Source organism: Galleria mellonella, unplaced genomic scaffold (genome assembly GCF_026898425.1).
Source record: "Galleria mellonella isolate WM207_F2 unplaced genomic scaffold, CSIRO_AGI_GalMel_v1 utg874, whole genome shotgun sequence".
In the NCBI taxonomy this organism is placed as follows: domain Eukaryota; kingdom Metazoa; phylum Arthropoda; class Insecta; order Lepidoptera; family Pyralidae; genus Galleria; species Galleria mellonella.
In genome coordinates this window covers 1,523,229-1,636,301 of record NW_026442167.1, presented here as the reverse complement: position 1 = coordinate 1,636,301, position 113,073 = coordinate 1,523,229, and the positions used below count along the sequence as shown (strand labels likewise).

At 34.9% G+C, this 113,073-nt stretch overlaps 3 protein-coding genes across 4 annotated transcripts; 1 reads left to right on the top strand and 2 right to left on the bottom strand.

Annotated features, from left to right (window-relative positions):
- Positions 1–5,344: 5,344 nt before the first annotated feature.
- On the bottom strand, positions 5,345–61,465 carry LOC113519086 (uncharacterized). The gene is given in 18 exon segments (XM_052902178.1): positions 5,345–5,729; positions 6,661–6,797; positions 6,987–7,556; positions 7,649–7,751; positions 7,873–8,287; positions 8,383–8,880; positions 8,958–9,031; positions 9,262–9,481; positions 9,699–9,949; positions 10,037–10,144; positions 10,584–10,682; positions 10,685–10,726; positions 12,036–12,161; positions 50,595–50,777; positions 51,993–52,215; positions 54,231–54,301; positions 55,666–55,880; positions 59,867–61,465. Coding segments are annotated over 18 exon segments (4,296 nt in total). The 5' UTR covers positions 60,694–61,465; the 3' UTR covers positions 5,345–5,595.
- An 844-nt stretch (positions 61,466–62,309) lies between these two features.
- LOC113518972 (protamine-like) lies at positions 62,310–71,132 on the top strand. Of its 2 annotated transcripts, XM_031914732.2 has the most exons (7): positions 62,310–62,397; positions 63,350–63,481; positions 64,409–64,522; positions 66,567–66,614; positions 67,594–67,632; positions 69,313–69,412; positions 70,154–71,132. In XM_031914732.2, the coding sequence occupies exons 2-7, from the start codon at positions 63,357–63,359 to the stop codon at positions 70,289–70,291; spliced, it is 564 nt and encodes a 187-aa protein (XP_031770592.1). In that variant the 5' UTR covers positions 62,310–62,397; positions 63,350–63,356; the 3' UTR covers positions 70,292–71,132. The 2 variants fall into 2 exon arrangements, with proteins under 2 accessions (XP_031770592.1, XP_031770594.1); XM_031914734.2 differs by lacking the exon at positions 67,594–67,632.
- Positions 71,133–72,467: 1,335 nt separating this feature from the next.
- Positions 72,468–97,985, bottom strand: LOC113518851 (iodotyrosine deiodinase). Its single transcript, XM_026903863.3, has 4 exons — positions 97,710–97,985; positions 84,723–84,941; positions 73,104–73,420; positions 72,468–72,874 (listed from the first exon to the last, which is right to left on the bottom strand). The coding sequence occupies exons 1-4, from the start codon at positions 97,885–97,887 to the stop codon at positions 72,692–72,694; spliced, it is 897 nt and encodes a 298-aa protein (XP_026759664.2). The 5' UTR covers positions 97,888–97,985; the 3' UTR covers positions 72,468–72,691.
- Between the last annotated feature and the right edge of the window lie 15,088 nt (positions 97,986–113,073).

Here is a 113,073-nt window from a genome sequence, read left to right as displayed (position 1 = left end):
AAGCGTTATATTTATTTTATTCACTTTTTATTGTATATATAGTGGAAACAATGTAATAACTATATATTTTGAAACATTGATCTGTCATTGTTGATTTTTCTTTTTTTTTTTTTAATATTATTGTGGAACCAAAACATTGAATGTCATCGCAATAATTGATACCTGAATGATGTACAATACAATGTTTGCGTAACTTATTTATAACGTCTATTTATTAATTAAAGTAGATCTGCGAATAACTGATATTGTAATAGTTCTAATGTTTTACGTTTTTTTTTTGTTACAAGTGGTCACTAAATAGAAAGTATCGAAACCGTCGATAGAAATTTTAATGTGTAAAGTTAGTAAACATCGGCACATCACTGTTTTTCGATTGACCGGTTTAATTAAAAACAAAAAAAAAAGTACATTCTAAATATAAATGGAAATAAGATTTATACCTAATATACACATCCTACCTACATATTTTGTTCTACCCACACATTTACATTGGCTTGTCCGTCCTTGGAGTGAAAATAATAAAAATAAAAAAGAAAAGCCTGATAATGTGCCTCGTAATTATTTGGTATTTGTTTCGCAGTATTTTTTAAGTATTAAATGCAATGGGACTAGTACAGTACACTATATAGATTTATTTAAATAGTAAATTCAATGCAAACAATTGTCTTTACCTCTATATTTCATCTAGGTATAAATGCGTATCGTAAATTATTCGAATATGTATTCAGTACTGCGTACTTGCGCAGTAATAATTTTGTATATAAAAGTGTCTTTGTGCAATTTTCATTTATCCATAGTTTTGTTTTAAGTTTTTCGCCGCGGACTGTGCATCTATAAAAAAAATTATAGCTATAAGCATGCCCATATATATATAGTATATTAAACAATTACAGGGATACCAATAATAGAAAGAATAGCAATACAGGCGGTATGATATCGTCAACTCGTTTCGGCATGTTATTTTAATTTCTTTTTTAGTACATTAGTAGGAATTGTTACTTTTTGTATATATTGATGAATTTGATGAATCGATTACAAATTAAAGTTTATTTGTTTACAAAACATTTTAACACGTTTATGATTTCTTTTTATTGTATATATGTCGGTACGTTTTAGCTATCGCACTTCGGTGGTAATGAAACATAAATAGATTAAAAAAAATTAACATTTATGTATTTCATATGTATAATATTTTGTTGATTTTTTTTTTAAATTTAGTACGTAATTAAAGAACATCTAAATCGTACTATTAAAATATGTTCCAAGAAAAACACGATGAAAAATTTTGTCTATTCCACCGGCGGTCCATAATTTTTGAAATCAAATTGTAGGTGTAAATCTGAGGTAACGACAGGTAAATTAACGACAAACCAATCTATACGTACTGGAGTCCCTTTGCTTGTAAACAGAATAAAAAATCCAATTTGACGCCATTTTATACACTTATTTTATTTGTTTCTGACACTAAAAAGCGGGTAAATCATTCCATTTATTTATTTCCATTTATCCAATAGCAGATTTTACCCACACACATTCCATGCTTTGCTGCAATAGTTTTTCATACATACCAAGCAGATTTTTTTTGTAAATACATCATTATAATAATTAGTATTTTACAAGTCTCGTTATTTATACCTTTAAGTATTTTACATGCCTCGTGATTAACTAGAAAGCAATAGATTTACATATTTAATTGTAACCGTCTCGTAATTTTGTTGCAAGTCGTTATAATATTGTCCTCCATTTTGTTTTGTAAACTCAAAATGGTGCCAGCTGTTATATATTCTTTTTTATTTTTCAAGATAGTGTGATAAAGAAATCTCAACTCTGATTATTATGTATTACGGTTCATTTAAGTGTACCTAATGGTGATTTAGCGTGTACTTAGTAAAGCGTCCGAACCAATTTAGTACAAATGCGTAGGTACACGGCTGAATTTCACTTTATCACCAATTGTGTTTTAAGTAGCTCGCATATTTTATTTGTTGTTCCCTTTTATTATTTAGTTTGACTATTTAGTTTAATTATTTAATTTAACTATTTAGTTTGACTATTTCACTGTTATTGGTAAGTTTTGCGACGATTCTGTAAGGATTTTTTTTTTTACTGCAACTTACATTTGAAATTAAACCAGGGGACCAAACCTCTGTAGCTCTTTAGAAGTTGTACGTGTGGGAGTATATACGTACCTATATTTCGTAACGAAAATGTAAGTCTACATAGAATGACAATTCATGTAAATTTGGCTAAATACGTAAATATTCATAATTACTATTATATATAAAATATATATAAGTAGACGCATGTTTGAACAGCGTAAGCACATAATGTATACTTACCAGCTAATAACTTGAGCAAGACTTTATACTGCGTGACTTGCGCAGTAACAATTTTTGCACAATTCAACTGCGCAACACTCATTACTATAGTTTTTGTCCAGGTTGTTTCCGTGAACTGTACCTACTTAACTACATAACATTTGTATTTTTTTTTACTAATCCAATTTAATAATGGCTGACTTAGATATATATATTTTTTTTGTATACTTGCGTTGCTAAATCAATAGAAATCGTTGCAAAAAACCAATAGCACATATAAGTTAAGATGTTGTTGTAAAAATTAATAATATAATAAAAAGAATATAACGACCAGTGTGGTGGCTCAACTTCGGATGTAAGGTACCTATTATTAGCCACAACCCCTTATAGATTGAAACATTAATATAACAATGTCCGCGAAACTGATATATTTTAATACATACCTACCTATGTAATACACAACAAACGACTCAAAATATTATTATACAGTAACAGATGAAAATATAGATAGAAAAATAAATATATTTTTATATGAATAATAAAGATAAATAAATTGGGTTTTATTTTCTTCATAATTTAACGAATAACTAATTAATTCTAGACTATCTAATAAAAATATTTCTTTCCATTTCTCCTTAAATAAGTTTACAATTAAAATATTTCAGTTTCGTGTTTTCTTATTTTTTATTTTTAATGTAAGAAACCATTAAAAAGTGTTGTGGGAACATGTGAGGTTATTTTTAGTGTTGTATTTAAAATGAATTTAATGATCGTTTAGTAAATGTATGCACTTCAATAGCTTATACATTTCAGAAAGATTGACAGTCGAATTGAGAATTGTGGAATTTTTCGTTAAAATTTATTTTATTTTATTTATTAGGCGCACATAACAGAAGTTTACAAATACAAACTTAAACTATAACATGCAAGTACATTAATGTATTGATCAGGTAAACTTGCCACAACATGTGCACACAGCATGATCCAATAGTAAATGCGACTGCAACAAAACCATTCGGTTGCAACTATTAGTGATTGAATTTATTATATAACTTGGATCATATTATTAATACTCAATTGAAATAGGTATTAAGTAATATCGGAATGTCTTCAAAATTAAATTTTGCTTAAACCGCTTGAATAAAAGTGAAAATTTCCACTGTACTTCTAATAATGATTACTTAAATAAGTACTGTTGATTACAATTTGTCAAAATCGTTAATGAAATGAATTTCATACACTCATAGTACTTGTAGAAAATAATAATAGCATTTTTAAAAATAATTAAATAGTCAGGCACTGAATTATCTTGTTTAGTATAGTAATTGAAGTTTTCATATATCAGCACAAACAAGGCTTTAAAGTCTTGTAATAATATTAGATTTGTATAAACAATATTATTTAATTTCAACAATTTTTTTTGCACAAAGTTGAAGCAATTTGCGCAAATTAATGACAATATATTCTGATGCGGGAATTTCACTCAGTATGTAAAGTCCTCTGTGGCGTAATAAGTTACATTTAGATGCAGTATCATCATTAAATTGTGACTCTATAAAGATTACTCACTTTAATTAATTTTAAAAAAATAATCAAATATAAAAATAAATTAATTACTTTATGTAAAATATTTTTTTACCCCACTGACTTGGCAAATAAGCATATGGCACACCTGATGGAAAGTGCAAAACCAAGGTATTACACGCGTGTTGCCATCCTTTAAAAAACCTCTTTACCGCCCTTTTTTTTTTGTAAAACTCCACAATGTAAATTTTAATTAACTGGAATAACAATGCAATATTTTAATCGATTCTGAAACGATCCCAGTGTAATGTCAGGAGAAAATGCATTGTTATTATTAAAATATTTTAAATTAATTGTGTATAAGTTATTCGAAGTGAAAGTACATTTTATTAATAATTTTTTTTTTGCACTGTTTAATTATAATTGGCGAGTCGAGTGCGCATGTTCCCGCAACTGATTAGTTATAAATTTATTGAATCTACCTCAACCAAATTACCCATTTAATGTTGTTTGTAAGTGTTCTTTTGAGTCTTATTATTATTAATAATAACTGAATTGTAGTGTTTTTTATAATAAAGTTATTATTAATTCCAACATCCCCTTTTGATATGGTAATTATTGTTACCAAACATATTGAATGAAAGGTTAATGGTGTTGTAAAGGTAATGTCATGATTGAACGATATTAAATTTGAAAAGCATTCTTTATTTTCATTTTATTCATTCATCTCAACAATTTCCTTTTTAAGACATTATCATTCTGGGTCTAGATTGTTTGAAACCAGGGGTGGCCAACTGGTCGATCTCCATCGGTCGGTTGAACGAAACTGTTAGTCCAGTCGGTCGTGGCAAGGCAAAAAATATAATATTTTGCTAATCTAGCGGAAGATGCTCAGACGCAATGCTCACACTAATATAAATAAGTAGTTACTGAGAATCGGTTTCAGTTTTATGTTTTCCCTCTTAATAAAATAAAAAATATTACAGTACTACATAATTGTGTACTGAACTATATTGTTTCATTTGAGATTTCAAGAAGTATGTAATTGGTAGATCGCACTGGGTTTCGTCAGTAAACAGATCTTGGGTCTAGTCACCCCTAGGCCACCCCTGCTTTAAACTTTATCGACATAAAGAGATGTTATTTCAATTTATGTCTCTGTCTTGGGATCCTTCAACTACAGTCAAACTTTGTCACTGAATATTTCCTGCTTATAAACATAACAACTGTTTGCCGCGGCTTTGTCCGCGTGAACCAGTATATAAAGTATCCTATGTATTAATAATATCTAAACATCCAAATATCTTTAGAAGTTTTTACATTTAAAATATATGCAGGATTAATTTTTTTTTTTATACAATTTAGAATGACAAACAAGCTCACGCCCCACCTGATCGAAAATGATAACCGTCGCCTATAAACATGAGCAGTACCAGGATATAACAGAGTATACTGTTTCGCTCATGATACCCCTCATGCGTTGCTATTCCTGAGGATTCAGGTGTTATTCCTCTGTGCCCTGTAAATTCACTGCCATATCTCACTCTTCAAACTGAAACATAGTCATGCAAACATAACTGCTTCATAGTAGAAAAACGAATGGGACAGAAGTGTACAAGCAAATGACTTGTACAAAGTCTCCCTCTGGTATACCGTTAGTGCAGGCGAAGTCAACATTCCATTATCGTTTATTAAAAAAAAAAACTCGTTGTTGGTAATAAATTGTAATAAAACAACAAATAGCAAAATTATTTTATTGTTTATTTCTCAACTGCACAAGTAGACTCTGTCTGCAGAGGCGCGAGACTGCACCCTCGTCTTTGCGCCGTAATTTGGCTGCTAGACGCGCCAGGCTGAACCGAGACCTTGAACGACCCTCGCGCCGTCCTGATGGGCATAAAACGTGTTATTGCCAAGTGGATTTTACACCATAAAATAAAAAACGACACACTTTTACAGCATAAAACAAAAATATTGACGGCCATTTGTGTTACTAGAGATGGAAAATTGAAAATTTTGAAATTCACTTGTTGGAATGTAGCAACATTAGATTATATAGAAAGAGTGTTTCCATACATATGCTTCGAGAAAATCGGGTCAACTTTTTCATACAATTTTGCGTGATAAATAGTTATGAGTGATTCCTTTATAACTTCTATATTTATTTTGTTTTATAATTACTGCATCTTTTTAAAGAATAAAAACTCATTTTATTTATATGCTTAAGTATATAGAACACTAATAAAAAAATAGTTAATTTGACAAATAGCTAACAAAAAGTTGACCTGTTTTTGAAACTCAATGCTCTATCTGAGGTAATCTAAAGTAGCAACCTTTGCCCATAGATACAAAGAGCGCATTTCGGACATCACAGACAATGCCAACGTCCATAGTATCGCATGCATTTCACGTCCTGATGACTAAGGTATTATGCCATTGTATCCTGTATGCCATTACCATGTCCTATCTCTGTTGGGTGTTTTGATTTTCTCTCATCAACATTATCATACTAGCCCTTAACGGTTCACTGCCGAACATATGCCTTCCCCAGAAGGGAGAATGTCTGATCTTATGTTTATTATAATACGTACCCGACATTTTGATAAATATTTTAATTCAAATGTAATAGTAAAAAAATAATAATCAGTTTTTTCCAATAAACAGAATTCTATTCCAGTCATTATAAAGTTAAATACATATTTTTCCTCTTTTGAGGGAAGAAATTAGACACTTTCCAAATAAGAGTGGTTATATTTTTATAGTGAATTTGTCAGCTATTAATTTTCCTACAATAAGATTAAAAAAAAAAAAGAAATACCTTCAACTGCCACTCTCTGCCACGCCTCCCTGTCCACGTTTACCATACCGGTGGACGCACTTCGACCCAACCCAGACTCTTGGTTGCTGGAGCTTTGTGACTCTGTTACATCACTCTCGCAACTTATGCGGCTCGATCTAAAACAAAATATATTAGTAAATAAAATTTTGTAGATAGTACGGCACAGAAATAGAATAGTTCCGGAATCGATAGGTGCTGTACAAAAAATATTTTATAAAACTAAAATAACTCATTTGGCAACTGACACTTGGATATTTTTTTCTAATACGGGATAATTATATAATTAAATATAAAAAAAATCTCACCTATCTGCAGGCCTCAAATCACTGGTAGAACTAGTTCCTTCCCTCCTTATCGGCCCAGGTGACGCTAAAAATCTTTCTCTCGCCGCTCGAATCCTTGCAGCTCTTTCCGATAGCCTCACTGCCGCTGCGTCAGCCTCAGTCAAGGACATTGCAGGCTCCACAGTAGATATGGATCTTTCAAATAAGCGAGGATTCTCTGATACTAGCCTTGTTATACTAGGCACTATCACTTCAGACAATTGTCTATAAACAGGAGCGGACTGATTATTATTGTTTAGATTATTTTGAAAATCAGGCAGGTTTCTTGTTAAGTCTGGAACTATTGTATCTGTACTCGCTTTGCATCTTAATGTTTCTTCACTATCGACTTTCTTTTGTTCTAATGAAGATTGACTTTCAACTGTAGACTGTTCAGGGTGGAGAGCGTTTGCACTGTGTGATTTTAAAACTCTGTCAAGACCATGCGAAGATGTTGGCACGAGACGTTTGTCAGCTGATGTTTGGTCGCGTCTGGAGAGTTGACATGCGCTGGCAGACTTCTGGACTTCCCTTTCGAGAAATGGGTTATTCCTGATTGTCAATATTATTAATTAATTATGAAATTTGATAGAACATGAAATATCAATGAAAGTTGTTGCGATAAGGCTTGATAACAATAATACCTGATATTAACCCCAATTGGCATATCGGGAGGGCGGCGTCTTTCAGCAGCTGGTGATCGCCAGGCTGGTGAAGATGCACCGCTGCTGGGCCCAGATGTATGACCTGAAATTATTAATAGTTTTTAACATAAAAGCATATATACTGTAGCGATAATACTACCAAAATTAAATATACATAATATACAAATTGCAAGTTGCAAAAAAAAAAAACAAGAAATGTATACCTTCTTCATTAATTTTCTTATTGTATCGTTGTATCATAATTCGAATAGATGGAGCAGTTTCTTTTGGTTGTGGTTTTCGCTGCGATGATGGCGATGATGGTAAAGGCGGTCTAGTTTTTGGTTTCTGTTCTTCATCTTGGAGATCTCCGGAGCCTTTAGTATTAATATCAGTTGCACATCTTGTTTTTCCTGCCTTTTCTTCAAATTTTTTTACATTGTCTACATTATGATAATTTATATTATGATCTCTTGGAGACCTTACTTCAGCTAAATCTTCAACGTTTAAGGGTATAACAGCTCTTGGTACCGATTCTCCACTTCTTACAACTGGAGAAAATATTTTTCTTGTTGTTTTCACTATTACTTCAGGAGACCCATCTCGTAGTTCCGGAGCTTTTAGTTTAAGTACGAATACCTAAAAGGTGTGTTTAAACATTTTAAATTATATGAACCTTGAATTATTACTAAGGCATTAAATTGTGTCCATATAATCGTAAGATATACTAATACCTCTCCTTCAGAGTCCGAATGGAAGTGAGCCGTTGGTGGAGTTCTTGGTCTTTCTGATGCACGTCTTGGTCTTTTTTTTCGTCTAGGAATTTCAACTGTAACTGTATCGACATCTTGCTCTGTATCACTCTCCGAAGGTTTCGATAGTTCTCTTTCTAGTCTTGATCTAGACTTACTTTTCTTTTTACCATTACCTTTTTCAATTTCTTTTCGCTTGCTATCATCTTTTATATCTATATGATCTCTATCTTTTTCTTTTAAATTAGAACTAGTATTTTTATGATCAATCCCTTTGCTAGTGGATGGCATGTCTTCATCAGTATTATGAAATTCATTAATATTAGTATCAGCTTCAGTAATTATTTCGTTGTCATCTTTAAAACGCATAGAACTGCCTCTTTCAATTTCTTCTATTGTCTTTCTAATGAACATGGCATCTTCTTCTATGCTAGGTTGCTTTGAAATTTTTCTTTTTGAATTCTTTTCAGTTTCTTTAGACTGAAATATGAGTGTGATTATTCGTTATAGAGAAAACAAAATATTTTTAATAATTAAGTTGAGCTTTACTATTTTACCTGTTCTCGAGCTGATTTGGGCTTAGTACCAGTCTTACTTTTGGATTTTATTCCACGGGAATCTGAAAGCGCAACTACTGAAATTGAAAAGTGAGATATGTATGAATATAATATTGAAAAATGATCTGATGTGATGATGAACGAAGAAAGGATTAAATAAAACTTCTAGTTTAATGTTCATGCATCCTATATTATGAATTAAATTATAATATTACTTTTTCAAAGTCATTTTAAGATACTTAAATATATACTAAAACAATCAATACTTAATAAAAGTACTTATATCAAATAAAAATAATCTCACCAGCACCGTTAGGTTGTAACACGGCTGTGCCCGTTACTGCCGAACTAGTTTCACACAGAAGTCTTGCTTCGGCTTGACCATAAGTATAGACTGGTTTTTGTGGAGTGTGACATGGAGATACAGCCATCAAAGGAGCCGCAGTACAAACCTCCTCAGCTTCCACTTCAACCAATACAGCACCTCGAGTGTGCTCCTCTTCACAGTCGTCTATCCCATCGACCTTAGATATGAATACAATAAATAGTTTTAATAAATTAAAAAACCCTATATTAGTGCACATTCTGTTTTTTTTTTCTTTCTTATAAAATATATAAAAGGATTTTATTTAATTTTTATTTACTCGATACTAACTTCATTATTTAGTTTTAAGGAATACAGTGCAGTTGTTTTATATATTTTGTTTTCACAATATCAGCTATCATATATCAGATACTTACAGATTGTTCTCCTTCATACTCGGAATCAAAATCATCAGCATCGTTAACACTGAGACTTGACGCGTGGAGGCGTTCAGAGGCGCCAGCTGGTGGAGCAACACTGCCGTCTGACTGCGTACGTGTCAGAGTTGTTGGCGTAACCTTGGTTCGTGCACGCGCCGCCCTGAGGAGTGCTGACGTGGATGCTTCCGGAGCTATTCCACGGGACTTTTCCCATTCATGAAGTTTGCGAGTGAAAGAACGGGATATGCCTGGAAAGTAATATTGTTATTGTTAGTATTTCATTGTTTTTGCAAGCTTTTTAATTTTTAAGAGTTCTGATGGGAATAGAACAACACCTTGAAATTTGAAGAGACCAGTGGAGGTTTGTACTAAAACTTCATCCGGCTTTGCTTCTTCTTCCCAAGCTGGTACCGAATTTGTTTCTTTCATACGTTTCCATTCATCTGAAATAGATAAAGATATACTTGATAGAAAATATTAATATTTGAATATAATTGAATCGTTATCCCATATAAAGAAAATAATATTGTATATATTTAAGAGCCTTTAGAAGAATTAGATAAAGACAGTAAGTGTATTATAAAATGCAACTATATCAGTAAAATGTAACTATATCATTTAAATTTATTTCATACAAACTATATGGTTAATTCTGATGAATAAATGGGCTAACTGGCGTGTTTTCATTCTCATAACCTGTCCCCGCCAGTGTATACAAATACCATTTTCATTCAAAAAAAATCTATATCAGTTCAATTCATTCCATACAAACTATACTATATATATATGATAGATATTTGTTACTCTTCCGTGCAGAAACAGGTTTTGTCTATCCTCCAAACTTATTACGTTTATAATAATTGTAATATTTCGTAAGATTACCCCATTTTTTCAAGAAGTCCTCGCTGAGATCTTGCCTGGCCGGCACTGGAGGTGGTTGCTTCACTCCCTTCATTAGCTGCCATTCTGCTAGTTTCTTCTAAAATCTGCCGATAACTGTTCCTCGGTTGCGACAGGTCGTGGCGCTGAAATTTTCGTATTTAGTGGATTTAATTGATAATCTAAATTATAATCATTTTTAATTGTCCAGTGCTGATCATAAGCTTCCCCTCCGGGTTTTGCCAGTAGTTGCCATGCTTGGCTGGCGGATTGGCAGCCGCAGTTGGGTTTTGGAGACGTATTAAGAGGGACGCTGCTGCCTATGCTTTGCCCTTCCTTAGTCGGCTCTTACTACACCCACGGGAAAGGAAGGGGTGGCCACTCTTATTCCTATTCTATGCCGGGACCACACGGCAACTGTAATTATGTACGTTATAAATATAATGAAATTTAATGAGATTTCCAGTCATCATATAAATCTAAGTTAATAATGTTCAGAAGTTGACTAGTTGTAATAAGGAAAAATACATTTAGATTGAATTTTGACAGTAATTGTAAAGTCGAAAAACAAACGAGCTTTAAAATTTGCATTTTGGCGGTTTTTCAGTAAGTCTTTTGAACTAAGAATGCGAATTTTGTGATTACTTATTGAAATTGCATTATATTTATTTATAATTTAAAATAATTTAATTACAATTTCCATTATTTATATTATATTATTATTCATTTTGTTAATATCTTTACTCATATAATGACATTTAATAATATAATTATATTTTAATGTTTATCAAACACAAGGCGTGCTGTGGTTGCCTATAAATGTATAATAAGAACAGTTAAATATTTAATTGTATTGAAATGATTTTGCATCTTATGTTGAAATAAATAAATAAATAAAAAACAGCTAAATTGAAGGCATAAGTGAAAGAATAAAAATAAGATTCCAAACTCAGCAATAGAATCTTAAAAAAACACGATTTAAAAAAGTTTGTAAAATAAGTCTATTTCAATAGCAAATATTTATATTTTGCTAGATTATTTGTGTTGTTATTGTAGATTGTAGATTACTGATTTCACAGGGTACAGAGGAATAACACTTGAGTCCTCAGGAATGGCAACGCATGGGGGGTATCATTGGCGAAACAGTATACTCTGTTATGTCCATGGTAGTGCTCATGTCTATAGGTAACGGTTACTACTTACCATCAGGTAGGCCGTCAGTTTGTTTGCCATTCTGAGTAGCATAAAAAATAAATATTGCTGGTCTATCGCTTACCGAAAAATATTTTTTTGACAAATGGCAAAATGTGTTATAACTTACTGTTGTGAACAATTGGATAATTACCCGCTTAAATTTATGTAAAATTTACAACTGATCACAATATGTCTTAGTGTAAATACTTAACTTACTTAGTTTTTTTTTGTAAGAATAAGCAAACTACTTGTTAAACTTACAAGAGTATAATTTGCCCCGCCTATCAGAGAATTCCCTTCGCAGACGCGATTGCAGCGCGGCGTAGTCTCTGGCGATTTCTTCACGAACCCCGCTCGCTTCGCATCCACTGCTCAGACCTTCTGTTTCTGAAATGGTATAGATGTTTCAAAATAAGTATTATAATAATACTTACTAATATAAATAGACACTGTTAATTGCTTCTTTCAAAATATTAAAGTAAATTAAGCTAAAACAAAAAAAAAAAAAAGGAAATCAGTAAGACATCACTATTTATTATCAAGGTCATAAGTTTTTTTTTTTTGTTAAAAATGGTATGGTAACCCCGCCTGCGCTAACGGGATACGCTGGCGAAGCACCAGTGAAGGGTTATAGATGAGAATGAAAACAGGCTAGTTAGCCCATCATGATGAATTCATCAGGAATTAACCATGATAGTTTCCAGGGGGAACCGCGAGGAGGTGGACCTGGTTGGGTATATTGCTAGTAATGAGATTCTCAGTCTCCATTACTAACAATCCCTTTCCCCCCAAGTCATCAGTATTGATATCCTTACTTATCATCATCATCATCATCATCATCATCATCATCATCATCATATCATATTAGCCGTTAACTGTCCACTGCTGAACACAGACCTACTCTTAATTGCTTGGTCAGTAGTTGCCACGCTTGGCAGGTAGGTTGGCAACCGCAGTTCGATTTCGGTGGTTTAAAAACGGATCCTTACTAATATCACATTATAAAGAACTACGTATGTATAATAATATTATCAGTATGAAAGTAGGTTTATTTGTCATCTCTTAGGTATCTGAGGTAAGAAACACATTTGTTCACAGGAGCGGCAAGAAGCGAGGATTAACACGAAAAGTATGGAATACTCTGTGATATTAATGGGTTTTAATTTATGCCTTCAATTTAGTTCTAGGGGAAAGAGTTATAGAAAATTTAAGATAATTTAAGACTAACAATTATTCGCGACTTTGTCTGAGATCAGTATTGTTGATTGATTAAGATAAATAAAAGTCTATGACTTTCTCCATCTCAAATAATACGTGTTTCCCAAATTTCATAACGATTGTTTGAAATGTTAAAGCGTCTTTGCCAGTGGATTTCACGCTCGGTGGGTTGGCAACCGCAGTTTGGCTTTGGTGATGTTATGAAAGAATGAAAGAGGAACCATGCTATACATCTCTCGACAATTAGGTACCCTTAGTCGTGGTAGGGGTGGTCCATTCTATGACGGGACCACACGACGCTAACTAGTTTCATTCCTTTTCAGAAAATGCAGTCCCGCTACTAATGTTTATTCGCAAATTATCGAAATTCTATCAAACTATTATGTAAACATGTTGAGTGCCATAAGTAAGGGGAAAAGACTTGTGATTTAAAAAAAGCAACTGTTTTTCGTGATACATTTTTTATTTATTTTTTTACTAACCATTAAAAATAAATTAAGCGAAAATGGTAACCATTGCTTATAGAATATTAAAAAAATCACAAATATGATTATGTATCTCAATCCATTACAGTTTTAATTAAATATTGTTCTAACTTAATACGTTAACTTTCTAGTTTTCAGATACGTACATGTACTTGGCTAGAGTTCTAGAATGTCGCATATCGTGTCAGAGACAGATTCAGGTAATGGCGTATATTTGTAACATGTTGGAAATGTATTTAAATCGTGGTTAGGGACAGTACTAATTTGGAACAGTATTAAGGTTTTTTTCTATCATTGCTAAAGGGATTATTGTTTTACAAAATTTTTGTTTTTATGCAATTTAGAAAAATTGACAGCCTACTTGATAGAAAGTAGTAACTATCGCTAAATTTATTTATATTATTATTTAGATTTGGTAACAAAATTCACATCTCCCCTCTTAAGGAGAGGGGAAATAGCAAATATCAAATTGACTCCTGGTAAAAGCACAGTCGGCCGATATTCAGGGTCCCAGTGAGAGAAACCGGCGTACTATGCAGGCAGTGTTTAAGAGCACCGCTTTCTGCATCTTTTCCGGGAGTGAGTCGCCTCGGAATCCCTTTGATCATTGATCGCACGGTGTAGGTAATTCATGTCGTGTGCATCGTAAAATTTCAAATACATTGCGCGGCGTCAAACTAAGAATCGTTAATTATATGACCATGGTGCATTTCCGATGGGGAAATAATCTGCCATCTGATCAAACAATTCATCTGTATTAGCTGTTTTCATTTTGGCCCACCTGTCCCTTCCACTCTGTATAAGAATTACTGTGAAATTATAGTTGTTATATTTATTTCAGTTTATTAAAAGCAGTGACTACGACACAAGGGATGAATTAGCTTTACAAATAGGCTATAATATTAACGATGCTAAACAAGAAATAAATAATAAAAGAGACCATTTTTCTTCCGTAATACAACCTGAAACATCTAGAAGAAAATCAATAGTGTATGAAAAAAGACAAGTTGAACTAGATAGAAGTGAAAGTCAAATTGTAGAACTTGATTAAAAATCTGGTAATGTTAAAATAAAAGATAAAGTAGAAAATAATTTGGATAAACAAGAAAAAAATATTAGGCTTGAAAATGAGATTGTAAATGAACGATTGCCCATAGAACAAATGTTGATCGCCTCAGATGAAACTTTGGAAGCTAATGATGAATCTACAAATGCATTAAACACCTGCTCTAAATGTGTTGAAAATGGAAGAATTTGTATTGCCAAGTGTCCTAAGGCGAGAAACAATAAAATGTTACTAAATAATTACATTTTTTTTTTGTAGAGTACCATTATGAAGTGATAATATTTGTTATCGACTTCGTATATAGTGTATTCGTATATGATTTTTTTAGAAAAATGAAAAAATTGAATAAATAAAACTAATTTTTTATTCTTTTTACGGGTATATTTAGGTGGAAATTTAATTATCTAGCTAATCAGCCTGCACAAACCTATTATTGAGAATAACTCCTTTTTACCATGCCACTTGTAACAGTCGTGTGCTAATCTCATCCACTGCTTCCATGTTGTCCACGCTATGGCATTCTATCCTCGAGTTAGATATTATATTGATTATTACTGGTACTCTATCACTGTTTTGAGCACCATTCTGTTATTATTATCATAATATCCGCTGATGAACATAAGTCTCCATCTAGAGGGGTTTTACCAGCAATTGCCACGCTTGGCAAGCAGATTGGCAACCTCAATTAGGCTTTGGAAAAGTATTGTGGGGGACGCTGCTGCCTATCCCTCGCTTTCGCTTAGTCGCCTCTTACAACACCTACGGGAAAGATTTGGGTGGCCTATTTTATGCTGGTATAGTTTTGGTATAATTTGAAATTAAAGTATGGGTAGGTAAATAAAAAAAGTGAAATATTTATAAAATTTGCAATTGAAATAAATCGAAATGTAGTGAAAGAGGTTAGGATTCCTTGATATGTATCTGACTTTGATAGTAAACGTCAGTTAATATTTAGTTCACCCATACCGCCTGTAAAACACCTATAAAAAAATTGCTGTGTAATAATTCGAAACAAAACAGTAATAAAAAAAGATCAAACACATCAGAGGAAATGTTTGCAAATTATGTATTTTGTATAAATTTTCCAGTAATTTTTTTCTGCCTATAGAAACATGCCTACTGGTAACAGTATTTACTATTTCTTGTTATTAAGTATTTTTTTAAAGTGTACTTAACACTAGGTAACCGCGCTCTTAGCTCCAAGATACAGATCTGACCTAGTTCGGGGACTGATGGTTATGCAGAATTTTCGTAATGTAGCTTGATATAAGATCTAAGTAATATTTCTTTCTTTTTTGTCTGTTATTTCTTTTTTGGTAATTAACACATTTTAAATCAATAGATATAATATTAAATTAGCTGTTCGTCGTCGATCTGGTCATTATCCATCAAAAAAATTTGCTGGAAAAGTCCTTGTCGCCCCATTCTCAAACTTGTGATACCATCGATGATGTGCAACATTTTCTATTAGAGTGCCGTATTAACACGAAGCAAAGAGAAGAAGTCATTCAATCCATATTAGCTGAACCTAAACCAGAAATTTTCAAAACATTAGTGTAAATTATTGATGCCCATTAATTCTCTCTTTCCGCGTCTAGGGAAACTAGGTAAAGTTTTATTTGAGAAATCAGTTCAGAGTACGATAAGACTGATATACTTGAAGAAGGTATAATTGCCCTTAAAATAATAATAATAATAAAAAAATATTTATATACTTTTGGTTTTGTATTATCTTCATAAATAAATGTCCGAGTGTCCGAGTGTCTGAGTGTCTGAGTGTCGGAGTGTCGGAGTGTCTGAATGTCCAAGTGTATGAGTGTCTGAGTGTCCAAGTGTCTGAGTGTCTGAGTGTCGGAGTGTCTGAGTGTCTGAGTGTCTGAGTGTCGGAGTGACTGAGTGTCTGAGTGTCTGAGTGTCTGAGTGTCTGAGTGTCTGAGTGTCTGTGTGTCTGAGTGTCTGAGTGTCCAAGTGTCTGAGTGTCTGAGTTTCCGAGTGTCTGAGTGTCGGAGTGTCTGAGTGTCCAAGTGTCTGAGTGTCTGAGTGTCGGAGTGTCCGAGTATCTGAGTGTCGGAGTGACTGAGTGTCTGAGTGTCTGAGTGTCCGAATGTCTAAGTGTCGGAGTGTCTGAGTGTCTGAGTGTCCGAGTGTCTGAGTGTCCGAGTGTCTGAGTGTCTGAGTGTCTGAGTGTCTGAGTGTCTGAGTGTCTGAGTGTCCGAATGTCTAAGTGTCGGAGTGTCTGAGTGTCGGAGTGTCGGAGTGTCTGAGTGTCCAAGTGTACAAGTGTCTGAGTGTCTGAGTGTCTGAGTGTCTGAGTGTCGGAGTGTCTGAGTGTCGGAGTGTCTGAATGTCCGGAAGTGTATGAGTGTCTGAGTGTCCAAGTGTCTGAGTGTCTAAGTGTCCGAATGTCTAAGTGTCGGAGTGTCTGAGTGTTTGAGTGTCCGAGTGTCTGAGTGTCGGAGTGACTGAGTATCTGAGTGTCCGAATGTCTAAGTGTCGGAGTGTCTGAGTGTCGGAGTGTCTGAATGTCCAAGTGTCTGAGTGTATGAGTGTCGGAGTGTCCGAGTGTCTGAGTGTCGGAATGTCTGAATGTCCAAGTGTATGAGTGTCTGAGTGTCTGAGTGTCGGAGTGTCTGAGTGTCGGAGTGTCCGAGTGTCTGAGTGTCGGAGTGACTGAGTGTCTGAGTGTCTGAGTGTCTGAGTGTCTGAGTGTCCGAATGTCTAAGTGTCGGAGTGTCTGAGTGTCTGAGTGTCCGAGTGTCTGAGTGTCTGAGTGTCGGAGTGTCTGAGTGTCTGAGTGTCTGAGTGTCGGAGTGTCTGAGTGTCGGAGTGTCTGAGTGTCCAAGTGTCTGAGTGTCTGAGTGTCCAAGTGTCTGAGTGTCGGAGTGTCCGAGTGTCTGAGTGTCGGAGTGACTGAGTGTCTGAGTGTCCGAATGTCTAAGTGTCCGAGTGTCTGAGTGTCGGAGTGACTGAGTGTCTGAGTGTCTGAGTGTCCGAATGTCTAAGTGTCGGAGTGTCTGAGTGTCTGAGTGTCCGAGTGTCTGAGTGTCGGAGTGACTGAGTGTCTGAGTGTCTGAGTGTCCGAATGTCTAAGTGTCAGGGTGTCTGAGTGTCTGAGTGTCCGAGTGTCTGAGTGTCTGAGTGTCTGAGTGTCTGAGTGTCGGAGTGTCTGAATGTCCAAGTGTATGAGTGTCTGAGTGTCCAAGTGTCTGAGTGTCTGAGTGTCGGAGTGTCTGAGTGTCTGATTGTCGGAGTGTCTGAGTGTCGGAGTGACTGAGTGTCTGAGTGTCTGAGTGTCCGAATGTCTAAGTGTCGGAGTGTCTGAGTGTCGGAGTGTCTGAATGTCCAAGTGTCTGAGTGTATGAGTGTCGGAGTGTCCGAGTGTCTGAGTGTCGGAGTGACTGAATGTCTGAGTGTCTGAGTGTCTGAGTGTCCGAATGTCTAAGTGTCGGAGTGTCTGAGTATCTGAGTGTCCGAGTGTCTGAGTGTCTGAGTGTCGGAGTGTCTAAGTGTCGGAGTGTCTGAATGTCCAAGTGTATGAGTGTCTGACTGTCCAAGTGTCTGAGTGTCTGAGTGTCGGAGTGTCTGAGTGTCTGAGTGTCCGAATGTCTAAGTGTGAGAGTGTCTGAGTGTCGGAGTGTCTGAGTGTCTGAGTGTCGGAGTGTCTGAGTGTCTGAGTGTCCGAGTGTCTGAGTGTCGGAGTGTCTGAGTGTCGGAGTGTCCGAGTGTCTGAGTGTCCGAGTGTCTGAGTGTGTCTGAGTGAGAGTGTCTGAGTGTCTGAGTGTCCGAATGTCTAAGTGTCGGAGTGTCTGAGTGTCGGAGTGTCTGAATGTCCAAGTGAATGAGTGTCGGACTTTCGGACACTCGGACTCTCGGACACTCGGACACTTGAAAACTCAAACACTCGGAAACTCGGACACTCAGAAACTCGGACACTCGGACTTTCGGACACACGGACTCTCGGACACTCGGACATGCGGACACTCGGACACTCGGACACTCGGACACTTGGACATTTGGACATTTGGACACTCGGACACTCGGGCACTCGAACACTCGGACATTCGGACACACGGACACTCGGACACTCGGACATCCAGACATTCGGACACTCAGACACTCGGACACTCGGACACTCAGACACTCGGACACTCGGACACTGACACTCGAACATTCGGACACTCGGACACTCGGATACTAGGATTCTCGGACACTCAGACACTTGGACACTTGGACACTCGGTCACTCGGACACTCGGACACCCAGACACTCGAACACTCGGACACAGACACTCGGACACGGACACTCGGACACTCAGACACTCGGACACTCGGACTCTCGGACACTCGGACACTCGGACACTCGGACACTCGGACACTCGGACTCTCGGACACTCGGACACTCGGACACTCGGTCACTCGGACACTCGGATCTCGACACTCGGACATTCGGACACACGGACACTCGGACACTCGGACATCCAGACATTCGGACACTCAGACACTCGGACACTCGGACACTCAGACACTCGGACACTCGGACACTAGCACTCGAACATTCGGACACTCGGACACTCAGACACTCGGACACTTGGACACACGGACACTCGGGCGCTCGGACTCTTGGACGCTCGTACGCTCGGACACTCGGACACTCGGTCACTCGGACACTCGGACACTCGAACACTCGGACATTCGGACACACGGACACTCGGACACTCGGACATCCAGACATTCGGACACTCAGACACTCGGACACTCGGACACGCAGACACTCGGACACTCGGACACTCGGACACTGACACTCAGACACTCAGACACTCGGTCACTCGGACACAGACACTCGGACACGGACACTCGGACACTCAGACACTCAGACACTCGGACATAGACACTCGGACACGGACACTCGGACACTCAGACACTCAGACACTCGGACACTCGGACACCCAGACACTCGGACACTTGGACACTCGGTCACTCGGAGACTCGGACACTCGGACACCCAGACACTCGAACACTCGGACACAGACACTCGGACACGGACACTCGGACACTCAGACACTCAGACACTCGGATACTCGGACACCCAGACACTCGGACACGGACACTCGGACACTCGGACACTCGGACACTCGGACACTCGGACACTCTGACACTCGGACACTCGGGCACTCGGACACTCGAACACTCGGACATTCGGACACACGGACACTCGGACACTCGGACACCCAGACATTCGGACACTCAGACACTCGGACACTCGGACACTCAGACACTCAGAAACTCGGACACTCGGACTCTCGGACACTCGGACACTCGGACACTCGGACACTCGGACACTCGAAAACTCAGACACTCAGAAACTCGGACACTCAAAAACTCGGACACGGACTTTCGGACACTCGGACTCTCGGACACTCGGACCAGCGGACACTCGGACACTCGGACACTCGGACACTCGGACACTCGGACACTCGGACACTCGGACACTCGGACACTCGGACACTCGGACACTCGGACACTTCGGACATTCGGACATTCGGACACTCAGACACTCGGACACTCAGACACTCGGACATTCGGACACTCGGACACTCGGACACTCAGACTCTCGGACACTCGGACACTCGGACACTCGGACACTCGGTCACTCGGACACTCGGATCTCGACATTTAATATTAATTTAAAATTGCATGATTACATTAATAAGTGTAATAATAAGTTAGTGGAAAGCCAAAAGTTATATGACATTGATACAGACTACCTAACTTCAAAAATCAATAGTTTAGAATCTTCGCTTCATGATTTAAATACAAAGTATATTATCTCTCAGAAACAAATCCAGGAGCATATTTTAGCAATGGATGATCTGATTGATGTCAGTAAATACAATGCTGACCGTTTTGAGTCGTTGACTAAGCATTGTACATGTAATCACACAAATATATCAAATAATAATTCAGTTGTAACTGTGCTGGAAAATGAAGTTCAGGGTGTTTGTGCCAGTGACTGTAACCCTAAGAGTAGCACAATGGTGTTCTCTGACAGAATAGGCTGTAACTTTGGGTCTATATTGAAGTATCATCTTTAGGGTGATTTATTAAACTACTGCATGCCAGAAGCATCATTTACACAAATAATAAATAAAATTAAGTCTACGAAAATGAACAATATGACCACAATTGTGTTATTTTTTGGTAATAGTATTCAATTAAATAGGCAGGATGTAATTAAAGGAATTGAATATTTATTACAATTAAATGTGTATAAGATTGTATTGTGCGCTTACACAAATAGACATCTTCATAAAAAAATTAACAGTAAGGTACATTACCTGAATAACTTATTACATACATTGACATGTCGTCATAGTGACATTTTGACATTTTTTGATACTAATAGTTTTATTAGTGATTTTTATTTGACAAAAGATACAATGTATCTTTCTAAATCATCTAAAAATAAAATAGCCACTTTAGTGGCTTATAATATTGACTACATGAACAGTTTACATGGTAAACTTAAACATAAAAATGCTGACATAACAGATAATTCTATTAATATTTGTGACATAAGTACTATGACTGCAGATTTAAACTGCTCACAAAGACACAGGGAAAGCAATCAGAATTAATAATTGTTCATCAGAACATACAAAGTTTTCCTGGCAGCGAGTTAATTATACAATTATTTTTAGAAAAGTATAATATTGATATTGTCTGTTTCACAGAACATTGGCTTAAAGAAAGCAATATGATGTTCAATTTAAATAATTATAACGTTGTCAGCTGCTTCAATAGAAAGTCAGTTAACAGAGGCGGGTCTATGATAATTGCAAGAAATAATATTAAAGTAAAGGAACGTGCTGACATTGTTAGACTTTCTATTGAGTGTTGTATAGAATTATCTTGTATAGAACTAGAAAATTATATCCTTATATGTGTGTACAGGCCTCCTAATAGTGATTACAATGTTTTTGAAGGGGTGATGGAGGATATTTTAAAAAAAGTATTTAATAGTATTAAAAAAATTATTGTATGTGGAGATTTTAACGTTGATATTCTTTGTAACACACCCACATGTACAAAAATTATTAGTTTATTTCAGTCATTTGATTTATGTCATGTCTTTCATGAACCCACTCGTGTAACTGCCATGTCTGCTACTTGTCTTGACAATGTTTTTTGTAACTGCGAGTATACAGAAAAATTCATAATAAATAAACTTCCTTCAGATCACTGTGGTCAAGTTGTTAAGTTTAGCAGTCAAATCAATAAAGTCAACAATAATAAAAAATCAAAAAGACAAATAAATGTTTACAATATTAATAAATACAAAAGCGCGATTAAAAATAAATTGGATTTGCTGTTACAATCTAGTAATAATCCTGATTATCTTTACACCAAGCTAATTAATATTTTATCCGGAGAATATGAACAATTTTTCAAGAAAAAGAAGTTCATGTTAAATCTAAATTCACGGAATGGGCAACAGTAGGAATACTTAAAAGTAGAAATATTTTGTTTGATTTATACGATCAAAAAAAATATCGATTTGATGACAAATTCACCACTTATGTAAAAAATTATTCTAAAATTTTTAAAAAAGTTTGTATTATGGCTAAGTCTAATTATTTTAATAAACAAATTAAGCAGTCTTCTGACAAAATTAAAACCATCTGGAGCATTATAAATAAAGAAACTGGAAGATCTAAAATAGCCTGTAATCAATTTACATTAAATTATGATAATAAATTAATATCAACAACAAAAGATGTAGTTAATATTTTTGAAGATTTTTTTGCTAATATTCCGATTGATATTACATCTTCTCTGGACTCATCTCAATCTCGAGCAAAAAAATTACTAGAGACTAATATCGGTTGTTGTTCTTTAAGATTTAAATTTTCACATGTTAGCCCCTTTCATATCATAAAAATATTCAAACAGCTAAATTTAAAAAATACGGAAGACCTTTGGGGCATGTCTGTAAAAGTAGTTAGTTCTTTCATAGATATTGTTGCTCCATATCTAGCCACTATTTTTAATAAATGTATTGATAATGGCGTTTTTCCACATTTAATGAAATTTAGCAAATTAATCCCACTATTTAAATCAGGAGATAAATTTGAGCCAGGGAACTATAGACCTATATCTATTTTGCCAGTTCTAAGTAAGGTGTTTGAAAAGATAATGTTAAATCAAATGTTACATCACTTCAGGGTTAACGGACTGCTTCACAGTCAGCAATATGGTTTCACCGCCGGCAAGTCTACCACTGACGCAGGTGTTGCGCTAATGACACATATTTTCGAATCTTGGGAGAGGTCACAGGATGCACTCGGAGTTTTTTGTGACCTATCAAAGGCATTTGATTGTGTGGATCATAAAACGCTTTTGTACAAGCTCGAACATTATGGTATAAGAGATAATGATCTAAAATTAATGAGAACTTATTTAGAGGATAGGGTTCAAACTGTAGATATTGACGGTGTAAAATCTAAGGGAGCTAATATTAAGATGGGCGTTCCACAAGGGTCAATCTTAGGCCCCTTTCTCTTTTTAATCTACATAAATGACCTTCCCTTTATGGTAGAGAAAATTGCAGATATAGTGCTGTTTGCGGATGATACTTCGTTAGTGTTTAAAATTGGACGTCAAAGTAATCAATTAGACGATGTAAATTGTGCTATGTCTGCAATATTAAATTGGTTTACATGTAATAACCTATTATTAAATTCCAGCAAAACAAAGTGTATAAAATTTACACTTCCTAATGTAAGACTAATAAATACACAGTTATTGCTTAATGACGAAATAGTAAATTTTGTTAATGATACAGTTTTTTTAGGTATAACAGTGGACTCGAAATTACAATGGGGGCCCCATATTTCAAAATTGGCCAGTAGACTCAGTTCTGCTGCATATGCAATTAGAAGAATTAGGCAATTAACAGACGTGGCGACGGCTAAACTTGTATATTTTAGTTATTTCCATAGCATAATGTCTTATGGCATACTGCTGTGGGGTAAAGCAGCCGATATAAATACTATATTTGTTTTACAAAAGAGAGCCATACGTTCTATTTATGGTATGGGTTCAAGAGAGTCATTACGTCAGTGCTTTAAAGACTCAAATATCCTCACAGTTACTTCACAATACATTTATGAAAATATTATGTATACACGGAAGAACTTAGCGAGTTTTAAAAAACTCAAAGACTGTACAAGTAGAAACTTACGCAATATAAATAAGCTTATTTTACCTAAATGCCGTCTGCACAAAATCAGTAATTCATTCTATGGTAATTGCATAAGATTTTATAATAAACTGCCGGAATCTGCATTAAATCTGACAGAGAGGCAATTCAAATCTTATATTAAACAATTTTTATGTAAGAAAGCCTATTACAGGATAGACGAATTCATAGATGACAACATATCAAGTAAATAATTAGTTTATTAGCATACAACGTTATAATTTTATTTTCTCATTGCTTTCTTGATTTAATTGATTAATTTTAGAAATATGAAAGCGTAGCGGTTTTTTGTATTAATTGCCGCATGCATTCTTATGTAAAATGTGAATACTATAACTATCAGATGGCAATTGTGAGTAGCTTTGACGTGGTCTAGTGTTTTGAGTAGTCATGCTCACTAAAATGTCCAAACTTGTGGCGGCGTGGTGGGCCGGGTCATTGGGCTCCCTAAAATATGGTCGAGCGCAGTGATGGCTGGCTCATCCGTCATACTCGTGAACGGGTGCTGCTTGTAGGGACTGGTCTGCTCTAATCACTATGACTGATTTCCTCTTATTAATTGTTTAACCAGTTGGTTATGTATTCAATTTTTTTTTTTTTTGAGTTAATTGAATTAGTGCTAATTGGTGGTTTGTATTCACACAATATAACTTAAAAATGTAAAATAATAATAAAATTATTTAAAAGAGCATCACGCAAGTTTCTTGCTCGTTCTTCTTGTGATGAGACAGCTTTCCGAACGAGCGGTAAATTAAAAAAATGTAATGACTTTTCAAAAGTGCTTGAATGTAAGTTTATTTGAATAAATGATTTTCTATTCTATTCTATTCTATTCGACACTCGGACATTCGGACACACGGACACTCGGACACTCGGACATCCAGACATTCGGACACTCAGACACTCGGACACTCGGATACTCAGACACTCGGACACTCGGACACTAGCACTCGAACATTCGGACACTCGGACACTCAGACACTCGGACACTTGAACACACGGACACTCGGGCGCTCGGACTCTTGGACGCTCGTACGCTCGGACACTCGGACACTCGGTCACTCGGACACTCGGACACTCGAACACTCGGACATTCGGACACACGGACACTCGGACACTCGGACATCCAGACATTCGGACACTCAGACACTCGGACACTCGGACACGGACACTCGGACACCCAGACACTCGAACACTCGGACACAGACACTCGGACATGGACACTCGGACACTCAGACACTCAGACACTCGGTCACTCGGACACTCGGACACTCGGACACCCACACAATCGAACACTCGGACACAGACACTCGGACACGGACACTCGGACACCCAGACACTCGAACACTCGGACATAGACACTCGGACACGGACACTCGGACACTCAGACACTCAGACACTCGGACACTTCGGACACTTGGACACTCGGTCACTCGGAGACTCGGACACTCGGACACCCAGACACTCGAACACTCGGACACAGACACTCGGACACGGACACTCGGACACTCAGACACTCAGATACTCGGATACTCGGACACCCAGACACTCGGACACGGACACTCGGACACTCGGACACTCGGACACTCGGACACTCGGACACTCGGACACTCGGACACTGGGACACTCGGACACTCGGACACTCGGGCACTCGGACACTCGAACACTCGGACATTCGGACACACGGACACTCGGACACTCGGACACCCAGACATTCGGACACTCAGACACTCGGACACTCGGACACTCAGACACTCAGAAACTCGGACACTCGGACTCTCGGACACTCGGACACTCGGACACTCGGACACTCGGACACTCGGAAACTCAGACACTCGGAAACTCGGACACTCAGAAACTCGGACACTCGGACTTTCGGACACTCGATCTTTCGGACACTCGGACTCTCGGACACTCGGACCAGCGGACACTCGGACACTCGGACACTCGGACACTCGGACACTCGGACACTCGGACACTCGGACACTCGGACACTCGGACATTCGGACATTCGGACATTCGGACACTCAGACACTCGGACACTCAGACACTCGGACACTCGGACACTCGGACACTCGGACACTCAGACTCTCGGACACTCGGACACTCGGACATTTGGACACCCAGACACTCGAACACTCAGACACTTAATTGATAACTAAGAAAGCTTAATGGTCGAGGGATGGGCAGCAGCGTCCTTTTTAATACATCGTCAAAGTCTAACTGCGGTTACCAAACCGTTTGCCATACGTGGCAACCACTGCTAAAACCTATGTTCAGCAGTGGACAGTTAACGGCTGATATGATGGTAATGATGATGAATGGTATTAGAGCTCACTTTACATTGCACTGTACTCACTTTACATTTACTAACAGCTAAAACAATACATAATTACATAGGTACTTAAATAGTAATTAGGCAGCCACTAAAATTTGCACAAATAAAATACAAGTAAGCGAAAGACAAAATTAGACAATACTGAATTACATTGAATTGAAAAATTACTTTTACATTGAAAACTGTAAATGTCATGTATGGTAAATCAGTTTTAGGTATATAAAAATAATAAATACTGTGAATTTTAATGAGATGTGATACAAATGGTGATCTTATTATTAATTTATTCTGGACAAACATGTTATATCTGTAACATATATACTCGTAGCGAAAATGGCATGGTAACCCCACCTGCGCAGGGGGGAAAGAGGTTGTTAGCAATGGAGTTTGACAGCCCCATTGCTAGCAATATGCCCGCAGTATCAGGTTGACCTCCACGTGGTTCCCCCTGGAAACCATCGTGAACAATTCTTATTGAATTCGTCACGATGGGCTAACTGGCCTGCTTCATTCTCACCTATCATCTTTTACTGGTGCCCTGCCTGTGTATACCGATAGCGCGGGTGGGGTCACCATTCCATTATCACTCATAAAAAAAAAAACCACCTGCGCTATCGGTATACATTGGCGGGGCACCGGTGAGAGATGATAGGTGACGATGAAAAGCAGCTGAGTTAGCCCATCGTGACGAATTAAACGATTATTTATTGTTGAATTCATCACGATAGTTTTCAGGGGAACCGCGTGGAGGTCAACCTGATACGATATTTTGATAGCAATGGGGACTAACCTCCCAATTACTAACAATTCCTTCCCCCCCCTGTACTAACAGACTGGCAATGTAATAACAAAAACGACACTCGGACACTTAGACACTCGGACACTCAGACACTCGGACATTCAGACACTCAGACACTCGGACACCCAACCAGGTCGACCTCCTCGCAGTTCCCACTGGAAACTATCATGGTTAATTCCAGACGAATTCATCATGATGGGCTAACTGGTCTGTTTTCATCCTCATCGATCACCCTTCACTGGTGTCCCGCCAGCGTATCCCGTTAGCGCAGGCGGGGTTGCCATTCCATTTTCATCCAATAAAAAAAAACTATTTTAGTACCTCGCTCTATCATATATACTATTATATTTTTCTCTTTTACACTGCCAATGCGTATATTTTGTAATCTAACATATTAATAATATATTTTACACTAAAGTAAAATAACTTCACACAACAATATGATAAACTCGGCCAATATTCATAAAATCAATTTTACGATAATATTTCATGGTCAAAACTTTATTTTTATAGGAATCTGAAATTAACTGAATCGTTTACGCCAAGCAACTATTTTTGATCCACTTTCTTTGAAATTGTATTTTAATAATATGATAATACGGCCGGAATTTAAAGTTTTGTTGTCAGTTTTTTTTTGTAAGTACACTTTATTATATTGTTGATTGGTCAAAGGAGAGTGGCGTTTGAATATTTTTTAATTTTATGGCACAGTATTTAGGTACGTAAATCACGTTATATTATCTTCTCGTTGTAAACTGTTCTTAACATCCGGCTCGAAGGACCAACGAAAATTCTTTGCGTTCAAGCAAATTCCGATCGTATTTATTTATTATTACACAATAATACCTATAGTTTACAGAGGATGTATGTAAGACAGTCAATAGGTAATTTTTACAGAAACAATTTCAAATTAAAACGATAAAATAATTAAATTACTAAAGATTTACGTTAATAAATTAACAAAATCAATAGTCAAATTTAAGCCATAAAAATAAATGATTAATGATATAAAAACTAGCTTCTGCCTGCGCCTTCGCTAGCTTGTGGTATTTAATTTTTCGCAGGGATCACTATTGCGTCTTAGTCTTGTAAATTATTGCTGTTGATCGCGACTTCGTTTGCATAGAATTCGGTTACATTACAAACTCCTATTTTATGGGATATTTTTCAGAGACAGCAAAGATTACTGATAAATTTAAACCTAATCCGCGCTACATCTAGAAATCAACAAACAAAAAATTACATAACATAATTCTCATATACACCTATCCCCCGATTTACACGGTAGATACGTTCCTGAGAAAAACGTGTAAATCGAAAATTAAAAATTTTCAAGTCAAAACCGTGTAAATCGAAAAGCTTGCAGAAAATGCATAATTTTGCTATTTAACAGTTGTGATTTTTTTCAATATTTTTATTGTAGGTGATTTTTTTCAATATTTTTATTGTAATAGTTCTTATTGTAGCTTAGTTCATGTTATATGATTTTGCAACATCTACTACTCTCCCTTTCGTAAGCGATTCAAAATTTCGATTTTAGTTTCTAAAGTAATAACTTTTCTTTTAACTTCTTTCGACATTATAAGCCTATAATTTTTTTTTTTATTTATGTTAATTTATAAAAATCTTAATTATGAATGAATGTGAAAAATTTAATCTTTCTGACACTGTGAAACTTTCACTCAAATACAATTTTCCGTAGATAAAACTTTAATTTTATGCGAAGAAATACAGACACAGTATACATGTGTAGCAAGTCAGCACATAAGCTCGGGATTCCCCGTGAGATGTGTACACAGCGCACGTGTTCAAACACAGTAGCATTTAGTAGAGTGCGATAAAAACAAAAAAAAACTTATTTGGAAAACCGTGTAAAAGCGAAAACGTGTAAAACAAATACCGTGTAAATCGGGGGATAGGTGTATATATATATATATATATATATATATATATATATATATATATATATATATATATATATATATATATATATATATTTTTACAAGTACTAAGTAATTTAGTTGCCATGTGGTCCCAGTATAGAATAAACCACCCCCTTCCTTTCCCGTGGATGTCGTAAGAATATTCTTGGAGATAAAAAAATATTTTTTCAAATCGATTTACAATTGATGGAGTTATGAGGTAACAAACATAAGAAAAAAAAATACAACCGAACTGACAGCCTCTTTCTTTATGACGTCGCTTGAAAATAATAGAATTCCTTTACAAATCGAGTACTTAAGGAGTAAATTCCAGTATCTTTTTGAAAGTCACGAACGTAACCTTCATTCCAATAATACTCTCCAACCATCTTTCCCCTCTCACCGTACTGGTTACGCTTCAAACTGTTTTCTCCTACATTCTTCACGACTCTGGAACGCGCTTCCTGATGCCATTAAGAGACTACCGACTAAACCGTCTTTAAAAAAAAAACGTTCATACTCACTTTTTTACTTTATCCGAGCAGTAAGTGCTTTATATTATTCTCAATTTCGTGTATAATATAGTATATATCATATATGTGTAAGTATATTTGTTATTCATATATATTTATTCGTTTATATATGTAATTTTAGTATGTATGTATATCAATAATCAGCAGTACCACTAGAGTTGTTAAAAGGCTCGAGTTTTCCGAGTCTTCGACTCATTGAAGGCTCGAGTCTCCTATGAAGGCTCGAGCTTCAGCCTTGAGCCATATTGCGAAGGCTCGAGCCCAGACTCGAGCCCTAGTCCCAAGGCTCGAGTCGCGACTCGAGCTCTGTTTTAAAAGCTCACTACATAACATTTTGCTCCAAAATAAATCTAATAAGTATGTTTTATTAATTTCACTGCTGAATAACATATTTTTATTACAATTTTGTACCTCGTCCTATACAGGAAACTAAACGCGCCAATCTAGTGTTATCGCTACCCACATTACTATTAATATTATTGTAATAATTACTTGTATACGCCATTCATGTAGTGCAGTTTGCCTGGTTTAAATAAAAATACATTTTATTGTAGTTTTTACTGGTTAAAGTTTGTTAGATTTACAAAATGATTGAGGAAGGTAATGTAACATCGGAAGACATTGAGTTTGATACTACTGATACTTCGCTTACAGAAAATGATGCTTCAGCATCTTCTATGGTGTCGAAAAAGCCGCGTATTTGTACTACATAGATATGACTACATAGATATGACTCCATAGATATGACTTCTTAGATATGACTTCATAGATATGACCTCATATGTATGACTTCATATGTATGACTCCATAGATATGACTACATATATATGACTCCATAGATATGACTTCATAGATATGACCTCATATGTATGACTTCATAGATATGATTTCATAGATATGATCTCATATGTATGACATCATAGATATGACTCCATAGATATGACTCCATAGATATGGTTACATATATATGACATCATAGATATGACTCCATAGATATGACTACATAGATATGACCTCATATGTATGACATCATACATATGACTCCATAGATATGACTTCATAGATATGACTACATATATATGACTCCATAGATATGACTCTATAGATATGACTTCATAGATATGACTTCATAGATATGATTACACAGATATGACTCCATAGATATGACTACATAGATATGACCTCATATGTATGACTTCATAGATATGACTCCATAGATATGACTTCTTAGATATGACTCCATAGATATGACCTCATATGTATGTCTTCATAGATATGATTTCATAGATATGACCTCATATGTATGACATCATACATATGACTCCATAGATATGACTACATATATATGACTCCATAGATATGACTTCATAGATATGACTTCATAGATATGACTCTATAGATATGACTACATAGATATGATTACACAGATATGACTCCATAGATATGACTCTATATATATGACTTCATAGATATGACTTCATAGATATGATTACACAGATATGACTCCATAGATATGACTCTATATATATGATTTCATAGATATGACTACATATATATGACTACATAGATATGACTTCATAGATATGATTACACAGATATGACTCCATAGATATGACTCCATAGATATGACTTCATAGATATGGCTTCATAGATATGACTATATATATGACTTCATAGATATGACTACATAGATATGACTCCATAGATATGACTCCATAGATATGACCACATAGATATGACTTCATAGATATGACTCCATAGATATGACTTCATAGATATGACTACATAGATATGATTACACACATATGACTTCATAGATGTGACGTCATAGATATGACTACATAGATATGACCTCATATATATGACATCATACATATGACTCCATAGATATGACTCTATAGATATGACTTCATAGATATGACTTCATAGATATGATTACACAGATATGACTCCATAGATATGACTCTATATATATGACTTCATAGATATGACTACATAGATATGACTCTATATATGACTTCATAGATATGACTCCATAGATATGACCTCATATGTATGTCTTCATAGATATGATTTCATAGATATGACTACATATATATGACTTCATAGATATGATTACACACATATGACTTCATAGATATGATTTCATAGATATGACTCCATAGATATGACCTCATATGTATGATTTCATAGATATGAAATTAAATGAAATGAAATTATATTAAATTAAATTAAATTTATTTGCTAGAAACATTGTAGAAAAGGTATTGCATATGTGAAGTTTATAAGATGTCCATTATGTTTCGCCACATCAAATGGCATGCAAATATTAATTATTGAATTTATCCATTGGCTATTTTATACAGGTCCATCATATATTTAATTTTCAATTACATATACAATAAATCACTATTAGTATTAGTACGAAGTGCCACTTTGATCATGCATTACAAACAGTCAATAAAGCTACTACAAATAATAAAATGCTTTTTAAATCTGGAGATAGGAGTGACCCAATAAATTATAGACCTATATCCATACTCCCAGCACTCAGTAAAATTTTTGAAAAAATAATCCTTATGCAACTTGTCAGTTATTTCAATTTAAATAATTTAATCCACAATAGTCAATTCGGTTTTTCCAAAGGTCGTTCAACTACAGATGCAGGTGCAGAGTTGCTTAGACACGTATTTGCTGCATGGGAAACTAAAATGGATGTGATAGGTGTTTTTTGTGACCTTTTTAAGGCTTTTGATTGCGTTGATCATAATACATTGCTAAAAAAACTTGCTTTTTATGGCGTCAAAGACAATGCTTTAAATTTAATAAAATCTTATCTATCTGATAGAATACAGAAAGTGAAGATTAGCAACGCTACGTCTACGGGTCACTTGTGCAAATGGGTGTACATCTATTCTCGGTCCATTTTTATTCCTAGTTTACATTAATGATCTCCCATATGCCATGCAGGATAGATGCGGCATAGTATTATTTGCAGACGATACTTCATTGATTTTTAAAGTTAATAGAATGACTAATAATTATGACGATGTAAATAGTGCTTTGCGGCGTCTCCTGCACTAGTTTACAACTAACAATCTTATGTTAAACGCTAAAAAAACAAAATGTGTTAATTTCTCTCTGTCTAAAAGTTTTAATATTAATTGCAATATTAAATTAAATGACGAATCTCTCGAATTTATAGAATCTACTGTCTTTCTAGGAACCACACTAGATAATAAAACACAATGGGGTGCACAAATTCAAAGCCTTGCAGCGAAACTAAGTTCAGCAGCTTTTGCCGTGCGTAAGGTTAGACAGTACACTGATACTGATACTGCTAGATTAGTCTATTTTAGTTATTTTCATAGTTTACTCTCTTATGGAATATTACTATGGGGAAAAGCGGCAGATATTAAGAATATATTCATATTACAAAAACGTGCCGTTCGAGCGATCTACTGTATGAAGAGTCGTGACTCATTAAGAGAGAAATTCAAAGAGGCAAATATTCTCACCGTTGCTTCTCAATTTATATATTCAAATATCCTATATGTTCATAAAAATCTTGACTTATTTCCAAAAAACAGCAATATTCATAATATTAATACTAGATTTAAAGACAAACTTGCTGTCCCCAAGTATCGTTTAGAAAAAGTTAATAGGTCTTTTATGGGAATAGGTATAAAAATTTACAATAAGATACCAAAGGATATGTTGGAATTACCCTTAAATAAATTCAAAACATCTGTTAAATCATATTTACTGAGCAAAGCCTATTACTCACTAAACGATTACTTGAATGACGAGTGTGCATGGCAATAGTTGTTCATGCACTGAATTTTCATTTAATGTTAGATATAGACACCTATATAAATATACATTGTAAATAAACTGGCTTTAAGAAAAAAAGTAATTCAATTGAGTTTGTTGCCAGTTCTTCTCAATTGGATCTATATACCGAACTGGACGGTAGGGAAAAAAATAAAATTATAATGTAAAAATTTGACGTTCATAAGCGGCTAAAATGTCCTACATGAATAAATGATTTTTGAATTTTGAATTTTGAATTTTGAATGATACAAATGTCAAATAAATTTAAAATTACAATTTAAGAATAAGAATAAGAATAAGAATAATTTATTTGCTCGAAATGTGGTACAAAGGTCTTAAAATGGTAACTGAGCTACACATTTCGCCTTATCTAAAGACATGCAAATTTTGTCTTAGCACATGTTAAGTAAAAATTTATCAATTATATATGTCCAAATAATTATTCTAAATACATATTAATTGTTACATTGAATTAGTTAATTATGTCAACATTTAAAAATAGTCGATATTATAGTTATAAAGCATTAAAATTGTACATGTCATATTATTAATATTATTACATAGAATGCATTCTTAGTCTAATCTACCATTCAGACTTACAAATTCTTTTGTCGTGTAAAAACACTTTTCAATAAGCCAATTTCGTAGTTTTCTTCGGAAAATTTCAAAGGGCATTTCACGAAATGACTGGGGTATCTTATTGTAAATATTTATGCACATCACAAAACAATTTTTATGATAGAGGCTACTCTTACATATAGGCATGTGTAGTTTGGTAGGGTCCCTTTTGATAAATTTATTAATTTCACAAATTTTATTAAATAACTGTGGGTGTTTTTTTAACAAAGATTCCAATTTCTAAGATATATAAACTCGTAACTGTTAATATTTTTATATCTTTAAAATAGTTTCTACATGATTCCATAGGCGCTAATCCGCAGATAGCTCTAACGCATTTCTTTTGTGAAATGAATACTTTGTTAATCAATGTTGCATTACCCCAAAGTAAGATTCCATATCGCAATATAGATCCAACGTAGCCATGATACGCGGTAAGAGCTGCATTTTTACTGGCTGTATTGCGTAGACGTCTGAGTGCATATATAAATTTATTAATTTTAGTACATAACACATTTATATGGATCTTCCAATTACAATTTGATATGACCTCATATGTATGACTTCATAGATATGACCTCATATGTCTGACATCATAGATATGACCTTATATGTATGACATCATAGATATGACTCCATAGATATGACTCATATATATGACTTCATAGATATGACTCCATAGATATGACTTCATAGATATGACTCTATAGATATGACTTCATAGATATGACTTCATAGATATGATTACATAGATATGACTTTATAGATATGTCTACATACATATGAAAACGTAGATATGACTCCATAGATATGACCTCATATGTATGACTTCATAGATATGATTTCATAGATATGACTCCATAGATATGACCTCATATGTATGATTTCATAGATATGAAATGAAATGAAATGAAATTAAATTAAATTTAATGAAATTTATTTGCTAGAAACATTGTAGAAAAGGTATTGCATTTGTGAAGTTTATAAGATGTCCATTGTGTTTCGCCACATCAAATGGCATGCAAATATTAATTATTGAATTTATCCATTGGCTATTTTATACAGGTCCATCATATATTTAATTTTCAATTACATATACAATAAATCACTATTAGTATTAGTACGAAGTGCCACTTTGGTCATGCATTACAAACAGTCAATAAAGCTACTACAAATAACAAAATGATAAAAATGTCAAATAAAATTAAAATTACAATTTAAGAATAAGAATAAGAATAATTTATTTGCTCGAAATGTGGTACAAAGGTCTTAAAATGGTAACTGAGCTACACATTTCGCCTTATCTAAAGTCATGCAAATTTTGTCTTAGCACATGTTAAGTAAAAATTTATCAATTATGTATGTCCAAATAATTATTCTAAATACATATAAATTGTTACATTGAATTAGTTAATTATGTCAACATTTAAAAATAGTCGATATTATAGTTATAAAGCATTAAAATTGTACATGTCATATTATTAATATTATTACATAAAATGCATTCTTAGTCTAATCTACCATTCAGACTTACAAATTCTTTTATCGTGTAAAAACACTTTTCAATAAGCCAATTTCGTAGTTTTCTTCGGAAAATTTCAAAGGGCATTTCACGAAATGACTGGGGTATCTTATTGTAAATATTTATGCACATCACAAAACAATTTTTATGATAGAGGCTACTCTTACATATAGGCATGTGTAGTTTGGTAGGGTCCCTTTTGATAAATTTATTAATTTCACAAATTTTATTAAATAACTGTGGGTGGTTTTTTAACAAAGATTCCAATTTCTAAGATATATAAACTCGTAACTGTTAATATTTTTATATCTTTAAAATAGTTTCTACATGATTCCATAGGCGCTAATCCGCAGATAGCTCTAACGCATTTCTTTTGTGAAATGAATACTTTGTTAATCAATGTTGCATTACCCCAAAGTAAGATTCCATATCGCAATATAGATCCAACGTAGCTATGATACGCGGTAAGAGCTGCATTTTTACTGGCTGTATTGCGTAGACGTCTGAATGCATATATAAATTTATTAATTTTAGTACATAACACATTTATATGGATCTTCCAATTACAATTTGATATGACCTCATATGTATGATTTCATAGATATGACCTCATATGTATGACATCATAGATATGACTCTATTGATATGACTTCATAGATATGATTACATATATATGACTTCATAGATATGACTCCATAGATATGACTCTATATATATGACTTCATAGGTATGACCACATAGATATGACTTCATAGATATGACTCCATAGATATGACCTCATATGTCTGACATCATAGATATGACTCCATAGATATGACTACATAGATATGACTTCATAGATATGACTTCATAGATATGATTACATATATATGACTTCATAGATATGACTCCATAGATATGACTCTATATATATGACTTCATAGGTATGACCACATAGATATGACTTCATAGATATGACTCCATAGATATGACCTCATATGTCTGACATCATAGATATGACTCCATAGATATGACTACATAGATATGACTCCATAGATATGACATCATAGATATGATTACACAGATATGGCTCCATAGATATGACTCCATAGATAAGACTCTATAGATATGACCTCATATGTATGACTTCATAGATATGATTTCATAGATGTGAACTCATATGTCTGACATCATAGATATGACCTTATATGTATGACATATGACTATATATATATGACTCCATAGATATGACTTCATAGATATCACTCATTAGATATGACTTTATATATATGACGTCATATATATGACTTCATATGTATCATAGATATGACATCATAGATATGACTCCACAGATATGACTCCATAGATATGACTCCATAGATATGACTTCATAGATATGACAACATAGATATGACTCCATAGATATGACTTCATATGTATGACATCATAGATATGACTCCATAGATATGACCACATAGATATGACTTCATAGATATGACTTCATAGATATGACTCCATGGATATGACTCCATAGATATGACTCCATAGATATGACTCCATAGATATGACTTCATAGATATGACAACATAGATATGACTCCATAGATATGACCTCATATGTATGACTTCATAGATATGATTTCATAGATATGACCTCATATGTCTGACATCATAGATATGACCTTACATGTATGACATCATAGATATGACTCCATAGATATGACTATATGTATGACATCATAGATATGATTCCATAGATTAATTTGACATTAATTTTATAACTCGAAGTCATATCTATCACGCCTGTCTCCCATTAGGGTAGGCAGAAACAATGGAACGCCAAATGCTTCGATTCAAACAAACCTCTTTCGCTTCTTCCACATTTATCAATCTTTTCTAACTATTTTATAATGTTAACTGTAACTATTATTAATTTGTAATGTTATTTTTATTTTATAATTCAAATTGTATTATTATTGTTATTATTTATTTGTTATTTATTAGATATGACCTCATACGTATGACATCATAGATATGACTTCATAGATATGACCTCATATGTATGACTATAGTTATGACTGCATAGATATGACTACATAGATATGACTCCATGGATATCACTCATTAGATTTGACTCCATAGATATGACTTCATAGATATGATTTCATAGATATGACCTCATATGTCTGACATCATAGATATGACCTCATATGTATGACTTCATAGATATGACTTCATAGATATGACTTCATAGATATGACCTCATATGTATGACTTCATAGATATGACTACATAGATATGACTCCATAGATATGACTCCATGGATATCACTCATTAGATATGACTCCATATATGTGACGTCATAGATATGACTTCATGGATATGACTACATAGATATGACCTCATATGTATAACTAGAGTTGTTAAAAGGCTCGAGTTTCCCGAGTCTTCGACTCATTGAATTATCGACTCAGTGTTATCGCTAGTTTTTAAAACTACCCACATTACTATTAATATTATATTATTATTATTATTATTTTTATTTTTATACAACTTAGAATTGCATGCCTACAATTTTAAGGCAATCAAACAGATGCCAAAAAGTTTTGTCACATGGCCCTTATAATGTCAAATGTCTGTTTAAAGCAAATAAATATTTCATTTCATTTCATTTCATTTCAATCAAGCTGACGGCCCATAATATACAAATAACATACATTATATTGAACTTGTTAAAAGATTTCATATACAATGGCGGACTTTTCCAATAGAGGGCTCTCTTACAGTCAACCTGTGAGAAGCTGAAAGACGATAGAATGTCCAAGAGTAAAAACCGTACAGCTAGAGCATTTTGATCTTGTTTGTCCGTCTTGTATCTCACTGTTCACATCTACAAGCAACGGTTACCATTTTCCATCAGGCGTCAGCCTGTTTGCCGTCAGCTTGTTTGTCATTCTAAGTTGCATAAAAAGAAATATCTCTCTTCATTTAAGAGTTTCCTCTTGTCGGTACAACTAATTCATGCATCTTCTAGCCAGTTCTATCCCAGGCCATATCCTTGACCTCCCTATACGACATGACACCTAGTGTTTCTTTTATCTGTCCCACGTAGTTATTCCTCGGCTTTCCTCTTCCTCTTTTGCCCTCTATTTTTTCTTCTACTATGCTCTTAAAAAAATCGTCATGTCGTATAAGGTAGCCCAGCCTCTTCTATTCTCTATTATTTTAATTAATGTTCTTTTCTCGTTCACTCTTTTCAGGACTTACTCATTCGTTAGTTTATCTGTCCAGCTTATCCTTTCCATTCTCCTACATGTCCACATTTCGAATGCCCATGGTGACCACATGCGACACCCATATAATGCTATGCCCAAATATAAGTTTAAAAAGAAATATCGCTGTGTTATTTATCCCGCGGTGTTTATTTATTATATATAGGTAGTAGAATGTATAGAGATAGCAAAAGAAGATGTCGACAAGGTGAGAGAAAGTGATATCACACAGAAATTAAGCGATGATTTAATTCAAAGCATCGAGAGGAAGTTTCAGGTGGATCTTGAGAGGTATGTTTATTGATTTGCTAGTTTTTTTTTTTTTTATACTACTTAGAATGGCAAACAAGCTGACGGCCCACCTGATGGAAAGTGGTAACCGTCGCCTATAGACATGAGCAGTACCATGGACATAACAGAGTATACTGTTTCGCTTATGACACCCCCCATGCGTTGCCATTCCTGAGGACTCAGGTGTTATTCCACTGTGTACAAGGAAACCCAATATATAGATATCGGATTGATACCGATATCATCCATCCCTAACTGTTAATGTTTTTTCTAAAGGGATATATCAAATCCTAGTTGATTTACAGATAAGCCCATACATACAGTTGGCAAGCAATATGGCGTCTCTGAAATCCATCCGCTGATGTATGTGGAGTCGTTACATGAAATGTTTATAATAGTCTAAACACGAGATCGTCTTAGTACTTGTTTGTGTATGTAAGCTTAGTTAAAAATTGTTTGCTATACTAGCAGAGGGAGACTTTGCACAAAAGTCGATTGCTTGGGCACCTCTGTCCCATTCGTGTTTCAACCGTGAAGCAGTTGTGATTACATGGCTGAGTTTCGGTTTAAAGGGTGGGATATGGCGTGAATTTACTGGGGACAGAGGATTAACACCTGAGTCCTCAGGAATGGCGATGCAAGGCGGGTATCTTGGGTGAAACAGTATACTCTGTTATGTCCATGGTACTGCTCATGTCTATAGGCGACGGTTACCACTTTCCATCAGGTGGGCCGTCAGCTTGTTTGCCATTTTAAGTTGTATAAAAAAAATGTTTGTTCCGGCATTACGTAAAAACTACTGTACCAAATTGAATGCGGTTTACACAGTTGTGTTTCTGTAAGTGTAACTTAAAACCTGATAGAGTTTATTCTAGATAAAACTTTTAGAAATGATTTATTTAATTTGTTTTCCTATTTCCGAAATCCACGCGAACGGAGTAGCGAGTAAGAAGTTAGTTCGTTACATTTTTTCCAGATCGATTGACACGGTACTGCTAAAAATCAAACTTTTACTGCAAAATGGAACCACTCACATACAAGACAGAGTGTGGAATTACAGGGACTTCTAGATGAAATGAAGAGTGATGCAGAAAAAGAGGTAAATGTTTTACTGACCTAGGTGTTAACTTGCGGAAATCCATATCACTGGTTATTTAATTAGAATTATTTTGTTTAATTCCGCTAACATTAGTATGTGTGTGACTGACAGCACTCGAAGATCGACCACCACTGTTACTATCAGAAGTTCCACAACCTTACATATTAGCCATCAATCTCCGACTGCCATTTTGTTCGCGCACGTTTTGCGACATTTGTTTCACCACTAAATAAGGAATCTTCAGGCAAATATATTCGCTGCTCGAAGCCTAGTGTTAACCGGTTGGCGCCCAACTGCTAAGTTTTTCGCAGTTGGGGATTGATGGCCAATATAGAAGGTGAATAGTATAGATAAAATCGTCATGATAGATCAATCATTCATCATCACCTATATATGTATATATATATATATATATATATATATATATATATATATATATATATATATATATATATATATATATATATATATATATATATATATATATATATATATATATATAATAAAGTGTTAAATATACTATAATACATTACTTCAGCGCTGGCGGAAAGAGCTCTGCATCAGATGGTCGTATGTGGGTACACGCTCATAGGTCACGACCCGGCCCAGGCTGTGATAAGGGTCATGCAACTCAAAGACATGATCAAAGAAGGACTTCAACCCGTAAGTACATAGATGGTATTTATTTTCGCCGTGTGTGTTACGCCATAGAAAAGGCCAACCCAGGAAAGGTTGTTTTACCGTGGGTGTCATAAAAGTCAACTAAGGAAATTTATAGTCGGGGGTTGGGTAAAATCGTTCCTCTTTAAACATCTCAAAAATCCTAACTGCGGTTGCCAACCCACTTGCCAAGTGTGGTAACTACTGGCAATTCTCTCCTCACGGGGAAGGCTTATGTTCAGCAGTGGACAACGGCTAAAATAATAAAATAATAATTAATTTCCGTATTAATATTTATTTATTTACCACCTGTTCCCGACCCGACAGATGTCGTTCTATTAAAATGTTTGAATTGGTGGCCAGGAACAATTTGTCAGCTTTTTAGCTTGCATGTATTTTAGTTTGTTTAATTTTTTTTTTTGATGAGTGAAAATGGTATGGTAACCCCGCCTGCGCTAACGGGATACGCTGGCGGGGCACCAGTGAAGGGTGATAGATGAGAATGAAAACAGGCCAGTTAGCCCATCATGATGTATTTCATCAGGAATTAACCATGATAGTTTCCAGGGGAAACCGCGTGGAGGTCGACCTAGTTGGGTATATTGCTAGCAATAGGATTCTCAGTCTCCATTACTAACAATCCCTTTCCCCCTAGTTTGTTTAATTAGCTCAACAACAACAATTGACAAGTTCTGTTAACTGATTTATTTTTAAAATTAAACTTTATGTCATCAACATTAGGGTATGCAATACAATATTGTAATATAGTTTTACCACCTAAGTAATTTGTTATACCACCTAAGTAATCTACTTAGAAGCAAAAAAAAACTACAAATATTTTCCGCGTTTTAAATTCGTAATAAAACTAAATACAATTTATTGTATTGGGTTACTTTAATTTAAACTATCTAAACCTTCGTTTCTAATAGAATCTTGTTAAATATTTTCATAGCCGCCATCTGAATAGTCCGAAGAATGTCTGTGCAAAATCTCAAACTTCCAACTCTAGTTTTGGCTGAGTGTTGATATGTTAGTTCGTTTCTTCTAAATATTTACATTAACAAGTCTAGTAGTGAATGTAATTATGTAGGAAATAATGTATGCAACCAGTGTTTAGTCTACAAGTCTACAGAGGGAGACTTTGTACAAAAGTCGTTTGCTTGGGTACCTCTGTCCCATTCGTGTTTCAACCGTAAAACAGTTGTGTTCGCATGGCTGTGTTTCGGTTTAAAGGGTGGGATATGGCATGAATTTACAGGGCACAGAGGAACTCAGAGGCATCTGAGTCCTCAGGAATGGCAACGCATGGGGGGTATCATGGGCGAAACAGTATACTCTGTTATATCCATGGTACTGCTCATGTCTATAGGCGACGGTTACCACTTTCCATCAGGTGGGCCGTCAGCTTGTTTGCTATTCTAAGTTGTATAAAAAAAAACTCTATTTGCATTATACATTAGAGGGAATAAGCAAGACAGTTAATAAATGTTGAACGATACACTCATTTATTTGATTTACACATTTCACCACATTGCCAAACAATTTAAAAGGAATAGAGTGATAAACAGCGTTCTTTACGAAATTTGGGAAAATCTTTCAATTAAAAAAAATCATTCTATCAGCTAAGGTGTCGTTGGGGTGACTAAATTTTTATCTGTTTTAAAAAACTCCATGCTCTATTCCCATATATAATCGTAGTATCAACGTATTTCAGGTTTACGAACAAAAGAAAGAGGTGCATAGCCTGCTGAAAGTTTGCAGCCATGAACACGACTCGTTGAAGAAGGTCATAAAGTGCGTCATATCGAAAATTGGATATGTACTCGTATGTAAATATTTATTAGAAATGTCACACATGTGGGTCAGTGAAATGAAATAATCCATACTTTTAGTGCTTTAGTTGTTGGAAGCATTTAATACTGTGTATTCAAGAAGCAAATCGACAGTTATTAGGTTGTAAGCTTCATTTCAAAGATATAATGTAATTAAAATTGCTGGCTCATCCGTCACACTAGTGAACGAGTGTTGCTTGTGGGTACTAGTCTGGTTATGTTTGCTTGTGTATTTCCCATTTAATAATACATACCATACATACATACATTTTACCACAGGGAGACTTTGTACAAAAGTCGTTTGCTTGGATACCTCTGTCCCATTCGTGTTTCAACCGTAAAGCAGTTGTGTTTGCATGGCTGTGTTTCGGTTTGAAGGATGGGGTATAGCGTGAATTTATAGGGTACAGAGGAATAACAACTGAGTCCTCAGGAATGGCAACGCATGGCGGTATCATGGGCGAAACAGTATACTCTGTTATGTCAATGGTACTGCTCATATCTATGGGTGACGGTTTCCGCTTTCCATCAGGTGGGGGTTCAGCTTGTTTGCCATTCTAAGTTGTGTATATATATATATATATATATATATATATATATATATATATATATATATATATATATATATATATATATATATATATATATATATATATATAAATAGAACTTAATTCTAATTATAGTCAGAACACCCACGAAAATGTAAAATTATCTTATACATAATAATTTGAAAAGAGTAACTGTTGAGTTTCTTACAGAGTTTTCTCTGCAGATAACGACATTCCGAACTCAGCATCACAACCATAAAAAAATAGACGATTTAAAAGAGCTTGTAAACAAGCCTATATGGATAAAGATCGTTTCTATTCCATTCTATTCTAAAATAACTTTTGTATCTTTAATAAAAGTATACACGCATAGCAGATTGAAAGCAAACCAAAGCTTGAAACATTTTAATCTAAAACAGAAATTCCAAGACTTCGCTGCGTGTTACTCATATCCGTTGTTTTGAATTAAAATAAATTTGAGAACATGCCGTATCGAGGCACGGCACGAGCGGTTTTCATAGGAGATTCTTTGTTTTCTCACTAAGTTTCTAATATATTTTACTAACCAGTGATTCGACCTGGCTTCGCATGGGTGGAAAGAATTTTCGGACATAATATATATTCTATACTGTACACGGATAACATAGCTTTTTATAGGTAAATGTTTCTCAACGAATTTTATGTCGCGACTCACGAAATAACCAAAAAGTCTTGCGACCACGTCACTATAAAATTATAATAATATTTTAACACAGAATTTCATGAAATAACATCTGTTATGTGAATTGATAATAAATAAATATTTCTAAAGCTTATTTCCAGCAGTGGACGAATAATGGCTGCAATTAAGAAGATAAAATAATTCTAACTGTAGTGATGACGTCAATTTACTTATTTCACAGTTTCCTTTTTTCACAGTCACCGTTGATAAAAACAGTCACGATGGACCTGACGAGCAAATTAATCGAAGGCATCGTGGGACTGACAAAATTGATGTCCCACGGAGCCATGCACGAGGCATGTCTCATTGAAGTGATCAAAACTACAGAGGACGAAGCTTTTGAACTTGTTAAACAAGTGAGAAGTTGCACTTATGGCAATAATAGTCTTGTATTTGAAACTGTCAACAAATATCTTGAAGATAATGCTACTGTATTAGAAGTTGGTAAAAAGAAGACAAAAACTGATGATAAAAATGATAAAGTAAATATGAATGATTTAATGAGAAGAATACTTTTAAATAGTAATAAAGAATTAGATAAAAACAACAATGATAAATTTGCGAAATCAGAAGATGATTTAAATACACTGAATTCTAACATAATTTCCGAAGATATTGTTGACAGAAATGTATAAAACTTATTCATAATGTTTTTTTATTGTGAAATTTTTGGTCTTATTGTTACTGTAATGAAATTATCAGAATTTACCAGAGGGAGACTTTGTACAAAAGTCGATTGCTTGGGCACCTCTGTCCTATTCGTGTTTCTACCGTGAAGCAGTTGTGTTTCGGTTTGAAGGGTAGAATATGGCGTGACTTTACTGGGTACAGAGTAATAACACCCGAGTCCTCAGGAATGGCAACACATGGGGGGTATCATGGGCGAAACAGTATACTCTGTTATGTCCATGGTACTGCTCATGTCTATAGGCGACGGTTACCACTTTCCATCAGGTGGGCCGTCAGCTTGTTTTAGTATAAAAAAGAAAACATGTTAATTTCACCTTGAAATCGATTGGATTTGATTTTGTTTAGTCTTAGATCTTTATACAGCACAATTTATTCCGTTCATATTAAAAAGAGGCCGCGTATACGAAAAACTGAGTGTGTTTACGATGGTGGAGATAACATTCTGGGTTGTTTACATTACTCTTTCTGTTTACTTAACCGTAAATATGTTTCGAGCACACGCCGTAATGGTTGGTGGGGGAATCGGAAAAGAAATGTAAGGCACGAGTGTAATTGTAACAGTGTTTTGGCACACTATCACAATATTTAATAGGGTCACATATCAATTGTATTTTAATTCGGGATAAAATGCGGCTTGCTCTTTCTTATTAAATTAGTTTAGATCTACACCTAATATCAATAAAATGATAGCTCGTAATTCATCACCCATTACTAACAGTTAACAGGATAATTTTTAAATTAATAATTACGATTTTTAGAAACAAAATAATGTGGAATACATATGAAATGAAATAAATTATTTAAACTTGGTTCACTTTTTTAAAACCTTTTGCCGGAGTGATTTTTTGTTCATAGTATGCTGTATTACATACGTTTTAAAATAATATCTTATGAGAATATATATCTATTTTAATTTTTCCCGGTTAATCGGATCAAGTTGTGAGCATAGCCAATATTAATAAAAGAAAATACTTTTTAAAGAGGTTTCTTCAGGGTCGGCAACGCGCGCGTAATACCTCTGGTATTGCAGGCGTTCATAGGCTATGGTAACCGCTTACTATCAGGTGGATCGTATACTTGTTTGTCATCTCAGTGGTATAAAAAAACAATAGATTAAAGGAATTGATTTATTATTACATTTATCTCCAAGGAATAATACGTATTATATTTTTGTACTATGTAATTTAACTACCAAATGTCGACCCTTCAAACCGAAATATGACCACGCATGCCATTTACATTTATGTAAATTGTTTTCTATATTTAAACTAGGTAGGTGTTATAATTTCTGCTCTAAATAACATGTTTACATTACAAGAGCATATTGTAGTAAAATATATGAAACTATGCAGCCGACCCGGCTTCTCACGGGTAGTACAACATGCGAATGACATAACATGCTTACATTTCTTGCATCAGTTTGCGCCGAGTATTAATTAGGTTTGATTATAACATATACATACCATACAACTTAGAATATTTTTAATGTATTTTACTACCTACCCTATAATATATATATATATATATATATATATATATATATATATATATATATATATATATATATATATATATATATATATATATATATATATATATATATATATATATATAGTAGTATGAGTAGGAATATATATTTATTGTACACAAAATCTACATATACATACATACCTGTCACGCCTGCCTCCCATTAGGGTAGGCAGAAACAATGGAACGCCAAATGCTTCGATAAAAAAAATCTAATGTCAACTACAATTCATTTGAAATATAATGTACAATTTATTTACATATATATTTACATTATTACATGTATCACATCTCTATATTTTAGAAATAATAGAATTTCTTAATAAAATAAAAAAACACTGGCAGGCAGGCATAGCTCAAATACATATTTGTAATATTAATAAAGAAAAAAATCGTCGATTCTCTTTTGTTTTCCTCTGAATGTAGTAATTTGTCTGCTTCGTGTCGGAACGTGTTCTCGAAAATGGAAAAAAAACGACATATGTACATTACATAGATAGAATTTCACTGTGCATTAAAGTTTAAATAAATAAATACATACAGACAGACGCGGTGAGGAGTTTCAAATATGTAGTGATATTTCATATTTTCCCGTGTTAATTATGTCAAAACGATAACGGAGGTTAATGCCCTGGCAGTGTTAGGTTTCTAATTATTAATATTTGCCTGTCTGGCCTTGCGCCAACTTTTAATGGACGAGCACCGCAAACGGATATCAGGCGCGGGGACTTCTGCGCTTTTTGTATATCGCGGATTCCGCTTATCGGAAAGTAGCTCATGTCTATAGGCGATGGTTACCACTTTCCATCAGGTGGGCCGTCAGCTTGTTCGCCATTCTAAGTTGTATAAAAAAAAGGTTGTTGCTATTTTTTTCAATCGACTTCAAAAGAGGGAGATTTTGTACAAAAGTCGATTGGTCGGGCACCTCTGTCCTATTCGTGGACAGAGGTGCCTATCTCAGGACTCAGATGTTATAAATAAATAAATGTTTAATATAATACTGTAATTGTTCAAATTTAAGAAAGTTAAAAGACCTATGTTGTGAGGTAGTAAGCAACAACAATAATTATATATATATATATATATATATATATATATATATATATATATATATATATATATATATATATATATATATATATATATATATGTATGTATGTATATGTTTACAGGGTTTATGTATTTTATGTAATTTATAATGTGTAGTTTGTATTATTCTTTATGTATTCATATCTTATGAATGTGTTTATACAATGTACGCAGATCGCATGACTGCCCATTTTTATTTTTTAAAATAACATCCAAATTACATGAAAAGGTTTGCTGGAAGAAATCTCTCATTAGAGTTAAGCTCGCCTTTGTACATTATGTTTATAATGAATTGTGGTTAACATTATATTTTGTGTACAATAAAGTATAAGAATAACCCGCTTTGTTACAATGAAGACTTGGATATTCACAGAAACAAGGAAATCAATATTTGGCAAATAGTGTTAAATTCCTGATTTTACGGAAACACATGCAAAAACAATCTCGCAAAGCATACATCCCTGCAAATATACACAGCTATTGTTTATCTGTATGCTATAATTTAAGCCGTAAATAATCAGTTCTGAATGACAATGGAATGGTAATCCCGCCCGCGCGGGGGGAATGGGATTGCTAGCAATGGAGTTTGACAGCCCCATTGCTGGCGGTATGCCCTATCCGGTCTACCTCCACGTGATTCCCCCTGGAAACCATCGTGCTAAATTATATTGCTAGTAATGGGACTAGTAGTTGGCACTACTAGCAATAATTTCCCTTAATGGGACTGTTTTTTTATTGGATGAAAATGGTATGGTAACCCCGCCTGCGCTAACGGGATACGCTAGCGGGACACCAATGAAGGGTGATCGATGAGGATGAAAACAGGCCAGTTAGCCTATCATGATGAATTCATCAGGAATTAATCATGATAGTTTCCAGGGGAACCGCGAGGAGGTCGACCTGGTTAAGTATATTGCTAGCATAGGGATTCACAGTCTCCATTACTAACAATCCCTTTCCCCCCTAATGGGGCTGTTAGAACACATTACTCTAACAATCCTTTCCAGGGGATTGATGTTGTGAATTTTGTGATAGTAATTATTTTCGCTATTTCACTCACCAGACAGAAACACAACACGTTGCTATTTCACAGCAGAAATAGCTAAGTGGTACCTACATCTGGGCCAAATACACAAGATTCAACAAAGCTACAACAATCCTACCATCTTCATTGTATTCGTTATTATATATTAATAGATTTTATGAAAACATCAACAGACAAACAGTCTGACCGTAACCCATCATTCGAATATTTTAATCGCAACTCGCATTTGTATCGAATAAACTGTATCGATTACTGTTAATAACACACACGCCAAGGCTCTCGATGACGCGATTTGTAAACTATCGACACTAAAACACCACTTAAATAGTTCATGAGTAATGCTACCAAAATACATACATAGGAACAAATCATTCGTATTAACAATATTATTGTTTCCATTCGATTAGTAGACGTTAATAGTACATTACTGCAGCGGCCAGCAACTGAGGCATTGAAGGACGAACGTGTAAATGTGGGCCGAGGCGTAGCCGAGGCACACATACATGAGTCCATCAATGCCTAGTTGAGGCCTAGGCTTGTATAGCACTTTTCTCAAACAATGCGCGGAAATCAAAAACACAATTTTACTTTTTAAGTTCAATGACGAGTAACGAATAACGAACAATAATAATTTTTCACACGCCATAATGGTCCTTTGTTTTTTTTTTCAATAAACAGCTTTCTATTTGCAAGCCAGTTCGAAATTTAATAAAACCTTATATTAGTTACCTCCTTGGTAGCCATGTTTCGAAGTAAAAGGTCATTCCATTTTTAAATTACAGGACAGATATGAGTTTACATAGTAATTTATTTGGCCGCAAAACACGACAGATATGGATTTTCATACAACTTTTGCCGGCCGCTACCTGCATGTATCTGGTCAGTGCGGCAATTTTGATTATCTCTAAGAAGATTGTCAAAATAATACTCACATTTCCAAGCATATTTGAGAAAATAATATTAATAATTATGGAACCGAAATATAGTTCTTTACGGTTGCCTTTATGCAAAAGCTTCAAATTACTCAGTGCGCTATGGGGAGGGTTTTTTTTTAATGGATAATAATGGAATGGTAACCCCACCCGCGCTATCGGTATACACCGGCGGAGCACCAGTGAAGGATGATAGGTGAGGATGAAGTAGGTCAGTTAGCCCATCGTGACGAATTCAACAAGAATTGTTCACGATGGTTTCTAGGGGGAACCACGTAGAGGTCAACCTAATAGAAGTAAATCAACAGCGTCTCTCTTAAAATATCACCAAAGCTTAACTGCAGTTGCTAACCCTGCCAAGCATGGTAACTATTGGCAAAATCCCCCAAGGTAGATGCCTATATTCAGCAATGGACAGACGGCTGACATGATGATATTACATTGCTAAAATATTTTGCAAAATAGTGTAACGAAGTGAGTGAAATTTTACCACAAAAATTTGAGCGAATTGGAACATTGTTAGCACGACATTATTTTAAAACTATTTCAGTGAGGCCGGATTGCGTCTTGCAGTTATAACAGTTTATAGTATACATCCATCACTCCAGTTTTATATGTGGAGTGTCGAGAGACTGGCAAACAATCCGTCAGCGTATGATATTTTAGTTTACGGTAGAATATACGAGTATGCTTATGGGAAAAAATATCTGGAACGCTTTACAAAAGCAACCGACTTATAATAATTTGTGATAATCCACTCGATGTGGAGCCGGAATAGTTATTTTTTGGGTCTGGCAGTTCAATTGCTCTTAATATACTCTTATACCGTAGAGAGACTTTCCAAAGAGGGTTGACGTCAGGTAGGCTAGTCGTAAAACTATAAGCCTAAATCTTTCTGTAATATGGATAAAAACATATTACGCCGATCCCAAATAATAATTGGGATAAGGTTAGGAAGATGATGATCAGACAGAGACTTTGTACAAAAATCATCTAAATGAGTACCTCTGTCCCACTCGTGTTTCTGCTCTGAAGCAATTGTGCTTGTATTGTTGTGTTTTAGTTTGAAGGTATAGGATATGACAGTGAAATTACAGGATACAAAATCATAACACTGTAGAATTCGAGAATGGCAACGTATGAGGAGTACCATAAGTGTCACAGAGTATTCTATGATGTCCATGTTGCTTCAAATCTGGAGGCGATGGAACTTCCCATCGTATGGGTCGTCAGCCTATTTGCTATTCTAAGTCTTTTAAAAAGACCCAGTTAGATTGATTTCTTTGGAAAGCTTTATGGTAAACTATTAGTGATTTCGTAATTCTCCGTGTCCGTCAGCGTACACCATATGTGTAATAAGCATTCTATTTTTATCTTTTAAAAAAATGTCTTAATCTCGAGAACAAAGTTGCAGGATATAGTTAGTATGTTTGTACATAGTTTATTTGCTATGCTGCAAATATTTTACTGTGGGTAAATTTTGAATATTTGTAAATATTAATAAAAGATAAAAAGACATATAATGTCAAAAAGAGAGACTTACCAGCGTCAGTGAAAAATGCAGAGTGGCGACTGGGACTGGAAGGTACAGATGCGGACGCCGACGTGAGGAAAGCCCTCTTCACTTTGGTCCACTTAGAGGTGCGAGGAGTTCTGTGCTGGGGAGGACGAGCGCCCAGCTCCAGTGATCTCTGCTTGCGGAGCACTGGGTGCGAAGGTTCAGATTCTGAAGGGTGAAATCCTATCTTGAAATTGGAGGTAAAGGGGTACTTTTAATTTAGGATGGTATACAAGCTGACGGAAATCGTGGCTTATGAACATCATAGAATAAACTATGACGTCTGTAGTACTCTTCATGTGTTGCCATTTTTGAGGACTAACATGTTATATACTCACTAAATTCATTCATTTTAAACCAAAATGCATCATGCAAGCATAGCTGCTTGCCGGTAGAAGCACAAGTATTTGGAGATATGTTTGGATAGATTGAATTATTAACAATCAGGAGTGAATTCGTATACTTCATGATATCTGCAATTAGGTTTTATTATACATTGTAGAAATGTATTTTATACAGTATATAGTTTAGCTGTGTGGTCTCGAAATAGAATGGACCATCCTTCCTTTCTCGTAGGTACCGTAAGAGGCGATTAAGGGAATTTAATGTCATAGGGATGGGCAGTAGCGGACTCTACGCTACGCTCTTCAAACTCCATCAAAGCTCAATTGCGGTTGCCAAACCGCCTGCCAAACGTGGTAACTACTGGCAACACTTCCCTAATACGGGAAGGTCTATGTTCAACAGTGGACAATAAACGGCTGACGTGATGGTAATGATATATTTCGTGTAATTTGTGACTCTAAATAATGTTTTATTAACGATGAGGATGGTAGGGTACAGTGCGGTTTCAAAAATATTTCCTGCCATGAATTCTCAGGTTTTAGAATGAGCTCCCTGTCAAGGTTTTTGCAAGAATTTTCTTCAGGGTCGACAACGCGTAATACCCCTGGTATTGCAGGCGTTTATAGGCTACAGTAACCCGCTTATCATCAGACGGACCGTATGCTTGTTTGCCACTTCATATATGGTATAAAAAAATAATCCAACAACGAACTAGGCTCCTTAAACCACCATAAAATGCCATAATTATATATCCCCAATCTTTAAGTTATGTAGTTTAGAAAGGATATTTTAATTTATAATTTTATAGACTATGATTACCTGTATCAACTACTGTCAAAAGTCCACTTTATGAGAGGCTTATGTCCAGCAGTGGACAGTTGTAAATGTATAATTAATGATTATATATGTAATTTGTAACACCCTAATAGGGTTCATATAGAACACTGTTAATTAATGTACTCGTATTTAAAAACTTTATAATCACATAATGCACTAATAAACGATTAAAAAAATATTAAAAAAAAATTAAGTGTTTACCAAGTTCTTCTGATGATGGTATGGTGAGCGTCAGAGCTGGTGGTGCATCGCTGTCCCCACCATCACTAAACGATCTTCTTCTCATGGGCACCACGTCTGGAGAGCTTTTGGACCCTCTGGACTTCTTCTTGACAGAATCCCGATGTGTTTGGATGATATCACGCATCTTCACCCATGGACTCTTATGGAGTTTGTTTGGGGATGGTGAAGTTGAACTATCGTCCTGTTTAATTTAAAGATCCATTGAAATTACATTAATCAAATACTGATCACGTGATTTTTGTATGTACTTACATACAAAGTCACGTGATCTTGATTGAAAAATGTTATCCGACATTAATTGTTCTTTTTGTGGCAAATAGTTCACTTTCATTAATTCTGTGACTGACCCTGTATATAATACTAACTGTGTTCTGTGACTCCGCCCGCGTGAATTAGTACATAAAGCATCTTATATACTAAGTAAGGATATAACTAATTTTTTTTTTATATAACGGCAAATCAGCTGACGGCCCACCTAATGGAAAGTGGTAACCGTGGCCTATAGACATGAGAAATACCACGGACATAACAGAGTATACTGTTTCGCCCATGATACCCCCTATGCGTTGCCATTCCTGAGGACTCAGGTGTTATTCCTCTGTACCCTGTAAATTTACGCCATATCCCACCCTTCAAACCAAAACACAGCCATGCAAACACAACTGCTTTACGGTTGAAACACGAATGGAATAGAGGTACCCAAGCAAACGACTTTTGTACGTCTCCCTCTGGTAACTCAAATCCGTTCAGTAGTTTCGGTATGAAAGATTAATAAACATCTGTCCATTCTTACAAACTTTCATATTTATGATATTACTAACTTTTACCCGTGATTTTGTCTGCGTCACCGAGATATATTTACTGTCCGGGACAGAATGTAGTCTGTACACACAACAATAAATATACTCTGTTATGTCCATGGTAATGCTCATGTCTATAGGCGACGGTTACCACTTTTCATCAGGTGGGCCGTCAGCTTGTTTGTCATTCTAAGTTGTATAAAAAAAAAAAAGTCTATGTTGTTTTCCATTCCATATACTCTTAGTACGTGTAGACCAATTTTCATAAATAGATAGATAGATAGATACTCTTTATTGTTTCCTCCAAAAGATTACAATAGTAAACTTATTATAAATATAAACAATTACAAGAAATAATCACAATGAGACAACAATGGGCGACCTTATCGCTAAAAGCGATCTCTTCCAGGCAACCTTTGGATGGAGAGGAGTAATTGAGTAATTCATAGTGAATGGTTAAGTTGTTAAGGCGCTATAAGGTCGAACAAACAAACAAACACACTTTCACATTTATAATATTTCTGATATACATCTTATACATCAGCTATAAAAATATTTTTATGAAACTAAAAGAATTCGTAGAATATAAATAAAAAACATGTTTCTATAAATAATAAATGTTTTTCCTGGTTTTTTTCGTGATCGCAAGCGTCCATTACTGAGGAAAACAGTGCTGAGTGCTGTGTTGGTTGATATTTCTTAGCTATGAATCGAGTGGCGTAAGATTAATTTATATTTTTTTTTGACAACACAGGACGAGCATGCGGCTCACCTGATGGTAAGTGACTCCAACCGTCCATGATCACCCGCAACACCAGAGGTATTGCAGATGCGCTGCAGACCTTTTAAAAAAGGAATATGCTCTTTTCTTGAAGGTTATGTTGTCGTATCGGTTCGGAAATACCGCTGCTGGAAGTTGATTCCAAAGAGTGGTTGTGCGTGGAAGAAAGTGCCTTGAAAAACGCACGGTGGAGGACCGCCACTCGTTGGGATAAACTTGTATGTGATTTATAACGAGATGATTTTGTATAAAAGCTGTCTACTTGGGTACCTCTGTCCCAATCGTGTATCTGCCGTAAAACAGTCGCACTTGACGGCTATATTTCAGTTTGAAAGATGGGCTATGACAGTGATTACAGAGTGTAAGGCATAAAAACAGTTTATCAAAATATTAGTAAGGACTAACATTATAAATGCCTTTGTTTTTTTGTTTCTTGGCACCTTAAAGGCTTAAATCAGTTGTTATAAAATTTGATACACATTTACTATGTACGTATGGAGATGAACAGAGGCCTCTTTTAAACCAGGCTACTTTTTATTATCTCGACCAATTAACATATATCGGTCAGGTAGACGAAGCCGCGGGTAAAAGCTAGTGTAGTGACAAAATAGTTACCTGTACAGGTGCATGCAAAAACGTATTGTCATTCTCGTCGCATCTTAACACTCCGCTCTTACGGCACACCCCTGTTGGCAAATAGACTAAGTATAAAACGAGTATTTTAATATTTTTAAATAATTTATTTAAGTTATTATTATATTAGCTCCTTCATTTATCATTATTTCAGCTGTTAACTGTCCATTGCTGAACATAAGCCTTTCCTTTGAGGAGAGTTGCCAGTAGTTGCCAAGCTTGATAAGCTGGTTAGGGTTTTACAGATATTTTAAGATGGAAGTTGCTGCCCATCCTTCGACTAGAAGTTCCCTTAGTCGCTTTTACGACACTTACGGGAAAGGAAGATGATGCTAATTCTGTGCCAGGACCACATAAAGAGAGAGGAGAAAAGGATTGTTGGCAATGGGGACACTAGTCTCATTATCTTATATACGGAAGTCTCAATTATCGAGGTTAATTTTTATCGAAGTCACGACGATAGGTCAAGTGGCCTGATTTAATTCTTGTCTTTAATTCTCCACTAGTCCTGTCAACGTAAACTAATCGAGTATTGGGGATTACCATTCTCTGTTCATCCGTAACAAAGACCCCCAGCGGCATGGACTTCATGTGTTACAAGAATCAATGGATTGAAGTGATGATTATAACACCATAATAGATGAAGGAGAATAAGAAAATTGCTGTAAATTATTCACCCAATGTCTTTGATGATGTTTGTTTGTTTGTTTACCCACACATTAATTATCTAAACTGTACCAAATTTCAATTTTCGTTAACTATATACGGTGGGGGGAAAAGGGATTGTTAGTAATGGAGACTAAGAATCCCATTGCTAGCAATATATCCAACCAGGTCGACCTCCTCGCGGTTCCCCTTGGAAACTATCATGATTAATTCCTTATGAATTCATCATGATGGGCTAACTGGCCTGTTTTCATCCTCATCGATCACCATTCACTGGTGCCCCGCCAGCGTATCCCATTAGCGCAGGCGGGGTAACCACTCCATTTTCATCCAATAAAAAAAAACTATATACGATAGCTTTTAAATGGTTTATTATTGTTATATATATATATAATTATTAGGTTCAAATAGCTGTAAGCTACTTTAAAAAAATTAATAAATAAAATAAAGGACTCCTTTCTGGAAAATATGTATTGGCTAAATTACTTATATATAATCAATAATTGGCTAAATACAAATATTTACCAGAGTGAGACTTTGTACAAAATCTCTGTACAGTACCATGGTAATGCTCATGTCTATAGGCGACGTTTACCACTTTCCGTCAGGTGGGCCGTCAGCTTGTTTGCCATTCTAAGTTGCATAAAAAATAAAAAATCAACAAATGAAAAACTTCTCCTTTTTCGAAATTGGTTGAAAATAGACGCAAGTCCATCCGGTTATTTCTATAGTTAAAGAGATTACTAATTACCTGAGTCCATTCTTAATTCTTCACATGAAGAGTTTGGTGTCAGCGAGAGGGCGCTGCCGGGGGTGAGGCTGGCTGAATCCCTGGTGTCGGGATTGGGGAGGGTAGCTGATGACGGAGAAGATCCTGCCAAAGCGACCACCCCAATCATGGCTCCGGCGGCTACAGCACCCGCGGCGCCCCCTATCGTAGACGATGGCCATTGAGCTTTTTCCCATCTGAAAAGAAAAAAAAATGTTGACTGTAGTTATGTATCCAAATGATAAAATCATCGAAATATAAAGATTTAAGAGAGTTTCTAAATAAATTATGTTTATTTTAAAATAATTTCCAATAATTACATTATGCATAATTACATTTCTATTTTGCCAAAAGTTTACTGGTAGACAATGCTATATAGCATTAAGTTCGCCTTATATATATTTTGCCAGTAGTTGCCACGCTTGGTAGGTGGATTGACAACCGCAGTTAAGCTTTGGAGACGATTTAAGAGTAACACTGCTGGTCATCCCTCGTCCACAGGAAAGAAAAGGTGGCCTATTCTATGCCGGTACCACACGGTAATATAGTAAGTATATATATACTTGTGTGTGTATACATATATATACAGTGGTACCTCGATATACTAGTGCCCTAATATACGAATGTTTCGAGACACGAGCCGCCGAGCGAGCGATATTTTGCTTCGAGATGAGAGCAAGATTTGAGATACGGGGAATCGCACACTGCAACGTCGTACACGATTTCAACACGCGAGGTGGATGTTGGTGTCTAACAGTTTCTTCCATCTCAGGCTAACACTTAACAAAAACAACTGAGATGGTTTTTTGGAAGTTTTTTTTTATACAACTAAGAATAGCAAACAAGCTGACGGCCCACCTGATGGAAAGTGGTAACCGTCGCCTACAGACATGAGCAGTACCATGGACATAACAGAATATACTGTTTCTCCCATGATACCCCCCATGCGTTGCCATTCCTGAGAACTCAGGTGTTATTCCTCTGTACCCTTTAAATTTACGCCATATCCCACCCTTCAAACCGAAACACAGTACAGATTAATGGTATTTCAATTAATTTCAATAGGGAAAATTGCTTTGAGATATGAGCAATTTGACATAAGAGCAAAGTTACGGAACGAATTAAACTAGTATATCGAAGTACCACTGTATATAGTTATTACCTATATATCTAATTTGCTTTGACGTTTACTATGTGTGATTTATCTTGATCTATTCAGTATATTTATGTTTATGTATTATTTATGTATGTATTTATATTATATATGTATGTTTATGTATTGTAATCTTATTTTTGTATTTAAAACAGATAGTTTTGACGCAGTCTGGCGAAAAAAGACAGCTTCGTTTTTACGTCGAATACGCGGGAGTAGCAACAGTATCCTGAACATGTTTGTTAATAAATTGGATAGTCCTCTCGTGAAAATGCTCTCCGAGAGGACTAGATCATTATTAGTAATTAAGTATTAACATAGTTTTTAAGTACACTTACTAACAAGAATGGATCCCAGTTATCTAAAAATAAATAAATAAAATAACATAAATAAATAAAAAAAAATATTTTGCATTTACTGTGTCTGACTAGCGCCATCTACCTTTCTCTCTGTATTTATCCACTCTTTATGCCAGGTTGTCTGTAAGAGATTGCTTTTAGCGATAAGGCCGCCTTTTGTATATGCACATTCTGTATAAATACTCCTTGTATACATCTCTACTGTGCGCAATAAAGAGTTTATTATTATTATTATTATAGTTTTAATCGATTTCAGACTAATATTATTTAACAATATCAAATTATATAATACTTTATATAATAAGCCGAATTACAGTGATTGATATAAATCCAAAATTATCAATAACGATTCAATCTAATATCTATTTTTGGTTCGACCAATAAACCACAGAATACACCCACATCTAATCTATTTCAGTTTAAAGAATGGAAAAGCCAATGTTTTTTCGATGCTTTACGAAAACAATCCATTAGCAAATGCGCTAGTCAAGTCCTCCTGTCAATTTCACACAACTTTGCAATTAGAGGATTTGAGTTTTTTTTTTTATAACTTAGAATGGCAAACAAGCTGACGGTCCACCTGACGGAAAGTGATAACCGTCGCCTATAGACATGAGCAGTACCATGGACATAACAAAGTATACTGTTACGCTCATGATACCCCCCAATGCGTTGCCATTTCTGAGTGCTCGATAAACTTTCTATATCACCTTATTTGTGCCAAATTAATGAATGTATTTAGTGTCGAAACGATAAAATGAATAACAAAAAAATTCGAGACAATAACAATAGTAAAAAATGTGTCAAAACCAAAACGTTGTACCTACCATACCATACTATACAAAAAATAACGTAATATTTGTTTGTATTTTGTTTTTTTTTTTGTATTTATCACAAATTCTTTAACTTTAACATAAAATTTTCATTTTTTTTTATAATGTGATGGTAAATACAATTCTAACAGATGTAAATGTAATGTAATTGTAATTAACTAGCTGTATTCCGCAACTTTCCCCTCGTGAATTAGTAGGTAAGATATCATATGCGCTAGGCTAAGATATAATCTACGCGTGTACCAAATTTCATTCAAATACATTTAGTAGTTTTTGCGTGAAAGAGTAACAAACATACACCCATACATTAGAAACTTTTGCATCTGCTATACTAATAAGATTCTTCGATTGCTCCCGCTATATATTTTTTTTTAAATGGATGATAATGGAATGGTAACCCCACCTGCGCTATATATACACCGGCGGGGCACCAGTGAAGGATGATAGGTGAGGATGAAGCAGGTCAGTTAGCCCATCGTGACGAATTCAACAAGAATTGTTCACGATGGTTTCCAGGGGGAACCACGTGGAGGTCGACCTAATAAGGTATATTGCTAGCAATGGGGCTGTCAAACTCCATTGCTAACAATCCTTTTCCGCTCTCGCTATGTTAGCTTACTAGATACCTTTTGAAATGTCTTTTTAAGATTTCTAAATTATAATGTATAGGTAGAGAGGTAAAACTAGAGAGACTTTGTACAAAAATCGTTTGCTTGGCCACTTCTGTCCCATTCGTGTTTCTACCTTGATGTGGGATATGGGAGTGAATTTACAGGGTACAGATGAATAACACCTGAGTCCTCAGGAATGGCAACGCATGGGGGGTATCATGGGCGAAACAGTATACTCTGTTATGTCCATGGTACTGCTCATGTCTATAGACGACGGTTACCACTTTCCATCAGGTGGGCCGTCAGCTTGTTTGTCATTCTAAGTTGTATAAAAAAATGTATTTATCACCTGGACTGGAATGGACTTGGGTATTCTTACATCATTATACCAATTTTTACGGAATTCGAAATTGAGTTATCTATATCTTCTATAATAATAAATCTGTAGAGAGGTCAATTCTGTACATGAAATATATTTCCAAAATAACTATCAAGCGGTGATTAGTGATCGATACTGATGCCAAAAATGCAATCAGTATAATTTTTGTCTGTCTGTCTGTATGTTCGTTGTAGAAACGAAAACTACTCGACGGATTTTAACGAAACATGGTACAATTATTTTTCATACTCCTGGGCAGGTTATAGTGTACTTTTCATCACGCTACGATCAATAGGAGCAGAGCAGTGAAGAAAAATGTGTCTGTTACATCAAAACCACTGAACCGTGAGGAAGGACATAGGCTACTTATTTTACGAAAAACGACGGAAACGCGGACGAAGTCGCGGGGAACAGCTAGTTAAAAATAAAATTTAATCATATATGTGATAATTCGTAAGGAAGTTTGAATGTTTGTCACGCTAAAACGGCTCATGTACACGGACAGAACCACGGGAAATATTAGGTAAATTTTTTTATTAAAAGTTTACTGCCCGGCCTGATTTCACACGGGTTTATTATTTTCACTTTTCCAAACGATTTTTCTAAGAGTTTTTTAATACAAACAATACAAAAAGAATTAGTCAAATAGATACATAGCCATTCTGAAGTGATGTGCTTACATACATACATATATTTGAAAATTAATTTGTATTTATATAGCATTAAGGGTCGGCAACGTGTTCGTAACACTCCTAGTGTTGCAGACGTCTATAGGCTACAGTGACCATTTACCATCAGACGGGCTGTATGCTTGTTTATTGACTTCGTGGTATAAAAAATATACTGACCTAAATGCTGCTTTCACTCTTGTCCATTTGGAAACTTTGGATTTTTCCACTTCCTTGGAGAATAATCCATCGGAGCGTCTCCGTAATGGAGTGCCTGGGGGCGCGTCGCTGTCCTCACCGCCGGTTGACCTTGACCTTTGCTTTCTAAGTAGTGTACTCCCAAACCTGGAGTGACCTTTCCACTTCGACCCTGATCTCTTCACGCTCCGACCACTGGCCATTAACGAATCGAACACGGCTTGACCGTATTCACATTCTATTTCAGAGTCCAAAGCCTCATTTATCAACTCCAACTCCTTCCCTTCTATTCTCAATCTCTCGTTTTCCATATCTATTCTTTTATGAGCATTGTGAAGATTCTTGAGATGGTTCACATCCCTTAGTCTTTTGAGTAGACGTGAATTGTGTTCCTTCAACGTGACAAATTGGTTCAGAAGCTCTAGCAACTTTTCCAACTGATCTATCGCATCTACTGTGTCTTTAGTTCGCATCGCTAGTTCTTTGCCCCGTATCGAGGCGGGGTCATCCCGATCCTTTAACCTTTGGAGCATGCTTTCGCATAATGCTTCTGGATCAGGTAGGTCTCCTTCAGGGAATCTTCGGTAGTCGTACGACGTTACACCAGCAGTGCACGGAGAAACTTCAGGGTCCGAAGTGGTCTGAGAAGACTTCACAGACAAGGAAGCAGGTGGCTCCCCCCTTCTTCTCTTATGCAAAGATGTGCCGCTCGGTGGGAGTTCGGACAAGTCTTTTGGCATATCTTGGCGGCGTTGTTTGTCGTCAGTGTAGACGTCGATGGCGTCACTGCTTTCTTTTGGTGACGTCATGTTGCAACTGGGTGTTATCTATTTATAAGTGAAAATAAACGCACGTGCAAACGTTCACCACTGGCGAGACGATGGGACGATATTTAGAGGAATGCATACTTGTATTTTACTTATCTATCCCAAAAAAAAAAAAGGAATTTATATAATAAATATCATAATTTTTAAAACTAGAAGATAATGTAAATAAAATACTTAATCCACGGATAATGCAGTAATATTCACTATACATATGTATTTTACGTTACGTAAAACACCACATACACGACACGATTGTGTTTATACATTCACGTATAAAATTTACACATTCCAACGCACATTTTGTACATTCTAACGATAAAATTAAAGCTTTCAAATGTTTCTTTTTTTTTTTTGTAATATCTATTATAAACAATTTTTAATTCACATACTATATAACACAAGTAAATAAATAATATAAACAGTTATTGTGAATTGTGTCCGTTTGTATGGTATGTTTAAAGATTTTTTTTTTTTTTGAGGAAATAATCGTGCCGCCCAAGTGTGCGCGCGCGCACCGTTCTCGGGCGGGCGGTCGGCCACTGAGTCTCGATTGTCGACGGAAGCTAACGATGTGCTCCGAACACGTATTTTTAACTTCGACATTTTATATTTACACACATGGGAAACACGACTTTAACCACAAGCGTCAAGGCAGACAATGCCGCAGGTCTAAGTTTGTTGGACAAATACTTTCATAATGCTAAGACATGGTTTCAAGACTGGAAGCCCATTAACCTATTTATTTAAAAAGGGAATAAATGTTGAGGGGGGAGAGGGGTTCACTCGAAAATTGGTTAAGATAAATTCGTTTATGTAAATGATAGAAAAAATTTAAGGAAAAAATTTAAGTAATTAAATGTATCCAATATAAATTATGTACAATAAAGATTTTTAATAAAGATATTTGAATAATGCTTGACTGCGGTTGCCAACCCGCCTGCCAAGCGTGTCTATTATTGGCAAAACTCCCCTTCAAAAGAAGGCCTATGTTCAGCAGTGGACAGTTAAGGGCTAATATTATTATTAGTAGTCGGGAAACATGGACAATGACGCAAAAGGAAAAAAAGATGCTTGAGGCATTCGAAATGTGGACATGGAGGAGAATGGAGAGGATAAGCTGAACAGAAAAAGTAACGAGTGAGGAAGTCCTGAAAAACGTGAATGAGAAACGAACTTTAATGGAAACAATAGAGAATAGAAGAGGCAAAATGCTGGGCCATCTTATACGACATAACGATTTTTTAAAGAGCATAGTAGAAGGAAAAATAGAGGGCAAAAGAGGAAGAGAGGTAGAAGAGAGAGGTACAGAGTAATAACACCTGAGTCCTCAGGAATAGCAACGCATTGGGAGTATCATGGGCGAAACAGTATACTCTGTTATGTCCACGGTACTGCTCATGTCTATAGGCGACAGTTACATCTTTCCATCAGGTGGGCCGTCAGCTTGTTTGTCATTCTAAGTTGCATAAAAAATAATACTGATTAAACAATAACATGAAAACTTATTTGGGCAAAAATGGTTTATTTTCTTTTTAATAGAAGACAGTAACAATCGCCTTTTAAATCTAGATGTATGTCACAATATGACATGTAAAACAATGGAGTGTTGATGAGTGAGTTATGGTGTCTAAAATGTTTCTGTGATTTTTTTACGTAACAAAATTATTGTGTACTGACAGCTTAATGGTATGAATTGCTTTTGAATTTATTTTTATTTTTTCTATACCACATAGGTGGCAAATAGACATGTAAGTGGTCACCGTAGCTTATGAATTTCTGCAATACTCGTATCAGGGGAATTACAATAGAAATATATATAGATATATATTTTTTTTATGGGGTGAAAATGGAATGGTACTCCCGCATGTACTTTCAGCACATACTGACGGGATACCAGTGAATGATGACAGGTGAGGATGACAGCAGATCAGTTTTCCCATCATGTTGAATTTACCGGAAATTAATCATGGTTTCCAGGGGAAACCACTTGGAAATCGACCTGATAGTGTATATTGTTAGCAATAGGGCTGTTAAACCCTAATAATCCCTACTTTAGGGGGAGGGATTGTTAATAATAGAGACTAAAGGCCCCATTGCTACCAATATACCCAACCAGGTCGGCCTCCACGTGGTCCTCCCTGGAATCCATTGCTGAATTTCAGGTGTATTCATGACGATAGGCTAACTGATCTGTCTTTTCATCCTCACCTATAATTTCTCATTGTTGTCCGGCCAGTGTAAACCGATAGCGCAGACGGGGTTACCATTCCATCATCACTCATTAAAAAAAAATCAATTCTGTCCTCCCAATATATATTGTGCCCACGTCTAGTATCTCGTGTAATCATGAATTGAAATCGATCCAGCAGTTTATTATTTCAACCATTAATTACTGAAGATTAGCCTTCCTCATAAGGGTGTTTTGCCACTAGTTGCCACGCTTAGCAGGCGGATTGGCAACCGCAGTTAGGATTTTATAGATGTTTTAAGAGGGACGCTGCTGCCCATCCCTCGCCCTCCCTTAATCGCCTCTTACGACACCCACGGGAAAGGGCTGGTCTATTCTATGCCAGGACCCACACTCCAGCAGTTAGTACCTATTAAACAATAAGGTGAGTTGAGGATTGGTGTGTTGCAGCTGTGGTATGGAACAAGAGGGGGATAAGAAGAAACTGAACGATGACCTGGTCGTGTTTATGCGTAAAAGGAGCGAGACGGAAGAGCCGCGATACTCGGCTCGCCTCCACGCCTATGTCGATTTACATCGAAAGTATGGGACTCTAAGCTTTTTATTATATTTATGATTTGGTTTACAGCTATTGGCCACAGATGGCGTTTACAACTTCACCGGACGCGTAGAGGAGCGAGTGCAGAGGGCGTTCTAAGCCCGCGAGAGGGGATGCGACGAAGTGTCGACTCTTATCGATGGTTTTTTTTAATGAGTGAAAATAGAGTAATAATCTTGCTTGAGCTATTGGTATATGCTGTCAGGTTACCCGTGAAAAGGATGGGTGAGGTTACTTAGCCCATTGGGATGAATTCATATTGAATTAACTACGATGGTTTCCAAGAGGATTCACGTGGAGGTCGCCCTATTGCTATTAATATACCGTATATTAATAGCAATAGGGCAGGGGAGGAGATTTTTAGTAATGGGGAGGTTAGTCCCCATTGCTATCAATATACCCTATTAGATCGACATCTACGCGGTTCCCCCTGATAAACTAACGTGACTAATTTATTGTGAGGAATGATTGGTAAAGGTGAAAAGGCAGGTCAGTTAGTCCACAGTGACGATTTTAAAGATAAATTGATCACGATGATTTCCAAGGGGAACCGCGTGAAGGTCGAACTGATAAGGTATATTTATAGCAATGGAGGCTAATCTTCCCATTACTAACAATCCCCCTTCTTTTTACCTCTACTGGTACTCCGCCAGTGTATACCGATAGCGCAGGCGGGGTTACTATTCCATTATCATCCATAAAAAAGGGAGTTACCATGCCATTTTCACCATTAAAAAAAAACAGCAATAGGGCTATTATATCCCATTATTGACATTGTTTATAATACAAATTTATATTTTGTTCTTTTAAATTGCCAATCTGTATACTTTACAACTTAATTGTACAGATCTTGTACAGTAATAATAGACTTATTTAGATCCGTATGAATAATTGCTATTTGGTATGCGCAGGCGCAGTCGAGCGGCGGCCGCGCGGCGTCGTTCCGAACATTTTTACCAACAAAGAATATCGTCGTCGAGAAAGAAGACAGCTAATGAACAGAGAGAGAAAACTATAGATAACTGGTTAGCGTTCTTGAATCCACTATCAATTTAGCTCAAGGGGTCCACTTTGTTTGTATTTGTTAGTATACATCTACATCTAAATCTAAACTAATATTATAAAGAAAAAAAAAATTGTATTTTTGTGTGTATGTATGTTTGTAATGAATAAACTTAAAAATTACTTTGCCGATTTCAAAAATTCCTTCACTATTAGAAAGCTACATTCACCCTCTGTAACATAACATAGGCTATATTTCTTGCTAGAAAAGATTAGCGATCCTTACTTAAAACTTTAGTAACGTAACTCGAGGTGTAATAAAATGTTATAAAATATCTTTCGTCGCGTGCGCTGCGGAAACTATTGGTGATAGAACAATAGTATGTTTTACAATATTGAAGAAAATATCAATAACTACAAAAAACTTCGTCGTTATGCCACAATAACCACATAAAATGTTGTAAAAAAATCCACCCGTGCGAAGCTGGGACGGGACGCTAGTACAATATATGTATGTATGGGTTTATTTGCCGGTTTTACTATGTGGATACTAGGCGTCTTTTAAATTATTTTTTTGATAAACAAAAATAATTTAAAACACCTTTTATCAGAACAGAGTTTAATGAACTCTGTTTAATGATTAAATATTGTTTAGTTGATGTAATCATGTGTCATTATATTTGTATATTGGAAAGTTACTTGTAATTTTGTTACACCTTTAAGATGGCCGCCTTACTTCATCATCATCTTATCAGCTTTTAACTGTCCACTGCTGAACATAAGCCTCCCCTAGGGGGGTTTTGCTAGTAGTTGCCATGCTTGGCAGGCGGATTGGCAATGGCTTTGGTAATATTTTAAGAGGGACCCTGCTATCCATCATTTGTCCTTCCTTATTCACCTCTTCAAACACCCACAGGAAATGACGATATGGCCTTTTCTATGCCGGGAACACATGACACTTTACATATTTTTTTTTAATTACATTTACAAACATTAAACATGCGGCCCACCTCATGGTATGCGTTTATCATAGCCTACGAACATTTGCAATACCAGGGACGTTACGCATGTATTGTCGACCCTGACGAAACCTCTTTACCCCTTGTGAAACTTCATTAGTGTTCGTGGGAGGTAGCATCTTTGAAATCACTCAATTTACAAGCGTGAATTCACAGGGTACAGAGGAATAACACCTGAGTCCTCAGGAATGGCAACGCATGGGGGGGTATCATAGGCGAAACAGTATATTCTGTTATGTCCACGGTACTGCTCATGTCTATAGGCGACGGTTACCACTTTCCATCAGATGGACCGTCAGCTTGTTTGCCATTCTAAGTAGTTTAAAAAGAAACGATAATTTCATATGTAAGGACCTAATATATACTTCTTTATTAACAGCGCCTCCCCCCCTCCCTCCCATCCCCACCAACAGAGACTTGACAGTATCGCCATGAAAAAGTCTGCATTGCTATCAGTCTCAAAAATAGGTCAGATCGTCTTGGGGGCGAGGAACGCGGTCACTTAAGTTTAGTACAATTCTGAGCCTACTTAATTATTAATAAATAAAGCCGGTCAGCTGCGAGTTGAACTCACACACACGAAGGTTCCGCACTTATATAGATATAGAATAAAGTAACTTTTATTGCATTACTTATACGCAACAGACATCCAATTGTTATTAATATTGGTCTATAATTTTTTATTTTGGACCTAAATTTTGGTTTAAGAATTGGACCGCATAATGCAATTCTGGTTAGAAATAACGTTTAAATTTTCCTATAATATTCACATATACCTTTATAAATTAACAGGAAGTTTAAAATAACCTAAACAAATAAATAATGAAAACTATTGGGTATTATAAAGATAGAGTGCACGTATGTGTAGGTGTGCGTGTACATGGGTGTGCCGTGCGTGCGTGTGTGTGGGCGTGCGTGTGTCGCTGTGATATTGTAACACACATAGTAGATATTTCACATAGAACACCATACCTAGAAATTAGAGTGTAATACCTCCATATCCAATGATTTGTTTCGGTGTACTGTAATATTTTCTATTATTTTTAAGGGCCGACATGCCAAAGACCGCGCTAAGATCCGCTTGTGGAATATTCCGGTTAGTACCGTACTAAAGCTCGTTAACAAACCCTCACCATAGTCTAGTTTAATTAAATTTAATATAAGGTAACCAAGTTATGTTGGTATTTTTTTTTATGGGTGATAATGGAATGGTAACCCCGCCCGCGCTAACGGGATACGCTGGCGGAGCACCAGTGAAGGGTGATAGATGAGAATGAAAACAGGCCAGTTAGCCCATCATGATGAATTCATCGGGAATTAACCATAATAGTTTCCAGGGGGAACTGCGAGAAGGTAGACTTGGTTGGGTATATTGCTAGCAATGGGATTCTCAGTCTCCATTACTAACAATCCCTTTTCCCCCCATAAGTTATATTGGTATTCAAACTCTCTAAATGAAATTATTAACAAATGTATACGTTAAATCGGTTGATCAATTTTTGATGAGTGTTTGACTGTCTTATGGTTAGATCAATTAAGTGTATTAAATGATTTTTTTGTCCACATTTTGATTAAGTTATGTTGAGACAGACTGTACTTATATTTTACTTACTTATTTGGTAAGCCTATTATTCCTGTTGTCGGTCTGTAAAGTTTACACGAAATATACAGAAATATTTAATGATATAAAAGCAAATGAAAACTTTTTTTATTAAAAAAATAAATAAAAAGAAAAGAATATTAAAAATAATACTCCCAATATATGAATTCTTATTCAACAATAATTAAAAAATAATAATGAATAACTTTACAATTGGCTTACTGAGAAATATTATTACTCACTTGAAGACTATTTTAATGTACAATTTTAAGGACAAGTACCAAAATTAAATATTTGTACGCCACACGGTTGAATGCTTTTTTTTTTAATATTAAATACTACTAATGTAATAACCTGTATTCAAGCAAATAAAGTCATCATTCATTTATTAAATAAAATATTATTTTTGTTTATGTCCTTATACTTTGTTGTTATCTATTTTGAAAAATTAAAATAATTTTTTAAATTGTTTCAGTGATAGTTCTGAGATGAATGAAAAATGTATGAATAGAAGGTATGTATGTAGTTTTAACTTTCGTAATCTTGCATTTTGTATGGTTTATAATAAACGGGAATTAACACGATCTTTTAAATGAATTGTGGTAATTTACCTGTATTATCACAACGTTTCAACCGTGTTACTCCGGCCGTGGTTAGGACTAGACTGATGGGGCGCTGTCATGTGTCCGCTTCCGTGGCAGAAGTATTTTCTACTACCCACTCATTGTCCCCCATCACACAATTTACTTAAATGATTGCGCTAGTTTCTCTTTCTAATATTTTTTTTTTATACAACTTAGAATGGCAAACAAGCTGCCGGACCACCTGATGGAAAGTGGTAACCGTCGCCATATGTAAGCAGTTAAAATTACTAATATACAAATATATTAAATAGGCGGGAATAGGATTGTTAGTAATGAGGTTTAGTAGCCCCATTGCTAGCAATGTACCCTCTCAGGTCAACCTCTACGCGGTTTCCCCTGGAAACCATCATGGTATCCCGTTAGCGCAGGCGGGGTTACCATACCATTTTCAATCATCAAAAAAAAAAATCCATTCATCATTACAAATTGTCGCGTTTATAATATTAACCAGCTTTTTCCCGCGTCTTTGTCCGCGTGACCGGGATATATTTACTGACTGGGATAAATGTAGCTTAAATCCTTCTTTATCCCATATAGTGTCTCGTATATTAAATTTCACAGTGATTCGCTTAGCCGTCAAGACACTATAAGGTAATAAACAAACACACTTTCACATTTATAATATTAATTAGATAGTTTTATGTACCTTTACTGTCTGTAATGCAACAATGTGCCGTATGCTCTTGGCATAGAATAGGCCCTTCTATCTCATTGGTGCCGTAAGAGGCAACTAAGGAAATCTAATGGTCGAGGGATGAGCAGCAGCGTCCTTCTTAAAACGACACCAAAGCTAAACTTTGGATGCCAACTCGTCTGCCAACCGTGGCAACTACTGGAAAAACACTCAATAGGGTAGAGGCCTATGTTCAACAGTGGGCAGTTAACGGCTGATATGGTATAATAATGAATCTTTTTTTTTTATACAACTTAGAATGGCAAACAAGCTGACGGCCCACCTGATGGAAAGTGGTAACCGTCGCCTATAGATATGAGCAGTACCGTGGACATAACAGAGTATACTGTTTCGCCCATGATACCCCCCCATGCGTTGCCATTCCTGAGGACTCGGGTGTTATTCCTCTGTACCCAGTAAATTCACGCCATATCCCACCCTTCAAATCGAAACACAGCCATGCAAACAACTGCTTCACGGTTGAAACACGAATGGGACAGACGCACCCAAGCAATCGACTTTTGTAGTCTCCCTCTGGTATAAAATTATTTAAATTTAAAATCTATGTAAGTATCTATATATACAGAATATTTGGTAATACAAAGATATTTTGTAGGATTTTTTTAAACCCTATTAATGAATACTAACACCAGTTTTAAGAAATCATCTATCAGCCTTTAACTGTCCAGTGCTGAACATAAGCCTTCCCAATAGTTGCCACGTTTGGCAGGCAGGTTGTCAACCGTACTTAAGATTTAGAAATGTTTTAAGAGGGACGCTGCTGGTCACTCCTCGCCCTTCCTTAGTCGCCTCTTACGACACCCAACTACTGTTTACTGTATATACATTCAGGTAAAATATAGTTTATTATTCACAGGCGTGGAGGCGAAAAAATGCAGGGACGTAAAGGTTCACTCTCAAGGTCGCGGTCTGAACCGTCGGACAGGTGCAGCCGGCGGAGGCGGCACCGACGGAGTGTATTTTCTTTTGCTTTATTTGCGCTTTAAAATTGGATCCAGTTATGTAGAATTCAGACACATTACCTAGGATCTTTTTAATGGATGATAATGGAATGGTAACCCCAACCGCGCTATCAGTATACACTGGTAAGGCACCAGTGAGGGATGATAAATGAAGATGAAGCAGGTCAGTTAGCCCATCGTGACGAATTCAAAAAGAATTGTTCACGATTGTTTCCAGGGGGAATCAAGTGGAGGTAGATCTAATAGGGCATATTGTTAGTAATGGGGCTGACAAACTCCATTGCTAACAATCCCTTCTCCCCACATTACCTGGGATATCCATACGAGATCACTTTGTACAAAAGTAATTTGGTTAGGTATCCCAATAACACATGTGTTTCTGTCATTAAACAACTGGGCTTGGATGGCTATGTGGTTATGTTTCAGTTTGAATGATGGGATATGATAGTGAAATTGCGGGGTACAGAGACATAACACCATCGTCTTCATGGAATGGCAACTCATGAAGCATACTGACTGCATCACGGTGTATTCTGTGAAGTCTACGCTGCCGCAGTGCATGTCTAACGAATACCACTTTCCATCAGATAGGCCGTTAGCTTCTTTCATTCCAAGTTGCTTCATTTAGTCCTAGTATTAGTTGTTTCGTCACTATTTCTTATAGCAGACATTGTTAGGTCTATGTTTGTTAGTAAATAAAAAATAGTTTAAAAAATATACAATCATATTTTGCAGCGTTGCGGGCGTCGCCGACGTCGCTGCAGCTGTCGTCGGCGTCGTCGTCACAGCTCTCGACGTCGTCGTCGTCGCAGTCGCAGTCGCAAACGTCGTCGCAGCTGCCGTCGCAAGAGACGGTGCTGTTGTCGACGCTAAACACGAGTACTTTACAACACTTTCACCAATATAAAATCATAATTTACACCTAACAATGAAATGTTTACTACTATTACGGCTTTATTCTGAAAGGAGGTCAGTACATTGTACTAATTTGACCGTCACAGTAATATAAGGTTTCTCAAACTTACAGTTTCATGTGCCAATATTAGGATTTACAGACATGTCTAAAATACTGACTATTGTTAAAGCAAATAAAACATTTTATTAAAAAAGAAGTAAAAAAGAGCAATGTACATCTTTTTAATATCAGCTTGAAGAGTTTGCTCTTTGGAGAATTTCGTCCGTTATGCTTGTTATACGTGCAAATCTGCCAAGCTGCTGCTGTCACGTCAATTTTGTCACATACCCCCTATAGTTAACAGATGTACCCTAAGTGATACGCTTACTCTAGTTTGAGAAATCCAGCAAAATATATTGCAACTGAACAGAGACCTTTAATTCTATGCACGACCATGATATTTTCACCATTATCAGCATATGTCATTTTTAAAACTTCTTTGTACAATTGTACCAACTACTTTGCTATTTTATCGTGACGGTAAAATCGTATAATATTGTTTCGTGCTATGAGAAATTATAAAAGTGTCCATCCGACAATTTGAAATCTTTGCATTTGTTTTGAATGCAATCTCTATAAAATTATCTTTAATTTTTTAAAACCTATATATTCAAAATCGTATTGCTAGAAAATGGCAGAGAACATTAGAATATTATTGTTGACTATTATGTATCTATTTAGAATTAAATTATTGGATTGTCTTGTTATCCTCTGTTAGCATATCATTACGCCATTCGTAGTTTTTGTCGTCTATTGTTTTGTCCAATTCTATTTTTGTAATGTATTTGTGATGTCTTTTAAAATTTTGGAATAAATTGATGTTGATTAAATTTATAGTAATATTATTTACTTACTTTAGTAGCTTATTGCCATGGGGTCTCGGCATAGAATGGGCCACCGTTTCCTATCACGAGGGGTCGTAAGAGGCGATTAAGGGAACTTAAACGAGTGATGGGAAACAGCGTTCCTTTTAAAACATCTACCTGCCAAGCGTGGCAACTACTGGCAAAACTCCCAATAGAGTTGCTTATGTTCAGCAGTAGAGAGTTAACGGCTGATATCATTAGGTGAGCAGAAGAATGGACTGAATGGTCAAGAGCCGTGTATTGTGGATATCCTGATTACATTGGGTAAAACAGCAAGTGAGTTTTCGGTGAACTTTTTTAATTGCGAGTATTCTAAAAAGTTGATATTGCCAGAAAGTATTAACCATTCCTTTTATTGGGACTCGAAGTTGAAAGCCAAGTTGAAGCATCTATTGATACTGGACAGGTGTCACACTCCTTGAAAATAACCCCATTATATATTATGAAACAAGTAATACTGGTAGCAGTCAAGCTGAAGATTTATTGACGACAGAAATTGATAAGCAATCTTTATAGATATTCCCATAAACATTCTAGTTACTTCACGGCATTCTTGCTAATGTACTGTATCTTTATAATATAAAAGATGATGTGTTTATCTTACAGTATCTGAAGCGTGTTTATATTGGTTATCTTTATACGCAATATTTACCTTGAACCACGCATGCGTTGACGAGTTCAAGTCAAAAATCATACTCCATGCAGTCCATCAGTTTGTTTGTCATTCTATATGCCATAAAATCTGCGTCTGCGTTTTCGGCGTATGATGGTGAAGAATAAGAGATGAAAGGTGAGGATGAAAGTGGATCAATTGAGCCATTGTGTCAAATTCCCCGAAAATTAACTAAGATTGTTTCCAGAGAGAATCATATGGAAGTCGATCTGGTAGAGTATATTACTAACGATTGAGCTTTTAAATCTCTATTACTGACAATTCCTTTCCACCCTTCTTTTCCAGTGTCAGTACTATTATTGGCATCCCCATATGATCAAATTTAATTAACAGTGAGCACAAAAACTATAATACTATCTGCATAATTTCTATAGGCAAGAACGGATAAAAGATCTAACTTTTGTATTCGTTTACTTACAATACTTTTAAGAACCAATTCTGGTTTTCAGACGAAATGTTTTAAATGCAAGGGTTTTTTACTTTGTGTAATAATGCAGAAAATTAATGCACAATAGAATTCTATCGAAAAGGTAATTTAAAATTATAACTATTACATAAGTACAAAATTTTTTATTATCGTCATGGATTACATTATTTTCTATATTACATTGTACCTATTTCAATGTAATCCCAATAATATTCGTTTAAGGACTATATTGTAATAACAATAAGACTTAATAAGACGAAAGTTTCTGAGCAAATTTATAGTAGAATAAACTAATTTTTGCCCCTTAAATGGGGTTGCATTGCTTTTTCCATTATTACTACACGTGTTTTAATCAGATCTTGACCATAATTTCTGATAAAGTCTTCCTCGATAGGTCGGGTACTGTAGCGTTCTGATGCGGTCTTCCAACTGGTAGCAGGAGCTCTAACCTCTCATTGACAGGTCTTGAGAGCAACTCCCGGAGTCGGGCATTGCAATTAAGTGGTGTCGAAGTGAGTGCCACTAAGCCACAGTACTGAAATAAATATCATAATTACAGCTAATACAATATCAAAGGCATCATCGTCATCGACTCTTATATCTTTAAGATCTGGAATCGCTATACCCAATAACTTTACTATTATTACTTAACCATTTAAACCTGAATGCAGCAAGAAAGCAGAAATACTGGTGCAAAAAATTTATGCAGATTACTTTAGTACAAAGTCTTCCTTTCTTAAATAAGGTTTTGGACAAATACCAACCTGTATGGCAGCTAGTAGAATTCCAGCCGCGATAGCTACACTAACTTCACTATAATAATGCATCTTTTTCTTCCCATCTGCTCTCCAGGAATGTGTTTGACGAAATACTAGAAGTAACGCTGGTGCCTCCGATAAGTAAGGTTTTATATGCTTCGTAGCGAAAGGCTTCAAATCTGTCACCCATTGTCTGGACATTCTCTGGGTGTAGTTTAGTTCTTCCTCTTCTTCCACGATAGTTCTGATGGCTTCTTTAACTGATTGGTCCTGAACAACTACGAAGGTCCAGGGTTCTGTATGAGCACCGGACGGAGACGTACCTGTAATGTTGTTAGTGTTAACAATTTATTTGAACTGAAAATCTGCATAAGATAAAATATTACAACTATGAGTATGGCTGTGCAGCGGTTTAATACACTGTCATTATCTTCATCATATCAGTCATTAACTGTCCACTGCTGACCATGGTTCTCCTTCTTTGGGGATTTGCCAGTAGTTGTCACGTCTAGCAGACGGGTCGGCAACCGCAATAAGGTTTATTCCTCGATTCCCTTAGATGCCTCTTACAACACTCACGGGAAAGGAAGGGGTGGCCTATTCTATATCGGGACCATATGGTATACATTGTATCTCCTTCTAACTTTTGGATTGAATTGGATGATGTAATGTGACATTACTATATCCAAAACTGTGACCCCAGTTTTGTTTGATAATGTTAATTCGTTGATATCTCGTAAGATGGATAGAAAAGTAACTTTCGAATATTTCGTACATTCTATTCCATTAAGCAAGTTTCATGTTAGTCTTAAGTTTAGAAATCTCAATACCTCGTATAATTTATTGTAATCCCAAGTCTTAATTACGCATTTATTCTTTTAATTAAATATAACAGTAGAACATGTTTTTTCCTGGTTACTTATTAGTACACAACTGCCCATAAAGAAGCGTAATGTTTTCAGAGTATTATGACAGAGTACTTATGTAAGTAAGTTTTTTCATTCCACTATAATTTCTAAATGCCTGAACATGTTCTTATTTATGGGGTATCAAATAGATATATTATCTGGAGAGACACTGGCTATTAATTTTTTGAAAATATATTGTTGTTTTAGCAGAGCGGTCGAATTTTTGTATTTTGAGAAACAAAATGTACTTGCTTTTACTATTATGAAGGGGAAAAATGTTAAAACACTTGATGCGACCAGGCGAACTTATGAACATTATAATAGAAGGTAGAAGGAAGTAGGAGAAGATGGAGACCAATAGTTACAGCAGGCAGATCAAGGAAGAAGTCGGTGTCGTGTCATATCAAGAGGACTCGCTGAAAATCCGGGCAGATCAAGGAAAGAGTTGGTGTCGTGTCGTATCAAGAAGTGAAAAGACTCGCTGAAAATCTTAGTGAGTGGCAAGAGCTCCACCGAGAGGAGCGCAGATTCTAAATAGAATAGATAGATTACTATAACGAGTATGATATAATAGTACTCGACTGCAAATAGGGCAATTAATGCACGTATGTTGATGTGACCGGAACTTTGACGCAACGTCTAATGTAAACAACTTGATGGACTTTAATTATTGGAGTGTACAACAGTGTTCCTACTTTACATTGTCTATTTACATCATAGACGTGGTATATTGTATTTTAAATGGAATTATAAATAGTTTTCCAAGTCGTACGCGTGGATTTCAGAAGCAGGAAACTAAAGAAATGGATATCTAGATGGTATATTAACATAAAATATATTCCAGATTCAAAATTAGTACTTTAGAAATACAACTGTAAATACCACATACAATTTGTTGCAATAGTTTTTCTGTGATGCCATAATAAACATATAGACAGGTTTCAGAGATGTTTTCTTCCACGAACATTAAGGTTATGGAATGAGCTCCTTGTCGAGGTTTTCCCAAGAGACTAAAGCTTGGGGTTCTTCAAAAGAGGGGTAAAGAGGTTTCTTCAGGCTCGACAACGCGCGTCTAATACCCCTGGTAGGGGGGAATGGGATTGTTACTAATGGAGACTGAGAATCCCATTGCTAGCAATATACCCAACCAGGTCGACCTCCTCGCGGTTCCCCTTGGAAACTATCATGGTTAATTCCTGATGAATACATCATGATGGGCTAACTGGGCTGTTTTCATTTTCATCGATCATCCTTCTTCACTGGTGCTCCACCAGCGTATGCCGGTAGCGCAGGTGGAGCTGCCATTCCATTTTCATCCATCAAAAAAAAAAAATACCCCTGATATTGCAGTGCTATGGTAAGCGCTAGAGTATACTCTGTTATGTTATTACTTCCCATGAGGTGGGCCGTCAGCTTGTTTGCCACTCCAAGTTGCATAAAAAATATGTATATTATTTAGGATTATTCATTCTGTTTTAAACATTTTGTCATACATTATGCATACATATTCATAATTTTTAATGACACATAATAATTATGTTTAATAAGCAATTATTTTCATATTTGATCACAAACAAGACTGCATCCAGCGGCGATAAGAAGTTATAAATAGTCCATGACGACCTATGACCATAATTATGGCATTAAAGACTGATCGTACATTGGTACCGCATGTTGGTGAATGATAAATAATGTATAATCAGAGAGGAAAGAACTAACAACAGAGAATGTAGCTTGCTATATCACAAGCAATCAACACTCTGCCAGGTCGACCTCCATGCAGTTCCACCATGAAACCATCGTGATTAATTATTGTTGAATTCGTTACGATTGGCCAACTAACCTGCTATCATCTTCACCTATCATCTCTCACTAGTGATTCACCAGAGTATACCAATAGTGAAAGTGGTTTTTTTTTATGGATGATAATGGAATGGTAACCCCATCCGCGCCATCGGCACACACCGGCGGGGCACCAGTGAAGGATGATAGATGATAAATTTCTTTTAGCCCATATATATAATTCAACGAAGTTTTCTATATATATATATATATATAGAAAATCGTTTTTTGTCAATTTTCGATACGAGATTTTTACATAAATAATACATCACTACATAGTATAAAACAAAGTCGCTGTTGCTGTCTGTCCGTCCCTATGTATGTTTAAATCTTTAAAAGTACGCAACAGATTTTAATGCGGTTTTTTAATAGATAGAGGGATTCAAGAGGAAGGTTTATATGTATAATACGTGCATAATATTGTAGAGAAACACTGATAATTTTAGAGGTATCTAATGGGTCGGCAGCGCTATTTAGTATCAGTATTGCACCCGTGCGAAGCCGGGACGGGTCGCTAGTATTGAATAAAAAAAAAAAATTAAATAAAAAAAATTATACCTACACCTAATTCAGTTCAGTAATCAATCGATAAAGGTTCAGACACGTATCTGTGGAAATGCGATTATCAAACACGTTTACTTTTTTGTATTTGTTCAAACTTGGTTTTCGTTTACGATCAGCCTAAGATAATCAGTAGATAAGGTGAGAATCAAAGTTCGATCACCAGCCATGTTTTTATAATAACTTTAATTCGTCACGTGTGATCTATCTAGTAAGATATATATTTCTAAATTCATTTCATTTTATAACATTACATGTTATTTATTTAAAATTTAATTTACAATTTACAACAATATTTTAATCTCATTATAATGTTTCTTCGCCGTGTAGATCCCTTAGAATGGGCCACTCCTTCGTTTCCCGTGGGTGTCGTAAGAGGCGACTAAGGGAGCATATGGTAGAGGGATGGGCAGCAGTATCCCTCTTAAAACATCTGTTAAACCTAACTGCGGTTGCCAACCCGCCTGCCAAGCGTGGCAACTACTGGTAAAACTCTCCTTATGGGCAAGGTTATGGTTAAGGTTGGCTTATGCTGAACATTAGGTTCAGCATTGGACAGTTAACAAAAAAAAGTTTTTTAAACACAAAACATGCTGTTTAAGAAACATTTTTTGTTACCTCTAAATGTAAGAACAGTTAGTCCTAATCCACTAGTGTACGAGGTTTGTCCGGAAAGTACGTATAAAAGTTTTTTAAAAATTTTATTTTACAATTATTCAGGTAAATCAATTTTATCCCCTTCAAAGTACTCCCCCTGTGACATAATGCACTTGTGCCAACGCCGTTTCCACTGTGAGAAGGCTCCTTGAAAGTCCTCTGGTTGTAGGTTTCTCAGCTGCCCCGTCGTAGCTTTTTTTATCTCATTTATGTCCCCCAAATGCCGCCCCCGAAGTACCAATTTGGTTTTATAACAAGAAGAAGTCACACGGGGCCAAATCCGGCGAATAGGGGGGGTGTTCGGTCACCGTAATGGAATTTTTACTCAAAAACTCACGGACAACAAGAGAGGTGTGGGCAGGGGCATTGTCGTGGTGAAGAATCCAACGCCCCTCTCGCGCCAATTCTGGACGAACTCGTGCCACACGAGCTTTGAGGCGTTGAGCACATCGACTTAGAATTTTCCATCAACTGTCTGGCCTGGAGGGACGAATTCTTGATGGACAATCCCCCGAACATCGAAAAAAACAATCAACATTGTCTCGGCCCTCTCTGAATCTTTTTAGCCACTTGTGGACGGTTGGTTCCTTCACAGCATCATCCCCATAAACTGTTCTGAGATCGGCAAAAATTTCACGGCCATTCTTGCCGAGTTTCGAGAGAAACTTGATTACGACGCGCTGCTCTTCAACGGAAGCGGGCTCCATGCCGACGGGGTTTCGTTAAGAGGTAACTTCACAGATGGCGTGACAAGCCAGTTCGCACCGCACGGCGGTCAGACCAGAACTGAAGCATTGTTAGGGACATAAGGAAGGGGTCTTGCGCTTACCTGGCCTCCCCACTCCTCTTTCTCGCATTCCAGAACACTTTTATACGAACTTTCCGGACAGACCTCGTATTGTATTTAAATATTTCGCTGCATCTTATTTTGGTAATCCTATAAATAAATAGCTATCACCGACAATGTGTATGACGTATTATTGGTTGATTAATCGAGCGAGTCGTCAAGTTCTTTACAATATAGTTGAAGGCAATGATGATTTGTATTTCCTTGTTTATTTCCTATTTAATTATAAATATATATATATATATATATATATATATATATATATATATATATATATATATATATATGTATATATGTGTATATATATATATATATATATATATATATATATATATATATATATATATATATATATATATATATATATATATGTATATATATATATATATATATATATATATATATATATATATATATATATATAAATCTTGGAGGCAATCTTGCGTCTTATATGGGCGAATTTACCAATGATACTGCGTCCTACTGACTTATTGCGTCCGTATACCGGACGCAAGATTGATCTTTATGCTACAGACTCCTTATTGTTAGTATAACGTTTTACCAAAAAATTGGCATGGACGCTATTTGGTCACCTTATTGTAATTCGGCGTATTTTTTAGTTCCGCGGTTTGTCGCACAACATTTGGAGGGCGTTACTATGTGCCGTATATCGGCGCATCGTATATACCTACAACTTTTTTTCCATACATTACTCCGCGAATGTTACTACCGTATACTGTAGGCAATTTTCAAGTTTTTATCTGTCTAAATTCATTATTTAATTGCTTCCGTTACTAAAGTGTATATGGGAACGTATGACAAGGAGTAGAGACGGAGGGGGTAGCTGTTGTAATTCGCGCGTTTTAATGTTTATTTAAGAGCGGTGTGGCTTATGGTCATTTAGCGTCCTTTATGAAAGGACGCTGCAAAGGTTATATACGTGAGTTTAGTGAATATCAGGAGTGAATATTGGAAATGAAAATGAAAAGGAGTATGAGAATTTTACAATTATTGAAAGGTAAGTATCTAATATTTATAAGTATACCTTATGTTAGAAAATTAAAAGAAATTTTACTACTTACATACGTTGATAATTTAGTTATCTTAAACATACAATAAAATCAAGTCAGTTGCAGTAGTCGATTCGTCGTTATAAATCGCACGACCTCATCATGGTCATTGTTATTGATATAGACAGATTTTTTAATAGAAATGACTTCAAAAGTTATTACAAACATTGTCTACTGTGGCCGTGGTATTCCACTCATTTTGCGTTAAATAAGACATGTTATGTTTGTGACACAAAAATTACAAAAGATCTTGATTTGATTCCAAATCATTTTGTTTTATCTATGAATAGTGATGATATATTAAAGCTGTGTAATAGTTCTTTCTTTTGGTGTAATATTTGTCAATATGCAATTTACGATCACTACCCGGAAGACGAATGTTTTTGTACTTAAAAAGGTTACCTAACCTATTTTATTTATAATCGCAGAAATAATAGACATTCTTGGTATATTAAATATATTTTTGTGTTATTTAGTTATGTACTATTGCCTAATTTGATTTTGACGGTTACCACTTTCCATCAGGTGAGCCATCAGCTTGATTGCCATTATAAGTTGTATAAAAAAATTGTCTTTTTATTTTTAAAATAATGATTTCTATAAAAAATTACCTTAATTTTAAAATTAAGATTAATTTTTTTAACCAATTGTTTTACACAATGTTACAACAACAAAAATCATGCAAAGATATATTACTATTACCACCATTTATAAAAAAAAGAGATTATAGTTACCTATAAATCCATTAGATAAGTGGATTATTTATTATTTTCAGATTCCTGTCAAAAAACTGAAACATCAGTGAATTTATCATCAGATTCAACAAATAATGAGGTAATCTGTGCAATCATAAGCACAAAATTTGTTAATAAAACATTTGAAAATCGATGAAAAACTTTAAGAAACCGTATTCCCCAGAATGAGACTTGATAAGATATCGTTTGTTGCTAAATAAGATTTGCTCATTCGTGTATTTGGGTCACAATATATGAAAAATCATAGAGAAACGCATTTTGTGAATGTAATTTCTAGAAAAATTAGAGAACTAGATAAATTGTTAATTGAAATAAGAAAAAAAAAGATCAATCGGTGAAACATTTATTAGGTGCACTTAATCCGAAATATTATAATCTTATAGTGTCAGCTACAAAGGTTGTAGGTAAATATGACTCGGAAAAAGATAGATAGATAGATTTGATTTGCCTACATTTGCAATGAATATTTCTACTGGCATAAACCAGTGCTGCAATATAGCATTTATGCTTGCATTAAAAAAAAAGGGCCATACATAGAAGTAAACACTGCTGAAATAGAAGCGGGCCTCAAAACTTTGATACACCTTATAGATTCTAATTAGAAATATGATGTTTCAAGTCAGGCTGCGACCGATCTAAACAAAAAAATTGGAATAAAGTTACCATAACACCTTTAGCAAATGATTTAAAAATTAAAAAAAAAATCTTAACAAACATGCTGAAGAAGTTGCCAATAAAATTAAGGAAGGTTCTTATCATCTTAGGGTATACATACAATTATTAGAGACAATATATTGCAGAGTTTTGCTACTGAATCGGCGCTAACCTGGGAAACTTCAAAGAATTACGCTACATGATTACTTGGAAAATGACCCAAATACTTCTGAAAAATATAAAGAATTCGATCGGACGCTAAGTGAGTAGAGTGAGTTCTAGTAAAAACATTTAAACGAGTTGTTGTTAGAGGCAAACGAGGACGTGGGGTTCCCGTGTTATTTAATAAAGAAGTTCGAGATGATATAAAACTTTTGCTTACAATAAGAGACAAATTTGTTTCTACAACAAATAAATTACTGTTTGCGAACCCAGGATTTGAGAACTCGATATATGGTTATAAAGTTTTGGAAAGGTACTCGAGGTTATCTGGAGCAAAAAATTTGAAAGCAATTTCTTCCACAAGACTGAGAAAACATTTAGCGACGCTATCACAAGTATTTAGTATGTCTGAAAATGATCTGGAACAATTAGCTACGTTCATGGGGCATACTAATGAAGTTCATAAGAAATCGTATAGATTGCCAGATGACGTGTATCAAACTGTTAAAATTTCAAAACTTCTAATACTTATGGAAGATGGAAAAGCAGATGCTTATAGAGGGAAAGGTTTAGATGAAATAGATTTAGATCTAAATGAAGAATTGCAGGGAGAAGAAAGAATTGTAAATGATGACATTTTAGATTTTGATTTACCCACACCACGCTTGTTAGTTGAAAATTCTTGTATACAACCTAGACTTTGGATTGAAAATAAAATATCTGGACTTAATCACCAGGTAATGACAATAACAGATAAAAGAACTGAAAAAGGGAAAAAGAGAAACTTAGTACCCTGGTCTATGAAATAAAAGAAAGTTATTACCAAATTTTTCAAGAGCCATATACAAAATAAAAAACCTCCCAAAAGACCCAGACCAGACCCAGAACTGTTACAAAATAAAGACTGGCTAAAAATTAAAGTTTTTATTCAAAACATTTATTCTAAAAAATAGCATAATTATCATGACATTGGTTTATTTGAAGCAAACTTACTTAAAAAACTTGTTTATCTTTTCATATGACCCTTTATTTAAAATATACATATATTAATATAATTAAGATGTGCGTGTAAGTGTTCAATCTAAGTAATATTATTTATATTAAGCTACAGATTTATTAAAGTTGCTGATGTTGAGTGATGAAAATTAAATAGACATTTATTTTATTTTACTATAGATTTAACAATGTGATTTTTGTTAAAAAAAAATTGTTAGTTAATGTTATTATAAGAGGTCTTGTTTGTTTTTATAACCTTTTTATTTTTTTATAAGTTTACAGATTGTAGTGATTTTCTTAAAAAGATAAAACAAATATTTGATTGTAATTATAAATTCTATTATGTAATTAAAAGTGTTTATTAGCTTTGTTTTGAATAATTATTTTATTTCATAGGTTTAGAATTTTGCCGATTTTGTTAGATAAATAAAATAATAACGTGCTTCGATTTCAAAATGTTGATGCTTAATGTTACTGTAAGAAATCTTATTTGTATACATTACATTCATTTAACAGATTTTAGTACTGATTTTCTTAGACAATTTATAAAAGAATATGACTCAAATAAAGAAATACTTTTGTTTAATGTTATTATGAGAAATCTTATTTACTTTGTTATCAATAATTTTATTTAATAGATATCTGTACAAATTTTTTAAATAAAACAAGAATGTGTTTTTAGAAAAAAAAACTTTTAATTAAAGTACACCTTGCATGTACGAGTATGCAAATTTAAAAAGTATATGGAAGTACGTAAAATATCGTATGATTTCCATTATACAGAGACGACGATTTGAAGTTAGTTAAATAGAATACATAACATACGAAATATACGGTGCACCATATAGTGTCTGTCTTAAAAGGACGCATTTAAATTTACACAAAATACTGTAAGTATACGAATATACTGAGTGCTGCATGATCTGCGAGACGAATGGACGCATGAAGTTTGCATGACATACAAACTATATACGGAATATACAAATGTGCCATATGATTCCCGCTATGAACGGACTCCGGAACGTCGGCTAGAAATATTGAGAATTGAATATTGATATCTGTTATTTAAAAGAAATATAATTATGAGTACTGATTTTAGCACGAAATAAAGTAATAATATTCACTTTCAAAACAATTGTAATTTTACTGGAAGTGGGGGATGCAATAAGTATCGGAAGTGAAAAGACGCAAGAAGTCGTCTGCGATTTAAATATATATATATATATATATATATATATATATATATATATATATATATATATATATATATATATATATATATATATATATATACATAGGATTTAATACTAATTATAGTTAGGACATCCAAACATATGTAAAATAATATCGTATATAGTGTGTGTGAAGTGTTAAGTGTTGTTTCTTGCGGATTCTCCTCAGCAGATTACAACTTTCTGAACCCAGCAGTAGAATTATAAAATTGACGATTTAACTGTTTCGCCCATGATACCGCCCATGCGTTGCCATTCCTGAGGACTCGGGTATTATTCCTCTGTACCCAGTAAATTCACGCCATATCCCACCCTTCAAACCGAAACGCAGCCATGCTAACACAACTGTTTCACGGTAGAAACACGAATGAGATAGAGGTGGCCAAGCAAACGACTTTTGTACAAAGTCTCCCTATGGTAACCAATCTGAAGGAATTTTGAAGTGTGAAATATAAAAAAACTGCATTATATGTAATGATAAAATTTGCGTGCAATTTGCTCAACTTGTGCATGTTAGTAATAATAACTATAACGGTAATTCAATAGCGTTTTACAACTAGTCACGCTAATTGCAATCATTTCCATGTAATTATGCCTAACGAAGTGGCAGTTCGGATGACTTGGCGTCATCATTATTAATTGTTCTTGTACTGTGTTTGTTTTTTTTTTATTTTTATACTCGTTTATAGTCTAAGATCTGGCCACTGAATTTTGCATGTGTAAAAGATAGATAGATAGATAAACTTATTTGCATTACTTACAGCATATAAATAATAACAGACATAAATAGACATGCACAGTAAAAAAATATAAATGTATACATTGGTATACAAAACATAAAGAAAAAAATAAAATGTATAAAAGAAGTAACAATTTTTTTTTCTTAATGCGTGTGCTGTGTAACACAATATGGTCGCAACTCAGCTTACTGCTTTGCCCTAAAAAGAGCATAACACTGATATTCTGTTGTGGCCAAAAGCCAGCCACGAAATTTCTTAGAAAAAATAAATAAGAGAAATATAGATAAAATATGTATATTGTGTGTGTGCTGATTACATTTACTGTTATTTAATATTTAAACTTTATTGAAACCATGTTTCATTTAAACTTTTTCAATGAAAGATGGATGAAAATATAATAAAATACACCCAGTTAGCTGCAACCTGGTTATCAGATTGTAACACTTACTTGCGGCCAATATTTTTAATGGAAACCCTACGTTATTGTATAAAAAAGAATAAACTTACATTTAATGCAGTCTTTTAAAAAAATCCCTGTAGTACAGCCCCAACATCTAAAACAAATCTTAAGATGCTGGCAACCCAAGGACTATTTTGTTATAACAGGCGACCATATGTAACTATATAGAGAACAGTATAATTGATATGATGCTAATTGATATATATATATATATATATATATATATATATATATATATATATATATATTTATGCAACTTAGAATGGTAAACAAGCTTACGACCCACTTGATGGAAAGTGGTAACCGTCGCCTATAGACATGAGCAGTACCATAAACATAACAGAGTATACTGTTTCGCTCACGATACTCTCCATGCGTTGCCATTCCTGAGGACTCAGATGTTATTCCTCTGTACCCTGTAAATTCACGCTATATCCCACCCTTTAAACCGAAACACAGCCATGCAAACACAACTGCTTCACGGTAGATAAGAATGGGACAAAGGTGGACTAAAGCAATATTATTACAAGTAAGTGTTACCTAGCAACACTTTTTTATCGTTTCAGATAAAGAACTTTCCAAATCGGTGTATAATTACAGAGTTAAGAGGTAACAAACGTCAAAAAAATATACCTAACCTAAATGAGAATCCGCTTTTTTTAAGTCGGTTAAAAATTTGCTCTGTTTGCAATTTCAAATTGAATTAAATATTTTCTCGCTGTCATGAAATAAAGTACTTACCAGCAGTTTTTATGATATTATTCAACACCTCATCAGGTATCGGTTCTGGACTGAAGGCCCTGACGGTCCGTCTCTGGGCCATCAGCTCGTAGTACTCCCGAGATCTCCGCAAGATCTCCTCGTCGGTCCTCTGGGGAGGTTTGTATGGAACGTGGGGAGTATCCTCTGGTATAGCAGGCACGAGGTGGTCCGGATCATCATCATCAGGGAAGTCTCTTTCTAGAACAATACAGTTAATAGTTGAAATACAATAATTTAAGATTTTGTTTTACAAAAAAATCCGGCTTCAATTAAGGCAAAATCAGTTATTTTTATTTAAAAACTCAACTACTAAACCGATTTTAATATAATATCTATGGACACGATCTAACGTATATCTTTTAACCCTTCTTTGCATGATTTTTTTATTGGTGAAATAAATCAAGGTGGGGGGAAAGGGATCGTTGGTAATTGAGACTGAGAATCCCATTGCTAGTAATATACCCAACCAGGTTGACCTCCTCGCGATTCTTCCTGGAAACTATCATGGTTAATTCCTGATGGATTCATCATGATGGGCTAACTGGCCTGTTTTCATTCTCATCGATCACCCTTCACTGGTGCTCCGCCAGCGTATTCCGTTAGCGCAGGCGGGGTTACCATTCCATTTTCACCCATCAAAAAAAATCAAGGTGATATAATTCATGTTCAAAATTAAAGGTAAAATGGTTAAAAAAATAATTCGACAGCTATGTTTTTTTTTCTGCGATGGACATTAAAAAGGTATCCAGACACGATCAACTTGAAGTGAACTTGTTCTTTTATATAATTTTTAGGCATTTAATGTTATGATGCAAATTTCCACCATTATGCAAAGAAGGATTAAGTAAAAAAAATATATATTTTTCCTAATCGATTTTTAAATGACGGAGTTATAAGGAATTATAATAATAAATATAAAACAAAAAATGCAAACGAATCAAGAATCCCGTCCTTTTTTTAAAACGGTTGAAAATAATAGATTCATTTTGGTAACGTATCTTAAAAAAAGGCACCCAAGCAGAGGACATTCATACAAAATTTCCCTCTGATAATTTGTAGGCACTAATTTATCTCCATTCGTTTAAAAAAAATGTTTCTTATGTTTTGTATCACGCTTATAAAGTAGATAAGTAAAAATAAGTAGTATTTTTGTACAAAAATTTTAATAATAAGAACTCAAGAAAATATATAAAAAGAAAAAAAAAAACTTTAAACCTATATTTTATACAATTTTAGACTTTAGAGTAAGCCATGTTTGTAATGAATCGACAAATCTACAAGAAAAAATACTTAGAAGAGCAGAATAGAATAGAATTAATGAAATAAAAGAAGGAACGAGAAAATTATATGATTATAATATATGAATACATTAAGTACTTATTACTTTATGTTTCCTCTATTCAATAATGCACCGCCTACTTATTTGTCTGTTCGCCCAATGGTTGACTGGTAGAGAACACCGTCCGGGGTTAAGTCCGCCAAATGTACATAGAATTTTACTGTGCATTAAAGTTTAAATAAATAAATAGTATTTTTTTTTATACAACTTAGAATGGCAAACAAGCTGACGGCCCACCTGATGGAAAGTGGTAACCGTCGCCTATAGACATGAGCAGTACCATGGACATAACAGAGTATACTGTTTCGCCCATGATACCCCCCATGCGTTGCCATTCCTGAGGATTTGGGTGTTATTCCTCTGTACCCAGTAAATTCACCCATATCCCACCCTTCCAACCGAAACACAGCCATGCAAACACAACTGCTTCACGGTAGAAACACGAATGGCACAGAGGTGGCCAAGCAAACGACTTTTGTACAAAGTCTCGCTCTGGTGAGGGAATAAATTTATTTATTAGAATATGGTACAACAAGATGCCAATAGTAAATAAATTCCCATCATGTTTTGCTGTTTCCAGCGTACTAATATTTAAAAGCATATAAATTATTGCAAGCAGTAAGAGCATATCACAATTTTCCAGTCAATTAACAATTTTTCATTATATAATTATATATTTAGTAAATATTTCAATAACATACATACATACATATCTGTCACGCCTGTCTCCCATTAGGGTAGGCAGAAACAATGGAACGCCAAATGCTTCGATTCAAACAAACCTCTTTCGCTTCTTCCACATTCATCAATCTTGTCATATTTCAATAATTATCATATTAATTTACTAACTGCACTTGTAAAATGTAATTGACTCCCGGACTGCGCTTATAGCACGAATGGGGACAGAGGTGTCCAAGCAAACGACTTTTGTACAATGTCTCCTTCTGGTAATATAATCTATACTTCTATTTAATATTTGTTTACAAAGATTTGTTTATTTGTATTGTAATGCATAAACTCAAAAGCTACTCAACTGATTTCAAAAACTGTTTTCACTTATAAAAATCTCTCACAGTTATTTGTATAATTTTTATAATGCATGAATTAAAAATATTTTGTATGTATGTTGTGATTATAAATAAATACATCTTGTAATGCAAGTTTTTTATATTGTGTAAAATTATGGATACTCGTATCTCTTTTGTAAATGAGTGCATATTACTCGCAAACGATTTATTGGCTGATTGTAAATTCTAGGCTAATGTACACGGGAATTTATCAATATATTGTATAACTAGCGGCCCGTCCCGGCTTCGCATGGCTAAACATTTTTACAAAATTTTAAAAAGTGATTATTGTGACATAACGATATTAGTTGGACATATAGTATTCCAAAGTTTTTAGTAGTTATCGATATGTTCTTCAATATTGTAGAACATAGTTTTGTTCTATCACCAATAATTTCCGCAGCGCACGCGACGAAAGATATTTTATAGCATTTTTTTTTTACAACCTGAGTTACGTTACTAAAATTTTAGTAAGATTCCCTAATCTTTTGTAGCAATAAATATAGCTTACTAATGGTGAAAGAATTTTTGAAATAGGCAAAGTAGTTTTTGAGTTTATTCATTACAAACATACATACACACAAAAATACAAATCTTTCCTCTTTATAATATTAATAAATGAATAATAAAACATTATCTAGTTGTTTATTGTAAATTAATATGTATGTATATAAATTTACTTGTATCAAATGATACGCATATTTTCCAGATAAAAACCTGTCACTGTTATATTGTCACTGAACGAGATAAATTGGCACTACTATGTATATCTAGGTTTATAAATATATACACTTGAAAGATTAAAAAAAAAAATATTTAAATTTTATTACATAATTTTATTTTTTTATTTTATTTTACTTTAACAAATACATAATAGTAGGTAAACAATATACATAATTGCATTTGTGCATATGTGTATAGTTCTAATTTTAAATAATATTTTTAACCGACTTAAAAAAAGAGAGGTCATTTCAATTGTATTTCCTGTGTTTTTTACCTCATGACTGTGTCAGCTGTAAACTAATTTGTTTTTTTTACTACTCGTAGAAAGGATATACTTACCAGTACAGATTGGTTCTATAGAAATTTTATCAAAATCGGCACAGTAGCTTTTAAATCAAAATAACTGGTTTTGCCACTAGAGGGAGACTTTGTACAAAAGTCATTTACTTGCTTGGGTACCTCTGGCCCATTCGTATTTTAACCTTAAAGCAGTTGTGTTTGCAGGGTACAGAGGAATAACATCTGAATCCTCAGGGATGGCAACGCATGGAGGGAATCATGGGCGAAACAGTTTTTTCTGCTATGTCCATGGTACTGCTCATGTCTATAGGCGACGGTTACCACTTTCCATCAGGTGGGCCGTCAGCTTGTTTGCCATTCTAAGTTGTATAAAAAAAAAATACCAAACCAAATTAATATTTTTATTACTGTAGATAGATAGGTATACGAGTATAGACTTACATACATATCTGTCACGCCTGTCTCCCATTAGGTTAGGTAGAAATACAGATATATAGATAGATACTCTTTATTGTTTCCTCCAAAAGATTATAATAGTAAACTTATTATAAATATAAACAATTACAAGAAATGATCACACTGAGAAAACAATGGGCGACCTTATCGCTAAGAGCGATCTCTTACAGCCAACCATTGGATAGAAAAAAGTAATTCTAACTGTACTGCTATTAGTTAGAGATCTAGTAAAATACATACATACATATCTGTCACGCCTGTCTCCCATTAGGGTAGGCAGAAACCATTGTTTCAACGAACTATAACAAGGAACAACGAAGAAACAAATGCTTCGATTCAAACAAACCTCTTTCTTTTCTTTCTAGTAAAAATATTTGTGAAACAGAGTTTATTAGATATGCTTGCAGGCTAATAACCTTCGTAAAATAGGGCCCAGAGTTAAAGAAACTGTCCCATCAAGTTAGGACTAAGTCCTTTACTATAACCAGTTTCGTCGTAGAGTTGCAACCGAATCCTACGACTCGTTAGCCTTAAGCCAAAATACATATTTACGCAACACGTTCCGTTCGAACGAATAAATTATGTTATATTTTACTCTTAGATTAAATAGATAGAGCCCCGAGCGTCAAAAATGGGTCAACTTTATTAATTGTCAAATTAGCTGATCGTTTTCTTTTATATATATATATATATATATATATATATATATATATATATATATATATATATATATATACGTTTGTACAAGAATTAACCACTATGGTTTCCAGGGAGAACCGCGTGGAGGCGACCTGATTAAGGGTGTATTGCTAGCAACGGGGCTGTTAAATCTCATTACTAACAATCCCTTTCCCCCGTAAATAGAAGATGGTTAGATTAGTACATGTTAAATGGGTCATGAACATGTTTGCTATTCTATCATAAAATATTCGGGATAACTGTTCTATTTCGTAAGTTACAGTACGGAGTAAAGATTTACAAAACTTTATTAAACTCGGTCGAGCGGTCTCGGGGATTAGTGTGAACGGACACGATGTTTGCACGAGATTTTTATATTTAAAACTCAATTCTTCATACCATACACTTTTATTAAATGACAAAACTGCATGGATTTGAATTTTGTATTAATGTGAATTGTATTGTAAATGTAATTATTGTATTTTTTTTTTTAATAATATTATTTTCTATAGTAATTATTATAATTATAGATTGACGTATCATAAGTATCTGTAACAGATGTATATGAATAAAGATGATTGATTGATTGATTGATTGATTGATATTAGTTAACTTTTTAGTATTTGCCATAAATATCCGGTAGTGGAACACGGTCTTTTATCGGCACTAATATAATTTAGCCGAATGTTTGTGTGTGCAGAGTGCAAATATTTAGGTTTCCAGTAAGTGGAACACTTAAAATCATTGGATTAGTAATGTGTAATAAGATGTGCTTAGACCTTTTTAGTGATATAGCATATTTTTTTTTAGTGGATGATAATGTAATGGTAACCCCACCCTCGCTATCGGTATACACCGGCGGGGCACCAGTGAGGGATGATAGGTGAGGATGAAGCAGGTCAGTTAGCCCATCGTGACGAGTTCAACAAGAATTGTTCACGATGGTTACCATGGGAAACCACGTGGAGGTCGACCTAACATATTGCTAGCAATAGGGCTGTCAAACTCCATTGCTTTTTCCCCTTGCTTGTTGTAGTGTTATTACAATACAGGTGTTGGCGCCTCGCGTGACTTGTTTTCACTTATTGGCTACCATTATTCGATGTCATAGTACTTAACAGCACGCAACTCCGCTTACCACTCTGATATAATACTATAATATGTATTATTTTCTTTGTGTTCATCAAATAAAGTAAATTTGAAAAAAAAAATAAATAAATAAACGAAACGTTTCCTACGAATTTGACTACGTGAATCAATCAAACAACGATTTTCAATTTTCACCACAGAATTACATTTCTGTTTTGCCAAAGGTAGATTTTGAGAGAATGCTATATAGTATTAAGTCCACATTACAAAAAAAAAATCTTTTGTACCAGACTTTTTTTGTAATGTGGCTAATAAAGAAAAAAAAAAGTATATGAAGATACTTCATATATTTGTTAAATTAGGATATAACCAATCCGCGTAGGAAATTTCATTCAAATTCTATCGTGTCTCATTGGTGCCCCGCCAGCGTATACCGTTAGCGCAGGTGGCGTATATATATATATATATTATACCACTGAGGTGGCAAACAAGCATACGGCCCACCTGATGGTAAGCGGTTACCGTAGCCTATAAAGACCTTCAATACCAGAGGCATTACGCGCACGTTGCCGACACTGAAGAAACCTCTTTACCCCCCTTTTGAAGAATACGAGTACATCACTTCAGAACGGTTGTACGTATGTAAATCATTTTTGTTTATTTATTTATACTTTATTGTACATGCTAATACTACATACAGTAACATGACAGTAAAAACATGTACAAAGTACAGGTACTAAAGACGAATTTAGCTACAAGAGTTTTCTTCTTGCAAACCTAAAGTGGAAAATAGCATCAATGTCAGTGGGAGACAAGACAAGACGATACAAGACGACTATACAGAAGAAGACTATACAAGACGGTACTAAAACCTATCTGGACCTATGGAATCCAGCTCTGGGGAACAGCGTCTCATTCCAATGTCGAGATTTTAAAAAAGATTCCAAAATAAAATGCTGAGGACAATAACCAATGCTCCTTGGTTTGTCACAAACGAGCAACTACATCATGACCTAAAAATTGGAACTGTTAGACAGGAAATACTACAACACACACAATCCTACAAGGAGAGGATAACAAAACACCCTAACAGACTGGCAAGAGATCGTATGGACGTAAATCACACAACTCGCAGACTGAAACGCAGAATGCCCCAAGACATGGTTCTATAAAATAAAGTAGGATGCGACTCAAGTCGCATACTGAGCACGCCATTAAAGTGTACGTCAAGCAGGGCACTAGTGAGAGATGATAGGTGAGAAAGAAGTAGGTCAGTTAGCTCATAGCGATGAACTCAACAATTATCAACTACAATAGTTTCCAGGGAGAACCGAGTGGAGGTCGGCTTCATAGGGTTTATTGCTATGATTGATAAATACGGTAGAAGATGCACAAAGATGCAACATCTTTACGCAGTTTCAATGGGTCGAGCCGGGCAATAAGACACCGATCGTCAACAATTCGAGCCGCCCGACTTTGAATGCGGTCTAACGGAAGGAGTTGGTACTGTGGCGCCCCTGCCCACAGGTGAGAACAGTATTAATACTAATCTGAATTAATCCAATGATAGTCGTAATGCAATCGTCAATTTGCAATAAATTAGCCTTCATAAGCATCATCATATTAATATCCACTGTTTTTTTTTGATGGGTGAAAATGGTATGGTAACCCCGCCTGCGCTAATAGGATACACTGACGGAGCACCAGTGAAGGGTGATTGATGAGAATGAAAACAGGCCAGTTAGCCCATCATGATGAATTCATCAGGAATTAACCATGATATTTTCCAGGGGGAACCGCGAGGAGGTCGACCTGGTTGGGTATATTGCTAGCAATGGTAATATCCACTGTTAACTGTCCATCGTTAAACATAAACCTCCCCCAAAGAGGGGTTTGCTTGTAGCTGTCACGCTTAGCAGACAAGTTGGCAAACGCAGTTAGGCTTCGATTATGTTTTAAGAGGGACGCTGCTGTCCGTCCCTTGACCATTAAATTTCCGTAATCGTCTCTTACGACACCCACGGGAAAAGAAGGAGTGGTCCATTCTAGACCAAAACTATATGAAAATTTGATTATTACTTATATGTTACATTTAGTTTTGTTGCATGATGGAGAATAAAACATGCAGAAACTAATTTTAAATGTGATTATGAAATTGCATTTTTTTTTCCAAATCGCTTATTCTGAGGGAAAATACAATAATATTTCAATCTTTTAAAAAGGTGGTTACCTAAACACACAACGTTTTATGTTATATAAACTATATAGGAAACAAATTAAGTATTCAAAAGGTAAGGAAATAATAGGTGAGTTCGTATTGTTTTGTTCGTACTTGATTGTGATTCAAAGAGTACACCAAAGAGAAAGTATCTACATAAGTAATGGTGTTGCGAAATTGATCTATACAATGTTTTATTTATTACTAAATTGAACGAGTAAACGTTTTATGAATTAAAACATGGCATTAGTAATCTCACAGAATGAGTGAAAATCTAAGATGTTAAAGATGATATTGAAGCTGATGCAAATGAACGTAGGAATGTATGTGTTTTTAGGGTATAGATTGTCATTTATTTTGTTATTCACCTAGCGACCAGTCCTGGCCTTGCATGTGTGCAAGATCTTAACAAAAATACTACTTCTGGCAATAAAAATCAACCCATTATCATTAAAAGAACTGCTATTGAAAATCAGTGTCGTAGCTTCAGATTTGAAACTGCGACATATGCTGAGTTAGGTCCTTTGCACAAACACTGCTACATTCATTGTGTTTTTCTTTTTATTCTAAATTCAAAGTAAAATAGTAACGTTATTATATAATTGCGTAATCTTCATCATTATGTTGTTTTGTTATATGTAATATGTATAATTTATATTATTTTTTTCTTAAAGAACGATTGTATCTAATTAATTATATTATTTAAATGAAAAGTTTGTTTAGTGTATGTGTAAATAAATAAATAAATAAATAAAAAGCGGTTGACCAGTTTTAGAGATTAGTGGGAACGAACGTCGTGATATGACATTTTTATATATTAAAGTAAGCTAAGAAGTTCTTGAAATCTAAAACTAACTATACAATGAAACGATGAAAGACATGACGGATTTAATTTTATCATCTTTAGCTAGAAATGTACTTGGAAGACAAAATTAAATTAACCAAAAAGATATAACTAATTGCTTGACTGTAAAAATAGTTACAGTGATAACCTCAAAGGTCTCTCTATTTAAAATATAAACTAGATATACACATAGATAAAATAATAATATTATTTATATATTATTACTCGTGTGATGTATGAATGCTCATTATGAGTTTTTAATAAAAACAGAGAAAAAGAAAAGAGACAAATAAAATATCTTGAATGCATTATTTAATTTAAGACAAGGCTAAAAATATTATCGTGTTCTCCTCGAAAAAATTAGAGACAAGATTAAACAAAGTTTATTAAACTGCATATGCATGCAAATTTGAATGATTTTAAAGTAATAAAATCGTGAAAAAATGAATTATTTTCATGATTTTTGATGATAATAAAGGTTCTAAACCTGTGAGAAGCGTACTACCAAGCAATTTTGTATGAAACTCCCACGAAAGTCCTTGTGGAAAGACAAATTTTAGAACCGAACAATTTGTACATTATTTAATAATACAGATACATATGCCAATGTATAATTTTCGAGTATTACGTTTGGTATAAACGCGACGTGCAAGGTTATATTTAATTGCTACTCGTGGCCATACACCACAAATAAAGGCAATTTAAACAGGTGATAATAACCAGGAACTTCAAAACAACTGTAAAATTATCAATATCTATTATAATAATATTATTTTAGAAGCAATCAACATTGTATTGATCAAAATTACTGTAGAATCGACGTAGAACAAAAGTCGAATCTTGAAGTTAAAATGGATATGGGCAAGATACTTGGTTAGGAGGAAAGGTGGACAATGGACCAAGGTTGTGACAGAATGGTGCCCAAGAGAGGGATAAAGGATAATCGTTAGACTACCAATCCGATAGTATGGATGGTGGGGAAGCAGTGGATGAGGTGAGTGCAGAACCACTACAAGTGGCGTGACAAAAAGGTTTATGCCCTGTAGTGAGTTGACGAGAAATGTTGGACAGAATAGAAAAATAGATTGCTATTGATATTGTCAAAGTTATAAAAAAGCATGAGAAAGATCAATTTTACCTCGAACTTAATAAGACTGAATTCCATTGAGAGGTACATTTGATATATTATACTTAAGAAAATCTATAGTCTATGATAAATGTTGATTACATTATCAACATTTAATATGCAAAAAAAAAAAAAAAAAAAAAAAAAAAGAAAGATCTTAAATTTATTATCAAAATAATACAAGATGAATTATTAGTTAAAATTTACTTTTGATAACCAAAAGTTTGTGTAGAAATTGAAGATCTACATTAATTGTATTTCACCAAATTGTTTTATAATGATTCACGTACACGTTATGAGCAGTATTGCTGCAAAACAAATGAACGCCATTTAGAGGTCATGAATACCGGCAATAAAAACATCGAGAAGTTGACCACTAGCGAAGACTTTTGACAATTCAATACGAACAAGATAGGTTGTTGACCAAGTTTATTTAACCAAGGTTATTTCCCTTTCGATTTGACAGTATAGTACCCTTGTTTATTCGTTTTATAATATAATATTTCATATTATTCTTCAGTGGTATGTTTTTTTTATACCACTGAGGTGTCAAACAAGCATATGGTCCACCTGATGGTAATCGGTAACCGTAGCCTGTGAACATCTGCAAAATAGGGGTATAACGCGCGCGTTGTCGACTCTAAAGAAACCTCTTTACCTCCCTTTTAAAGAACTCCATGTAATCTCTTGAAAAAACCTTGACAGGGAGCTCATTCCATAACCTGTTTGTGGGAGAAAACATCTCTAAAACCGTACGCAATTGTACGCAATCATCTAGGCTCCAGGGCACGAGGGTGACCTTCCGGTACGACTCCTTATCGATGACGAGCTGGTATGTCATCGCAAATTATAATATCTTATATTATACTTTATTTTCTGTATTTAACACTACCTACTACTATAATACAAGCACTTAGAAATTGAAGATTTACTTTATCTTGTCAAAGTATTTATTTTTTAAACTAAAAATGCATAAGCTGACAACCACCTTGATGGCAAGAGGTAACTGTCTCCTATAGAAACACTATGGATATCATAGAATACTCTGTAATGCCCATGGCACCTGTCAAACCTTGTTATTCCTGAAGACTAAAATATTAAATGCCCCTCTTAAACCAGACTGCCAAGCGTGGTAACTATTGGCAAAACTCCTCCAAGAGGGAGAGTTATGTTCAGCAGTTAACAGTTTACGGCTATATCATCATCATCAAGGTGTTAAACCTTAAAGAATTAAATAGCGCGATCCTTTAATTTTTTCTGCTATATTCCTCCCTTCGAACAGAAACGTGGCTGCTTTACAGCAAAAACACGAGTGTGACAGCGGTATTCTTGCACAAACTTTCATAAAAAGACTTCCTTTGGTATTCGCTTATTTTATTGATTCTAATTTACTATAACTTTGCCATATGGTCCTGGAATAGAATGGGCCACTTCCTCCTTTCCCATGGGTGTCGTAAGAGGCAACTAAGGGAATTCAATAGTGGAGGGATGAGCAGCAGCGTCCCTCTTAAAGCATCATCAAAGCCTAACTGCGGTTGTCAATCCTACCGTCAAGCGTGGCAGCTAGAACTAGAGCTAGCAGCTGGTAGAACCCTCCAAAAAGGAGGTCTGTGTTCAGCAATGGAGTTAACGTCTAATATGATGAGAATAACTTCCCACGGACGGTTTGCCAATTGTAACACATCCCTGTTGAATGCATTCCAAAACTACATAATATAGAATATATCTTAATACCTTCTTGTTTCAATATTCAATTTGTTGCATCAATTACTGGCTTGACCTCCATTACAACAGAAAACAGATCAATACTAATTTTGTTTTTTTTTTGTTTATTACTTTTAGTATTTACATACCGTTTAGTTTTAATTGACATGTCTCTTTCGCTATAATATTGGCGGGAGGAGGAGATCGTTATTTTTTTTTTGATGGGTGATAATGGTATGGTAACCCCATCTGCGCTAACGGGATACGCTGGTGGAGCACCAGTGAAGGGTGATAGATGAGAATGAAAACAGGCCAGTTAGCTCATCATGATGAATTCATCAGGAATTAACCATGATAGTTTCCAGGGAGAACCGCGAGGAGGTCGACCTGGTTGGGTATATTGCTAGCAATGAGATTCTCAGTCTCCATTACTAACAATCCCTTTCCCCCCAGGAGGAGATCGTTAGGAATGGAGATAAAAGGGCCCATTGCTAGCAATATATCCAACCAATCCCAACTCCACGGTGTTCCTCTGGAAGCCATCGTGATTAATTTTAGGTGAATGCGTCTCGATGGGACAACTGACTTGACTTCATCTTCACCAATCACTGGTGCCCCACCAGCGTATACCGGTAGCGCAGGCGTGGTACCCATTTCATTATCATGTCGTAAAAAAATCCATCATGGTTTTGATTCACCTACTATTACATAAATTAATTTTCCTTGCTCATATGTTAAATATAATACTATCAGTTTAAATTAAAGAAATATTTTAATATAATAAATACCGCATCATAGATGCTCATGAGTGACTAAGGGTCCCGGAGTGTTCCGAAACTAGCTGAGTTTTTTTGACTAAAATACACATAATTCGATAGTTATTTCATTAAAATTAAATATGTACTTACGAAACTTTTAACAATAAAAAGTGGATAAAAACGATCAGTAAGTGTATCAGTTTATTTACAGTTTAATTACTTAGTAATACAAACAATGAAAATACCATATGCTTGAATAGTAACAATGTTGTATTACCACTAATCGTGTGCAGGTGGAGCGAACGCATTCTACATTCGTAAACAGGAATAATTTACTGCAATTTGATTGAAAATTTATAGTACATTATAGACAGAGGTAGTTATAGGTTGTTTGTGTTATGTAATGTGATATTGAACGAATTACGAAATAAATAGTCTTATCAAAATAATTATATCTTTAAAAGACCTTCACAAACCTGATTGTGAGTTGATACTACCTACCTTTAAACATAAGTAATCAGTACTAATCTATTCCTGATGAAAATGTCACTTGATATATTAAACTATTATAAACAAACTGTATAGATGAATACGTACAGTTTAACGTCTTTGCCTCCTCTTCCCGGCCGAGAGTGCTATTAAAAATATAATTATTATCACTCACCTCTCCCACTGTTCCAATTTCGCGCCAATTTCTTTTTTGTAGCGGCAGTTCTATTTAAATTTGCTTCCAACCTATTTTTATGGACCACAGTGAAACCAATAAAGAATACAATTAAAACAGTGTACACATAATAACAATTATGCTCTAACGTCCATAGAGTCAACGATATTATATTCATTATTATTTTTTTTTTTAATTTAAGTATTTGTTTTCGCGCGTGATTATATCAATTATGGCGGCGCGCACATGCACCTACGAACGAAACACGCCGCGAACTAAGTTTGTTTGTTGTCATGTCATTTGTTTTACAGCGCCATCTTAGTATCGACAATAATTATGTTTGCCATTCAATATTTAACTTTATTGTGTCTCAAATAGCGGACATAAAAGCGTTAAATATTACAAATTTTGGCACACATTGCACCTTGGCAGTGCTCGTACGCTTTTTGTGTGCTTGTTTATATCTCACCTTGGTATTTTATAATTAATGAAAGTAAAAAAAAAATATAACTCTGTTGCATATAGAACCGTCTACCTGCTTCATCTTGAAATTTACCTTGAATTTTGTTTGTTTTGCAAAAACCATCTGGCTTCGCTGTAGCAGTGTCTGCAAGTTATAGGTACAGGTTATTATACTATAAATATACAATATTTGTATTATTTTAAATTGAATAATGAACTATTTTATGGGTAATTTATTAATGTACTGAAAGTAGTTAAAATTTTTGTCTCAAGATTTAAATAATACAATATCTGAAATTTGTGTTTCACAAAAAAGTCGACTTCGATTGTAGCAAAACTTGTTAATTTGATTTAAAAACTAAACTACCGAATATATATCCTTTCAGATTACAGATTAAAAAAAAATTCCAAATCGGTTTATATTAGAACCGAATTGAGAACTTCTTTTGTTTTGAAGTTGATTGAAAATATAATTAAAAATTTTTTCAACTTATTAACCAAAATATTTGCAGTACTTGGTTACAGATGGCGCTTATCATATTTTTCAATATCTATGTTTTTTGGCCTCTGTACTGTGAAATCTGAAACATTTGATAAGTAACCGATAAGTAAATAAATTCGTTCCTATTCACGCATAATCGCAACTTGACAATTCCAAGAAAGAAAATTAACTAAATATTATAGATTAAAAATAATGGTAGTTATTAAAAAAAGGGTTTCTTTTTATTTTAGATAAGTGTACAGTTATTTTAGGAACAATTTTAAATAAAAACAATTATTGAAATAAAGAAATATGTCATTTACCAATGTATTTTATTTATATATAATGCAAGAATATTAGTGATCAGTATTCATATACATATATTTTATATGATTTAAATCCGGCTCGAAGGACCTTAATGGTCCTCCGAGCCGGATTCGATTCGGATTCGAGCTTCGAATGGATTTGAATCAGCAAAACATGTACTGAAATATAACTATTTATTTAATTTATTTGCATTGCTATTGGACATGAGCGGACTGCTTTATGATAACGTAAACTATTCATTTATTTACATTCTTAGTAAGTTCTATTGAAATAGACTATAATTATATTTCGGTAGGTTTTTTGCTGGTACAAATTTGTTATGAATTTAAAATAGTTTTTTTTTATTTAAATACGTCATGTTGACTTTTTGTAGTCAAATTCAATGAACCGGCATAGTACCGCCAAATGTTGAGTGTAAAACATTCCTGTTTCGGTAGACCGTGCATGGCACTGGCAGTTTTTGCCCATGTGTGCGGTTACATATCATGTAATTATAAAAAAAAAAAATACAGGAAAAACATTTCGTCGCTAACTAAGCACAAACAAAACTGGTCGACATACTTCAGTATTTTCTTTTGTTAATATTTATTTATTTATTTACAGTTTATTGCACCAAGTAAAAAAAGAAATAACAAATACAGTAAATATTAATGAGAAGTGATACAAAAGGCGGCCTTATCGCTAAGCAATCTCTTCCAAACAATCTTTGGGTAGAGGACATTGAGAAAATGACAATTTATGTTTTTATTATGAGGGGTGTTTTGTTAGTAGTTGCTACGCTTGGCAAGCGGATTGGCAACCGCACATAGGCTTTGGAGATGTTTTAAGAAGGGCGCTGCAGCCCATCCCCTCGCCCTCTCTTAGTCGCCTCTTACGACACCCACGGGAAAGGAAGGGGTGGTCCAGTCCATACCGGGACCTACACGGCATACAAATATTATGTACTAGTTGTATTTTGAGGCTTCACTTGTGGCCATATCCTGATGTTGAATAGCCTATAATCTAGTAAAAGAAATGAGATATCGAATGCAAAAAAAAAAATACGAAACTAACTAGTAATTCAATAGATTAACGCCTTCAAACAATTGTCTTGTTTTATTATATAAAGTTGGATCGAATTTTTGAAAAAAAAAATCCTGTGTTACTTACTGATATTATAGCTTTATAAAGATTTTGTTTTGTTTTGAAAAGTTTTTTTATTTATCATTAATTAATTTATACTTATAATAAATCTGTAGAGAGGTCAATTCTGTACATGAAATATATTTCCAAAATAACTATCAGGACGTGATTAGTGATCGACACTGATGCCAAAAATGCAATCAGTAAAATTTTTGTCTATCTCTCTGTATGTTCGTTATAGAAACAAAAACTACTTAGACGGATTTTAACGAAACTTGGTACAATTATTCTTCATACTCCTGGGCAGGTTATAATATACTTTTCATCACACTATGATCAATAGGAGCAGAGCAGTGAATGGAAATGTTGGGGAAACGGGAGCAGTTACTCCATTTTTAAGGTTCCGTCGCGTTTGCAGCCTTAAACTTTTTAAAATGTAAAAATGTCCACCCGTGCAAAGCCGGGACGGGCCGCTAGTTATAAATATATTGATAAATTCCCGTGTACATTAGCCTAGAATTTATAATCAGCCAATAAATCGTTTGCGAGTAATATGCACTCATTTACAAAAGAGATACGAGTATCCATAATTTTACACAATATAAAAAACTTGCATTACGAGATGTATTTATTTATAATCACAACATACGCACAATATTAGCTACCAGAGGGAGACTCTGTACAAAAGTCGATTGCTTAGACACCTCTGGCCCCATTCGTGTTTCAACCGTGAAGCAGTTGTTTGCATGGCTGTGTTTCGGTTTGAAGGGTGGGATATGGCGTGAATTAACTGGGTACGGAAGAATAACATAAATATATAAACAAAATAATATATAAACGAATAAATATATATATGAATAACAAATATACTTACACATATATGACATATACTATATTATGGCGTGAATTCACTGGGTACAGAGGAATAACACCTGAGTCCTCAGGAATGGCAACGCATGTGTCATGGGCAAAAATACGTTATATCTATGGTACTGCTCATGTGTATAGGCGACGGTTACCACTTTCCTTTAGGTGGGCCGTCAGCTTGTTTGCCATTCTATGTTGTATAAAAAAAAAATTATGCATTATAAAAATTATACAATTAATTGTGAGAAATATTTATAAGTGAAAACAGTTTTTGAAATCAGTTGAGTAGCTTTTGAGTTTATGCATTACAATACAAATAAACAAATCTTTGTAAACAAATATTAAATAGAAGTATAGATTATATTACCAGAAGGAGACATTGTACAAAAGTCGTTTGCTTGGACACCTCTGTCCCCATTCGTGTTTCTACCATGATGCAGTCGTATTTGCATTGCTGTGTTTCGGTTTGAAGCGTGGCATATGGTAATGAATTTACACGGTACAGAAGAATAACACCTGAGTCCTCAGGAATGGCAACGCATGGGGGGTATCATGGGCGAAACAGTATACTCACTTATGTCCATGGTACTGCTCATACCTATAGGCTACGGTTACCACTTTCTATCATCAGGTGGGCCGTCAGCTTGTTTGCCATTCTAAGTTGTATATAAAAAAGTACTGATAGCGTACGCGGGGTACCGTTATCATCAATTAAAAAAAAACAGTCGATAAACTAATTTACGGATGTAATTGTGAGTATGTTTTTTAGTTTTTTTTTTTTTTTATTAATAACAGACAATTTACTCAATCAATTATATGTAGGTACTAAGTATATTGCTAGTTGTTATTAGTGGTGGATTTGGAGTCTTGACCGCTCTAGGTCCCGGGCCATGCAGTGAGTACCAGCCACCCCTTTCTCAGCACCCATCATATTAAATACAAAATGAATTTACTTTTTTGCCAACTTTTATCGATATCGATTCATAAATTTTATATATATATATATATATATATATATATATATATATATATATATATATATATATATATATATATATATATATATATATATATATATGAAAATTAATGCCACTTTTCGTTGTTTCTAATTTTATAACTCAAAAACGGGCTCACCTATCCAAACCAAATGTTTAGACTTTGTTCGAACTATTTAGTAGATGGTTTATGTGAAGTTTGCACAAAATCGCTCGAGCGGTTCTTCATTTATCACATTTTTTTGTAACAAATGAATTCAATAAATGGCGGATCATTTTATTAATGGGGATTTTTATTTCAAATCCAAACTTTTCTTTAAGATGGCGATTCGGCTGTCGAATTGAAACTTTTTACAATGTTGACAGTACAAGCATGTTGTTACGTCATTCATGCGGTCATTTCATTTTGGACGTGCTTCGATTAAAGCAATTTGTCAGCGATATTGATGTTAAATTTTTTTTTTCTTTTGTTATTTCACTTTATACGTAGCGAAGCACGTACAGGGCCGCTAGTTAACTATAATATCTGCTAGTTTGTAATATTTTTCGAGGTTTCTTTTAGTTGTACCACAGATAATATAATACTAAGTTATACGTACTTTGAGTTATTTCTTGTTATTATCAGTGATTTTTTGTTTTATTTTAAATATGTTGCCAGTTGTTGTATATGTTACAGACGCGTCTCGCGGAAATCGAATCTGGACCAGATAAGAGAGGGTGATAAACTGTAAAAAAACCCAAGCTCATTGATGATTACCTAATTGTGGTGTTATTTAGACTAGGCCGTGATTTGGGGCTCGGTTATCTAATTAACATTTGTTAAATATTATTAAAAACAGTAACAATCATAGTGGAATTACGTACTGGAAGTTTATAATAAGTGGCGCCACTGAATTTGATTTTATAACGTAAAGATTTATTAATTTAAATAACTTTATTGACAAAAAAAACATGTGGTACATAATTAAAGATTGTGCCCCTGAAAAAAAAAACTTCAATTTTGAAAAAGAAAACATGCTATTTCGATATAAAAATTAAATTTCTGAATCGATGTTGATGAAATTTCTATGGGCTCAAACTGTAATTTAATCTAAAAGAATAGTTTCAGACAAAGGAAAAAATTTTTCAAATCGGTTTAAAACTGACAGAGTTAATTCATTAATGCAACTTATAATGGCAAACAAGCTGACCTGATGGAAAGTGGTAACCGTCGCTTATAGGCATGAACAGTACCATGGATATAACAGAGTTCTACAACCTGCCATATTGGCCATTAACCTTCGACCCTGGATCGTCCATGCACGTTTAGCGACACTTGTTTCACCTCTAAACGAGGTATTTCCAAGGAAATCAAATTAATTAAACCGTTATGTTTGATTGTGTAACTAACAATAATAGTCATATATCAGATTTCGAGTTAAACCTTCAGGAGTATTCCTGAAGGTTTAACTCGAAATCTGTGAGCACTAGATTCAATTGGGTACAGAAATTTCGCTGAAATTTGGTGACTTTTTAACTGAATCCACTTAAGGAGTTGCCTAAATAATGGGAAAAAATGAACATTTTTAACTAAGATTTAATATAGGAATATACTGTACTATGTACTTAAAGATATTTAGTTTTTTCTTTTGATGAGTGAAAATAGAATGGTAACCCTGCCTGCGCTAACGGGATACGCTGACGGAGCACCAGTGAAGGGTGATAGATGAGAATGAAAACAGGTCAGTTAGCCCATCATGATGAATTCATCAGGTATTAACCATGATAGTTTCCAGGGGAACCGCGAGGAGGTCGACATGGTTGGGTATATTGCTAGCAATGGGATTCTCAGTCTCCATTACTAACAACCTTTTTCCCCCAAAGATACCTAGATATAGAATAATAAGGGAGAGGAATCGTTACTAACGAGGTCTATTGCCTTTATTACCAGTAATAGTATATTTATATAACAGGTCGATTTCCACCCGGTCTCCCCTAGAAACCAACATGGTGAATTCTTAATGAATTCATTATGATGGATCAGCTGACCTACTTTCATTATATCGATGATCGCGTACAACGCAGTTTCAGACATGTTTCCTCCCACGAACACTCAGTTTATGGAATAATGAAATGAAAGAAGATGAGAATGAAAAGGCAAGTCAGTTGGCACATCGTGATGAACACACCTGGAATTTAACACGATGGTTTCTAGGAGGAACCACGTGGAGGTCGACCTGACAGGGTATATTGTTAGCAATGGGGACTGGTAGTCCGCATTACTAACTGTCCCTTCCCCCCGCAGCAGCTAAGTTAGAATACTAAATGTTAAAATTTACTGTAGGAAAATATTTAATACACAAATCTGAATGAGGCCCCAGTTTAAGATAAATACTCTTTATTGTTTCCACCATAAGATTACAATAGTAAACTTATTATAAATATAAATAATTACAAGAAATAATCACAATGAGAAAACAATGGGCGACCTTATCGCTAAGAGCGATCTCTTCCAGGCAACCTTTGGATGGAGAGGAGTAGTGACTAAATTAAAAATAACTAAAAAATGAGTAATAGAAAATGTATAAACAGTTTTAAGAAGTTGATGTTATTATACAAGCTAATTAATTAATTAATTTTATTCAGTTTACATTTGTATGTAAGTGTTTATTTAGTTGAAACCTCGTAAGTGAAAATTAAATTAAAAATACATAGAACATGGACAAGGAAAATGGAGGCGATTGGAGCCCCCCCAGTACCAAAGAACTAGAGCCGCCCTTCTGTCTCCCCTCCACTCGTTTATCCGCCAATAATATAATATAATAACAATAACATATTTATTTATGTCCCTTTACAAAGCCAATGCAATTAATATTACGTTTTTGCATCCAAATTATTGTTTTATCTGTAATCCGGGTCGCGCCACTATCGGATTGTGATATGATGTAACAGAATATCCGACTAAGATATATATATATATATATATATATATATATATATATATATATATATATATATATATATATATATATATATATATATATATATATATATATATATATATATATATATATATAATAATAATGACTAATTAGTCAATTATAAGTCTTCGAATAGATAAAGTAATACCTAAAATTAGATTAGCAACAGACTTAAAAAGAGGTTATAGAGTAAGTGGCCAAAGCTGAAGGTCTAATTTTATTAAAGCAAAGATTCTATGGTTGTTTTTTTTTAATGACTAAAAATGGAATGGCAGCCAACCAACCAATAAGGTGATAGAATGTTATCCACAAATGTGTAATGTAATGAAAAAATGACTATTCAAAAACAGTTAAATCTAAGTTTACTTGAATAAAAATATTCTTTTCTTTCTTTCTCGCTTAATAAAATACATTTGTAACAAGACAATTTCTGTAAATAGAAGATATCTAAGAAAAAAATATACGGGGTCTTAAAGATGACTAAACAATATTTTTTATAAATTTTGTCACACTAAATTTACTACAACAAGTTGGATGCGGTTTGACACAGTTGTGTTTCTGAATGTCTGTTTTAAAATCTAGTGTATGCTTATCTTGATATATTTACAAATGGTCTATTTTATTAATTTTCCTACTTTTAAAATTAACCTGTACCAAGTAGAAGACAAATAGCTAGTTTCATAGAATTTTGTAAACTTACATTTTTGCTCGCTTAATTGTTGTAGGCGCTTTGAGATGTTTTGAACATGGATATTATAATTATGATATTAATGTTCAAAACTATCTTAATATTATAATAACTTCAAGTTGTGTGTAAGAGATTGCTTTTAGCGATAAGGCCGCCTTTTGTATATGCACATTCTGTATAAATACTCCTTGTATACATCTCTACTGTGCGCAATAAAGAGTTTATTATTATTATTATAACTACTATAATAACTCTTTAATATTATAATAACAAAGCTTGTGACACAAATAGAATATCGGATGTATATTATTTCTAATATGTATATTAGTAATCAGTTCACGTCGTTATTTATTTTTTACTACAATTCACACGTCAGAGTCTCAGATTGCAGTTAGTGGCAAAGAATAGTAATATTTTTACTTTTTAACAATATTTTTTTTAGCTGTATTTGTATTTATCGTACGCTTATGGCGTTGACCTTATATAGTTTATTCCGCGTATCGCGATAGAATTTTAATATGAATAATACATTGCTATTTTTTAGTATTTCATAGTATTTTACTATAAAATATTATTATTTCTTTATATAATAATAAATATTATATTATAGATTCTATAATTTTAAATGAAAAAATAACAAGATAATTTCTAAATATTCCGGAAAAAATATCCACTCGTTTTAAGTTCAAAATAATGATTTGAATTCACTGTTTCAGTTTTTGCCAACCTCTCTTTTACAACCTGTGTAAAATACTAAATTTAATTTATATTTATACAAATAATTTATTAACTGATTGTTTGTAAATGTAAGACGAATTAAGAAACTCCTACTTTTGAGAAATCGCTTAAAAATAAATCATACAATTTGACAACATCGAATGTTTTATAGTATGATAATTTCACTACGATGATTCTAAAGAGGACCGCTTAGAGCTCGACCTAATTGCTTGCAAATTGCTAGACATGTACTCGCTAGTTTTTATTCCAAAAAATATTTCTCCCCTCGATAACGCAAGACTTTATCATTGGTGTATTAAATTTTATTTTCTAAGGGGTTCTGGCCCCTTGAAATTACTTAAATATATACTTTCATACACGTTTTGGGCATAGTTAAAAGCTTCTTTCGCATTATGGGGTGTACCAGATATATTTGGACTTATCACCAACCCCACCTCCTTAATTTTTTTTTTTCTACAACTTAGAATGGCATAAACCATCGTGAACAATTCTTGCTATAACAGAGTGTACTGTTCGTGATATTCCACGATGAGCTAACCTCTGTACCCTGCTTCATCCTCACCTATCATCCTTCACAGCCATGCCACAACTGCCGGTGTATACAGATAGCGCGGAGTGGGGTTACCATTCTATTATCACATTATCCATTAAAAAAAATATTACATGTTTACTAATAGACAAAACGCACAAGATAAGACTTTAGAATGTACTAGTAAGTTCAATGACATTAAAATTATGTAACTATAGTAAATAGAAATACTACACAAAAAATATAAACATCCTCACCTACTAGTACTATTTACCATTCTATTTTAAAAAAAATATTACATGTTTACTAATAGACAAAACGCACAAGATAAGACTTTAGAATGTACTAGTAAGTTCAATGACATTAAAATTATGTAACTGTAGTAAATAGAAATACTATACAAAAAATATAAACAACCTACTAGTATTATTTTATTTACTTATTTACCAGAGGGAGACTTTGTACAAAAGTCGACTGCTTGGGCACCTCTGTCCTATTCGTGTTTCTACCGTGAAGCAGTTGTGTTTGCAAGGCTGTTTCGGTTTGAAAGGTGGGATATGGCGTGAATTTACTGGGTACAGAGGAATAACAAATGAGTCCTCAGGAATGGCAACACATGGGGGTATCATGGGCGAAACAGTATACTCTATTATGCTCATGTCTATAGGCGACGGTTACCATTTTCCATCAGGTGAGCCGTCAGCTTGTTTCCCATTCTAAGTTGTATAAAAAAAAACTTATTTATTCATTAATACAAATATGTGTACATGGCGGACTTAATGCTAAAAGCATTCTCTCCCAGTCAACCATAGGGAAGTGTCAGAATACTCAAATGCGGTACTTATTGATATATTACTGATATATATAAACATATATATATATATATATATATATATATATATATATATATATATATATATATATATATATATATATATATATATATATATATATATGACATATACTATATTATACACGAAATTTAAAAATAAATATATAGTAAATAATAATAGTATAATCATCATCATCATCATCATCATCATGTCAGCTTTTAACTGTCCACTGCTGTATATAAGCCTCCCCTAGGGGATTTTTGCCGGTAGTTGTCATGCTTGGCAGGCGGATTGGTAACTGCAGTTAGGTTTTGGAGATGTTTTAAGAGGGACGCCGCTGCTCATCTCTGGCCCTGCCTTAGTCACCTTTTACAATACTTACGGTAAAGGAAGGGGTGGCCTATTCTATACCGGGACTACATGGAACCTACTAGTAAATATTTTTTTTAATGGATGATAATGGAATGGCAGTGTCAAAAGTGTCCTCTCCTAGTGATCTGTATTCTAGAGTAGAGAGGCCAAGGCCACGTACCCTGGCCTCCCAAGCCGATGTAGTTTCTGAACAGTATTCCTTCCGCAACAACTGGTGTTGCCCCTTTTTCCCTATAAATCATTCATTCTTTTTCTCTTCTCCTTTACTCACTTTCAAAGTCCTTGTTTTTCTATACTTTTCTGCATATCGTAGGTGGTGGATATTATCAATAAATCTATTCCCAAGGATGGTTGACGTCAGGCAGGTGGCCGGTCGCAAAGCTAAAAGCCAAAACTTTGAGTTACAGGGATAAAGACATAATATGCTGACCCCAAAATTTATATAATTGGGATAATAATAGGAAGATGGTGATATTAGAATGGTAATCACATCTGCATTCTTGGTGTACGCTGGCTGGGCACCAGTAAGAGATGACAGGTGAGGATGAAGTCAGTTTCATTGGCCTATTGTGACGAATTTAATAATAAACTAGTCACGATGGTTTCCAGGGGGAACCGCGTGGAACTCGACTAGGCAGGATATATTTCTAGCGATGAGAAAAAAAAAAAATGTATTTTTAAATATTTATCGTACGCAAAAATGTACAAGAAAACTTTTTTTTTGCTTTTTTATTCCGGTCACGAGTACATTGTTCCGGGTGTGACTAGTATTTACATAAACAATGTTCTATTGTCATTTTTAAACTTTATACACACGTGTAAGTAAATAATTATAGTGTACATATTATTTGTAACTATCAATACAAATAATACACGTATGAAGGCTGCAAAAATATTTGACAGTTTGTCAAATAAAATATTTAATTTATCCAAAAGGTGTGAATTGGTCCCCGAACTTGGGACATCCCCAAACGCAGTCTGTTAGTCACGTGTAAACAAGTATTCTTTTAATAAAAACCATTTGACATGTAACTCATTCATAAAACATTTGATGGTGTCATTTAAATGTATATTTTAATTTATTTAAAAGAATTTCAAGAGAACTCGCGTAAATGTAAACAAATAAACACATGACTCGACCATATGAAGGTCCACTGTTGAACATAACCCTTCCCTTTGGGGAAACCCTGTGCGATCTACAAATTACATACTTTTTTTTTATACAACTTAGAATAGCATTTATATGCTATTCTAAGTTGTATAAAAAAAATATAATATATCCTGACGGCCCACCTGATGGAAATCGGTAACCGTCGCCTATAGACATGAGCAGACATGGACATAACAGAGTACACTGTTTCGCCCATGTTACCCCCCATGCGTTGCCATTCCTGAGGACTCAGATGTTATTCCTCTGTACCCAGTATATTCACTCCACATCCCACCCTTCAAACCGAAACACAGCCATGCAAACACAACTGCTTCACGGTTGAAACACGAATGACAAAGAGGTACCCAAGCAATCGACTTTTGTACAAAGTCTCCCTCAGGTAAATAATATTTCTTGAAATCACAAATGAAACGACATAGTTCAGTACACAATTATGTAGTACTGTAATATTTTTTATTTTATTAAGAGGGAAAACATAAAACTGAAACCGATTCTCAGTAACTACTTATTTATATTAGTGTGAGCATTGCGTCTGAGCATCTTTCGCTAGATTAGCAAAATATTATATTTTTTGCCTTGCCACGATCGACTGGACTAATAGTAGCGACCGACCGGTTGGCCATCCCTGATTTAGCCTAAGGACGCCTACAACACTAGGGGTGACACATGCACAACCTTAAAATACCCTTTTTGAAGAACCCCTTCATACTAGATGAGTTTTTCATTAAATTCTATTGAAATAGAATGTATCGGTGACAAGTTTTATTGGGTGAATGGGTAGAAAAAAAATAATTTCAAAAATAAATACCATATATAAATAATCGATACATTAATATATACATACATAAATAGTGTATTCTTTGCTACTTATTGGTAACAATTACTACGCACATTCTATTGGGTGGGCCTTCTCTGTCACTCTATAACTTCCATAAAAAATGTGGTAGCATATTATATAAATTTATATGTTTTTCTGTATCTTATATAAATAACAATGTATTATTTACACTTTATTGCACCAAATAATAATACTCATAATTACAGTAAATATTAATGAGAAGTGATACAAAAGGCGGCCTTGTCGCTAAGCAATCTCTTCCATACAACCTTTGGGTAGAGGACATTGAGAAAAAGACAAAGGGTAGGTGGCGAACTATTATAAATTCTAATGTATAAAAACAGGGGTGGTGAGGGATTGTTAGTAATGGAGACTGAGAATCCCATTGCTAGCAATATAGCCAACCAGGTCGACCTTCTCGCGGTTCCCCCTGGAAACTATCATGATTAATTCCTGATGAATTCATCATGATGGGCTAACTGGCCTGTTTTCATTTTCATCTATCACCCTTCACTGGTGCTCCGCCAGCGTATCCCATTAGCGCAGGCGGAGTTACCGTTACCATACCATTTTCACCCATAAAAAAAATTATAAAAACAAATATATATACATAAACATACACATATTTATTTATTTTTTTAAATTTTACCACTATACAAAGAAATACGTATTAGTGGAAATATTTTTCCTGTTTCTCGATTGACAAGTTAATTTTATTGATAAATAAACACGTCAATACACTTTGGATAACCCTTTGATGGAACAAGTTCTCAACTTTAATGGTTTGTATTTATGAGAATCGAACTACAAGGTGGCTAGTGATGTGCCGAGTTTTCCTTATTTAGTATTCGAGTTTTGTTCTTCTTCTTCAGAGGTAGGTCGTTAACATTGCGAATTAGTTTTTCATTACTTGCTAGTAATTTGAGATTTCAGATTTCATGTTCTGTAGAAGGTAGTCGTTAAACAAATATGGAACTAATTTCAGTCTGAGTAATCGGATAAAAATTCGAGTTTACATTTTACATGGATAATCGAGAAAGGCTCAAATTTTACAATTGATTAATGAAGTTTACTTCGAATAAATATTAATAAATTTATTTAATATTCTAGCAATTAGAGGAGAAAAATATATTATAATAACATAATAACACATGATATACACACTTATGGTATTCGAATACAGGTTTCGAGTATTGTAAGTACTCGAACTTGTATTCGAATGTAATGTATTCGAATTTTGTATATTGATTACTCGAGTACCCGAGTATATAGTACGAGCAGGTATCCAAGGGGAGAAGGGATTGGTAGTAATGGGGTCGAGCAATCTCATTGCTAGCAATATACCCTATCAGACAGACCTCCTGGAAGCTGTCAAAGTAATTTTTTGTTGAATTCGTCACGATGGGTCAGCTGACCTGTTTTCATTTTTATCTCTAAACTGGTGCATTGTCAGCATATATCGATAATAGGTAAGGATGATAATGGAATCATTCATCATCATTATCTGTCCACTGCTGGATATAGGCCTCCGCTTTAAGGGGGTTTTTTTAGTAGTTGCCACGCATGACGGGTAGATTGACTTTAATAATTTTTAAAGAGGGATTCCGCCGCCCATATTTCGACTATTAAGCTCCCTTAGTCGCCGCTTACGACACCCACGGGAAAGGAATGGGTGGCCTATTCTTTATCGGGACCACACGGTCATGGAATCAATAATGATTATATACGTTAAAATGAAAATAGATAGTCATGTATTTGAGTCTGACTACAAGGAGCAGAGGGAGATTTTGTACAAAAATCGATTGCTTGGGTACCTCTGTCCCATTCGTGTTTCTACCGTGAAGCAGTTGTGTTTGCATGGCTGTGTTTCGGTTTGAAGGGTGGGATATGGCGTGAATTTACTGGTTACAGAGGAATAACACCTGAGTCCTCAGGAATGGCAACGCATGAGGGATATCATGGACGAAACAGTATACTCTGTTGTGTTCATTGGTCATATCTATAGGCGACGGTTACCACTTTCCATCAGGTGGGCCGTCAACTTGTTTGCCATTCTAAGTTGTGTAAAAAAAAAACAAGGAGCACATTTTGAGAACCTCTGACATAAACAATTTATAACATTAGTGCGATGTACGGTAGTAACACTTGGATTTTTATTATCTTCTTTAGATATAAAATGAATGACGTGTATTTTAACGTTTTCAAAGTAAAAACTATTAATGCCCGATTCATACTTAACGATAAAAACAAGATAAATATAGACTAAAATAGTTGTAAAATTTGTGTGGTACTAAAATAAGTAAAAATATTAAAAAAAACCCGGTCATGATGTTATTAATAATCGCTCGCTCAACCGATTGTAATGAATTTTTTTATGCGTAATGTTTATTCTAAGTTGGATCCTGTAGGTGGCAGTTGCTTGCAATACAATGTTTACTAGATTAGCTAGTATTATTATAGATACAACTTGTATCTCGCGGTTTCACCCGCGTATATAAATAATGCGTATGTTCGACCCGTGTATCAATCACAATGCAAGTTGCATTGTCATGGTGCAGTATCATACGTCTTGAATTGTTTTTCGAAATTCGGTGATAAGTTGTGGCAAACAAACAGTGGTATACCAGTCAGCGGTAACCGTCTTGCGATCTTCTAATACGAAAATGGCGACGTGACCATCCTTTGCCACAAACGAGGCAACCATTTTTTTCGAAGTGCTCTGTGAGCGTATGATTTTGGTCCATTTTGGCTCATCCTGGAAGACCCAGATAGTTGACTGCTGCTTAGAATTTGGATCATAAGCATATATTCAAGACTTGCCACCATTAACCATATCATAAACGTGCTTTGATTCTCTTCGGTTGAATCGCTGCAGAGTTTTGCGACACCAATTAACACGGGCTGTTTTTTGGTCGTCGCTAAGCAAATGTGGTATCCATCGAAAGATCAACTTTCTTACACTAAGTTTTTCGTGCAGGATT

Excerpts from the sequence above, each read along its gene's own strand:
- LOC113518972 (XM_031914732.2), top strand. The coding sequence starts at position 63,357 with ATGGAACAAGAGGGGGATAAGAAGAAACTGAACGATGACCTGGTCGTG. Across the intron at positions 64,523-66,566 it reads GAGAAAACTATAGATAACTG|GGCCGACATGCCAAAGACCG; the intron begins GTTAGCGTTCTT and ends ATTATTTTTAAG. Across the intron at positions 67,633-69,312 it reads GAAAAATGTATGAATAGAAG|GCGTGGAGGCGAAAAAATGC; the intron begins GTATGTATGTAG and ends TATTATTCACAG.
- LOC113518851 (XM_026903863.3), bottom strand. The coding sequence starts at position 97,887 with ATGAATATAATATCGTTGACTCTATGGACGTTAGAGCATAATTGTTAT. Across the intron at positions 84,942-97,709 it reads AAATTGGAACAGTGGGAGAG|AAAGAGACTTCCCTGATGAT; the intron begins GTGAGTGATAAT and ends GTATTGTTCTAG. Across the intron at positions 73,421-84,722 it reads TAATATCATAAAAACTGCTG|GTACGTCTCCGTCCGGTGCT; the intron begins GTAAGTACTTTA and ends ACAACATTACAG.